The 109,912-nt window shown below is 38.1% G+C and overlaps 4 protein-coding genes across 8 annotated transcripts; 2 read left to right on the plus strand and 2 right to left on the minus strand.

The window, feature by feature from the left end:
- The first annotated feature begins 6,526 nt into the window (after positions 1 to 6,526).
- Positions 6,527 to 38,529, plus strand: LOC108714415 (dimethylaniline monooxygenase [N-oxide-forming] 2-like). 2 transcript variants are annotated; one of them, XM_018258622.2, is made up of 9 exons: positions 6,527 to 7,411; positions 8,871 to 9,008; positions 11,155 to 11,343; positions 11,690 to 11,852; positions 21,891 to 22,033; positions 25,958 to 26,157; positions 28,957 to 29,309; positions 34,154 to 34,226; positions 37,820 to 38,529. In XM_018258622.2, exons 2-9 carry the CDS (start codon positions 8,877 to 8,879, stop codon positions 38,184 to 38,186), a joined length of 1,620 nt encoding a protein of 539 aa, XP_018114111.1. In that variant the 5' UTR covers positions 6,527 to 7,411; positions 8,871 to 8,876; the 3' UTR covers positions 38,187 to 38,529. The 2 variants fall into 2 exon arrangements, with proteins under 2 accessions (XP_018114111.1, XP_018114112.1); XM_018258623.1 differs by lacking the exon at positions 6,527 to 7,411 and adding an exon at positions 7,498 to 7,792.
- Positions 38,530 to 43,333: 4,804 nt separating this feature from the next.
- Positions 43,334 to 56,951, minus strand: fmo3.L (flavin containing dimethylaniline monoxygenase 3 L homeolog). Of its 2 annotated transcripts, XM_018256815.2 has the most exons (9): positions 56,844 to 56,951; positions 56,061 to 56,205; positions 52,872 to 53,060; positions 51,184 to 51,346; positions 48,621 to 48,763; positions 45,868 to 46,067; positions 45,190 to 45,545; positions 44,707 to 44,779; positions 43,334 to 44,217 (listed from the first exon to the last, which is right to left on the minus strand). In XM_018256815.2, the coding sequence occupies exons 2-9, from the start codon at positions 56,196 to 56,198 to the stop codon at positions 43,875 to 43,877; spliced, it is 1,605 nt and encodes a 534-aa protein (XP_018112304.1). In that variant the 5' UTR covers positions 56,199 to 56,205; positions 56,844 to 56,951; the 3' UTR covers positions 43,334 to 43,874. The 2 variants fall into 2 exon arrangements, with proteins under 2 accessions (XP_018112304.1, XP_041446493.1); XM_041590559.1 differs by lacking the exons at positions 56,061 to 56,205; positions 56,844 to 56,951 and having other exon boundaries at positions 52,840 to 52,927.
- An 11,848-nt stretch (positions 56,952 to 68,799) lies between these two features.
- On the plus strand, positions 68,800 to 90,051 carry LOC108714416 (dimethylaniline monooxygenase [N-oxide-forming] 2). The gene is made up of 9 exons (XM_041590560.1): positions 68,800 to 69,088; positions 73,480 to 73,618; positions 74,241 to 74,429; positions 78,826 to 78,988; positions 79,237 to 79,379; positions 83,151 to 83,347; positions 85,642 to 85,997; positions 87,963 to 88,035; positions 89,616 to 90,051. The coding sequence occupies exons 2-9, from the start codon at positions 73,487 to 73,489 to the stop codon at positions 89,959 to 89,961; spliced, it is 1,599 nt and encodes a 532-aa protein (XP_041446494.1). The 5' UTR covers positions 68,800 to 69,088; positions 73,480 to 73,486; the 3' UTR covers positions 89,962 to 90,051.
- Positions 90,052 to 93,006: 2,955 nt separating this feature from the next.
- fmo2.L (flavin containing dimethylaniline monooxygenase 2 L homeolog) lies at positions 93,007 to 109,607 on the minus strand. Of its 3 annotated transcripts, XR_005966767.1 has the most exons (10): positions 109,452 to 109,607; positions 106,918 to 107,050; positions 105,414 to 105,602; positions 104,908 to 105,070; positions 103,910 to 104,052; positions 101,065 to 101,264; positions 98,311 to 98,666; positions 97,002 to 97,074; positions 94,519 to 94,950; positions 93,649 to 94,453 (listed from the first exon to the last, which is right to left on the minus strand). XR_005966767.1 is itself a non-coding variant. In NM_001089978.1 (9 exon segments), coding segments are annotated over 8 exon segments (1,596 nt in total). In that variant the 5' UTR covers positions 107,044 to 107,050; positions 109,452 to 109,527; the 3' UTR covers positions 93,007 to 94,604.
- Positions 109,608 to 109,912: the final 305 nt, after the last annotated feature.

The following is a 109,912-nucleotide window of genomic DNA, read 5'->3' on the forward strand; positions in this document are numbered from 1 at the left end:
AATTGGCCACCTTGAATACCTTTTCTCATGATTGGACACACCTGCCTATGAAGTTCAAGACTTAACAAGCTTATCCAACCAATATGGTGTTGCCAGTAATCAGTGTTGAGCAGTTACATGCACTCAAATTAGCAAAATGAAAAAAATTTTGCACAGCAAGTTTTTCACGTTTGATTTAATTTCATTCAACTGAATACTGCTTCACTTAAAATCTTTGTTCAGAAAACACCCCAGTACTCAGATGTTCCTGGGAAATGAAAGACATATCACAGTTATCTTTTTTGTTGAAAATTGAGTAAATTATTATGCAGGCTGAGGGGTTTTCTAACTTTTACATATGACTGTACATTTGCCAATAGCAGCAATCAACATTAGCTTCAAACAGTCTACTACAGACAAGCCTCCCTGATCGAAATCTGGACAATTTTTGGCCAGATGTTGACAAGCCTCCCTGATCGAAATCTGGACAATTTTTGGCCAGATGTTGATCAGGGAGGCCTGTTTGCTTCTAAAACAAATGTTCAATTAATGATGCATAGGGAAATATGAAAGAAAACCATGTGAGAAAGACAGAAAAGAGTTAGTTTAGGACTTTAGGGTCAGGGAAAAAAAAGACAGATTCCAAATTTATTGAAAAGCAGGAGAATCCAGTAAGGCTGATTATATAGGATTTGCGGGGTGGGTTTCTCAAGGCAGAATTTGTACAGTTTGAAAAAGGAAGCAAAATCTAATATAGTATAAAGGACTTAGAGATACATCAGCCCAAAACAAACATCATTAGGGCTGTAACCAATGCGGGGATGGAGAGGAATGACCTGTTTAGTGCCCACTCTCTGTTTGTATTAAAGGAGAACTAAACCAAACATTGTGATAAGCAGGGTCGGACTGGACATGGGGGGGCCCACCGGGTAACTATACTCTGGGCCCCCCGTGCGCATGCGCGAACTCGGCGCATGAAAGCGCGCATGCGCACACGGGTCGCCGCACGCCAGCGCGCATGCGCGAATGTCTCTGCGCACGCTGGTGTGTATGCAAACGCCGGTGCGCATGCGCGAACACCAAAGCGCATGCGATACCGGCGCACCGATTAGTTTTTATTTGGGTGCCAAACATTGGGGGAGGGGGCTGGGCCGGCGGGGGCCCATGAAGGCCGGGGCCCACCGGGTATTTTCCCGGTTTCCCGCCGGCCCAGTCCGACGCTGGTGATAAGACCCCATTGGCCCTGCTCTGCTGGCCTACCTCCCTGCCTGCCCCTGTACAGTCTTACCCCTGGATTCTGACCCCTCTAGAAAAAGTGACCGCACATGCAGAGTGAGTGCAGCGGAGCTCACAAGCGCCATCTTATTCTCTTTGGTAATCTTTGTATCTTCTTCCTCCCCTTCGGCATTTTCCTTCTCTTCCGGCGCATGCGCAGTTGTCACGAACCAGAAGATTGCTCCAGCTACGCATGCGCCAATATGCTGCTCACTTCTCGAAGATTACAGAAGAGAAGAAGATGGTGCCCATGAGCTCTGCTGAGCTCACTCTGCATGTGCGGTCGCTATTTCTAGAGGGGTCAAAATTCAGGGGTAAGACTGTGCAGGGGGAGGCAGGGAGGGGGGCTATGGGGACTTAACAGAATGGGGGGTTTAGTTCTCTTTTAAGATGTGCTCTCACATAGCTTGCACTAGGTGTCACTCTAGTGGCGGAACTTCACTCTTTGATAAATTTACCCCCAGGTATGAAGATCCAAATTACAGAAAAATACGCTATCTGGAAACCCCTAGGTCCCACACATTATGAATAACAAATCCCATATTATTTGGGAAAATAAAGTAAAACATGACTTTGCATAATAAAAAGTGTGGTCACTTTCTTTTTATGTTTCCCAAAGTTTAAGAAAACATTTGGTAATTTTATATCTGCACTGACAAAGTTAAAGCATTTCACATGGCACATGATGAAATATTGACCCAATACTTTGATGTATTTTGATTCCCACTAAGGTGAAGCGAGAGCTCAGCTTGTTACAGACAGCAATTGGTTTGGGGGTTGGCATAGTTGTGCACTCGGTCTCATTAGAATAGTGAGCAAACAAATTCAAAAAGATCTGAATAATGTAAAACCCATAGGATTTTCATTAAAGGGATAAAGCACGGAGCTTTGCTGGCATGATGCAGGTGTTTTTTTCACTCCTATTTTGCTTTTTAGGTGTCAGATAGATTTGGGGAGGCTTAGCTTCCCCTTGCCTTAAAGGGATCCTGTCATCAGAAAACACGTTTATTTCAAAATGTATTAGTTAATAGTGCTACTCCAGCAGAATTCTGCACTGATATCCATTTCTCAAAAGAGCAGATTTTTTTATATTCAATTTTTAAATCTGACATGGGGCTAGACATTTTGTCAATTTCCCACCTGCTCCAAGTCATGTGACTTGTGCTCTGATAAACTTCAATCACTCTTTACTGCTGTACTGCAAGTTGGAGTGATATCACCCCCTCCCTTTACCCCCCAGCAGCCAAACAAAAGAACAATGGGAAGGTAACCAGATAACAGCTCCCTAACACAAGATAACAACTGCCTGGTAGGTCTAAGAACAACACTCAATAGTAAAAACCCATGTCCCACTGAGACACATTCAGTTACATTGAGAAGGAAAAACAGCAGCCTGCCAGAAAGCATTTCTCTCCTAAAGTGCAGGCACAAGTCACATGACCAGGGCAGCTGTGAAATTGACAAAATGTCTAGCCCCATGTCAGATTTCAAAATTGAATATAAAAAAATCTGTTTGCTCTTTTGAGAAATAGATTTCAGTGCAGAAGTCTGCTGGAGTAGCACTATTAACTGGTGCGTTTTGAAAAAAAACATGTTTTCTGATGACAGGATCCCTTTAAGGCTAGGGGAAGCTAAGCCTCCCCAAATCTATCTAACACCTAAAAAGCAAAATAGGAGTGAAAAAACACCTGCATCATGCCAGCAAAGCTCTGTGCTGCTGGTTTTCACCTCTAAGTCCCGGTATAGCTGAAATCTGATTGGCTGGAGAGTGAACATTGACCCTCCCACCAGCCTAATTTAAGAGGGGCTGTACTGGGTTTCTACTTTGAGGACTAAACAAGTAACGTGGAGAAGATATGTTAGGGAGTTATGTAATGGAATAATTCCTGTATGATTCATTTAACAGGTTGCTGCTGCTGATCCAGGAGGTAATACTCCCCCCAACTCTTAGGGTAAGGCCAGACAAGGAGATTCGGGGAGATTTTGTTGCCTGGCGACTAATCGCCTCGTCTTTTGAGCGACTATCTGCCCGAACTGCCTCAGCGTTTTTCCCCATAGACTACAATGAAAAGTCGCCTGCGCTAATGCACACGGAGCGATGCGTTTTCTATGGTCGCCCAAAGTTGCCTCACTGAGGCATCAAAGGTCGAGGTGAATTTTCGAATGAAAACAATTCAAATTTCTAGATATTTTTTGTGTACTTCGATTAGGGAATAGGCCAAATTCGATTTGAATTTGAAAAAAATTAGAAAATTCGAATATCGAAATTTATCGACTTCGACCATTTGCATCTAAAACCTGCCGAATTGCTGTTTTATCCTATGGGGACCTCCTAGAACCTGTTTGGAGTGAATTGGTGGTTTTTTTTGGGAAAACAGACCTATTCGACAAAAAAAAAACTTTTGGGTAGCCGAGGATGAGTAGAGTATAACAGTGCTTTTTTAGCAAGCTCTCAAGCAGCCATTACACAACAGTAAGCTTTTTCTTTCACTTTTAAGCTTCCAGGAAGTATGCACAGTATAAGTATGAGCACAGTGACATCTACAGGCCATTTGTATAAACACCACATATTCCCCCTATTGTAGGAAAGCATTTGGACAACTATAATAAACAGCACACTAAACAGTATGCATTTTAATGGGGACCCGTCACCTGAAAAAAAATCTTCCAATTCCTATTTTATCACATTAGTCAAGCAAAATAAACTTTAATTACACTGTATAAAGTATTTGAATCTTGTTTCCATCAGTCTGGAAACTCATAATTATAGCAAGCAAGCAGGAGCCATTTTGTGGACACTTATTAAGACAAGCCTTGTATCATCTCAAAATCATCTCAAAATCTTGTTTGTGCAACAAAATGAGAGAACCGGTGTTGATTCCAATGCACTGGTTACAGAATTAAATGGTAAAGAGAACAGGGGAACGTGGGGAGAGCAGTGACATCTAGTAAGTTTTGAATGGAAAGTGAAAGTAATTGCCTGCCCCACCTCTATGCCTAGGCATAGAGGAGGGGCAGGTAATATTTGATTGACAGCTGAGATTTTTAAACAAGTTTACAGCTATGAATACGTTAATAAAAAAAAGAATTTGGATTTCATGTTTAATTTGAAAAGGACATTTATTATACAGATTTTTATGTCTGGGTGACAGGTCCACTTTAAAGCTATAATATACATTATTCACATCACATCACATAGTCCTTGTCCATGCAGGTAGTTTTCTGATTCTCTCAGTATGCCTTATAGGTTCACTTTCTTCATTCCTATTGCAATTGACATCAGGAGTAGGAAAATACTACACTTTGTACTCTGGCACCACGTTTTCTGTCAGTATAAGCCTTGCATTTGGCTTGTTGACGTTTCACAATGTCAGCAGTAGATGATTTTGTAGGCACAGTGTTTTGTGGAAGTCTGCAACATGTAACTTAGTGCACATCTGTCTGCCATGTAATAATTCAGCAGGAGATGATTGGGTTGTTGCATGGCACGTTGCTCTGTAGTTATGTAGGAACTCTGTTGTAAATACTTTTCAAGATTTACCAGTAAGATTTGCTGTCTGTAGTGCTTCTTTCAGACCTCTGTTGAATAGCTCGATTTCTCCATTTGTTTGTGGGTAATACACTGAAGATTTCCTATGCACAATATTCCACTCTCTCAGAAAGTATTCAAACTCAGATGAGACAAACTGTGTTTTTTTGTCTGATATTAACTCCTTTAGATTACCTTCTTTGCTTAAGTCTGTAGATAGAAATGTTATTGCTGTAGCTGATGTTATATGAGAAACAAATGCAATTTCTGGCCATATACTGTAATAGTCTATCAAGGTAATAGCAAATCTACAGTCTATAGGAGCACCTGTAAAAGGACAGACAATATCAATAGCAAGTTTTTCCCATGCTGAATCAGGAAATGGTACTGGTTTTACATCTGGTCTCTTGTGTACAAAGTTCTTTGCACAACCCAGTGAAGTGTTGCTTTGTGATGAAATTTTAGACACTGGCTGTGTGGCAGGCACTGGTGCTGTAGTAATGAGACCATCAACTAATTGTTCGTTTAACTCAGCAAAGATTTCCCTTCCAAGTATAGCAGTAACCTTATTCACAATGTAAAAGTCAAATTTTGCAGTATTTGATTCAAAGTGTACAGTCACTGGCAAGCAACCAAGCACAGGGATTGGATCCTTTAAGTAAATGACCAGTTTCAGGGCAGGTGCAACAATCGGATCTTTTGCAAAGTATTTCAAGAAAATATCCTTTGGTAGTATAGAAACAGCTGAACCTGTATCAAGCATCAGGTTAATGGAGTGTCCCTTGTCAGCAGAAGCAGTACTGACACTGACAGTGCATATAAACCTGTCTGGAATAAACTACTACAAATGTCCACACTTAGTACTGTGATATTTGTAGTAGTGACTTCATGAACATCTTTAGTAGAATTACGGCAGACTTTTGTGCGTTTGCGGCACTGTTTAGCTTTTGCAGGACATGTAACATGATTTGCAGTGTGTTGTGTTGTACCACAACGAAAGCAATATTTTCTATTTGTATTTGCTGCACGGTTTTGCAGTGTAGGTGAATCCCTTTCCTTAGCACTGTATTTTGCATGCGGAATTTATATCTTTCAGCAACCACATTTACTCTTGGCACGAAAAACTTCTTTATAGCAGTAAGAGCAGTTTCATAAGTATCATCAGTTAATGGTAATGTATAGAATATATGCTATCCCTCTGCTCCCAGGCAGTGAATAAGTAAAGCACGCTTTCTAGCAGCAGAAATCTCTCCTTGGTCAGCAGCAATAATGTAATTTTCAAACAAACAGATCCAAGCAGTAAAAGATATGGTAGGCTCACCAGAGTTTGGAAGAAAAGGTGAAGGCTGCTGCAGAGGTAAAAGAGCCATCCTTGTCGCCATTTGTTATGTTTTGGTTAGCCAAGGATGAGTAGAGTATAACAGTGCTTTATAAGCAGGCTCTCATGCAGCCATTAGACAACAGTAAGCTTTCATTTTTAAGCTACCATGAAGTATGCACAGAATAAGTATGAGCACAGTGACATCTACAGGCCATTTGTAACCAGTGCCATGAGCATGTGCAACTGGCGCCACTCGGCACGCATGCGCAGATGGCGCTAAGCGGCGTTGAAATTTTTTTTTTTATTAGTCAACCCCAATATCAGGAGATGGAATTAAATCTGGACTGAGTTTGGCATTGCCACTTTACCCCTTTAATCTCGACCACATATTGATTCCACATCCTGCATGGCTAATTAGCAATTCATTTAGACTCAGGCTGCAGACTGAACTGATTTTTTATGCAGCATGCACTTTTCTAACTAGCCATGCAGAATGTGGCAGTCAGTATTAAAGGTGTAAGATGGAAACCGTAATTGAGATTCAAAATAGCCCCTGGCATTTCAAGTACACAGAGGCTTTTACCACAGGCCCAATAAATAGTGGCTGTCTATGGCGCCTTCTGACATTTGCCAGAATCTACAGATTGCCAATTTTGGGCTGCTAAACCTCATCTATTTCTGATTACTATTGTCGGTGATTTTCAGAATTTTATTTAGTCTCAATACTCTTGTTAGTTAAAAAATATACAAAAAAAAAAAACTGTTTCTGGAATGCTGAAGTCTCTCCAGCCAAGTATAATCAGTTTTGGATGTCTCAGTTTTGTGAAGAAAACGTGATTGCGGGCTGCAGAGACTTCAGCACATCATGCACAGCTGCTTTTCAATAGGATATCTTTTTAAGTAGAGTATTTCTCCATTTGATTTAAGTCTGTGCACAAAACAATAAGAACATTGTAGAAATCTGTGAGCTAAACTTTTTCCTTGAGGTCCGAAACTGAGCACCCAGGCCCTAGCCGACATGGATTATTTCTCGGGCTAAAATGAGTGACCTGGCACAACCATGGACTCTTAAATGATTAACCTGTGGGCAGGGACATAATGAAATAAAGTTGGTTTCCTCAGCAATTTGACTTTTATCCTGTGCAGTTAAAGGTTAATTTAAACAAACTAGGATCCAAAATCAAGTGGCGCTATAGTGATCAGAAAAAGTAACGGAATAAAAGATTTGTTTTCGAGTTTGCTGTTGGACGAAGGTAAATGCTTCTGAGTAAAAAAAGGAATTAAAGTACAGAAGACACTACAGAAAGGTATGGAAAACAAGAAACATTATTTATTGTGCAGCTATGGGATTTGTAACTTATTTTGTTCTCTTTTTGTGACACACCCTGAAAGGATGACTGGAGCTTGAAGGTTAATCAAGTGCTGTTGTTGTTAGATCAGGGAATATTTACTTGTCATATGCAAGAAATGCATGGGTTTTTAGATATATTTTGTGGATACATACTGCATGATGTATAAAAGTAAAGTAATTATAAAAGGCTCCCACTGGGATTAAAGGAATAGCTATATTTAATAAACACGAAGACTTGAATTTGCATCAGAATCACTCAGCCTCTTCTATGCATCTTGTCCTCTGTGTGTGAAGTTTCCTAATCAAATGCTGCATTCTTACTTTGATCTGCACTCAGGTGAGTACATCTCCCCTATAAATGTTTATGAAATCGTATATGTATCTGTAAAACCACAACTTTTGAAATAATTATTATCCCTTCTTTTTGCTGATCCCATAATGCAATGTTTACTCTGCACTGATTACAAAAGTTAAATAGTAATAACACTGTTCAGTCTCTGTGCTTGGGTACAACCCCCAGAACTCTAGTAACTGTATAGAAAGGTAGCACTACCATAGTTACATAGTTAAGTTGGATTGAAATAAGACCAACGTCCATTAAGTTCAACCCCTCCAAATGAAATTCAGCGTCCCTACATAAACGCATAATGAGACTGACCCTCCATACACTCACATAAACTATATATATATATATATATATATATATATATATATATATATATATATATATATATATATATATACTGTATATATACACCAATATCTATACTAATTGTAGAATTTAGTATCACAATAGCCTATAGTATTATACTTGTCCAAATCATCAAAGCCACTCTTTAACTGAATCACACTATCATCTGGCAGTGGATTCCACAACCTCACTGTAAAGAACCCTCTACGTTGCTTCAAATGAAAGTTCTTTTCTTCTAGTCTGAAGGGGTGGCCTCTGGTATGTGATCCTCTTTATCATTTAGGGGCAGATTAAATATGTGGTGTAGAAAAAACAGCAGAATAATATGCCAGACATCGCTGTGTAAAAAAGGGCATGCTTTTTCTTTGATTTCCGCTTACTTAGAAAAGTCTGAAGCAGTGTCAAATAACGGCGGCAAATCTGGCAATCACATGGTATAATAAAACACACCTTGATAAATTTGTTTTACACGGCTGTGTTATTATGTAATGATTGATATTTTTTCCACAAATAGGTTTTATTATGTAAATGGTTTGTTAGTGTGACGCGAAATGTGACGCAATGTGCACATGCGCTGTGGGGGGAGGTTGGACTTCGGGTGGGGGGCCTTGGTGGTTGGCACACAGAAGGCCGCTTGCCTTCGTGTCACAGCCCCGGTGGGCCCCCAGTGTGACAGTCTGACACTATATGTAAAAGCATGACTATTGTGACTTTCACTTTACAGGCCATAATGATTAAAAAGGTGGCTATTATTGGAGCTGGGTGCAGTGGACTAACAGCCATCAAATGTTGTTTAGACGAGGGCCTGGAGCCTGTATGCTTTGAAAAGAGCAGTGACATTGGAGGACTCTGGAGGTTCACCGTATGTATCTACCTTCAAGTTATTTTCTGTGTGTGTATTTAGCTATAATAGATGTGAACTTGAGTACAAAACCTTAATTGAAAGGAGCATGAATTCAGTAGTTGGAAAGTTTATAAATATATATATATATCCTATAATACCACACTCCAGCTGCTCTTACTAGCTCACACTGTCCATCTCAAAACTCGTAGAGTAAGCTCTAAAAGGCTACCTGTCACCAGCTTTACCTCATCCAGGGGATCCCTTAACCCCAACTTTGGGCTTATTCTTCTTACTAAGGCCTCCTACCTCAGGCATTCCATCAGCACACACCTCCTCCATAGAGTCCAAAGCAACAGAACCATGTGCTTCTTCCACTTATATAAACTAGAAAACATGAATTATATTCACCATCCCTCCCCCAGGGCTTAGGTTACACTTCCTCACAGTAGCGATGTATAATTATGCGAATCCCTTGCAAATGTACCCAGACATTGCTGTATGTAGTTACTGGAACTACTATATACAAGTGATATCCTATGTTAAGTAATATAATGTCAAAAAAATAATGAACCCCCTATTGTAAAATATAGGGATATTATAAGTCACCAAGGAGTTCCATGACCATATAAAAGAATATCACACAGAAATGGAGTGCTCAAACCTTGTGCACAATCCTTTTGGATCAGGTGCTCAGCAGTGATTAGCCCAACCTGCCTCAGGTCAAGGGAATACTATGCATTATCCAGTAACTGCAGCACTCTGATAATTATGATGATTATTCCATGTTATAATTTTATTGGCTCATTAGCTCATGTAGACAAAAAATGGCAATGTTTCTGGCCTCACAGGGCCCTTTATCAAGCCTGTGAGGCCCGAACGTTGCCATTTTTTGTCTACATGAGCTAATGAGCCAATAAAATTACAACATGGAATAATTATCATAATTATCAGAGTGCTGCAGTTACTGGATAATGCATATAAAAGAATATGGCTAAAGGCCAAGTGCATTTATTGTATATGGGTCATGGAATTCCAAGGTGACTTCTAATATCCTCATATTTTACATCAGGGGGTACTTTCAGTGAGTCATGTGACCGATTGATTATAACTGATAATATCACTAAGCACTGTATAATTTACAGGATATTCATTGCTCTTGTGTAAACAAGAAAAATTATGCTTTGCTATTTCTGGGTCTGTGACACATGCTTTCGGCAGCTGTCATGATGTCAAAACATCCTCCACAATAAACAATTTCCCATTTAAATTTGTATGTGTGTGCTTTCTGCCCATGGCTTAGCATTGCCAAAGCTAATTCTCAGCTGAGAGAACCAGTATCTGCCACAGCAACATGTCCCAGTCAAACATATAGGAAGTAACTGTCTCAAGAATGGACTTTTGTATCTGATTTACTAACATTGCACCAGGATGTTTGCCTGTAGTGACCAATCAGACCTTTGCTTTCATGTTCCAACCTGTAAAAGATTAAACCTTACTGCTGGTTGCCATTGGTAACTACACTGGTTCATTTTGGAACCTGTTTTTGTTTATTTAAGGTTTAGCCCATTTGACCATCATGGTATACAATATCTAAGACAAATGCGATGTACATAAATAGGGAACAGGTCTTCGTCTGCTCTGTTTTAAACATGCTTGCTGGAAAAAAACAGAAAGACCTGACCCTTCCATAACTAATATATTACATATTTTTTGGATTTTTCTTTTTTGAATAAATGGGTCTGCATTTGTTTTAGATATTTGGGTCAGCCTTGGTTAGAACTGAACAGAGAAGTGTCAGGAGATGCCTCTTGCCTTAGCAACTTAAGCTTCTGTAGTAGTAGTGATGGGTGAAAAATTTCAGAAGGTTTTGCCGCAAAAAGTCCAATGTATTGCGTGATGAAATACGAAAACCACTCATTCAATGCTTTTTGCAAGTTTTTGCCATTTTGCTAATTTTTCAACAAAACAAAGTAGGGCAGATTCGCTACATCACTACATCACTGTTGTAGATCTGTATGGCTGGACAGATCAGTAGGGGCACTCATGTTGTAATTCTATGATTGTGGCAGTATAGAACACAATATATTTTCATAATGGTATGACAGGGTTATATATACAGAGTTGGAACAAAATATTGTATAATATGTACACAATTTTCCCGCAGGAATCAGTGGATGAGTGTAGACCCAGTCTATATAAGTCTGTAGTCACCAATACATCCAAGGAGATGATGTGCTATACAGACTTCCCCATGCCTGACGACTTTCCAGCATATCTACATAACTCCAAGGTGTTGGAATACCTAAGGCTCTATGCAAAACGCTTCAACCTTTTGAAGTATATTCAGTATCAGGTGAAGTACATTTCTCACTCTCATCTCTGAAAATAAAATATAGTTCCCACACCATAGGATTTTGATGAGGGGAGAACTCAACCCTTTACTGCTCTGCAAAAGGGAACTTTATGACTCAGACCCAACAGATATGGGGATACTGTAAGTCAACAGAAAGATTTCCTATAGTAGCCAGAAACTGAGCCCCTCGTTATCTCCATTAATTATATAATGAAATGAATCAGTAATGTCTGGCCCTCTTGATGTCTCAATATCACAATGTAAAGCAATTCAATCATTTAATAGTATCAAAAGGGATGAGGTCATTTTGAATGTAACTTTGTGCCGTATTTGTTTCCCTGTACAGACTGAAGTTTGCAGTGTGACAAAATGTTCAGATTTCCCCTCAACAGGTCGATGGGATATTGTTACCCTGACTAATGGAGCGCAAAAAAATTATATTTTTGATGCCCTTCTGATCTGTAATGGTCACCATTCCAAGCATTATTTACCTCTAGACTCCTTCCCAGGTAAGTGTGAAATCATAATAATATGTAAAAAATTAGAATTGCATATGAAATGGCTTCCAAACAATTCCCTTTTTTTTTAAAAGGTATTTATTTTGTAGATCAACTTACAGAGGCATACAAAATGTAGTACTGACCGGAGAAAAATTGTTACAGGTATATTGCATTTAGCTGCTCTGCAAGCCATTTTTAATTAACAACCATGGGATCCCCAACATAGAATTAAGTGACAAGAGCAAAGAAAGAGAGAAAAAGTAAGGAAGAGAGAGCAGCACAGAGTAGAGGTAGGGGGGGGGGGGGTGGACCAACCTGCAAAGGAAATAATTAGAACAGGCAAAAAGAAAAAAAAAAAAAAAAAATTGGTGCAAGTCAACTAGAGTCTAGTTGGGAGCAACAAGCCAGTCCATTGGTTGGGTGGGAACAGTTACAGTTCTATTTGTATATGTTTCGTTGCGCAATATCCAAAGTGTCCAGATTTTATTGAATTTCGTGGGGCACCCCCTTGCATAATAAATCTGTTCCAAAACAGGCAACGTTTGCTCCACCTGAGCTATCCAGAAAGATAGGGTAGGAGGACTCTCGTCTTTCCATTTTAAGGCTATTGCCCGTTTCGCATGGAACAGGAGAAAAGTGAGCAGAGTCCTTTCAGAGCGTGAGGACGTAGTATCTTGTAGGTAGTTTAGGAGTAAAACAGCAGGATGGAACTCCACTGGCATAGCCATAAGTTGAGTAATATAATCAGCAATTTCCGCCCAAAAGTGTTGAATTTGGGCACAGTCCCATACCATGTGAAAAAAGTCAGCATTAGGGCTATTGCATCTGTTGCACTTATCCGGGAAAGCCGGATTCATTTTATGTAGAATGTAGGGGGTATAATAGGCACGGTGCAAATATTTGAATTGGATAAGTCGGTCCCTGGATCTTATCAAGGGGGTAAGAGAGTTAGCCAAAATATAGGACCATTGCTCCACTGTTAAATCCGGGATATTGACAATCCACTTCTGCAGCAGATCCCGCCTTGTGGTTTGGTAACTGGTGCGCAATAGAGAGTATATCGCAGAAAGTGGTTTAGGTAGGTGCTCCTTACGTACAAGGGTCTCCAAACGGGAAAGTTCAATCCTGGGGTCAGCAGACCGAAATTGTTGAGTGAGAGCATGCCTCAACTGCAAATACCGAAAAAGCATACCATTAGGTAGGTCAAATTTGTCCTTAAGTTGTTGAAAGGAACAGAGGGTATTGTCCAAATACAAATCACCCAGATATTTCACATTGTAGTAGGCCCACAGTTGAGGGTCAGGTACAGTAAGGAGTTGTGACAAATTACCGTTAAACCATAATGGAGTATAAGGAGATAGAGTCTGGGTACCAGCACCCATTCTCTTATTACCCAGCTGCCAAGCTTTAACCACATTTTTCATCATTGGAGTAGCCCTGATAGGGAAAGAAGCCTTTCTATAAATCAAATTACACAACCCTTCAAGCGACCCTACTATTTGAGCTTCGAGAAGCGTCACTGGATCTTCAGGCGTTGGGGTTTGCCACCACCTCAAAGGTGTCAGTTGGGCTGCTATAAAGTAGTCAAACATATCAGGGGCAGCAAGACCGCCCTCCTGTGACAAGGATGTCAGGGCAGTGTATTTAACCCTAGCAGCTCCCGGAGACCAATAGAGTTTGTTAAGTTGCGTTCTAAGAAATTTAAAAAAGGAAGCTGGTAGCCACACCGGTGACTGTCTAAATATATAAAGGAATTTGGGGAGGAACTTCATTTTAAACAGATTTATCCTGCCAATTAAAGATAGGGGAAGCTTGAGCCATTTATCAACTGTCTTTTGGAGAGAATCCATGAGGGGGTCTATATTCAGCGATTTAAATTTATCCAAATTCGGATGGATATGAATCCCCAAGTATTTCAATGTGTCTACCCGAGTTAATGGAAGGGAAGAGTCAAGTACTTCGATAGCTTTCGGATCTAACAGCAGTAGGGAGGATTTAGTCCAGTTAATTTTGAGGCCCGAGAACAGGGTGTGATTATCAATTAGGGTTAAGGCGTGATTTAGTGAGGGGCCCGGGTCGTGTAAATAAAGTAAGGTGTCATCTGCGAATAAGGATATTTTCTCCCTAAGATTACCCAGTTCAAAACCCCGAACTCCTGTGCTATCTCTAATAAGGCATGCTAGTGGTTCCATGGCTAGTGCAAAGAGACCAGGCGATAGAGGGCAACCCTGTCTAGTTCCTCTGGTTAGTGTTATCGGATCAGATAGTTCAAGATTCGACAGTATTCTGGCTTTAGGGTTGTTATATATCGCCCTCAGCCATGTCAAAAAATTTTTCCGAAAACCAAACATTTTCAGAGTCTCCCACAAATAAACCCACTCAACCGAATCAAATGCCTTCTCGTTGTCGAGGGATGCAATGGCTCTAGTACCTGAATTATCAGAGGGCACAACAATATTAGTGTACAGCCGCCTAAGATTAAAATCTGCCGCTTTGTGAGGTATAAAGCCTACTTGGTCAGGGGCAACTAGTGACTGGATAACATGGTTGAGGCGTCTGGCTAATACCTTTGTTAAAATTTTAGAGTCCGAATTGATAAGTGATATGGGTCGGTAAGAGGAGTGATGTAGTGAGTTCTTACCAGGCTTTAAAATCAAAACTATCGTGGCGTCTGCAAAGGACGGCGGGAGAATTCCCGAAGTTAAAGAAAGATTAAAGAGCTCAGTGAGATATGGAGCTATAGTAGCCGCATACGAAACATACCAAGCGTTGGGTAAACCATCGGGGCCCGGGGTTTTGCCAGATGGAAGTGTAGCTATGGCCTCCAGGACTTCTTGTTCCTGTATTGGGAGGTCTAGGAGTTCTCTATACTCCAGAGGGAGATTTGGGAGACCCAGTTGGTGGAGGTAGGCTCGAACTTCATTAGGGTGCTTAGTAATTCTAGAAGTATATAGGGCTTGATAATAATCTGCTAAACTTTGATTAATTTGAGATGGGTTTGTAAGGAGCGTGCCATCATCTAGCTGTAATGCGTGTATAGCTGTCCTAGGTTGTTCCTCCCTTGCCAACAGAGCTAGCATTTTACCATTTTTGTCCCCTTTCTCATAGAGGGCAAATTTGTAGTGCAGATGTTTTTTGTGGGCGGTCTTCCACTGAATTTGAGTGTACAACCTCTGGGCCACAACATATTGGTCTTTTGAATGTTCAGTAGGGGTACGAGTATATCTCGCCTCCGCCTCCCGCAACTCCCGCTCCGCTTCAGTCAAAGCATAAGCCAATTTCTTCCTCGTAAAAGCTATAGCTGAAATATACTCACCTCTAATAAAAGCTTTCATTGCATCCCAAACCAAAGGCAAGGAGGTTGTATTAATATTGTCACGAAAATAGTTAGTGAGCGAGTTTTGTATTGTTTTTTGGATATCTGGATGGGTTATCCAGTGCGGGCTAAGTCTCCACACCCTATTTCTAGGATCTGGAGACAGAGCCCATGTAATCAGCAGCGGAGCATGATCAGAGATTCCCCTAGGAAGGAACTCCGCCTTGATAATTTTGGGAGACAAGTCAGGAGAGGCAAAAGCGAGATCAATCCTCGACATTGCACCCCTAGAGTAACAAGAGAACATCTTCGTGGTGGGATTGCACTCCCTCCACACATCTATAAGCCCTGAGGTCAATGCCCATCCTCTCAGACCACCAGGATCGGCCCTACCTAAAGTAGACAGAGATAAGCGATCCTGCTCCCCATTCATGACTGCATTAAAATCCCCAAGGATCAAAGTTGGACCAAGAGGCAGGTCCGCAATATGTTGAAGTAACTCATATAACAGCACATCTTGGAATGGAGGAGGGACATATATACTAACCAGAATATATGGTGTACCAGCTAAGGAGGCTCGAATAAGGGTAAACCTTCCCTCCGGGTCGTTCTTTAAGTGAAGGAGTTGAAAGGGGAGTGACCGATTTATCAATATGGCGGTACCTCTAGAATAGTTTGAGTAGGCAGTGTGGTAGGACTGTGCAAGCCAGGGTTTCCTGAGGATGTTGGAATTAGTAGTTTGAGATAAGTGAGTCTCCTGGAGACATACTATATGGGGGTTACGTTTACGTAAGAAGCTGAATACCAAGGACCTCTTCAGTGGAGAACTTAGCCCCCTAACATTCCAAGATATAGCAGTTATCTCCGTCATAGCATAAAAAACATAACAATGAACCATCTCCCCCCCAAAGAGAGATACAGAGCAGAAAAGAAAAGGCAGAAGGAAAAGAGAAGAAAAGAAAAATCAGCAAAGAGGGACAGGAAAGACACAAAATAACCAACATTTCCCACCCTACCTCTCCCAAAAATGGAGAAGTTTTGTACCCTAAACATATTACAACCAAGGAGGGTGTACCCAAATCGTACACCAAGTTTGATTAACCAGCAGATCAAAAAAAAAAAAAAAATGCAATGAAAGTATGCATCAATATAACTAGACGATATCAAATAACAAAAGTTGTGCTAAAGCACCGAGAATGTAGCAGGGCCTGTGCATTTTTGTAGCTCCGTAGGCCCACTTAAGCCAGGTGATATCGAGTGGCAAGTAAGGAGGGTACCCCTGAGGGTTGTGTGAAGGCAAATACGTTACCAAACCAAAACTACATGGCAGGGTTGCTGCAAGATTGAGGCAGGAGAACTTAGGGCTGTCTGCGCACTGGTGGTTGTTGGTCAAGCCAGTTGGAGACTTCAGTAGGAGTAGTAAAAAAGTGGTTGCGCCCTTCCGCTGAAATTCTGAGCTTGGCTGGGTAGAGCATAGCATATTGGAGACCGGAGTCCCTGAGACGCCGTTTAACAGCCGTGAATTGTTGTCGCAGCTTACGTAGATCATTAGAGAAATCAGGGTACAAGGAGATAACAGCATTTTCAAACCGTAGTTCCCCTTTGCGACGGGCAGCAGCAAGTGCGGCATCCCTGTCTCTGAAATTCAAAAACCGTGCAATAATAGGCCGCGGAGGGGCCCCAGGGGGTGGCGGTCTGCCTGGGATACGATGGGCCCTTTCAATAATAAAAGCAGTGGAAAAGGTCTCTGAACCAAGCTCCTGCTGGAGCCATCGTTCCAAGAACTTGGTAGCATCTGGGCCTTCAGCTCTTTCGGCAAAGCCTACAATTCTTACATTGTTCCTGCGAAGCCGATTCTCCAAATCGTCAGCTTTGGCCTCCGCAGCGTCAAGCCTGTGACGCAGTTGTTCAACGCGATCAGGTAAAGGGTTGCAAAGGTCCTCTAGGCCCCCTACCCTCCTCTCAACCTCGGTAGTGCGTTCTCTCACGTTCTGCACATCCTGTCGAAGTATTGCAAAGTCCACCTTTAATTCCTCGACCTTAGCCATTGTGGCTATATGGCAGGTTTGAATAGTGGCCTTCAGGACTGTAACCACTTCAGCCAAGGTTAAATCATCAGGCCGCAACGATTCCGTTACGCCCAAGGGATCACCTACTTGTGACGCGCAGAAGTTTGGGGCCGATGTCGCCCCCGACTCCGTATCGTCAGATGTCGAGCGATCCCCTGAAGCATCGAGAGGTGGCTGAGAGGAGGGAGCAGGTTGTTCCTTCTGAGGAGCGGCACTGCGTAGTTCCGCCATCTTGGCGGGCCTCGTGGCGGTGCGGAGATGTGCTCTGATATCAGAAGATTCAGCGGCTTGTGGCTTCTTCTTGCCCATCTGCTAGGTTCAGTAGAGATAGATGAGTCAAATGGCTGGGTTCATGCCACTCAAATCAGGATATTTTACCGGATTCAGTAGGCGAGCTACGGAGCTAAGCAAAGAGACGTCCGCTCACATCGCTAGTTAACCACGCCCCCCAAACAATTCCCTTTAAAGCAGCCACATTAAAGGACAATCAGCACTCTAAATTTGATTGTCGAATGCAATTGTGAAAATTTAAACCTTGACAGCTCCAGACAAGTGTGAGAGGGGCATCAGATGACCTTAAAGTAGAATAAAGAGGTTGTTCTACTTTAAAGGAATTGTTCAGTATAAAAATAAAAGCTGGGTAAATAGATAGGATGTGCAAAATAAAAAATGTTTCTAATATAGTTAGTTAGCCAAAAATGTAATGTATAAACGCTGGAGTGCCTGGGTGTGTAACATAATAGCCAGAACACTACTTCCTGCTTTTTAGCTCTCTTGGTTTACACTGACTGGTTGCCCTGGTTACCAGGCAGTAACCAATCAGAGCCTTGAGGGGGGGCACATGGGTCATATCTGTTGCTTTTGAATCTGTGCTGAATGCTGAGGATCAATTGCAAACTCACTGAACAGTTATGTCCCATGTGGCCCCCCTTCAAGTCGCTGACTAGCTCAGAGTTATAGAGCTGAAAAGCAGGACATAGTGTTCTGGCTATTATTTTAGACATCCAGTCACTCCAGTCTTTATACATTACATTTTTGGCTAACTAACTATATTAGAAACATTTTTTATTTTGCACAGCCATCTATTTAGCCAGTTTTTATTTTCACACTGAACTGTTCCTTTGAGTTAACTTTTAGTATGTTATTGAATTGCTAATTCTAAGCAACCTTTTAATTGGCCTTCATTTTTTTCTTCTGTATAGTTTTTGATTTTTTTTTGCCTTCTTCTTCTGTTTCCAGCCTTCAAATGGGGGTCACTGACCCTATCTAAAAACAAATGCTTTGTAAAGCTACAAATTTATTGTTATTGCTACTTTTTATTACTTGTCATTCTATTCAGGCCCTCCGCTATTCATATTCCAGTCTCTTATTCAAATCAATGCATGGTTGCTAGGGTAATTTGGACCCTAGCAACCACACTGCTGAAACTGCAAACTGTCCAGCTGCATAATAATAAGCTAAATAACTCAAAAGCCACAAATAATAAGAAATGGAAACCAATTGCAAATCGGCTCAGAATATCACGCTCTACATCATACGAAAATTAATTTAAAGGTGAACAATCAGAATTACTGGATTGCCCAAAGTGTCCATCTATGTTTCTGGCAAAATGCACTGTGCCAAACAAATCTATTGCCCACATGGTTCACATACAGTAGCATTTACAAGTGAGCTTTCCTTTTAAAACATAAAAGAAGGTGTGTGCTCCCATCATGTAAAATTGCACATTTAATTAAAGAAAGCTATATTGCGCTTACAATTTAAGCAGAAAATGATTGTTCAACAATAAAGCCTGTTAAATCTGTTTCCCAACGCATTTCGTCGTGTCCCGACTTTCTCAAGGGTGATGGTGAGCAGCCCCTTCTTTTATGTTTGTTTGTAGACTTTGGAGTTGTCGGATAATTTCCTTTTAACCCTTGGAGCACATTGAACATTTGTTTTTGACCTTTGGAGTTTCTGGACTTTATTTGTGTGCATTATTTGGCTCTACACATAACTGCCTTTAACCAGTTAACACCCCTTTCTCTAATATACATAGAGCTTTCCTTTTCGTAAGGAAAATTAAAATATGACTGTATTACCCATGCATATGTAATGCATTTATTTACAGCAGTATCAATATACAATACTTGCATATTCACTATAAAAGCTCTGTTTGTGCTATTTCTAGAGAAAAATATATTCAAAATACCAGTACAATTCTAGTACAATTGTAATAGGGAAGATATGTCTTTTTCCTGACAATCTCTTGCATTTGTCTACTTTCCATGTAAGGGTAATTGACACTTTTGGTCAGTAGGTGGCAGCAACCCACAGGGTTTGGCTATTTTTGGGGAAACCTTAGTAATATTTGTTGAAGGGGTAGGCCCATAGGCTTACAGCTTTTATAACAGGCTGAAGAAAATGGAATCATCTGTCAGGTATAGGACTAGCTAGTGGCAGGGTAGGGTTGATGGAGCCTGTGTCAGAAGAGAGGAACAGATAGGCTAGTAAACATGTGCAACCTTGTCCCCTTTTAGAAGCTTTCGAGATGCATTATCATTATTATTCTCTGCAGTAATACACAGTATATCTCAAATAAAATTGTACTTTTAATATTTTCACTGGACCTGAATTGCTCTGGTCCATGCCTCTTTTTGGATGATTACTTTACCGCAGCCAGAGCGGATTACATTACCTCACCGGCGGGGGGATTACCTATGAGGACTCACTCCCCATCTTGATAACGTCTCCAATTGTCTGCATGATAACATATCCCAAGTGCATTGTAAGACTACTATATGGACAATATTGCTTCTAATCTAAACATAAGCAAAGCTGCATTCCATGTGTTTGGGATTTTATTTCCCTTTTCCTTTCCTCCTGATTTGTTATAGTTATAACTATACTATTAAAGGCATCATGGTTCTTGGAATTTAAAGAGATAATTGTGAGTAATTAGAAATGCTTTCCTTTTTTGTGTCTTGAAAAATACTAACTATTATTCTTTATGTTACTTGGCTATTCATTTACAGGGCCCCATAATATTGTAGGTTTGTGATTGTGGTCTTGGCTATGTATGTATGTAGTGTAGTGGACTGCAGTGGGACATAGTTTGAATATATCCTCTTATAAATTGAAACCCATTTTTAGCGTGAATAGGCATTATGCTTCCAATAAGGATTAATTATAACTTAGTGTGGCTCAAGTACAAGGCACTGTTTTATTATTACAGAGAAAAAGGAAATCATGTTCAAAAATTTGAATTATTTGGATAAAACGGAGTCTATGGGAGATGGCCTTTCTTTAATTTGGAGTTTTCTGAATAACAGGTTTCTGTATAACTATATTGACAACACAATTAATAGTGATTATGTAGACTACTGTTAGTTTAAGACCCATTTGTATAACTGATATGTGACAGTTTGGTATTATGTTTTAAATGAGGTGCTTTTAAGGGTAGTACCAGACAGGAGACTATGGGGCAAATTCACTAAGCGCCGAACGCTAGCGTTAATTCGCTAGCGTTTGGCATTTTCGTTACTGCGCAAATTCACTGAACGCTGGCGCAGTTTCGCTAGTGTTACTTCGCACCCTTACGCCTGGCGAATTTTCGCTAGCGACGTAACTACGCAAATTCACTAACGCGCGCAGTGTACTGAACGCTACCTTTTACGCTAGACTTCCTTCGCCACCTCAGACCTGGCGAAGCGCAATAGAGTAGATAGGGATTGTATCAAAAAAAGTCAAGATTTTTTCTAAGTCCCAAAAAACGCTGGCGTGTTTTCTACATTATGGGTGATAGGCTGAAAAAGATCGAAAATTTTTTTTGGCCTCCCCTCCTTCCCCCCTACATTTCCTGATTCATGGCAACTTACCTAGTCAGTGGGCATATGTGTAGGGCAAAAAAAAAATGTTATTTGATGAATTGAAGGTTTTCTAGGCATTTGTAGTGCTGATACGTATTCCTCCATTGAAATTTGAATTTGGCGCCCTATGCAAATTAGCCTTCGCTAGCGTAACTTCGCTTTACTTAGCGAATCAACGCTAGCGCAACTTCGCAACCTTACGCTACCCCTGTGCACAACTTCGGATTTTAGTGAATTTGCGAAGCGCTGGCGAAACTACGCCTGGCGAAGTGTGGCGAAGTGCGGCGAAGCGTGGCGAAGCTGCGCCTGGCGAAACTACGAATGTTAGTGAATTTGCCCCTATGTTTTAGTATTAAAAAATCCAACTGAAGCCACTGATGCTATAGTTCAAAAAAAAAATCTTCCTTGTTCCAGGCTTTATTGGCTAGGTATTGATTGTATTGGCAATTATTTTATTTTTTTCAATTGTATTATTTTTTTATTTTATTTTTAATTATTATTATTTAGGTTGGCTAAGGTTTCATGAAAGCAGATATAAAGTAGCTTCTCACTATGGCAAGTTATAGTACACAATGCTCTGGTAAGCAAACAGATTTAGCTACAGTGTTCAAAATCTGTAGCTAAATCATGGCTCCAGTTGCATCATGTTGCTGTAAATACAGAATCTCATTACATGTATATGAACAGAATTAGATGACACACTCATTATTATCCTGTTCAATTTCCTTGGAGCCATATTTAAATCAAAATAATGTCTTATCCCTTTGCCCTTCAGAGGCTGTGATGATTAGATTTTCTCTTATGTCACTACCAGGTATTGAAAAGTTTAAAGGCCATTATATCCACAGCCGTTTCTATAAGGATTCTACATACTATCAAGGAAAGACCGTTTTAGTGGTGGGAATTGGCAATTCAGCTGGGGATATTGCTGTGGAGATCAGCACCACAGCTAAACAGGTATGTATCAATGATGCAGCTCTATCCTCTTTTTCCTGAAAAGCTTGAAATTCCAGTATGTTCCTTGGTGCACAAGAAAACGCTTGTTTAATAAGGATATTGTTAGTGCAGGGATCCCCAACCTTTTGAACCCGTGAGCAACATTCAGAAGTAAAAGGATTTGGGGAGCAACACTAGCATGAAAAATGTTCTTGGGGTGCCATATAAGTGCTGTGATTGGTCATTTGGTAACCCCTATATGGATTTTCAACCTATATTGAGGCTCTGTTTGGTAGTGCATCTGGTTTTTATACAACCAAAACTTGCCTCCAAGCCTGGAATTCAAAAATAAGCTCCTGCTTTGAGGCCACTGGGAGCAACATCCAAGGGGTTGGAGAGCAACATGTTGCTCGCGAGCTACTGGTTGGGGATCACTGTGTTAGTGTAATCATAAATGGATTTTAAGGAAGTGCTGCATGGTGCCAAATATCAGAATTAATTGAATAAGTACTACATGATACACTGCTATAAGGGCCCTGACACACAAGGAAGAAACTTTGGGTGACTGATATGTTTTCCCACATTATTGCCAATTGGAAAGCATTGGGAGGAAATTAGCCACCCACACTAGAGGAATCACAGAGTGACTAATCTCCTTGTGTGACAGGGGCTAAGAAAACTGTTTATATGGCACATCATTTGGCCAGCAGTCAGCGTGTGAGTGGAGACTCCCGAGTTAGACTGATGATCCGTGTGTGGCGGCGTCTGACTGTGAAACATTTGGACCCACTAACCTATGGGCCAATAACTAAGATCACTACAATCTGTGTAACCAGATGTGGCCATATAAGAGATCCAACTGCAGGATGATAGATAAATGGCCCATACAACCATGATAAGTTTTTCATGCAGTGTATGTACTAATATCTTTACTCTCATTCCTTACCATAACACTTGATAAAGTTAGTTACCAGGTTTGCCAATCAATCAGCAAAAGGACATTTTGGTAAAAATGACACCAAAATTACAACAACAGAATGACTAAAATGGAATCTATATGATCCAAAAGAGTATGAGAGGAGCACTCTCAGCAATTCTTACTGTTTTGGTAGGAATGTATAGCCATATCTCCTGTAGTAAGTTTCTATGAATAATGTGCCCCAGTAAACACCAAATAATATGCTATGATAGCTAGTCATTTTTTACAAAAAACATGAATGTGATCCAGTCAGACAAATACAAGATTCCTCTGCACTCAACCCATTATCAATATATTTAAGACAGAGACATTTTGTGCATACTGCTACTAAAAAATGCCTTACCCTTTAAACAAAACAGGGATTGTTTGTCCATATATTGCAATATATTTAAGCTGGCCAACTACGTCAAAGTCATCCCATATCTGGCCAGTCCTATGCTCAATTTTCATTTGATTCATTAAGAATTCTATGGTTTCATTATACATTTTATAAAAGGGACGAATGCGTTTTACCTGCAACTTACTTGCTGCTTTCAAAGTAAAACTCCCAAACTTGGCTGCCCTTTTATTAGACACCAGTGGGATCACCTGACTATAGTTGGAGGGGGTGGGAGCTACAACATGGAGCTGGTCACTGCTCTTGTAGAACTATAACAAACAAGGGAAAGTTGTGCTCACCACTAGTTTTTAAAATCATTAGGCGGGGGTGCAATGAGGGTGTGACCACAAAATACATATAGACAAATACAAGATTCCTCTTCACTCAACCCATTATCAATATATTTAAGACAGAGACATTTTGTGCATACTGCTACTGAAAAATGCCTTACCCTTTAAACAAAACAGGGATTGTTTGTCCATATATTGCAATATATTTAAGCTGGCCAACTACGTCAAAGTCATCCCATATCTGGCCAGTCCTATGCTCAATTTTCATTTGATTCATTAAGAATTCTATGGTTTCATTATACATTTTATGCAGGAAAAACGCATTCGTCCCTTTTATAAAATGTATAATGAAACCATAGAATTCTTAATGAATCAAATGAAAATTCAGCATAGGACTGGCCAGATATGGGATGACTTTGACGTAGTTGGCCAGCTTAAATATATTGCAATATATGGACAAACAATCCCTGTTTTGTTTAAAGGGTAAGGCATTTTTCAGTAGCAGTATGCACAAAATGTCTCTGTCTTAAATATATTGATAATGGGTTGAGTGCAGAGGAATCTTGTATTTGTCTATATGTATTTTGTGGTCACACCCTCATTGCACCCCCGCCTAATGATTTTAAAAACTAGTGGTGAGCACAACTTTCCCTTGTTTGTGATCCAGTCAGGACAGGTTTTTAGTCTCTCTGGGCAAACAGTAAGGTTCAGAGGCAGACAGGAACAATGCTGGACCGTAAAAAGGCAAAAGTCTTATTTGATTTTTCTAGGGGGTCAGTTGTCTAACACAGAAACATGCCATGACGAAATGATAGACAATACTTTATAGCTTGAAATTTCCTATGAAGAGGAATCAGAGTCAAACTGGGGCATCCTGGGCCCACCGGGTCTCCATTACAAGGGCCCACTGCTACCACCCCAATCTTGAACTCCCCCCCCCCACCCATTGGGGCATATTTATTAAGTTGTGTAAAATGAAATTTACAGAAATAACTGTAAAAAGCTGTGTAAAATAAGGGTTGAATCTATCAAAATTTGTGTTATTTTATGCCGCACAAACGCCTGATTTTCCAGGGTTATTTTACACTGCTTCAGACCTTTGTAAGTAAGTTTTGAAGGAAGTTGCGATGCTTGGCGATGTGTGGTGAATTATTCTTCTCTTTTTTACACAACATAATAAATATGCCCCTCAGTGTTAAACTCCCCTACCACCACAAACTCCCTTCCCAACTGTAACCCGCCCCACTGCGTACCTACTGCTGGGCCCGTCCCAAAGTCATACCTTGAGATCACTCTAAAATTATTGTGTTAGGGCCTCACAGAGCCTGGGAAAGAAGCAGTCCTGGGTCTCCAGGGGCTCACCCAACAACCTTAGACCAGGGCCCCACCAAAAAACCTTTACCAGGGGCCTACTCTCAGTACTATTATTCTTCCTCTCCTCCCTTAGCCTCTATTCTCCTAGTTTCTTTTCTTTACATACTATAATCTATTATTCCATCTATTTAGCCTCTTTGTTCTTATAGAAATTGATAATGACCATGAAATAGGCCAAATATTTAGCAGCATGAGGGCCCACCGGGAGTTTTCCTGGTATCCCGATGGGCCAGTCTGACACATGCAGGGCCCAGTCCGACCCTGAGAGGAAACGTTATGTTTTGTATCACAATTTTCCATAAGATTAGGAAATCTGCAGGTGACATGTTGATTATACCAGCAAGGCATTTATCATGGATATATTTAAATGCAAATATGCAAACAAATATATCATCTGGGCACAAAGACCCATGCTCCCATTATTATCTTCTTTGGATTCTTATTTATCATAGTCTACTTATGAAAACTGTATATTTCACTCTTGCAACAGTCTGTCACCGTCACTTGCACACACCACCACATTTTACTGTTGGACCCTGTAACCAAAATGTTTTTGAAACCTTTTTGTTGTGCACGTCCACATGGCCCTTTTACTGTTATCCCATTTCTAGGGGTTGTTTCCCCTTGTTTTTGTATCAGTATTTTAGGTTTTTAACTCACTGCATGCTTTTTACTCAACTTCCTAAATAAATGAGACACATTGCCAACATCCTTTAATTATAAGTGTCTACATTGTAGTAAGGTATAAATAAATCCGTTCCATAGGTGTGAAATAATTTTGTTGATAATGAATAAATCATTTGATGTTTATATCAGAAAGAAAAAAATTTAATTAAACTTCAATTCGTTTTTTCCTAAAAGTACTGCAGTTTTGAAAAAGTTTTAACAATTTCTTCTTGACGTTGTTTAATGCTATATTCTAGGTTTACGTCAGTACTAGGAGAGGTTCATGGGTACTCAGTCGCATTTCCAAGGGTGGACTTCCCATTGATATGATGCTCTCCACCCGATTTTTCACTTGGATCAGGAACTCACTACCATCTACTTTTGCTGCCAGACTAAATGAAAACATGATGAACACTTGGTTTGACCATGCAAACTATGGCTTGGAACCTTTAGACCGGTAATAATTATTTATTTAAATATCAAACTGAATCAAGGGCAGCTAATACAGGTATGGGATCCATTATCTGGAAACCCATTATTCAGAAAGCGCCAAATTACAGAAAGACCATCTCCCAAAGACTTCATTTTATTTAAAAAATCCAAATTTTTAAAAACTATTATTTCTCTAAGATAATAAAACAGTACATTGTACCTGATCCAAACTAACATATAATTATCCTTTTTAGAAACAAAACCAGTCAATTGGGTTTATTTACTGTTTACATTATTTTCTAGTACTTATTAAAGAATAATCTGTTATCCGGAAAACCTAAGGTCCCTTACCTGTAATAATACTTATAATGATTAAACAGCGATAGATAATCAAATAATACACAAACACTGCTTCAGGTCTAGTAGCCACTCGGTTGTTTGCTTTCAGACAGCAGGATTGTTATACTAAAACTAAAATACTAGATACTAGAACTAGAAGCAAATTGGGCACCTACACTAACCTATTTTGCATATGCTACATTTTGGCCACCCCCAATGAGATTTTTTTCTAGTACAGGTGAAGGATCTCTCATCTGAAAACCTGATATCCACAAATTCCAAATTACGAAATTAAGCAAATAATTTTTTTTAAAAATTATAGCATTTCCTCTTCCTTACGACATACTTCTCAGTGGGTTTGGGAGCCCAAGGTGTGGCATTGGAATGTTTTAAGCAAACATATGTAGCAATATGGGAAAAGTTTTGCAGCAGTTAACTTTTAGTGGCCTTTTTACAGCTGGTATAATAAAAGCAAGCACCTTATTCATGTTTATGAGTCACTGGACATAACTTTGCTCTTGTTACTACTTAATCCTTAGTGACACATTGAAGATAATGTACTGTTACCTTACACTGATTAAAATTTTACTTTGCTTCAAAAACCTGCTGTATAGCCATGCCAGCAACTGTTGAAATTGGAATTTCAGTTGCATAGAATACCGGTTGTATAGAATACAATGGTTTTAGTTCTTACACAGGAAGGCAGACAGGGCTCAGTGTCGTGTATGGCTCTCTACAGGACTTCAATATAACATATAACATTTGTTGCAAAGGAAAAGTGTATTTTCAGGTGCTAGATGACTAAATACAAACACTAAAGGTGAACTATTGCAAAAATGAAAATTTAATTTTAGCTTCAGCATACTGAAATAAGAAACTTTGTAAATACAATCAATTAAATTCTGTACCGTTTTTGAAATAATCAAGTTTATATTCACTATTCCTCGCTCAGCATCTGTTTCTCTTCATTCTGTCTTCATTTAGGAGTTGGGTGTCAGATGAATGATCCAATATATCTTATAGGGGGGCTCCTTTTGCACAGAAGAAGTATTAGAGATCACTCTTTTAAAGTCACCAGAAATCCTGTCTCTCTACATGCAGAATTTGTGCAAAAGGCAGTTATTTTGTTAGATTTTGTTTGTACTGGAATCAGTTATTTGAATGAGCTCTAATTCATCTGCTAGGAAAGGGAGCCCCCCCCCATAAGATATATTGGATCATTCATCTGACACTCAACTGCTGCATGAAGACAGAATGAAGAGAAGCAGAGAGCTGAGAGAGGCATAGTGAAAATAAACTTGATTATTTCAGAAATTATGCAGAATATTTAATTGTTTTTATAAAGTTTCTTATTTCAGTACAAAAAATCCAAAAGTTTCACGAGAAGCATAAATCTTAATGTATCTTTAGGATAAGCTTACCGCTTTCCCAGTTGGGTCCGGGTGCGCATGCCCCAGACCTTCAGCATAGGGGAGTACTTCACAACAATATGATTAAGTGTCCCTGTGTGACACGAAACGCGTCAGGCGTTATTCTTTTTTAGATGTGATGTAAAATAAAATATTATATTTTATATATAATTTCTGGCTCTTGGAATCTACTTTCGTTGGATGTTCCGGATTGGTGCCTGCCTAATGTGATTTGTTGTTCTTATTTCAGTATGCTGAAGCTTATATTACATTTTCCCGATAGTTCCCCTTTAAGCTGTCTGGCTATGGGGGATATTTATCAAAGAGTAAAGTTATATATCACTATCTCCATTCATTTCTATAACATTTTGAAAGGCATATGTATCAAAGGATGAACTTTCACTTTCACCCATTGATACATACTCTTTTAAAAATCCCATAGAAATGAATGTAGAGTGGCGGAATTTCAGACTAGGGGACTGTGGTGATCTCTAATTTTACTCTTTGATAAATATGCCCCTATGTCTACACAGACATGATTTTGATACAAACACACCTTTTTGTGCAAGGTAAAAGGACATTTCTTATCATGTAAAGGACAAGGAAAGGATTAATTATGGAGGGTGGTTCAAATTTGTGCGCTCTCCAGTGATATAAGAGCTAATCACAAACCCCTGGCCAGCGCTCCTCTTCAATGAAAAATGCGCCAACCCAGGGTACTGTTTGGAAAGGTGGTGTCACCTTCTGTCTTGTTGCTGGTTGTTGTTGGTTTCCTGGGCTGTGCACATTCTGAAATGTTCTTCTGAACCTTGAACAGTCAAGATTTAGCAAAGGAAAAAAATCAAAAAACGCACAACGTACAAGCTGCCAATTTTCTTTTGAAGTCAATGGAAATTGTCTCAAACAGCTTGATTTATTTGTTTCCCGGTTTATTAAAATATTTAAAATGTTTAGCTTTATTGAAATTCATTGAACTACGTTATTTTCGCTTGTTTGCAAGTTGTTTTCTGTGAAAAAACATGAGCACAAATACTTTTCTCATATAAGGCCTTTTTTAAATTTTTTTTTTTTTGCAGAGCACAGTTAAAAGAGCCTATGGTAAACGATTTCCTTCCCAGCTGTATCTTATGCGGAACTGTTAAAATAAAACCCCAAATTAAGGCATTCACTGAATCCTCAGTCATATTTGAAGATGATACAGTGGTTGAAAACATGGATGAAGTTATTTTTGCTACGGGGTATACACCCTCCTTCCCATTTCTTAAGGACCCCAAGATCATAGATGACATAAATGGCTTTCTATATAAACAAGTCTTCCCTACTCATATAGAAAAACCAACTCTAGCCTTTTTGGGATTTGTACATCCCCTGGGAGCCATCTTGCCTGTCGCTGAACTTCAAGCTCGCTGGGCCACTAGAATATTTAAAGGTGAGCATGTAATGAAGGAGAATAATGGATAGTGGACTGCCTGCTCCATTTTAATCAACAATCTTTTAAAATATGAATTTTATGTTGTAAAAATGCCTTTGAACCAGTGGGTTATGATGGGGTAGATGCTGAGTGCTGTGAGTGCATAGAGTTGGAGTTGTTGGACTGACTTGCTTGATTGACAGGAAATTCAGATAAGGAATAATTGCTTGTAAAATAATGTTAAAAATGTAGGGGTTTCTTTCTGTACAGGCCATTCTGCCTATTCAAAGATTTGATGGTAAGTGTGAAAGGTCCCCTTTAAAGAGCAATCCAAATAAGAGCATATATAGAGCAACTCATGAGATAATTGTGCCATAAAGCGATATTTCATCTTTATATCAACATTCAGGAGGGACCTGCCTACACACTCTCTGTACCCCTCCTCATGCCCCCCAACCGTCCCACCTGGCCATTAAGCCCCAGGGAGCAACCATCCCACCCCAGCCATTAAGCCCTAGGGAGCAACTGTCCCGTCTGGCCATTAAGCACCAGGAAGCAACTACATTGAAAGCCATCCATCCCCATTTGACAGCCATGCCAGGAGCAGGAGGCCCCATCTCCCTTCCTCACTCTGAAACCTGGGACAGTTCCAGGGAGGAGGCAGCTAAGGCCCCCCCCCGGGTAATGGGAAGTGCTGCTGCCTGGGGGGCTGTAACATCAGCATCACAGGGGTAGCCGACCACTTTCCCCATAACACCTGAGTCTTCCCAACCAACCTGTAGCTGGTTGCAGTGTACCTCTGTGGAGGAAATGCACCTTGTGGGGACCAGGGACTGTCCTGACCACCACCAAAACTACCCTCCTAGCGGAGGGGAGGGGACACTGGCCTGGATAACCCATCATAGGCGCATGAGCCAAATGATCCACCTCTAAGAGTTGCAAGCTTGTGCTTTCTCTATGCACTTGCAGGCTACTGGTGAGGGGCTCTATACCCAGGTGCATCCCACACCCACTCCAGCTTCCTTTCAATAAGCAAAGTTTTAAACCTCCCTGGGTAAGGGGTGGGGGGAATAAGACATGGTGCACTTCTCTTCCTTCCCCATCTAGGTAGCTTTCCCAGCCCCACAATCTTGGGTTTCCTTGTGGGGGTTCAGGCAGCCTCCCCACCCTCTTAGGGGGATGCCCACACTGGAAAGAAGTGCTCTTTGGTCTGCTGCACAGCAGACACTCCGTTAATGATCCTTCTGCAAGGTCAACTACGGAAGCATTGTTACGACTTTTACTTCCTCTACATCAGTGATCCCCAACCAGTAGCTCGTGAGCAACATGTTGCTCCCCAGCTCTTTGGATGTTGCTCCCAGTGGTCTTAAATCAAGTGTTTATTTTTAAATTCCTGGCTTGGAGGCAAGTTTTGGTTGCATAAAAACCAGATGTACTGCCAGAAGATTGCCAGTCCACACAGGTGCCATCAATAGCCAATCACAGCCCTTATTTTGCCTTCACCCAGGAACTTGTTTCATGCTTGTGTTGCTCCCCAGCTCTCTTTACATCTGAATGTTGCTCATGGATCAAAAAGGTTGGGGACCCCTGCTCTACATAGTCAAATTTGATCATCTTCTCTGCACTCTGCCAGGGCCAAGGCTGACCACAGCAGTGTCGATCCAAGGACCTCATTGAACCATCCATTCAGAAGTAGTGACGGGTGGTGTGTGTAAAGGACAGGAACTTAATCAACATGACCAATAACCTGCACTTATTGGGAATACCTTGTTCATGGGAAAAATTTGCAATCCCCAAACCCTATTATGGGGTTCAGTGGTTTACCCGCACTTGTCAATGGGTAGTCACATGCTGATCCATTCAGTGTAGCTCGCATGCGGCCCTGAAAATCGAGGGCTTGTTATTCCTCAATATCTTGTGGTGAATTCCACTTGTACCTCTAAGAATTTGGATGCTGACCACCAGGAGTAGCATAACTAGTTAGCATGGAGGAGCCTCACTTGTTATCAGAATTAACCAGACATATCGCTCCATCAACTAAGAATGGCCATACACCACCACCCACAGAATAGAGAGCTATCAATCTATCAATTCTTTCCATGTCCGAAGTGGGTGAGGTTTCCCGTGTTAAGTTAAATTTAACTGTAGGCTCCACTTCCATCAATTCCTTCATTTTGTTTCCTTCTTTTACACCCATAATCCCGCTGGAACCCAAAAGACTTTGGTTTCCCAGAGGCTGCTCAGCGAGTCATGAGAATAACAGCACAGGAATGCTAGTTGGCAAACCAACAAAATAGAATTGGAATCCTATTTCATTATTCCTGGCTGAAGTATCCAGGCAATTCAGCCAATTTGGAATACTGTAATGTTTTCAAAGTAAATGCTTCAGGCCCCCTGGACACTCAATCAAGAGCATAAGGGAGACACAGAGAGGCAGGGACTGGGTCAGATGGGTACTTAGGGTGGAAAACACATCGCCGCGTGTGCTTTAGCACAGGCGACTTTTCATTATAGCCTATGGGAAAACACGCTGAGGCAGTTCGGGGAGATTGTTGCTCAGAAGACGAATCAATTCGTTACCAGGCGACAAAATCTCCAGAATCTCCTCGTGTGAACTAATCCTTAAAGTAATCCTACACCAGAGTTAAAGCAGAGTAAGCATGCATAACATAATTGAGACTGACTAAACTACTGTTTAAAGAGTTGCTGCTTTTACAAGCAATTTAGTGCAATGAGCTTAAAGGAATAGTAACATTAAAAAATGAAAGTGATTTGAGAATGCAAACTTTCACCTGACAGCCACCTATCCAAATACCATTGTCTCTCTCAAGCTCCTCCATAAAGCTTAAGCCACGCTTTCAAGTCTGCGGCGGGATTGACTCACAACAATGTGACCTTATACACCAAAGTCATAGACAGCAGTATGTAAAACAATCCCACAATAAATATCCCAAGCCAGAAACCCCATACAGTATATCTTGTCAATGATAATATTACTCTCCAGCAAGGTACTCTCCCCCATCCACTGCAGCCTAAATACATGTCTGCATTTCCCAGGGTCTGAGGGGTAAATCCTCCTGAAACTGGGAAAATTTCCCCACACAGTGCCTCCCCCTGCAACACACATGCACCCACACTCTGCAGCATTCATAACATTGGATGCATTTGCTTTATTTACACTCACAAAGCTAGGAACACTCACATTCACATTTTCATATGCCACAGCCACAGGACTTTCTGCCACTGCAACACTCGTTCCCCTTGTCTGCAAATGTATTTCTACGTGCAAGTTAGCATAAATATGACCAACAATGTCCACTTGCACAACTTCTTGTGCAGCTTCACTAACAGCCATCACCGCTTTCACATAAGCAGTCCCAGACACCCCATCAGGCACCCTGATAGGTAACTTTGCCCACTATTTCTAACATCACCGGACACAGGCTGCTGCATATCCAAGTCCCACTCCCACATACACATTATCATGGACGATATTTTAAGATGTTGTTGTTGAACTATAAGAGTCTTCATTTCAGTCACTATTGTCCACCTGACAAATTAAACTCACCTTTGATTTCATCTTTCTTTGACCTAGTGTGCCAGCATAGGGCAGATTTCGCTATAAAACACAGGAACACTCGCTATTTGATGACACTGTGATTGCTTTGTGTTCAGCATTCTCAAAGGATTATTTTACTGCTCTGATCCCCTCGCTTCAGAGAGTGCAGTTTTTCAGAAAGGCTCTCTATCTTGACTTTTTTCTTGCGTTTTTTGAATTTCAGCAGGAGTCGGGGGGGGCTGGTTGATGGTTTGGTGGGAAAACAAAAATGCTCAGGTGGAGCATGGGGAGAGGAGCAGAGACCAGAGGCTTCCAACTGGGCCTGACTGGAATAAAGTGGAATGCAGGGCAAACTCACACATTCAAGACAGTACCCCACCTTCCCTAGTGAAGGAGCGGGGGTCCAGGACTGGCCCCATACACTGCAGAGGCTGGCAGCACAAGCCCCCAGGAGGTCAGCCAGGCAAAGGGCTTTCCCCACCCAGGCATAGGGTACCAGATAAATCAGGAGAGTGAGACTTGCATGCAGAGTCTTCCAGGTCATGGCTCACATCACAAACGTATAAACTGCCCAAACGGTGGCAGGGGTAGCTCCAGGGCTTGAGGGCCCCCCAGATGGCACCTGCCTGCCTGGACCCCGGCACCCCCACATCACTGGCTGCTGGCTTCTCACTTTGGCAGTGTTCCAAGGTAAGCGTGGGCTTGCAACCTCCACATACCTCCTTGCAGAGACACCCAAAAAGCCCCAGACACTAAAAAATGCTCTCCTCTAGCTGCTGCTTGGTGGGCTATGGAAGTATCAGGAGAGGATGGATTCCTGTTCTGAAGGGTGGGCCTGGAAACAATGAATTTTGACAACGCAGATGCAGTGGTAGCTCTTGGATGTCTTCATTAAAAGTAAATTATACACTGGTAATGTATGAACACTTCTGCTTTAGATCAGTGGTTTCCAATTTGCTGATCATTCTTTATTCCCAGCTTAATGGTATCACTGCTGAAATTGCTGATAATTAATAATGCAAGTTATTAATAGTGTCCCTGAGATTTCACATGATCTGGCGACCTTAAACCAGACTGTGTGCAAGCTGCATTGTTTGAGAATCCTGCTATAGAATATCAGCTGTGTATGCAAGGAATGCAAAAAAGGATTATCAGTTGGCCTTCCTCTAATCTAAGAGTTTTCAGTTTTTGAGGAAAATGTAAGCATAAAGCTGTATGATTTTTTAATACCTAAAATTATAAATGGAAGCCTATGGGATACAGGCAGAAGGCAACTGTGGTCTAATGATAAATTGTTCCTTAGGTATAGCACATTTACCAACAGTAGCCAGAATGGAAGATTACATTAAGAAGAGTATGGAGTTCAAAACAAAGTGGTACGTAAAACTTATCAATTCATGCCTTAATGTGTAGTACCCTTGTATTACAAATGTTGTTATGAGGGTAAAATGGTTTGCAGCAATATTCATGGATGGAGCATAACACTGGTGTCAATGTGGAGAAGGAGTAGTAGGCTTAAGATACACTTTTATGGAAAACCAGCTAGCTATCTGAATCCCCTCCAGTGAATGCCTGAGGGAGTAGATTCTGGTTCTTTTTTTACCATAGTCCCTTTCCAAGCTGTGGTCCCTTCACTTAAATGTCAGTATTACTTTGGGGGAACTACTTCCAGCTATCATTCCTAAGCGAAATGCTACTATTTCTACACTCCTAGGAGCAAATTTACTAAGTGGCGAAAATTCGCCAGTGACGGCTTCGTAGGCAGTGCAACACTTTGCCAGGTGAAAATTCGCTCAGACAACGCTAATTCACTAACATGTGAAGTTGTGTCCAGGGTGCAGAACGCTGGGAAAATTGCACTAGTGTTAATTTGGCAAGCAGAGCGAAGTTGTGCTAGTGTTGGCTAATTTGCATATGACGGGAAGTTAAAGTTGAATGGACGTATATGTTGCAGCAAATACATTACATTACACAAGCCCAGGGAAGCTTAATAAAAGAAAATAGAGTTGTTAGAATGCCTTACACATGAGCCCAGTGTATAGTTTATGGGCCATATGTTAGGAAATGTAGGGGGGAAGCCGGTTACCCCAAAACATTTTTACACTCTTTTGCAGCCTATCAGCCTAAAAAAAGGAAAAGACGCCAGCATTTTTTGGGACTTAGAAACATTTTCAACTCAATTTTTAGTTACTCCTATCTACTCTATTGCACTTTGCTTGGTCTGAGCTGGCGAAGGCAAGTCTGGCATTAGTGAGGGAAGTACCGCTAGAGTCTATCTCCTTCGCTAGTGAAGTTACGCCATTAGTAAATCAGCGCTCAAGGGGGGCAAATTTACTTTGCACTTTAGTAAATTTGCCCCCTAGAGTTCATTAAAGGGGTTGTCAGTTTCGTGCAGTATTCTTTCTGGGGCCTTTTTGTCCCAGGCTCCCCAGCCAAACGTAGCCACCATTAAGGTTTCCTGTAAAGAGGATACTGGAGTGGGCTTGGCGTTTAGAAAAAGTGATAGAAAGACACGTTTTTTTTCTAGTGTAGTGAGCCATAGGATTAAAAGCCTCTATGGCTTTAAATCCCTTCACTTCTCTTTTCCCTAATTACTGGGCAGAAGCCCAGGATCTAGTTTAGTTTATTAGCATATCTATATAATTGGCCCATAGTTCTATGACTTCTTTCTGACACATTTTAATATAGTCCTTGGCATGTAGTGGTCCTTCCTATTCACCCTGTTCCAGGGAGCCTGGGATCAACATGGCACAGTAAAGTTGTTCTGCCCTAGAGAGACTCTCTTCTTTAGTGAAGTCGGGGAACAGGGACCCTGTGAACTACATTGGCTTGTACAGGGCTATCATTTTACTTAACTTTCTACCAGCATCCCTTCCATAAATTCCTGTTCACTCATCCACAATAGAGTACTTCCAGTTTTACTCTATTATGCATGTGTGATCATCATTTACGGTTAGTTAATTACATTTAGTATGTTACGGGACAGTCTATTCCTAACAACTTTTCAATTTTCTTTTAATATTTCCAGTCTTCTTTCCTTCTTTACCTATGAAGAAAGGCCGGCATACTGCAAATCTCTTTCCTATGAACTCAGATGCTCTTTAACTCTCTTTGCCTGGTACTGTTTAGAATAGATCAGAATAAATGGCAATTATAGTTTGACAAATAGTATACCTTCCATCATTTGAATAATTAAAAGTGGAAAATTTAGCCTATATCCATGACCTTTCCAATAGTGTACGCAGGGGTCTCTGGCAATAATGAAAGGCTGAAGCCACATTTTAGGTGAGATATCGTACATCAAGTATATTTAACCTATAGCCTTCCAGGTTCCATCTCTTGATAAAATTCAAAGACGAGTGCCTTTACTTTTCGCATGGGCATTTATATAATTAGGCATACACATAATGCTTAAACAAACTGCCTATTACAGTCAAAAGTACTCCTTTGTGTGTACTTACTATAAATATGCAGTGAGGTTAATAAGTGTCATCATGCACCACTTTGGATCCCCTTCTGTCAGTTTCCTGATATGGAGCCTGCAGGAGCATGCACAGTTAGTAAGGTCTGGATTCTGTCTTAACTGTGCATGCTCCTGCAGGCTCGGTGTTGGCAAACTAACAGAAGAGAATCTGAAATGGAGCAAGATGGTGCCTGTTAACCCTGTTGCACAACTTATTTTTATAGTATGTACACACAAAGGAGCACGTATTATGGTAATAGGCAGTACAGGGTCAGAGAAGGGTCGGGAGGCCAATAGATGGAGCATGAGTTTGGGGGAGGCTCTTATAAATGGGACTGGCAATTAATAGGAAACAAAAATAGGAGTCACAACTACAATCTGATCAGCCCTGTTCACTCCAACAGTATTGACTGGCCAGACTGTAAAATATAATGATGACTATATTCAAATATTTCACACTTAAAAAACCAAATATATAAAATCTATAAAATATGGTATAAATAATAATAAATGTCAATAAATGTCTGGTAAAAAAAAACTCCCCATAATTACTTTTAATGACAATTTCAGTGGCCATATTCAGACTCTGCAAATGTAGTGTTTTCAGTAAAGTGATCTACCTCGTTTGCTCTCTTGCGATTACATTATCATTACTACCACATCATTATGGTGTTGCTTAAGTGGTGGTCTCCTGGCGCAAGTTTCTCTGGTGGGCCCCAGGTACTCCAGTCCTGCTACAGAACCAACTTTCTTAGACCAGGCAGAGCGTTCCCATAAAAAATCCTACTTTCAATGCTCCTGTGACATGGGTTCTGTGTGCATACAGCACTGTAGACAAACCCATCTCCGGGTTTATGATTTTATTTAAATTAGGAAGTTTACTACGAAGGACTGAATTTCCCATCCCAAATACTATTACTTCTCTTTTCATTTTTACAAACTAAATTGTCTTTAATAATTTTATTCTGCCAATTATTGTCACCATCCACCTTTTTAATAATATGCTTGGCTTTGAAATTAAACTCCAGAATGTGAAACTAAAAAAGGAAAGGGTGACTGCCACATGACTGGTAGGAAATGTGATAAAACACAGTGGCATTTCAGGAGAAGCAATGCTGGCATTAAGACAAACTGTAATGTCAGAACAGTAACAAGTAACAAGGGGCCTAGACCTTTTGCCAAGAAATTGATAATTACAGGTAAATTAGTGTAATACTCTTTCTGCCCTTAAGCAATGTTACACCACCATAACAGAGAGGATATTACATCAGGCAACACAATATATCTGTGTTCTGTTTGTATGGAGGTGCAGGGCTCTTTTGGGGAATGAGTTTGCAGTGCAGTTGCTCTATGTTTTAGTATGTACCTGTTAACTGCCATGTAAATATGGTTCCTTTGAATGGCTGCTAAACAGCTATGTCTAACTATAGTATAGGTTCTGTAGCCAATGCAGGGACACAGTAAGTTATATTTAAATCTACAACTATTTATATTTACTTTGCAAAGGTTTGCTGCAACCAGGAATCAGAAACTACAGTCATACTTTATAGACTATATGGATGAAGTTGCTGTGGAGATTGATGTCCGTCCCAACATCATGCAACTTCTACTTAAGGACCCTCTCCTTGCATGGACAGTCTGCTTTGGTCCTTCTACACCATATCAGTATCGCTTAAATGGGCCTGGAATGTGGTCTGGTGCCAAGAAAGCCATTTCATCCCAATGGGAGCGAACAGTGAACCCAACCAGGACTCGTCTAGTTAACAAGTCTCCAGAATCTGGGCTAAACCTAAAAACTCTGTTAAGCCTTTGTGTTTTGCTAGTTGCCATTTTATTCGGTATGTACTGCATAAATGGAATATCTTGGTCATGAGCATAACTGATGTTTATATTGCATTGAGTAGTATGGATAGATGTCGTTAACTAATGATTTCTTTCCATATTCTTGGTAATGAGATAGATAGAATAGAAGAAAAAAATGTGATACTTTCGTTCTTTTAGGTTTATTTAGCTGTCATTTCATAGTCCAAAATATAACAGAGTATGATTCTATCTGTTGCTAGCAAAGAGGAAATTTTTTTAATATAAACTGGGGTGCAATATGAATGTGATCACCTAGGATTTGCAACTAAGGCTAAAGCCACTATTAATCCTAGCCTATAAGGTAGCCCCATTTACTGCTTTAAATCAAAGACATTAAAATATGTTTTGTTTCATTTGTTGTTGTGCTTTTAATGTATATTACTAACCGTAACATTCAAAATCAGCACCTTAATTGATGATTGAGAGCAAGCTATTATGGTCACACAATCAGGACCGCCATCAGAAATCGCAGGGCCCCATATGTCAAAATTCCCTGGGCTGCGCCCACTGCAAGCCCCACCTACAGGTCCACCCTCCCCACCCCACAGGTCCGCCCCCCACCACACAGTAAAAAAACAAAAAAATATTGGTGGCTAGGGTTCCCACATGTTAATAAAAAATAAAAAGATATTGGTGGTCAGGGCCCCCCATAAAAAAACATTTGTGGCCAGGGCCCCCCATTAAATATATTGGTGGCTAGGACCCCACATGAGAAAAAAAAATTGGTGGCCAAAATTGGTGGCCAGCCCCCCCCCCCCACATTATAAGAAAATTAGTGGCCTGGGCCCCTTAAACGTCCATGCCTTCCCGAAGTCAGCAGCTCTCAGAAAGATGGGGGGCCTGGCTGGGCCCCCCTTACCCTTGGGCCCCCTACAACTCTGTTGATGGCTGCCCTGCACACAATAAATAGCTCACACACATATATACATAGGTGTAGTCACATCCAACAAAGTGTCCAGCTTGCACCCCACCTAATGATTTCTTTGTTCTTCAGGCTTCAACATTTACATGGAATACATTCATTACATGGATTAATATAATAGAATATATGTAAGCTTGGCTTTTAGCAAAGTTTGTTTATTTTTCCCAAAACCAGAATCTGAAGCTAGTGCCTTATATGTAATGGAAAATTTCTAATGTAGCCTGAAGAGCCTTTGTTCAGATACCATTTTTGTTCGCTCAAGGGAAAGAAAATAGGTCAAAACTAATTTAATTGTAAACCGTAGACAGAAAACTTAATCTCATCTTGCGAATCAGCTTCCTGTCCAAATATGTTGCGTAACCTTATAGAATTTAGACTTAAAAGACTTAAAAGTGTACTACATTTGAGCTGTAAACAATAAAGCTTTTATTCCATCACCCTTGTAAAGCTATCTGCATAATATGTTAAACAGAATGCTGTGGTCAAATTAAAGGACAAGGAAAGACCAATGCACTGGGGGGAATGTTAATATCTTAGGTACCCCACAGTGAATTCTGTCCAATTACAGTCGGCAAGTTCAATATTGTGACTCACAGGCCTCATTAGAAGTGATCCTTGAATTAGGGAGCAGCAATGGTATAGAGCAGTGATACCCAACTAGTGGCTCGGAGTAACATGTTGCTCACCAACCCCTTGGATGTTTCTCCCAGTTGGCTCAAATCAAGTGCTTGTTTTTTAATTCCTAGTTTAGAGGCAAGTTTTGGTTGAATAAAAACATGGCGTACTGAGTCAAGAGTGAGTTTGTCATTTCATCCATATACGTTTGTACAGTACACAGTGAAACGAAACAACGTTCCTCTAGGACCATGGTGCTACACATAAGATAGATGTACCGGACAACTGACAAAAAGTGCAAAAATATGTAACTACTGCAAGACAGGACAGCATAGTGCAGGGACAGGACAAGACAGTGAACACTCAGCAGATATAATATGTTAAGTAAATAATGCTAAACGTCAGACATGATGGGTGTATCATTGTGATATGACAGTAGTAAGAACATGATAAAGAACATGATAAAGTGCAGATGTGCTCATAGAGAACGATGGTATCCAATGGCTATTTATTTATACAATGGCGTACAGTGGCTGTGTAATATTGTGGTATATAGTAAGGTCAGATGGAGTGTGTGTGTGAGAGAGATCTGTCCCGTCCCTGAGTATTCAGGAGCCTTATGGCTTGGTGGAAGAAATTGTTACACAGTCTGGTAGTGAGGGCCCTAATGCTTCGGTACCTTTTTCCAGATGGCAGGAGTATGAACAGTAAGTGTGAGAGGTGTGTTGGATCAGCCACAATGCTGGTGGCTTTACGGATGCAGCGAGTGGTGTAAATGTCCGTAATGGAAGGAAGAGAGACACCTATGATCTTCTCTGCTGTCTTCACTATCCCCTGTAGGGTCTTGCGCTCCATGACAGTTCCCAGCCCAGACAGTGATACAGCTGCTCAGGATGCTCTCGATAGTCCCTCTGTAGAAGGTTTTGAGTATGAATGGTGGGAGATGGGATTTCCTCAGCTTGCACAGGAAGTAGACGCGATGTTCCCTCCTAAATACTGTCATTCCAAATAGGGGCTACCATATAGTGGAATCCCCAGTAACTTTTTTCATAATTGTGTTTCTAACCAACTTTTTACTTTGAACGTGGCTTACAGGTATAAAGGTTGGAGATAAGATGTACAACTTAAGGGGCAACCCTGTTTGACAGCAGTAGGATTATTATATGAAAAGATTGTTCATTAGAATACCACAAATACTATTTAAGAATCCACACTTTTAGTAAATGAGAGAGCTCAAGGGGTATAACCCTGTCAGAGAGTATTTAGAAAGCAATGGTTGTCTATACATTGGGGTAAAGTAGGTAAGAATATTCTTTAACAATTTCCAAACTTTTGTGTATGGTGGTTTTGGGTTACATGCTTTTGATGATAAACTGTGTAGTGAATGCAAAGAGCATATCAATACTTATTTGTTGGAGTATTTAAATTGTACTTAATCTTGTTGTGTGTATTATGTAGTTCATAATAGTACATTTATAACCCCTCCTAAGTAAGTCTTTTTCTGTTCCCGGATCTGTTTCACAGCTCACTTTCAGTAAGGATAAGGAATTCAATACGAGGGGTTTTATGTGCCTTAGTGCTCAACGCTGCTTCTTTTATCAACACACCTTCTTTCAAAGTTTAATTTGTACAATTTCTATTAAAAAAAAAAAAAGCTGGTTGAGTATCCTCGGCAAGTGGCAGTGTTTGTTGTAAAATGTGCCGTCCTTTTTTATAGTGTAACCTGTTAAATCCCCTTATGAAATAAAAGGCACAGTTTCCCCAGGTGCAGTAACCCATTGTAACCAGTAAATGCTGCCTGCTGATTGATTGGCATAGGTGATTAGACCTGTAGCAAAAGCTGCACCTTTTATTACATAACCTCTCAAGAGCACTATTGCACCCCCTTTTTCTGATGGTGTAAAGAATTGCATTGTGATTGATTGATTCAATTTCCTCCCACTGTGAATAACTTACTGTATATTGTTATCTAAACACAGACAACTTACAGTAGCCTAGAGTAAGTGCTTTGAATCAGCAGGTTTGCTGCTCTTTAACAAATGCTTTGAACAGTAAGTGCAGTACACTTCATGTCAATTGTGCTGAACTAATGAATGATTTGAATGAAAGGTGCCTGCAAGGAAAATGTGTCCAGACCATTTGCCACCACTTAGATGCCTGACAGCAGTGGTAACATAGTACCACACTCAACAGGAATACTTGTGAAAAAAAATCAAGATTTATTGAAAAAATCTGATGTTTCGAACAACAACTGTGCTCTTTCTCAAGGATATGTTAACAATCCACTGCAACTCATGTATTTAAATTACTGCAATGGTGGTGCTGATCATCCGCAGACCCGAGCAGGTCTCACAGCAACAGCAATTTTTGTTCAAGGATCCGCACACACTCTATTATTCTGCAGTTGGGGAAGTGCCCCTTTCTTTATTTTATAACACCACAAGTAACACCACAGGATACTTGTGGTGTTATAAAATAAAGAAGGGGGCACTTCCCCAACTACAGAATAAGAGTGTGTGCGGATCCTTGAACAAAAATTGCTTTCTCAAGGATAACCACAAAGAGCACAGTTGGTGTTCGAAACGTCAGATTTTTTAAATAAATGTTGATTTTTTTCACAAGTATTCCCATTGAGTGTGGTACTATGTTACCTTATATACCAGCACCCAGGCAAGTTGCTAAATGGTTGATAAATGGTTATACTGTATATATATATATATATATATATATATATATATATATATATATATATATATATATATATATATATATATATATATATATATATCTATATATCTATATATCTATATATATATATCTATATATCTATATATATATATATATATATCTATATATATATATATATCTATATATATATATCTATATATATATCTATATATATATATATATATATATATCTATATATATATATATCTATATATATATCTATATATATATATATATATATATATCTCTATATATATATATATATATATATATATATATATATATATATATATATATATATATATATATATATATATACATATATATATATATATATATATATATACATATATATATATATATATATTTGGAACATGGAGGAGCAGTTCCTCCTTTCTGTTTGTAATGTCAAGAGAAAGGCCCAGAACGGGACCGAAACGTTGACAATAAATGTTCTTTTCTAAACTGCATTATGAAGCCCTGGAGTGCGTCAGTCTTGGGGAACTACTATCTATAATACATTTGACAGCACCCAGGCATGAAGAAAATGCTTGACTGGAGTGCACCACAGCTGGAACTATATATGTATTTTATACAGACTTTTCAAGTGTGTTAAAAATATTTAAAACTGTCCTTGCATCGTCCTATTTTTGTCCCTCTGAACTTCTCCTCCTTGTGGTTACATTTCCATATTCCCACCCACTGGAACTTCAGCCTTGGGTTACACATGATCAGCCTTTTATGACTTTGCCTCGTACAATACGCATAGCAGCTTTTTTTTATAACTTGGATCCTCAGCTATTCCAGCTTCCAGCATTCTTCCAGACAAGCCAAATGTCCACTGTATTTTGTGGAATATTACAGTTCTTGCTCAAGAACACAGAAAACAGATATAAATATTCAACATATTTTATCCTCCCATTTTAATTTATAATGGCAATGTTTTATTTTACTAGAGTGAAATACATGAGACATTCTTGGAAGCTAGCAGCATGTACAGGATAATACTGAAAGGCCCAAGCAAGGGTAAGTGATTTTAGTGTTGATACATTGTCACTTGCATTTGTAGATATCACTACCTTGTTTGGTACTAGTACCAGGGGTGCTGTTTAGGCGAGTTGAGAAACTCGCCTCAGGCAACAGTAACCCACAAGTTACCAGAGGAAGTAAAAAGCCTCTCCTGGTAACTTAAATTGACTAAATTCGGCTCTTCTACTGCAGAGAGCACAATTGGGGACCAAGGGGTGGGCAGCATCAACTTGGCCACCTCAAGACATCATAAGGGCCTGAAATGCTTCTGACTGGTACAAATGTGTATATATAGGGGTAAATATTACATTAAGCATGGTCTTGTAAAATCTATATCAATGAAGAAGAAACTTCTTTAGATAGTAAGAGCACTTGTAGTAAATGTTATTTTCTAAATGTGAATTTCTAATACCAGGCCAAAAAAACAGTAAAAAGAAGTAAAGGTATAAAAAGCAACTTCATCAAAGCAATAAACGAAGACAACCCTGTATGAGATGGAACTTCTCGCTTTCTCATGGCTTGAATTGTGCGATCCCATTGGTTTAGAATTGCATTTCTTGCACCATCCCATTTGCCTGGGCCGGTCAGTCGAAACTGGTAAGGACTACAAGGCCCAAAGAACACTTCCCAGGCTAGTCTAGGGTCAGTAATGCAGAGCAGAGGGAGGTTAGGTTTGCAGCCAATAGAAGAACTCAGTTCATCCATGTAGGTAATGTAATCCATGGACAAAGTCTCACTCCGACCAAACCTTGAATAAGAAAGAGAAATACAATATTTTCTTATGAACTCATTGAGTGAATCCCCCTTAGTCCCCTTTGTGTTTACTGGGGCTCATTTACCAAAACAGATGCTAAATTGCACAAGTACATTTGCATCAGCAATTACCTTTTAACAGTTTACTACAATTTAGGAAATGAAAGCAAATATCTGATTGGTTTCTACCTTGAACTGCAATGGTGCCATTTAGCACCTGTTATTTAATGTTTGTGTTTATACCCCCATACTTAATAAAAGGTACAAAGTTTGCTCAGGTGCAGCAACCAATAATATTAAGATGAACTCCCTTTTGCCGATAGTAACGTATTTTTCCATACGGTCCATATTTAATGAGAGGTCTATGCAAATAGTTAATGCACTGTATACCCTTGATTGCTTATGAGTTGTGATAATAGTAGAGATAAGGTAGGATAAAAAAAAGGCAGGAGTGCATGGGTTTACACAAAAAGCATAGCCCTACCAGCTCTTCTTCTCTGTTTCTTCTTCATTAAGTTCCTGCACAATCATCTCTTTGGGTGGCAGCTTACATATTCCTTACAACAAGAAATACAGGCATAATACAGGCAGTTTACTATGGCTGATTAAAAACAACTCTTCTATTACAATTCTGTAAAAGACAAGTATTTAAGTATTGCCAGATTGGCAATATACACCTTTCTATAACATAAATACAAACACAACATTAATAGGCCTTGAGTTGAAATTGTGCTACTCCCACAATTGCTCTAAAGAACCAGGAATCTGAAACATGAAAGTATTTTAAGTTACGTCCCAGCTCGCTCTCCCTCTGGACCCAGCAGCTATGGTATTTTCAGGGAAGTCAGTTGAACCCCACCCTTTCTTCCTGTTAGACATTGATTAAATGTGTTCTTGTCATCAGTAGTTTCCAGTCTCAATACACACAAAAATGAACCCTCGATATACAGGATGACATTCCACTTACCTCTAATAACGCTGACAGCCCAGCGAGCCTGGACATCAGAAGTTGATGGAATGCTGCCTAAGGACTGGACCAATCCAATAACAGCCAGAGTTGGTTTTTCAAGCTTTGGTGGGAAGACTCCTTTATAGAGTGAGACTTTATTGTTGCTGTTTTTCATGATAGAGTCATCAATGAATGGATAAGCATAGCTGTATCCAGTGGCAAATATCACAACGTCCACATTTTCTATTACAGACCCATCTTCAAAAATGGCAGACGTCTCAGTAAATTCTCTAATGTTGGGCTTTACAACAACAGTGCCACAGGTAATGCAGGCAGCTAGGTCATCATTGAAAACAGGTTCTTTCCTTGAACCCCTGAATTGTAAATTGCAACAATAGTAGAAGATAAAAAAGCAGGTAAACATCAAATGCTGTATCTGCAAGTGCCATTTGGGTGCAGAACGCATTTATATCAACTGCATCTGTGCTCTCTGTTTTTTGCAGCCTGCTCTGACACAAAAGAACAGTGTCAGATGTATTGCTGCCATTATGTGACATATTAGCTACATGTAGTGCATGTTCTCCAACCTATCCTGGTGTAGCCAGTGTGAATATACATTCCATTATAGTGTGCATATATATGAGAAGATGTGAGAACTATTTCTAAGCAATTATATAATTTCATGCAGTAACATACCTGTCCAAAGGTACCAAGCCATACATTTCATGACTGAACCTTTTGTTCATCATGCTTTCATACAGATAGTCAGATATAGCTCTAGGTAGGACTTTATTGAGAAAGGACTGATGGCGTGTCAAGTAGACCATATCCCAAGGGTAGCCATTATCCCAGACACGACTCATAATCCAAGAGCCGCTTCTAGTGCTTAGCCAGACCTATAAAGGGGCAAAGAATACACCAATGTATTATAAATGCCACTAGCAGAGCTCTAATAAAGCAGGAGCCAATAAAACACAATAAAGATATATATTGCTATCATCTTGACTTGCTTCTTTGAAGGTTAGTTAACAAATCCCAAACATAACCTTATGCAACAGTTTTTATTGTTTAGTATTTTGAATAATGACATCTAGGAATGAAGTCAAAGATTTGGCTCCAAATCATGTTAAATGTTTTGATTCTTTGAATCCCTCATCACATGCCATATTAAGCTATGTTTTTAAAAACATAAAAACTTACAAAGGGGGAGGTGATAGCAGAAAAGGTTAACAAAAATATGTTATTCTTTATGGTTTTATTTGTGGGTCTTCTTTCCAATGATACTTTAGTTTGTTTTTACTTAATTATCTCCACAGACCATTAGATCCTAAAATGTGACTAAAATCATGGTCGTGATCATGTTTTTCAACAGAATGGATATTGTAAGTACACTATGTCTGAATATATCTGAACTATAGTTGATTTGCCAAGCCTGGAAGCCTTAACTGCATTCCATTGGCTTTATTCAGACAAGAAACTGTGTACAGGAGGAAAATCAGCCCTTAAAATGCGCATAGTTAAAAAGAAAATTGCCACATTTGAAATACATAATAAGTCATCTCTTGCTTTCCGAATATGGTATTCAGGGTTAATACACAAAATTCATGTGATTAAACTCACTGGTGCCTGCATGTGTGGCAGTATTTGCCATAGGGTGCCTGAGTATAAAGTCCTGAAACCTTGTCCATGGCTGAGAAGAGTTGTATATATGTGTGTTCATGTGGCTCGTGTAAATAGTATAAAATGGTAGTCTGAGCAAAGAAAGTTTGAAAACCTCTGCCTTAGAAGAAATATTGCTTATGAGACTGCAATATCCACTGGGATTGCTGATTTATTAGGCAATTCATTGTGACTGATATCACCGACCTTCTCTCTGGTCTGTAGAGATGTACATGACTTGCACTACCCTGGGCAGGGAGTATGGATTTATAGTAATTATCCAAGTTTGCTATATTATGCATGAGCCTGCTTAAATAGGTGCAAGGTTTAAGAATCCACCCTTTCTTAAAGGGCATGTAAAGTCTAAAATAGAATAAGGCTAGAAATGCTGTATTTTGTATACTAAATATAAACATGAACTTACTGCACCACAAGCCTAATCAAACTAATAATTTATGCTTTCAAAGTTGGCTACAGGGGGTCACCATCTTGTAACTTTGTGAAACATCTTTGCAAGACCAAGACTGTGCACATGCTCAGTGTGGTCTGGGCTGCTTAGGGATCGTCATAAACAAAGCTGCTTGAGTTCTGCATGGCTGGGAAGTAAGGCGGGGGCTCCCCCTGCTGTTCATAAGTATGATTGTGTCCCTGCTCACCAGTTAGGGACCATCTGACAATTCCTATCCACAGCAGTAAATGAAGGGAGAATTTCACTGCATACAGTCAGGTTTCTTATAAAAACTGTACACATTTTTTAATTGAAGTTTTATTCAACTAAAGCTTGAATTCAAGCTAGAAATTCAAAAATAAGCACTCGCTTTGAGGCCACTGGGAGCAACATCCAAAAGGTTGATCGGCAACATGTTGCTTGGGGTACACAGCCCTAGTCTGACTCCCCTTAGATAATATCAAAAGTTATGTCAGAGCTGGAGCCGAGCTTCAGTACACAAATGTGCACTGTGGTGGGCAGTTGTGACCTGTCCTGAAGTGGCGGCCCATTTTTCAACTCAAACCCACTGGACTGGCGGGTCCTGCGAGTTTCAGGTCAGTCGACTGAGGGGTGACACATTGGTACATCTCACTGATTCTTGCTTTTGATCTCCTTGAGGTATAACATTAGTGATGGGCGAATTTATTCGCCAGGCGCAAATTCGCGGCGAATTAGTGTGATTCGCAAAACGGGCACGAAAATTCGCTGGTAAAAATTCGACGGCGTAAAAAAAATTGTGCCGGCATCAAAAAACGGATGCCGGCATCAAAAAACAGATGCCAGCATCAAAAACGAGACACCGGCGCCGTTTCGCAAATTTTTCACCTTTTCTCGAATTTTGCTGGAAATATACAAATTTTCTGGCAAAAATAAACGGAGCAAATTCGCCCATCACTATATAACATCTGTTAATTTGATCAAATCATTTGGGCAGGGCCTTCTTCATCATTTGTATTGGTTGTTGGTTTTTGTAAATAAATATGTGATTATGTGTAAATGTGAAATATGTATTATTATACATCTTAACCAAATTAGAAACCATCTATTAGTTTTTTATTACAGAACATATGAACAATAAAAACAGTTATGTAAACATGAAAGCAGATTCAAACATAATGTTTTAAAAGAAAACAATAGAAAAGATGAGGCCCTGCTCACAAAAGTCTCCAACCTATGTAATGTTTTTCTTTGTCCCACACCATAAATGAAATGTTATCATTAATTTTTCGACAAATATTTGATCTGAAGTTGATGTACAGTATATATTCTTTATAGATGTATTATAAGAAATGTTCTTTACCTTTTGTGCTGTGTGACTTAGCTCCACAGCAATGTCTGCTCCTGTATTGCCCAGGCCTACTACTAACACTCGCTTTCCAGCATATTGTGCGGGCTCTTTGTATTCTCGATTATGCATGTAGCGACCAGTAAACCTCTCAATGCCTAAATGAAACATATAAAACATACTATTATCTGTCTTGGCATTAGTGCAGTTCTGTGTCCAGAATCACAGTTAACAAATATTTAAGCCTTTCACAAGCAAAGTGCAGAAGAGAAGGATTGACTACCATACCTACCTTAGAAACATGGAGATAAAAATGATTCCCTTAAAGGAATTGTTCAGTGTAAAAATAAAAACTGGGTAATTATTTGGCTGTGCCAAATAAAAAATGTTTCTAATATAGTTTAATTAGTAGTTATAATTACATTTTTGGCTAACTAACTATATTAGAAACATTTTTTATTTTGCACAGCCTATCTATTTACCCAGTTTTTATTTTTACACTGAACAATTCCTTTAAGGCTTAGGGGGTTATTTAATAAAGATCAAGTTTTCTAGAAAAGGCGTTTTTGAGGGTAGTTTTCAGTAAAAACTCTAGTTTTAGGGGATCCTGTCATGATTTTTATGGTGTAGTTTTTATCCCTAAATTACACTGTTTACACGGCAAATAATTCACTCTATCATATAAAATGTAATTACTAATCCAACAAGTGTATTTTTTTAGTTATAATATTGGTGTGTAGGCAGCCATTTCAGGTCATATGCTTTCAGAAAGAGCCAGTGCTGCACTATGGAATTGCTTTCTGGAAACAGGCTATTCTTTCTCCTACTCAATGTAACTGAATAGGTCACAGTGGGACATGGGTTTTTACTATTGAGTGCTGTTCTTATATGTACCAAATAGCTGTTATCTTGTGTCAGGGAGCTGTTATCTGTTTACCTTCCCATTGTTCTGTTGTTAGGCTGCTGGGAGGAAGGGAGGGGGTGATATCACTCCAACTTCCAGAGGAGCAGTAAAGAGTGACTGAAGTTTATCAGAGCACAAGTCACATGACTGGGGGCACCTGGGAAACTGAAAATATGTCTAGCCCCATTTCAGATTTCAAAATAAAATATATATAAAAAAACCAAAAAAAAACCTGTTTGTTCTTTTGAAAACAGACGTCAGTGCAGAAGTCTGCTGGAGCAGCACTATTAACTGATGCATTTTGAAAAAAACATATTTTCGCATGACAGTATCCCTTTAAAAAAAAAACCTTGAATTTATGGGTTTAATTTTTTTTGAGATTTTTGAAACTACAGGCCATCATTTATCTCATAGTAGACGTGTTCTCCTTAATGCTGAAAATGATTGAATCTGCCTGCCCTGTATATGTCATTATTACGAGTTAAGCTACCTAAATATGTTCTCTCTATGAAGATCAATGATGAAGGGCTATGGCGTGAACTTCTTTAGTTAAGCTTTAGCTTTCAAAAATCTGAATCTGCTATAAAACAGATCAGCTGTTTTCCTTTTTGAAACTGTTCTTCTTTGTGTGTCACTGATGTGTACCTCTGGAGTTTTAAGTTGCCAAAGTTGAATTACTGACAGGAACTGTAAAGAAGTTCTCTTATGCCCACCAAACACATTTTGCATATGGAGTATGAATTTAATTACAACAAAGGATTTCCTGTGGCTTGGGTCCTTCTTAGGGTAAGGCCACACTGGGTGTTTTGGGGAGATTTGGTCGCTCGTGAGGCAACTTCGGGCAACTTCGGAAAACAAATCGCTACATGTGATTAGCGCCGGCTTTTTTCATTTTAGCCAGCGCAGAGTCAGGGAAGGCATTTGGGGAGATTGGTCGCCGCAAAGATAAAGCGATCAAATCTCCCCAAAACACAAAGTGTGGCCTTACCCTTAAAATCTTGTAATCCTTTATTTACTTTTTAAAGATTATGGTTCAGTCTCCTGTAGAATCTTTCTTTGATGATAAGGGCTAGTCCACACGAGGAGATTCGGGGAGATTTTGTCGCCTGGCGACTAATCGCCTCGTCTTTTGAGCGACTATCTCCCCGAACTGCCTCGGCATTTTTCCCCATAGGCTACAATGCAAAGTCGTCTGCACTAATGCACACGCAGCGATGCGTTTTCTATAGTCGCCCGAAGTTGCCTCAGTTTATACCTTGCTTGGAGTCAACAAATGGAGTTTATGCAACAAGACACAAATTATATTAACATGACTTTTTTGCCAAAATATGTTTTACTATGGAATGTGTAACTGAAATCAGACTTCATTTTTTATGGGAATTCAAAGTTGGAAGTTCAAAGAGTTTAGAGCACAATAACACATACCGATGCGAACTTTGCTTGTTTTTCAATGTTTGTGTATTTTAGATTATTTTGGAACTGTTCAGTTCTCTTTAGCCGAATATTTAATCACTCCAACTTATGTAAACAGAAATTGTGATTACATGATCTGCCAAAAATTTCGTTTTACTTTAAAATCTTGTCAAAAACACACCTCTTTAAAAGGGGGAGAAAATAAAAATAAATAAAGGGGAACAAGAAGCAGTATTTTAGATATTCCTATAGGACACATACCAAAAAATGAATGCAGAGGAAGGTTTGGATGCACATGGTGGCCTGTACAGATGAGAACAGAATCAAATATGTCTGATGATCGGTTTCCATCCTGCTCTGTAATAACTTTCCACTGACCGGTTACTTGGAAGTCTGGGCATTTCTGCACACTGACTACAGCTGTCTGAAAGAGAAATGTGGATATAGATACTATTTTTTAGCTGTATTAGATCAGGCTACCTCATCTTGATTCTTAAACACAAGACAAATATTTTAATAATAAAAATATAGACTCTATTAATTATAATTCTGAGTTGGGGTAGGGCATTGAAAGTAAAGTATCAGTGTTTGCAGATAACACACAACTATACAGGCCAGTTCACTGTATCCAGGATGTGGCATCCTTGCAGCAGCATCTGGATAAACTGGCAATCTGGGTGCCTAGGTGGCAGATGAGAATCAACTTTGATAAATGTAAGGTTATGCACCTAGAATTTAAAAAAATGCATGTCAGTATATGCTTAAAGGAAGAGTATCACCAAAAATGAAAGTGTCCTAAAGTAAAGGAAATTTAATGTACTGTTGTGCTGCACTGATAAAATTGGTGTGTTTGCTTCAGAAAGACTACTATAGTTTATATAAATAACTGCTGTGTAGCCATGAGGGCAGCCATTCAAGCTGGAGAAAAGGCACAGGATGCAAAGCAGAAAACAGATAAGCTCTGTAGCATACAATGGGATTCTTTAGAAGGTATCTGTTATCCACTGTATATCCTCTGCTTGAATGGCTGCCCCCATGGCTACACAGCAGCTTGTTTATATAAACTATAGTTGTTTTTCTGAAGTAAATACGCCAGTTTTGCCAGTGCAGTGCACCAGTACATTATTTTGTCTTTCCTTTAAAACACTAAATTTTTTGTTAGTTGTGTTATTGTTCCTTTAATGGGGCAGTATACCCCCTTGTTTAATGCATTGGACTTGTGCTAAACATACTTTTTGCCTATTTTAATCACAGAATGTAATTTGTTTTATTTCTTGAGCTAAGCAAGGCAAACCGGGAACTGAAACTGAAGCAATTTAGATAAATAGATTGCTACTGCACAAATAATCCCACTTGCTTATCTGGAAGCCAAAAAATCACAAGAAAAGAAGAGGTTGATTATTTGCAATCTGATTATCTACCTTGCAAGTTTCATCTTAAAGATACATCCACAATAGATCTCTGCAAATTGTTTAAAGTGATTCTAACACATATACTGGTACAATTATTTCATATATTTGGTTAAAAAGGAAAGGAAATGAACACAAAAATATGTTAAGCTCTAAAAGATGCAGAAAATCTTGCATTCATGTACATACACAGTGTTGGACTGGCCCACTGGGATACCAGGAAAACCCCCGGTGGGCCCAGGTGTTAGTGGGCCCTTTTGCTTCTAAACATTTGGCCTATTTCATGGTCATTCCCTATTTCTTTATGGGGTTCAGTGAGTAGAGTAGAAATAATAGTTTGGAAAGGTCCACTGTCTAAGGTTTTCTGGTGGGCCCAAGGACTAAGGCTTTCTGGTAGGCCACTGGCATCCCAGTCCGACACAAATCCATTTTCTGCTAAAGTCACACATAAGATATTTAAAGAAAAATCAGCACATTCATAATGCTTAACAAATTTCAGCAGTCTTACATGTAGTTTTGTCCATTCGCTGTTAGGCATACCTTGAACTTTATGTATCTCGCAAGGTCAAAATGTTTGACATAGAGGCGCAGGTAGTCTAAAAACAAGGAGTTGTGAAGGTAATTTGGGTATTCATCAGGAATAGGAAAATCTGGGTAACACATCATTTCCTTGCAGGCATTGGTGAAGACTGATCGGTAGATACTGGCTCTGCCATCTTCTGCATATTCCTTAAAAGTAAATTTCAAAATTAAGGTTGATGATTTTGTAATCAAATACTCATTATTTTACAACCTATATTTGTACACAAAAATATAGCTAAAATTCAGACTAGGTGGAATGATCACCAGCCGAGTATGTGATCAATGGAAGTATTTACTTAAAGCAACTTCTTTTTCAAAATGCTAATTTCAGAATTTTAGAACTGACTGGGAAAGTTTATGTAAGGAGGTAAAAGGGACAGTGTGAAATGTGTTCCATAACTGGTGTAATTCAAGCAATATCTTAATCTTGCGGGATTGTTTTCTTTCAAGTGTGTGATTCCAAAAGATTAAAAGGATTCTAGGTTTTAATTCACTCTAAAATTTGATACATGATAACTAATACACATGGGTGGCTGGCCAACCTACCGATAAAGGAAACTGAAACAACTGCTTGAGGAAACCTATGAGGCGGCAAATAAATTATTTTGCATTTATGCTTTTATGTAAGTGGTAGGCTCACTAACCCTGTATGCTATTATTGGTTCACCTTTAAGTTAGCTCTTTATACATTATAGAATGGCCAGTTCTAAGCAACCTTCCAATTGGTTTTCATTATTTCTTTTTTTTTTAATAGTTTTTTTTAATTATTTGCCTTCTTCTTCTGACTCTTTCCAGCTTTTAAATGGGGGTCACTGACCCCATCTAAAAACAAATGCTCTGTAAGGCTACACATGGGGAGGCACATTTATTAATGTTCAAATTTCGAATTCATCTGAGTTTTTTTAAACTCTATTAAATTTGATTATACTCAAAATTGAATCAGATTTCATCGTACGATCAAACGATTTGTCCAAATATGGCCAAATTCAATAAAAAAAAAAATGCAATTCGATGGTCGAATTTCAAAGTTTTTTGCACTTCGAAATTCGACCCTTGATAAATCTGCCCACAATGTTGCAATCACTAAATAAATAAAACTGTCTTTTTAGAATAACAATTATATACTGAAATCTGCCCGTGGGGACATTCATTTGTACATAGGCTTTACTTGCAAAATCAAATCAAACAATTAACCTGCAGCTCATGCACTGTGTGTTTGCCTTTTTAATCTGACCACTTTATGTCAGATACAAAAATCTGTTTGCTTTCTTCATTTTTTTCCCCTGAAGTTAAAAAATCCTCAGAAATATTTTGTGTAAATACACAGATATCACTAAACATCTAGAATTACCCCTTGGAGATCATTTGTTCTTTTTGATTGGACACATTGTTGTTCACATTTTATTGCATTAACTAGAGTAGCTAGAGGCATTTTAAAGAATATCATGATAAATAATATGAACTAATTTCACTGGTAATATTAGGAATGTGTAAGCTACAAGGCTTTATTATAGCAGTATTAAATGTCAGGTAACATAGATTACCTTTGAGACTGAGAAAATGGTTTCAGACCTAAAAGCTCATCAATAAAGATACCAAATAATGTACAAATCCTTATTATACAAAAATCTAGGGGGGGGGGGGGGTGGAAGCACTCTTAAGGCTAATACTAAATAAATTTAAGTATAATGGAAGTGCTACTTACAATGCACTTCCCTGGGCCCTTGTCTCATAAGTAATTCAATATAAATGCAAATGCATATGTTGACAAAACAGGGGTTTTTAGTTACAAAGTTATGATCATAAAGTTGAAAAGCCACCATACCACGTCAAGGTAAACCCCATATGGCGGTCCCTAACTTACTTAAAAAACCACACTGAGCTGAGCCACAGCTTCAGGCGAACATACAAAAATCTAGGGGGGCTCAGCTCAGTGTGGTTTTTTAATAGCACCCCATACCCACCCCTTTATACTAATGGTGGTCCTATGCTTTTAAATATGGGCATTGGTTTGAGCAATCTCTCTCTCTCTTAAAAGCCCTTGCTGGCAGGGGAGGATTTAGCTTTCAGATTGAAACCTATGCACAACACACATTGTGTACAGGTAATGCTATTATGCAGAGAAGTATCTTTTTATATTGTGACCTGAGTTAAGTAAGTTAGGGACCGCCATATGGGGTTTACCTTGACGTGGTATGGTGGCTTTTCAACTTTATGATCATAACTTTGTAACTAAAAACCCCTGTTTTGTAAACATATGCATTTGCATTTATATTGAATTACTTATGAGACAGGGTCCCAGGGAAGTGCATTGTAAGTAGCACTTCCATTATACTTAAATATATTTTGTATTAGCCTTAAGAGTGCTTCCACCACCCCCCCTAAATCCTTATTATATACTTACTTTATCAATACATGTATGACCAGCTTTTGAAAATGTATTTTATAAAAGATATTTAGCATACAATGGTTTTGTATTTCCACTTATGATAAGGTGGGGGCAAATATAACTTTTGGAAGCCTATTTATTAAAGACTACATTTTAATGATGAGGTTTTTGAAACTATGACTAAAGTCACTTTCTCTAAAACTATGAATGATATTTATAAAAAGATCTGAAAAAATCTAAAAATTTGAGTTTTTCAGACAATTTCTAGTGAAAAAAAACCCTCTAAAAGACTGAATTGATTTAAAAGCAGCTCCCATTGACTTCTGCGGGACCTTGACAACTTTTACCTGGTGAAGTTTTGTTTTAGAGGTTTTGTGGTTTTTAAACTTAATAAATCTCAGATTTTTAAAGCTTTTTTTTTTTTAAAAAAAAAAAGGAAAACCACGATTTTTCAGAGATTTGTCAAAAAATGGAAATTTGATTATTAGTCGATGGGCCCCTTAGTCATGGTGTTCTACATAAATAATTTGGCCCAGCACTAACTCCAGGTATCAACTGGTTCTTTCCAATAAAGTTGGAAACACCAGTATGTCAAAAATGTCCAGCTTCATTGAACACAATTCATATATAGAAGATGAAAAAACAAGCATTTTTTACTTTTTAATGAATTTAGCATATCATTCATATCCTTTCTCAGAAGCATTCTATGCCCATCCAAGTTCCCTCTTTATTAATACTAATCTGAAATTATGTCTTACCGTATAGTTCCAGAGACCCCCAACACTGTCACTCTTTTCAAAACAGGTAGCCTCAAGTCCAGCTTCCAGGCTACATTTAAGAGCAGCTAGTCCACTGATTCCAGCACCAATTATTGCCACATTTTGTACCATGGTCATATTTATTCTAGAATACAGTAAAGTTCAGCTTAATACACTTTAAGGTTTCATGTCATATTATTTGATTTTAGTAGGTTTCATAAGCAATTTTCCTGACTATACTTCACTGGAAATCAAGCATTAAGAAGATTAAATTATAGTGTCAAATTAAACTGAGTTTAAAAGCTATAGTAGGGATCATTTATTATGGGGGATCAAGGTACAAAGTGCAAAACATGGTTGCAAAGCATTATGTTTTTACCCACAATGCACCTTCTCCCTCCTACAAGTGCATTAAAGAGGGTTTGCATATAGGTGGGGCCTGGTCATCCACACCCCTTCCCTATATATCATGAAAGTAAGGAGTACTAGAAGACACAAGGAGCCTTGTACATAGAAGAAAAACACCTGTGCTACATGTCTATCTAGGCATCGCCATGTCGTATTATCTTCAATAACAATTGGAATGACATTTATATATATTTATATATATTTATATATATGAAATAGGCATTAAGCCTATTTTACTGGCTTGTGATGGACTACTTAATGCCAATGCTAATGCATATAAAATAAACCTCTGATTAGATGCAGGAATTGCTGGTCTAAGGCAAATTAATCAAGTAAATATAGTGCTGTTATAGCCAAACAGTATTTGTTACTTACACTGTGCTGTTGATTTCAGAGGAACTAAGCCTTGTGTATTCACTGAGTTCTCTTTTCCAGTACTGGTCTATTTCAACATAGGCATCCTGAACACATTATGATAATTTTATGCTGTATAATTGGAATTTGTTCCAGTCAACATGGAAGTAATCCAGACTCCTCCCTTTAGATAGGAGGAGCTCTGTAAAACATTTGTGGATCTTTTAATGTAGTTAATTTATTCAACTTGTCAGAGACATTTAACTTTTTCAGCTATCAGAGGGAGATTTAATCAACAGGCTTATTGGGATTCCTAACATTTCCTTTATTTGTTTTTTTTCCTGCCATTCTGGGAAATAACCACACCAGAATTGTTAACAAACTTGCTCATTTATAAAAAAAAATTCCCCACTTCTATTACAAAAGTACATTCCATATGCATGAAATACAAATGTTCAGTGGTTTTAGATATAAATGAAAAGCAGTATTTGTCCCTTTCTATTCTCGGCATTGCTTGCTCTTAAACAATTTAGCAGAAAGGAATTGGAGTCTTGGGTAAAGGAGAGCTGAATTCTGTTGCATTGCTGCTGCTGAACTCCAATAACTGTAGGATAAAGTTGAATTGGACCCCCCAAAAAAGTACCAACTAATACATTCTTCATGATATTTCTCTTCTGGACTGCCATGTCTTTCTGAATTGATTAATTTATAAGATAAAAAAAGAAACTAAATGGAAATCTTAAGTTTGTCTGCATGTCATCTTAAAGAGGTGGTTCACCTTTAAGTTAAATTTTAGTATGTTATACAGTGGCTAATTATAAGCAATTTTTAGCTTTTGAATTATTTTTCTTCTTCTTCTGTTAGAGTTTATTTTGCATGCCTCCTGCAGGTGTGGAAAATGAAAGTATTCTGGGTCTGCGATATGTTCTTATAGGTGCTAATAACTGAATGAGGAACAGCTTATGATTATGATAATAAGTTGAAAATACTGTTGGTTAACTAAATGTTGGTTCAGTAAATGTTAGGATAACTAACTTGACAATAATAAATATTGTCGAACAACCTTGTATGTAGAACAACCTTCAGGAGGATATTCACAGATAGATGCAGTACACTTATTTAGCAGTTACTCACAAACAGAATTTAAAGAAGTGCTTGCCCAAATCAGGGGTCTGCAAACTTAGTCTCACTGGAAAGGTCTGTACAGTCCCTACTTTGTTCGAGGCATACTGAGGATTCTACTTTTCCTGTTGGAGCATCAGGCTGATCACTAGCTACCCTGATTCTAAGTCTCACTCCTAGAGCAAACTATAACAATAACATCTTCACCTACTGGGCCTACCTCCATCCACCTACAAAAGGTGAGAGCCAAAGAGGCCAAGCACATGTTGGCTTTCTATTTTATAGACTATGACACCTCCTGGCCGGTTAATGAACTGCCATAAAACGACTTTAACCCAGGATGGGGAAATAGTTTCCCCTTTCCAACTGTAAATTAGGTAAAGCACTTAGCTGTCAAAAACCTACGGTCTCTGCATTCAATATAAGGAGACTAAATCTCCAGTCCCCTACAATAGCTTATATTCTTATACATGTATTTAAGTTAACATGGTATAGCATGACATTATGTGATAAATTCCTTTTTGTCAACTTGTTTCAGGGGCGGAACTGGCTGTAGGCAACATTCCTAGAGTGGGACGGGGGGGGGGGGGGGGTGTGCGCTAGGCACATGCCTCTTCTGGCTCCTACCCCTAGTCTGGGCCCTTGTCCACCCACCACCACTCATTGTATACCTGGTTTCCCCCCCAGTGGTGTCACTGCATGCTTGTTCACATGTCTTTGTTTGCCATTGTAGAGGGAAGTGAGGTGACTTGATGTCATTGTTTACTACTCTGGCATGTGATTCAAGCATAGGGTTGAAGCATAGGATGGGCTCTATTTGTATTTCACTGCCCTCTTTCTTTGTCCCCTACACTACTGCCCCCCCCCCTGCAACTGCATGGTCAGCTTTCCTTTTAGTTAACCCTCTATACCTGATAGAGACCAAATTAGCCAAAAATAAAAGCTACCGGAGAGCATGGAGCCACACCACTCTCAGAAAACTTACAAGGAGACCACCAGGAGGCTCCTATGAAAACACATGAAGGGCAGGCCCCCCATTGTTTTGGTCAGTGCTTTACCTCTTGCATGGGTATTGGCTGTATTTTTGTATGTAAATCTGCATGTTTAATGTATGGACCCATTAGTTGTACAGCACTGCCAAATATGTTGGCACTTTATAAATATATATATAATATACTTTATGAATATATAATAACAATAAAAATAATTTAATACAGGTATGGAATCAATTATTCAGAATGGTTGGGATTTGGGGTCTTTTTGCAATTTGAATCTCCATATCTTAAATTGACTAAAGAACATTAAGGGGGTTATTTATTATGCTCCGAATAAATGAAATCCGAACAATTCGTCGTTTTCAGACAAAAAAAAGTTAATACAAACTTTTCGGAATTTATTAAAGCCTGGTGGTCTTAAAAGTCCACTCCGAAAATACGGCATCTCAAAGCTCTCGAGGCCCTGTATAAGTAAATGGGGAAGGTTCCAGTGTCTGCGCTGCTGTCCGTACTGATATCCAATAATTTCGGGGATTTTGGACCAAAAAGTCAGAAAAATTCGTTGTATTTGCAGAAAATTACGAAAAATTCATACTTTTCGGGCAAAGCTCAGAAGTTATCAGATTTTTGCCTGACACAGTTTTTTCGGACTTTTTTAATGATAAATAAGGTCCATTCAGGCAGTAGGAGTTGATCTGTTAGAAAAATTCGTACCTTGATAAATAACCCCCTTAAACATTTGGGGGCAGATTTATTAAGGGTCAAATTGAAAATTCAAATTCAAATTGAAAATCCTAATGCAAATTGAAAATCCTAATTCAAATTGAAAATTCAAATTCAAATTGAAAATTCAAATTGAAAATTCAAATTTTTATTTTCAAACCTCTCAAACTTGAATTGTGAATTATCCAAACTCGATTCAAATTCAAATTCAAATTTCGAGATTTATCAAACTCTGGCCTTTAAAAATGCAAATTTGACTATTCACCACCTAAAACCTGCCGTGTTCATGTATAAGTCAATGGGAGAGGTCCAGGGACCAATTTGAACATGTTACTAGCCTTCCTGACATTCGAGTTTTTTTCAGGAAAAACTCGCATCGGGTGTAGTCGGTAAAGTAGAGCTTTGAGTTGGTAAAATTTGTGCGAGTTTTAGATATTTGATTTTTTTATCAAATAACCCCCCAATCAAATTTTGAGTATATTCGAATTTAATATAGTTAGAAAAACCTCACATGATGACGTTTTCTGGCTAAAACTCTAAGTGAGTAACTTAATTCTTATTTGATATTCTGGTTTTGACTCTGCTTTTGCCTCGACTTCTCTTTATCCTAATCCTTGGAACCCTTGCTTGGACTTTGATTCCCTGTTGCCGACCCTGCTATTGCCTTGATTACTCTCCTGCATTAACCCTTGAAACCTCTGCTTGGATTTGATTCCCTGTTGCCGACTCTGCTTGTCCCTGTTACGTTCTACTGCATTAACCCCTGAAACTTTGCATGGACTTGATTATTGTTGCCAATCCTGCTTGCCTACCGACTACGCCTCAGTTTAACCCTTGTGGATCCTGTTTCTGAATATCGTCTGTCTTTTACTGGGACACCCATCTGGCTCGTGTATATTGCTGTGATTGTGACCATTCCTACCTGTCTGCGCTGACCTTCACCCATTTAGGTTATGTTCACCTGCGACTGACATTAAGGTGATTGCCGAAATCCACGCACGTTTCTACAGTTTCTTGCCACAGCTTTTACACCATTAATTCACCCTTCTCTGTACTCATCTGCAGCCGCAAGACTCAGCACTGGAAGTACTTCACGAGGTTGGTGTTCCCTCTTAAAGACTTACAGGCTCCCATACCTCACCTGCTCTAACCTCCCTCTGTACCTAGTTGAGGGTGTGTTGGAGAAGGGGCTGTAAGGGTTGTCTTCCTCAACGCCAGTGGTTCCCTCCTGCTCGGTAAGTCTGACACATGATTTCTAAATTCGACTTTTAATAAATTTGCCTCCCCATGAACTCATTATGCCATCATATGGATTTATGCAGTTTACTTGAGATTAAGTACAAGGTACTGTTTTATTGTTACAGAGGAACAACAGTAATAAATAAAAATAATTACATTTATTTGCTTAAAAGGGAGTCTGTGGCCTTCTAGTAATTGTAATTCCTGTAATTGGGAGCTTTCTGGATAATTGGTTTCCAGATAAGGGATCCCATTCCTGTAAATAATTAAACCTTAAGGTTACGTGGATATTAATACTAAGCACTGTGAATACACACACACACACACTATTGCATCCAGCCCTGCCTTGCATTATACATTGTTTGGGAGTGTTTAAGAGCCATTCTTTGAGGCAAATGGTTATATGATTATTTTCTTGCCTATTTTTCAAATTTTTCACAGATTGTCTATTGGTATTGAGATCACAGATGTGACTGACTGTGCCGTTGCAGGGCATTCACCTTAGTTGTTTGAGAACCACTCTGCAGTACTCAGTGTTACTTTTGCCTTGTGTTTCAGATCATTGACCTGCTAAAAAAATTAAGTGTATTTTGCATTATTTATTTTTGTTGTTGTTTCAAAAAGATTCTCATGACTGTTGTTAGCTTTCATTTTCCCATTTACACTGTGCAAATTCATCCTGAGAAACTCACCCAGCCAGCTCTATATACAAGTATGGGACCTGTTATCCACCGGGCCGGATTTCACGCGACCACATGCCCCTAGCGCCCGTCGCCCGCACATGCCGGAGCACTGGGGAACTGTGCATCCCAATGCTCCTCAGCAAATGTCTGGGCCCTAATATTTTGCTGCCCTAGGACTGGGCCTTTGTGGCCTCACCACAAATACGAGCCTGGTTATCCAGAATGTCTGGGACCTGGGGTTTTCCGGATAAAAATTTGGATCCTTGTACCTTAAATCTACTAGAAAATCATATAAACATTCAATAAACCCAATAGGCTGGTTTTGCTTCCAATAAAGATTCATTATATTCTATCTTGGATCAAGTCCAAGGTACTGTTTCCTCTGCATTACAGAGGAAAAGGAAATTATTTTTAAAAATTTGGATTATTTGGATAAAATTGAGTCTATGGGAGTTGGCCTTTCTGTAATTCCGATCTTTCTGGATAATGGGTTTCTGGATAACAGATCCCATACCTGTATTCCTATACTATCTGTGACAATAAATCTGGCATCTGTCTTTTCCCAACACAATCAGTCCCAAATGATCTTTTTCCTATTGTAACGTTCACGTTATCAGGACCCTTGCTCATCAATGGGTACACTCTAATGCACAGGGAATTCCTGTGGATTCCGGTGTTCATCAACGCCCTTTTAGTTTTCAGAAACTAACAAGGAAAAGTGCGTAACAATAAATAAGTCTGTAAACGAGGTACCGGCAAGAATTTAGAGAAAACGTGGTCGAGATATAGGCAAAAGGTTCAAGGCAGGTTGGCAGGTATTGTAGTCAAAAAGTCAGGCAGGAGTCAAAAAACAGGAATTCAAATACAACAATAAAGCTTCGGCAGGATCAAAAAAGTGAAGCCAGCTTGGGCACTATCAAAATAGAGGACTAGGCTTTTAACGGCAATTTGGCGCCAAGGATTCAAATTCGGCGCCAATTCGTGATGTCACCAGTGTCACTAGCACCCAAACTCGGAAGTGCACACACGAGGAGAGACGCGCCAGGAGGTAAGAGCTGGGAAGACTCTCCAGTCACGTCTTACACCTATCTTTCTCCTTTGAGTTTCTTTTATGATCTGGCATTTCCCAGGCACTTTCTATCATATGTTTCTTTTGTAAGAAATTCAAGAAGAAGAATACACAAAAGAATATAGCAATCCTGAGAAATTCACTGTTTTTCTGTATGTGAAAAAAATAAAAGCACTACAGGGAATAAATGGGAATACAACCCTGAACCTGTAAAAGGTAGTACTGAGTTAAAGCAATATGCTTTAACTCATCCATCAAGACTGGGGCCTACCAAGGAATTTGTTGTATAAAAGGTGGCCAGTCCGTCTGAAGATAGGGATAGAAGCCAGAAAGCCCCCCCCATTTGTCCATTATAGAGTTACTATTCATAATACTTGTTGACTATCTCCTCAGAAACAACTCTTGTTTTTCTCAATGCCTATACCGACAGATACAATACACCCACTATGCCAGCATGGTTACTCCACTATCCTACACAAATGTCTTAAAGACAGATTGAGATTAAAGTGTTCCTTTAAGGCTACATTTCCTAATTAGGTAGGGCTGTATGGTTCTTACTAAACAGAAAATCCAGGAGAAGATAAAAAAAGGTTGGGGCAGCCTGTATAGATAAAGTCATGTATTTGGGCAACCAGTAGAGACGAAAGTATAGACTTCCTAGTTTTACATTTTTCTCATGCCGCAAAATTAATCAAAACTTATGGATACTATGAGTTACTGCACTAACATGCATATATATAGAACTTTGAGGCTAACCAAAAGTGAGAATTTTGTGGTATCTTCCAGGTTCCCCCTGCTTGGTATGGTGTAGGTCACACCATGTAGTACTTTGCACTGTGGATTGTTTAGTTATCAGGCATGAACAAGGTGTAGAACATGGACTCTCCATTCCCTGTGTCTTACTTCCCCACCCTTATAGATTGTAAGACTTGCAGGCAGGTCCCTCATCATATACTGTATCCGCTGTAATGTACCATTATATATAGTGCTGCAGAATATTATGGAGCTATATAAATAAATGTAATAAATATATTAGTATAACATGTTGAGAAAACTTACCTACAGGGCAACCTTTCTGCTATGTAATATTATGTCCCCACAAAGCCTTGCAGTGAGGGGATTCTACTGACATATCTTAGAATGACTTAAATGTAGGCTTTAATCATGACATGAATATGGATGAAAAGTTCAATTCGAATCTTAAATAATATAAGTGACAATAAGTGATGGAAGGATACAGTATGTAATATGTATACTGTATATCCAAACTTGATGCTTTCAAACATTAAGGGGGTTATTTATTAACCCTGATGCTACAAAAAACCTGAATCTGAACATCTACCACCTCAAACCAGTGAAGTCCAGTATAAGTCAATGGGAGAGGCACCTATCTCAATATGAAGTTCTCGTTGTATGTGCTGGGTGTAGCCTGAAAATCAGACTTTTTAGGGAGTTTTGGGCATAAACTCCAAAAATTCGTACGATTCTGGAAGAAGCCCGAAAAATTTGAGTGATACAGGTTTTCGATTGTTTTCATTGAGTTTTTCCATGATCTGGTTAAATCCAAGTTTTTTGGTTAATAAATAATCTATAATCGTCATTGGCAGTTTGGTTGTGATTTTTTTAAAATAAAATATGAGATAAATTCTGATTTTAGTAAATAACCCCCTAATGGTAGAGATTGACATTGTGATTTACATCTGTAATAAGTTGCTTGTTTTAGTACTATCTATTTAACATGCTGTAAACACATTCTGTAAATGATAATGCTCTATCACAATGCATAGTTCTATCTATTATAGTCCTCTATGACAATACATATACTTAATTCATGGGTGAAGTCAAGAGCATTTTTAATAAATTATTTATTATACACCATGTATTACACAATGTACAGTATACAGCTTTAAAAATGTGCCATTTTGTGCTAGCATTTATACTTTGGTAAGAACCTAAATTGTTATAAAACATACTTACTAACTTGAGGGTTTGGAGGCAGTTAAATGACTTACCAAAATGACCTTTTGTACCACTTTTTTCTGATAATTTTCATGTTGTGGTAAAGCTACCTTAACTTGAACCAACATTTCTGCTGGTTCACTTGAGGATATTCAAATTATTTTTATATCATCACTGAAATCCTTTCTGTCTACATAAACTCTTTTAAATGAAACAAATATGACAAAGAGTTTATTATGGTATATAAGGATTTGCATGTGAAGGCATGAGACTTTGATTTAGGGAGAGCTGAGTCTGATTGCTGGTGATGACTCCTTCTAAATGTGTGAAGAGGAGTCAGATGATCCCGAACTCCATGTCTTGAGGATGTTCAGTTGTTTTCCAGGACTATCTGACTGTTGCTGGTGCATGCCGGGAGCACTAGAGAACTTTGGGGTGGATCAGGGGCAGGGCAGCTCCCAGGGGTTATGTTAAAGTAAATCCACTCCTGGCTATCATTTCAGGTTTATTCCACAACCATTTAGGGTTTGCAGAGTATGATGCTGCTCTAGAGGGGTATTCACTTTTAAGTAAACTTTAAGTAATTTAAAGAATGGCTAATTCTCAGCAACTTTTCAATCGGTCATCATTTTTCTTTTTTATAGTTTTTGAATTATTTGCCTTCTTCTTCTGACTCTTTCCAGCTTTCATACGGGTGTCACTGATCCCTTATAAAAAAAAATTGCTCTATAAAGTTACAAATGTATTGTTATTGCTACTTTTTATTACTCATCTTTCTATTCAGGCCTCCATTTTCATATACTAGTCTCTTATTCAAATGAATGCATGGTTGCTAGGGTAATTTGGACCCTACCAACTAGATTCCAGAAGTTACAAACTAGAGAGCTGAGCTAAATAACTCAAAAACCACAAATAATAAAAATGAAAACCAGTTATAAATTGTCTCAGAATTTCACTCTCTACATATTAAGAGGCAGAATTATCAAGGGTCGAATTTGAAAAACTTCGAAATACGAATTCAAAAAGACCAACTGAAATTTATTTTTTTAAAAAATCGAAGTTTTTTTTGCAGGTGAATAGTCTGTATTCGTGCGAATTCGTCCAAATTAGAATCATATGAATCATAGAAATAGTGCATTAGAATCGTACGAATCGAAGTTTTTCAAAAAAACCCAAAACTTTGATTTTTCAAAGTCCACCAATTGACTCCAAATAGCTTCTAGGAGGTCCCCCATAGGCCAAAACAGCAACTTGGCAGGTTATAGATGGCAAATGGTTGAAGTCGAGACAATACATCATAAATTTAGATATTCTAATTTTCTAATTTTTTTTCAAATTCTAATCTAATTTGGACTATTCCCTAGTTGAAGTACACAAAAATTAGCTTGATTTTTTTTAATTAAAATTTTCACTTTGACCTTTGATAAATCTGGCCCTAAAAGTTGTATGTATGTATGTATGTATGTATGCATATTTTTATTTGTATAACGCTCCTTGAAGGCAAAGCACTGTACAGCAAAACAATAAATTAGTAGTAACAAACAAGGGGTCAATGAAATAAAAAGTAACAATAACTTCATTATTAAAAATACAATACACATAAATATAAAATATAATTACAATACAGATTAAGTGCTCAGTGTCAAGGAAACAAAATTAATTTAAATTAGTAACAACCCCTTTAGGGTCAGGTCACACAGGGCCTTTTGGGGAGATTTGGTCGCCTGGCGGCAACCAATCTCCCCGAACGCCTTCCCTGACTCTGCGCCGGCGCAACCGCTAATCACACGCGGTGGTTCATTTTCCACTTCAGGTCAACTTCGGAAAATGAATTGCCGCTTTAGATTAGCACCGGCGTTTTTTCATTTTAGTAGGCGCAGAGTCAGGGAAGGCGTTTGGGGAGATTGGTCGCCGCAAAAACGAGCCAATTAGTCGCCAGGCGACCAAATCTCCCCAAAACGCCCTGTGTGGACTTACCCTTAAAGGAGTTTTCACAGCTAAATTTAAAAATAAACTTTAATCTGACAATTAATCAATCAACCAACCAACCTCCTGAATTTAAAGTCTTTTCACTGCATATTTTTGAAAACATTTGAATTAGAAAAACTCCATTATGTTGTGGGAAAATATTAGATTGCAATAAAAATCACATTGGTCTCTAAAACATATTTTAAACATTTCAAAAAATGAAATTTGCTTGAACATTGATAATAAATCCAATAAATGGCCAATAAATCATACAAAGCTATAAGGCAAGCTAAAATTGATATGGAAAAGGATATTGCAGCAAGCAGTAAAAAGAATCCAAAATTATTTTTTAAATATGTTAATAGTAAAAAAATGAAGCAGGAAGGGGTGGGACCTTTAGTTTCAGAGGGGGGTCAGCTGGTTGATGAAAACAAAATAAAATATTTTTCGTCTGTCTACACAAATGAGGAACCAGTAATTGAAGGTTTCCTTCTTAATAGTCCCAATTCTAGTAATACAACTAATGATGCATGGTTCACACATGAGGAAATTCAAAAGAGACTAGAACATGTTAAGATTAACAAAGGTCTGGGGCCAGATGGTATTCATCCCAGGGTAATTAGCGAGCTTAGCTCTGTGATTGCCAAACCTCTTTACTTAATTTTTCAGGATTCATTGAGATCTGGCATAGTGCAGAGAGACTGGCGAATTGCTAATGTGGTGCCTCTATTCAAAAAAGATCCCGTTCTCAGCCTCAAAACTATAGGCCAGTTAGTCTGACGTCAGTAGTAGTAAAGCTTTTTGAAGGGTTATTAAAGGATAAGATACTGGACTTTATAGCAAATCATAATACTATGAGTGTATGCCAGCATGGTTTTATGCGTAAAAGATCTTGCCAGATCAACTTAATTTCTTTTTATGAGAAGGTAAGCAGGGACCTCGATTCTGGGATGGCAGTGGATGTGAGTTACTTAGACTTTGCTAAAGCATTTGATACAGTGCCACACAAAAGGTTACTGGTTAAATTAAGGAATGTTGGCCTGGAACATAGTATTTGCACCTGAATAGAGAACTGGCTTAATGATAGACTACAAAGAGTGGTGGTAAATGGAACATTTTCTAATTGGACCATTGTTGTTAGTGGAGTACCGCGGGGCTCTGTATTAGGTCCCTTGCATTTCAACTTGTTTATTAATGACCTGGAGGTGGGCATTGAAAGTACTCTTTCTATTTTTGCAGATGATACTAAATTGTGCAGAACTATAGGTTCCATGCAGGATGCTCCCACTTTGCAGAGTGATTTGTCTAAGTTGGAAAACTGGGCAGCAAACTGGAAAATGAGGTTCAATGTTGATAAATGCAGGTTATGCACTTTGGCAAAAATAATATAAATGCAAGTTATACACTAAATGGCAGTGTTTTGGGAGTTTCCTTGTATGAGAAGGATCTAGGGGTTTTTGTGGATAACACGTTGTCTAATTCTGGGCAGTGTCATTCTGTGGCTACTAAAGCAAATAACATTCTGTCTTGTATAAAAAAGGGCATTAACTCAAGGGATGAAAACATAATTATGCCTCTTTATAGGTCCCTGGTAAGGCCTCATCTGGAGTATGCAGTGCAGTTTTGGACTCCAGTCCTTAAGAGGGATATAAATGAGCTGGAGAGAGTGCAGAGACGTGCAACTAAATTGGTTAGAGGGATGGAAGAGTTAAATTATGAGGGTAGACTGTCAAGGTTGGGGTTGTTTTCTCTGGAAAAAAGGCGCTTGCGAGGGGACATTACACTTTACAAGTACATTAGAGGACATTATAGACAAATAGCAGGGGACCCTTTTACCCATAAAGATGATCACCGTACCAGAGGCCACCCCTTTAGACTAGAAGAAAAGAACTTTCATTTGAAGCAACGTAGGTGGTTCTTCACAGTCAGGACAGTGAGGTTGTGGAATGCACTGCCGGGTGATGTTGTGATGGCTGATTCTGTTAATGCCTTTAAGAATGGCTTGGATGATTTTTTGGACAGACATAATATCAAAGGCTATTGTGATACTAAACTCTATTGTAAGTATAGATATGGGATATAGAATTTATGTGAAATTAGGGAGGGGTGTGTGTATGGATGCTGGGTTTTCATTTGGAAGGGTTGGACTTGATGGACATTCCCCCGTTGGCATATAAATGTCAAATCTTTTATATCTGGAGACAATTGGAATGTGATGCTGTAATATATTACATCTGTTCAAATCTGTTTCATAGATCAACATCTCTTTATTTTATTTTTTCTTTCTGAAAAGTGCACGTCTGTAAAGAAGTCAAGCCTGTGGGTGAGACCTGTGTGATGCATGTGGCATGAGTCCAAAATTCTAATAGATCTAAAGGTTGGGTGAAATATGTCTTAACCCTAATCTGTAATACCTCCCCTCCTCATAACTCATTTAACATAAAAAGTCTGACAGTAGAATAGACAGTCACAGACAGGAGGGGAAGCTAACAGTTACCTGTGACAACTGTAAGTACCATTTGCTTATTATGTGCATTTCTCTTTCTCTCTCATAGTATTATTGATATTATTATTATTTCTATTATTTCTTGTATATTTCTGTGACAGCAGAACTTGCCATGTGTAAACTAGGAAACATGGAATAACTACTGGCATACTAATATAATATATGGAGTAACTAATATATACTTATATAATATATGGAGTAATAATATAAACTAATATAATATATGGAGTAATAATATATACTAATATAATATATGGAATATCTAATATATACTAATATAATATATGGAATAACTACTGGCATACTAATATAATATATGGAGTAACTAATATATACTTATATAATATATGGAGTAATAATATAAACTAATATAATATATGGAGTAATAATATATACTAATATAATATATGGAATATCTAATATATACTAATATAATATATGGAATAATAATACATACTAATATAATATATGGAGTAACTAATATATACTTATGTAATATATGGAGTAATAATATATACTAATATAATATATGGAATATCTAATATATACTAATATAATATATTGAATAATAATATATACTAATATAATATATGGAGTAACTAATATATACTAATATAATATATGGAATAATAATATATACTAATATAATATATGGAGTAACTAATATATACTAATATAATATATGGAGTAACTAATATATACTAATATAATATATGAAATAATAATATATACTAATATAATATATGGAGTAACTAATATATACTAATATTATATATGGAGTAGCTAATATATACTAATATAATATATGGAATAATAATATATACTAATATAAAATATGGAGTATCTAATATATACTAATATAATATATGGAGTAATAATATAAACTAATATAATATATGGAATATCTAATATATACTAATATAATATATGGAGTCTTGATCAGTAATTACTGTACTGGTATGTTTATTTATACAGAGCTGTAGAGCTGCACATTACAGTTCTGTACATTTCTTTCAATGAATTATCATATTAGACAACACTGTGTGGAAATCCATTTAAAAAAATCAGAACAAAAATATATAAACGCATGACAGTTTCCATGTAGTATTTAGCAGTGAAAAGCCACTGGACTGTTCAGTTAAAGAAAGCAGTCAGGTGATTAATTCATACTTATTTTACATTCTACCAATTAATAGTGTTCCATTTACAGATACAGGCATGGGACCTGTTATCCAGAATGCTCGAGACCTGGGGTTTTCTGGATAAGAGATCTTTCCGTAATTTGGATCTTCTACTAGAAAATCATGTAAGATGAAATAAACCTAATAGGATGGGTTTGCTTCCAAAAATTATTAATTCTATCTTTGTTTGGATCAAGTACAAGGTACTGTTTTATTATCACAGAGAAAAAAAGGAAATACTTTTTAAAAATGTGGATTATTTGGATAAAATGGAGTCTGTGGGAGACGGCCTTACCTTATTTTGGAGCTTTCTGGATAACAGGTTTCCAGATAATGGATCCTATACCTGTACATAGTTTTTTTAGTCCATTGATGATGCCAGATTACTTTTAGTTTACTTTTACCACATGTGCCTTTGTATATGTATTTGCAACATTCATATATATTCACTATACATGCAGTGTGATTGAAGGAAGCTCTTGGGAAAGGGAAAGATTTTTACACGGCATCCTTAGAAAGTAGATTGCAGGAAATCTCCAAGTGATAAAAAGACGGTACAGACCTTCTGATTTATAGTCTATAAACAATTACAAATGGTTGAATGAGTAGTTTAGAAAGGTTTTTGCATACTGACAGTTAATTATTCAGCTCTGCAACTACTGGCAAAAATCCACTTTTATCTAATCTGGTACTGTTAATAAATGATATATTGTCAGTGACCTGCATTTTGCAACACTTTAAGGCCCGTTTATCAAAGGTCGAATTTCAAATTCATGTGAGTATTTTTAACTCACAAGAATTTGATCTTACTCGAAATTTGATTGGGGTGCATTTACTAGAAAAAAATCAAATATGCCAAACTCGGACTAATTTTACCGACCGGAAGACTCAAATCGAATTTGATTCTAATTCTACCAAACCCGATTCAAGTTTTTTCTCCAAAATAAACTCGAATATCAGGAAGGTTACAAACATCTCCAAATTGGTCACTGGAGCTCTCCCATTGACTTATACAGTAATTCGGCAAGTTTTAGGTGTTGAATAGTCAAATTCTAATTCTTAAAGGGCCAGAGTATGATAAATCTCGAAAACAGAATTCAAATTTTTAAAAAATTCGAATCAAGTTTGGATAATTCCCTAGTCAAATTTGACAGTTTTGACTATAAAAAAAATTAGAAAATCCAAATTTTCAAATCGATCCTTAATAAATCTGCCCCTTAAAGTCATGTGAGATGACTTTAAGGGGAAGATTTAACAAAGGTCAAAGTGAAAATTCGAATGAAAATGTTTTTTTTAAATTTGAATTTTGAGCTAATGTTTGTGTACTTTGACTAGGGAATAGTCCAAATTCGATTTGAATTGGAAAAAAATTTGAATATCAAAATTTATCATGTACTGTTTCTTTAAAAATTCGACTTCGACCAATCGCCATCTAAATCCTGCTGAATTGCTCTTTTTACCTATGGCGGACCTCCTAAAAACCTATTTGGAGTCAATTGATGGACTTTTTGAATCAAATTTGATCAAATGAGCTGTTACTTTTAATTCGCATGATTTGTACGAAAACTGACCTTTTCGCCCGGAAAAAAAAACGTAGTTTTTTTGATAAATTTTGATTTTTCTTTTTTAATTCGAATTTCAAAGTTATGGGAGTTCAAAAAAAATCCCATTACTTGGAAATTTGACCCTTGATAAACCTGCCCCTAAACGGACCATGATTTATGCCAAGAGTTATGCAACTGAATAGCTGGCATCGCTTCTAAAGTTAATGAATGGATGCTTTCTATGTTAAGCAAATCTTTCTTAATAGCAAAACAGGTATTTTATGCTTAAAGCTCTAGTGCCTGGATAATTAGCTAAACACCTTATAACAGAAAGGTTTGGCACAATATGCAGGTGCACATAATGAATACTAGATCAGTATTTCATCTTTTATATTACTCTAATTTTCCCTTTAATATTTATTATGAATGGATTAATATGGCGAAGCATACTGGGATATTTTTGTGAAAAGAAATTCAAGACTGAGGTGTTATAGCTGCTGCTGAATAGCATACAACCCTGAGCTAACCATAATACTATGGGACTGTGTGGGAAAGTGCACTACATAAAACCAAACAATATACCATTCACTAATAATTAGTACATTTACCAACACGCCAGTTCTCACAGGTCTCTGCATGTTCTGTTATTACACACACCTGTGAACAAAGAGAATCACATAAATGTGCAAGGCATTGTAGTAAACTGATCCTTCGCTTGAGGGGAGTTAACGACTGTAACATTGTTTCAGCGGCATATGTAGTCAGAACAACAGTGCAGAAAATAGCAAAGAATAATTTCATTCACATATAAAGTCATCATTGAAGTTATTTGGACTTTCAATCAAAATGTGTAATAAATGCATACTAGAAAGTTGCTTATAATAGATTTAGCTTTCATTATGCAAAAGTTTGGATTTATAACCCCTTTAATTAAAATAGGTTAAAATGCCCAATTCAGTGAACAGCAGGGGCATTTGGTTGAAACATATGTAGGGACTTGCAACTTTTATATAAAAAAAAGGATGGAAAAGTCAGAATCTGAAAATACTCCATCTCAGACCTGCTGAGGTTGTATATAAATCAATGGGAAAGGTCCCTATCCTATTTGGAAGTTTTTGTGGAATTAGCCCTAAAATCTGACTATTTCGGGCAAAAATTAAAAAAATGTGGACTTGTCGGGAAAAAGTCAGAAAAAAATCAAGAGATTCAAGAAAAAAAATCTAGAAAAATGTTTTTACCTGATCTGATTAAATTGCTCTTTTTTAATAAAAAATAAGGTCAATAGTAATGGGAGAATTTGTCCATTTGCGAATCTCCCACGAAATTTCGTGAAACGGATAAAAATGTGCGAAACACATTGAAGTCAACGGGTGGCAAAATTATTTTGATGCGCATAAATTTTGATGCCCACAACAATTTTTATACGTGCACCTATTTTGGCCAAGTCAATGGGCGTCCAAATTTTTATTTCTTGCTGGCGAACTTTCGCAGCAGTTTTGCGAGTTTATTCGGTGGTGGCGAAACGCAGAAGTTCACTGCGAATTCACGCCTGGTGAATTTATTCGCCCATCACTAATCGTGAATTCTAGTTTTTAATAAAACAATCAGAAAGATTCGGATTTTGAAAAATAACCTCAGCGATTAAATACATGCCCCTTAATTCTGCAGAGAAAAAATGGTTAAAAATGTTGCAGTGATTGGAGCTGGAATCAGTGGTTTGGCGGCTATCAAATCCTGCCTGGAAGAAGGTTTGGAGCCCACGTGCTTTGAAAGAAGTGATGATATTGGAGGCCTCTGGAGATTTACGGTATGATTTATTGCTTTACACAATTACACTTGTAAAGACAATTTGTTTGGTTTTGCATTTCTAAAAAATAATTGTGGTAATTTTTCAATACATCTCTTCCTTCACAAAAAGTCTTGAAAGGCTTTTCCTTATCACAATGAAAGCCTATAGAGAAGTCGTACAACTTTACTACTAATAACAGTGGTAAATACGCTACAATTAAAGGAATTTTTTTGCTGGAGAACAATAATAAATATGGGAACAGTTCCTGACAACTTTTATATTTTTTCCCACTGGTTAAAGAATGCGAAAACTTTTTTACTAACTCCCTTTGCAGAAGGGGGCTTTTTTATATTAGAATATTGGCATACTAATACATATATTAGACTTGCATCTATGTCGGGAGTGCCCATACTTTACTAATCCGAAGTCTACTTTTACTGATGTTTTTCCATTATGATCTACATCCATAAAAGCATTGTTAGCACTCTGTTCAATGGAAAATATTACTTAAATAATAGACAAGCTGTTTGTTGACAGTGTCTTTAGATCTACTGACCACCAGCTAAATGTGTACTAGTAGATTCTGATCTACCTCTTGGACATCCCTGATCTATGCCATTGTATTTCAATTTCTCCGCAGGACAATTCAGAGGATGGGAGAGCCAGTATCTACAACTCTTTGGTCACCAATGTTTCCAAGGAAATAATGTGTCTCAGTGACTTTCCAATGCCAGAGGATTTTCCCAACTTTCTGCCCCATCACAAATACTTTGAGTATTGCAGAATGTATGCAGAACATTTCAAACTGCTAAAATATATCAGATTTAAGGTGAGTGGTTCGTATAACTGTAACTTATCATTGGCAGAAAACAACTAAATGCATCTCTTTTATCAAATGTGAAAGCTATCCCTTTAACCTGTCGGCAATTACCATTAAGTTTTCCTTCCGTACTGAGTCCTACTAAAAAACAGACTAAGAGGCAGATTTATCAAGGGTCGAATTTTGTGGTGATGGGAGTTTTTTTAAACTTCTATCAACTCGAAATTCAAATAAAAAAAAAGACCAAACGAAATTTATTAAAAAAAAAACCCTTTTTCAAAGTTCACCTAATGACTCCAAATAGGTTGTAGGAGGTTCCCCATAGGCTAAAACAGCAATTGAGCAGGTTTTAGATGGCGAATAGTCAAAGTAAGATTTTTAAAAATACAGTACATTTTCTATTTTTTTTCAAATTCAAATCAAATTTGGACTATTCCCTAGTTGAAGTACACTAAAATAAGCTCGAAATTTGAATTTGGTTTTTCAATTTGACCCTTGATAAATCTGCCCCTAAATAAACTCAGTAGGATTGTGGATTTTTACATCTTAATTACCATGAAGTAAACAGTGTTTTATTATTATAGAGGGGAAAAAAAAATTTGCTTGAATGGAATCTATAGGAGATGGCCTTTCTGTAAGTCATAGCTTTCTAGATAACATGCTTACAGATAAAAGATGCAATACTTGTAAATATTGCATAATTTTTGGTTACCTCTTTTCTCTGTATATTTAGCATTTTTCTGCTTTTTAAAAAAACACCTAGACTTGCCATAGGCATATGGTACTTAATGCTATAAAGATCAAACATTTTTTTTACCATTAATAATAGACAAATACGAAGGGATTGGGACAATCTGGTGCTCATAATTCATACACACATGTTCTTGTTTCTGATTGGCCAGGCTTCTTTATACCCAAACAGTGCAAAATAATGGGGTTATAATGAGGAAACATGTCTATTGTTTGTTTTTTACATTTCATTGTATAGGTGCCCCATTCTATTATGGTGAAAAAGAGGATTAAGGGGATTCCACTTGTTATCCCAGAAGAGTTCCCAGTGTCCCCTACACAGGGGCACTGCACGTCTTTAATGAATTGCACAGGGAGGAAACAAGAATAACTTGTCTTTTAAAAGGGGATTCATGGGTGTCTTACCGTTTTATTTTAATTTCCACCACTCTACAGAGCATGAGCCTATGAACAGCATTCCTTCCAAATCTGACGCCTAAATTGCTTCCAATCTTTTTAGGGTAGACATAGCACTACTTAGTGCTCATTCAAGAAGCACTTGTGTCCAGGATTATTTTGCGCTCTCTTAAAAGTCTGGTACAGTGTGTAGCAGGAGCATGATCAAGGTAGCCCTGTCCTTGGCGCCTGCCCTTAGGGCCCCTAACAGTTAGGGAACAGGTAGGGTGAGGGAGAGCGCTAGGTCTACATACTTGTGCCCCTCATAAATACAGCAGTGCTTATCACAAACAAAGCTGTATTCGTTGAAGTATTTCACGCCTTTCTGCAGTGCAAGCTGGGCAGGGAGCAAAATACGGAAATCATGGGAGCTTGCATCTATATTTTGCACTATACACCTTGCTTGCCATCAGTTAATGACCCTTATAATCCTTTGCCTTTGAAGTGTTATTCTGGCATAATCAATAGAAGCTCTCACAATCCTTACTAATTAAGCAAAATTGATTTATGGGAAACATAGTACAACATTCAGCTTCTAAATATATATATATATATCCTTGAAAAAGGCCCCAAGGGGGACCGAAACGTTGGACACATATGCGAATAAAAACTATTTGATTCACTATACTATTTGGAGTGCGGCTCTATGCAATTTATTAAGTATCAATATACTTTGAGCCTGCACCCATGTAGAAAAACGCTTGCACTCAAATCCAGTCTTGGAGATACTGTGGGTGCTCGGTCAAAGCTTCAGCATACAATCATTCGATAAGGACCCGCACTCCAATGTTTCGTGAAAAAAGTTTTTTTATTTTAACTTGTGCATCCAACGTTTCGGCCCATGCATGGGCCGAAACGTTGGATGCACAAGTTAAAATAAAAAAACTTTTTTCACAAAACATTGGAGTGCGGGTCCTTATCGAATGATTATATATATATATATATATATATATATAGCATATTGGTTTCGAGTAATGTATGTTTCTGTTGAGGCAAAAAAATCTATACAAATATTAACTGGATAGTTTAAAGGATGAGAACCTCCAAAAATTAGAATGTCTTTACCTCTTGTATTGGTTATTAGTTGTTTTTGCATGTTTTCTTCTATGTTTAATGTATATACCTTTTTAATGTGCAACACTGCATAATATGTTGGCTTTTTATCAATCCATGCTATTCTTCTTTTTCTTTCTTTCGTTCTTTCTTTCTTTCTTTCTTTCTTTCTTTCTTTCTTTCTTTCTTTCTTTCTTGCTTTCTTGCTTTCTTTCTTCTTCTTCTTGTTTTAAAAACACCAATACAGTTTATATAACTAGGCAGCTGTGTAGCCATGGGGCAGCGTTTCAAGTTAAATAAGGCAAACTTTATACTGTTTGTATATACTGAGTGCAGGAGATAAAATTATGGACGTTTTTTTAAGGTTTTTAAATCTGTTTTCAGTTGATATTGTGTATCTCACTGCAATCTTTGGCATTAACTAGGTCTAAACAATCTCATGCTTCATGAAAACGGATATCTCACAATACACAAGAATTTACGCAAATTAGTTCCTTCTGAATGGTTTCATAACTTGTTTTTCAGGCAATTCCTTGTGCTAAATCTGCATTCATAATCTATACCAAATGCTTGGAATCGTATTGTATTTTTAGCAAGTCATCTTAACTGTTTCCTAGGGTATAACTGTAACAAACTTTGCACCTTATACCTTATAACCCACTTAAGCTCATTTGCCATCAAGTGCCTAGGGCTTCTTTGGAAGCAAAACTGAGTGTACACTGATGTTATTCACAGAGGTACTTATGTCCATACATCTGTGGAAATTGCTGCAACTTGTGCCAAGACTCAGTGGCTCCATTCAACCTGCTCTGACTTGTGTTCAACTGTGTGCATAGGAACCCTGGAGATACCGCTGACCTAAAGCTGGATGTAATGCCAGTGTTCTCCTAGTGGGTTGCATCAATGGATATAACTTACCTGGGACCAGTAAATGGCTGTGTGTATTGGTGTACTTAAAGTGATGATGAAATTGTGCCCTGCAATTTGCACATGGTTCACGAAAACCAGAAGCTAATTTGTAACATTTGCAATGTGTAATGTGCATATAATGTAATGTAATTTGTAATGTGCATCATAAGAAAGTGGCGGTGGACACGATTAGTAGAATAATCAAGTAGGAATTTTGGGGAAATACTGCATTTTGGTTAAAAAAAACTGTTTTGCACATTGCACTTGCTTTGTAAGTGAGCCCTCATACAGTATGTCACTGTACAGTATCTAGAAAGAAGAGAGCAACTTTTGGTTTTTACAATATCACGATGCTAGATTGGTTGTACAGTGGGGTTATGTAATAAAATACACTAAGAGGCATATTTATTATGTTGTATTAAACGAATTTCGTATGGTATGTGTAATTTTACGCCATGTGAATGCCGCCATTATTTTACATTGCTTCCGACAGAAGTCACTTAGAAAACCGCGTAAGAATTTTACGCCATTTTTTAAATGGTGAAGCCTGGTGATTTGTTGTTGTATTTACCCTGCCTTTTTTACACAGCATAATAAATATGCCCCTAAGTTTGCCCAGGCATAGTAACCCATAGCAACCCATCAGCAGGTAGCATTTACAGGTCACTTGTTTAAATGAAAACATCTGATTTGTTTCTAAGGGTAAGTGCACCTGTACTTTTTATTACATATAGGGGGCAGGTGTTTCACTGCCAAAAAGCTCCTGAAATATCCACTGCTGTCTCCCATTATCTTTAGCGGAGTATTGTTTCTGGGTAATAATATAAATGTTCTGTTGACATTACCATTAACCAACAGAACAGACGTTTGTGTGATTTACTGTTCTGAGCATGATATTTACATTTTTATATGTATTTTACATTGCTGGTATGTTTTTCTTTTGATCATTCATATACTGAGAAGAAGTAGCACAACAGAACAATGTCAATACAAACATTTCTGTCCAGCAAAGGATGGCAAGGCAAGTCATATGATTTTGCTTTTGTATTGAAGAAGTCCATTTTCTGTCTACTTGATAGAAAATTCTTTAAAGAATCCAGTCTTCATCCAATTTTCAAACTGCCAAAAATATATTAAGAACTAATGCAAGACATTTCGTGTCATGTTTTTTTTTTAATCATTTGCATGGATTTGATCTGAATAAACACTGTAGGCGATTGTACTCTAATCATTTTTTATGTCTTTATTTTTTAAACAGACGGAGGTTTGCAATGTACAGCGAAAATCTGATTTTTCTGTAACAGGACAATGGGTCATAGAGACCAAAACCAATGGGAAAACAGAGACCACAATCTTTGATGCTGTTATGATATGTACTGGTCAGCATGAACAACCCGTGTTCCCTTTGGATTCATTCTCAGGTAAATAGTTTATTGGAAACAAATAAATAAAGTTTATCTGATACCTTTTAGTTCCCACCTGTATGAAAGTGCAATTTTAGAAAGCATTATACTATATATAGAAAGTCTGTATATATACAGTATATAATAATGGGACTTAAACAGTGTCCCCAGCTGATAATCAACAATTAGCATTGATTATTGTTATATTTTTAAAAATGTTGTTTTATAAAAATCTAATTGGATTCCCATTTTTCCCATCTATAAAGGCATTAAGAAGTTTAAGGGGCAGATTCTGCATTGCCGACAATACAAGAGACCTGTTGGTTTTGATGGGAAACAAGTGTTGATTGTGGGAATGGGTAACACTGGAGTTGACATTGCTACGGACCTCTGTACCAAAGCTGCAAAGGTACTGATGCATTTATTTTACATGTGTTTCATTTACCCATAAAGTAGATTGGTATCAGCACACCCTTAGGGCTATAGTATGGCTGGAGGTAGTAATGGAGACTCTGCAGTACCACATGCTAAAAACCTCACTGCTCTGTCACTGCCACCTTCCATCCATCGGCATGACACCATTTGTACTGGGCAGTAAGTGTCACGTTCGGCACCCTAAATCCAGAACCAGTGCTGGGCTCCCTGGTCTCGGCTCTGACTTCTGCCTTTAACAGCCGCCTTTCACCTCGGGAGGAGCCCTTGGCTAATTGGATGCCACCAGGACTTATTAAGAGAGGAGCAAAGCTACAGGTTCTGGATGAGCAAAGGGGTACAATCGTCTCACCAAAGATACTGGATGGAAGAACACAACTTGGAAGACAGGCCAGACAACACAGCGTGAAACAGGCAGGCCGGGCCAGCATAAGCAGAGTTAGAATAGTCAGACAGGTCGGAATCAGGATTGGAGAGCGTAGAATAGTCAGACAGGCAAGGATCAGCTTGGAGAGGTCAGAATAAACAGACAGGCAAGGGTCAGGATACAGAGTTCAGAGTATTCAGTCAAAGCAAGGGTCAATAACCAGAAGATCAAGCACCAGGAAGAAATGAATTGAAACTAACAACGGGCAATGTGTTTTACTACAATGCCCCTTTAAATACTTACAATTTCACACCATTGCGCGATGATGTCATCACGCTGGCGCATAAACCCGGAAGCTCCCCGCAGCCCACTAGACCGCCAGGGTGAGTCCTTACAGTAAGATACAAAAGGGAGATAGTAAGACATTTGCTACGTGAGGGTACTTTATAAGTATGAGAAGCAGTAAGACTGCCAGTGTATTGGTAGAATGAGAAGCCCTTCAGAATTTAAACTAGTGGTAGAAAAAGGAGATGCAATTTAAGGTGCAGTAAGAGGGCTCAAGAGAAATCAAAAACAAGGGGACACAAATTAATCTATACAAAAGACCAGGTTCAATTGAAACAAATCACATGTAAACAAAAAAGGCAATCCCCCAAATGTAATAAAAGGCACCAAGTTTGCCAAGGAGCAGTAATCCATAGCAACCAATTAAATGCTACCTGCCAGGGCCGGAACTAGGGGTAGGCAGAGTAGGCACGTGCCTAGGGCGCAAAGCTGGGGGGGGCGCCAGGTACGTACCTGCTCTGACGCCTACCCCGTGTCCGGATCCGTCTCTCGCAGGCTGGTGAGTGTAATCTTCCGGAAAATGCGCTTCTGCGCATGCGCGCACGCCCTTTCGCGCATGCGTGCCTGCCCTTTCGCGCATGCGCGCTGGAGTGCCATTTAGTGCATGCGCGCTGGAGCGCCGTTTCGCTCAGTTGAACTGAAGAAGCTGCTCGGATGAGTAGTGAAACGTCTTCATTGATTACTCAGCAAGTCCAGTTGTTTTTAGATTGACCTATACTAGGTTTGTAGCTTATGAATCCAAAAATCCTTTTAGTTTGGCCTACATGTTGTAGGTCACATTTACATTCAATTAAATAAACTATAACCTTTGTATTATAGTTTCAGTGCTCCACCTTAAATTCTGCTATATTAATTTTGGACTTAAATGTATTACCAACATTTTGTATAAAAACGACAAGTTAAGCACCTCTAGTTGGCCATCTGCAAACCTATAAATTTGGTATAGAATGGAGGGCCCACCCTTCTCTCCTCAATTCACTTCAGGGACCCAATAATACAGCTTTTTCTGAGCTGGCAAAATAAATACAGCCACACTTGCTGCAGCAACATACCTATTTTCCCTGGAGTTTTCTATTCACCAGTCTAATACTGGTGAAATATGCACAAAATCGTGCCCTTCTCTTACAGCTAATTAAAACAGTCTATGATATCTTTATAACATGGATTAAACTGGGTGCAGAAAATGAGATTGTTATTACTGTCATTCCATAAGGAGAATTGATATGACCCCCAATGTCTATAAGCTCCTCCATCCTTACTCTCTATATTTTTCATTTTGTTCTTATTTGACTGTAAGGGATATTGGTGAGACACTATGGGGTGGTGATTACTAGATTCTGTAATATATGTTCCTACCGCACACTCGCCTTTCCTCTTACTGCGTTGGTGGTGCTGGTTTCTCCGTTGACCCCGGCCAGGTCCCTTAGCAACAGCAAACAAGAAACGGATCCGCACACACGCTATGATCAGCAGTTGGGGGACACCCCTCTTTATTATATCACCTCGTCATCAACGTTTCGGGGGATAAACCTCCCTTCCCTGATGAAGGGAGGTTTATCCCCCCGAAACGTTGATCACGAGGTGATATAATAAAGAGGGGTGTCCCCCCAACTGCTGATCATAGCGTGTGTGCGGATCCGTTTCTTGTTTGCTGTGGTGATTACTAGACCTTTGTAAGTAGCTAGTAACAGCAATTGGTTTAAAAGAGGCACCCCTCTAGTGCTAGATAATTTTAAATCTAAAAATTATATCTCTTTCTTATTAATATTGGAAGTGAATACTATCCCTGTATCTTTGAGATTAATATTTTTTAAATATTTTTTAAAAGTAATTTGTCTGGAGTGTCTCCAGATTATAATTATATTGTCAATAAAGCACCTATAGAGGACTGGGTTCCCCTGCCAGATGGAGGATCAGATGGATTGACACCCCATGGACGCACCACAGCGTTGCAAATAAAATATGTTAGTAAACTCAAAATAGTTGTGAGTCAATTTAAAATATAGAATATGTATTTTGTGCTGGTGGAAGATATTTATCATTATCTAAAAGGTGCTTGACAGCCATAGAGGCCTAAATTGTGCTTACTGTTTGTATATAATGATTGTGCTTTTATAGTCACCCATGTATAATCTTCCTTGCTATAGTATCCAGTACAGGTATGGGATCCGTTATCTGGAAACCCGTTATCCATAAAGTTCTGAATTACGGAAAGGGCGTCTCCCATAGACTCCATTATAATCAGATAATCCAAATTTTTAAAATAAAACGTGTTTTATTATTAAGCAATACTTCTAGTGCTAGACCATTATCCACTAAGGATTTTAGATCCCTTGTAAGTGCAATTTTATTTTTTATCTTTTTATGAATAAATGTATGAATGACACATGCTATGAGCACCCCATTTTATTTATAATTGTTTTAGATGCAGTAAGAGGGCTACTATTTGGCACACTTTGGGAATGTTACAATGATCATTCTAGATGATACAAAAATATGACTCTACATATGTGGGGTGATTTTAAATTTGAGTCCTAAAGCATTTGTCTCAATTGCCTTGTACTTGAGACAGCCCTAAGTCTAACTGATCACAGCTGATAAAGAGTAAAATACTACAGCTGAGATTGCGAGTCCCCCTCTCACATTTCAAACATTCTGCATTATTTCTAGACTACAGTATTTTTGTATGACACTCCCACCATTGTAATTTAAAGCATTGGTCCCTAGTTATTGTTATGCATTACATACAGTAGTAGTCATTTAAACTCATTGGCAGTACAACAGAATGGGGGTAAGGGTACTTGTTTATATTTTAATTAAGAAGCAGATAAACATGTTGCAACTATAATCAGGAATATGATTCCCAAAAATAAAAAATAAAAAAAATAACACAGTATATTTTTTGAAACATTTTTATAGTTATTGGCCTTGTATTAGTACATGGAACTGTGCACTCAACCTGAAGTCACAGATTTGTGTGTTTGTATAGCAGATTATTTTTTTAAATTGAAAAAAGATATTTATTTAATCATACAGGTATATCTTAGCACAAGAACTGGTGTCTGGGTGCTCCGTCGACTTGGACAAGATGGATATCCATGGGATTTAAGTTTCATCACACGATTCAGAAGCTGGATTCGAAACACAGCGCCACCATCAATAGCACGATGGCTTCTTAAGAAGTATATGAATGACCAATTTGACCATAGTTTCTATGGAATACAACCTGAAGGGTAAATTGAAAGATTCGCAAAATGTGCTTGATTATATACACTGAGGGGCTAGCAAAGAAAATTAAAGCAACACATGTATGAATTAACTATAAATCTACTCCTTTGTAAGGACCCTAAGACACTTAGAGGGGGGTGGATATTCTAGGCCAAGGGACATTTTTATTAACATTGGAGACAAACATCAGTGGTGATATTTCCCATAGCAACAAATCAGCAATTAGATTTAAACAATCACCTACAAGTTAGAAATCAAAAGCAGAAGATCTGATTGGTTTCTATGGGCAATATCACTGGTGATGTTTGTTTCCAATGTTAATAAATATGTCCCACAGTGTACAGTTTGGCCCATCAGTCAATCCCATTAGGTGACCAGAATTGAGGCTACCTGAAGCACGTGGTCCCAAGAGAACAAAGGCATCTGGATGCTCCTTCTCCATGGCCTGGTGGGTGCATTAGTATATTTACAGGTCCTGGAGAGGCGGCAGAGACAAGAAAAAGCATGACGCTAAAGACCAGCAGGCAACAAAACGATAAAAAATGCCTTAGTACTATAAGCAACAGGAATCAGAGTGTTCAAAGTAATCCAATTGTGTAATTATGCAAAAATGCAGAAGCAATTATTTTTGCAAGTACATGTATGAACTTGCAATTTTTATTAGGGGGTTTTGTTGCCTGTGGGGAGATGCCCTAACACACAAAATTAGGATGAAATAGAGGATACCCTAGCATTACAGTTTTTCTGAGACCTATAGCACACACACAACATTTTGATAATTTGCAGTGTTGACCATAAAGTCATAGGGATCATATCCTTCACCTTGTGATGTCAGTACTAAAGGGTGCAAGTGCTTCCTAGAAAAGCATTTAGTGGTGTGCTCTTGTGCCCCTTTGTGCTCATCAAAAAAACACATGTGCCCCCAGGTAGGCTGCTCTCTGCACATAAAAAATCTGTCATTTGGTGCAAAAGCTTTGTTAGGGCTCTTACTCACTGGTGTTTTGACCTGCGCTCCCCTGCGTTCCGTTTTTTGGCGTTCAGCCGCAGGGGAGCGCAGGAATAGACGCAAGTCATTATTTCAAATGGGGCTGTACTCACTCAGGCGCGTGTAGGCGCCGAACGCAGGTTCAGACGCAACATGCTGCATTTTTCCTGCGTTCGGCGCCTACACGCGCCTGAGTGAGTACAGCCCCATTTGAAATAATGACTTGCGTCTATTCCTGCGCTCCCCTGCGGCTGAACGCCAAAAAACAGAACGCAGGGGAGCGCAGGTCAAAACGCTCATGTGTAAGAGCGCTAAGGAAGCCCAGTAGCCCTGTCCTTACTGCCTGCCACACCACAACCTTCCCCTGCCCTTCATCTATTCAGTGCTGCCTAACACAAGCAGTGCACGATTCAAGGAGCATCAGGCATTACATGTAAGGAACCTTTGCACACTACTTCTTGCTCTGTAAATTACATAAATGATATATATATATATATACTATAACAAACAAGGGAAAGTTGTGCTCACCACTATTTTTTAAAACCATTAGGCGGGGGTGCAATGAGGGTGTGACCACAAAATATTTGACTATATATATATATATATATATATATATATATATATATATATATATATATATATATATATATATATATATATATATATATATATATATATATATATATATATATATATATATATACACACACAAAAACACACAAGAGCCATTAATATCCTGCAAATTCTTCAAATGATATCTTTTTAATAGGTGCTTAGTGATGTACCTGATGCTCAGTGATGTAATTTCTGTAACATGACTCCCTAAAACGTGTGAATTAGAGGCAACATTTAAATATATAAATATGTGTGTGTGTGTATCCTGTAAATGTTATTCCTTATCAATGGTGCTTAGTGATGTCATTTGTTACATGATTCGCTGAAACTTGTGTATTATAATTAGTTAATGTAGCCCCTGTTGTAAAATATGAGGATATTAGAAGTCACCTCAGACTTCCATTACCTGTATCAAAACACACAGCCTTCAGCTTTGTGCTTTCATATGGTCCTGGAAATCGTTGGTGACATAATATCCTTCTATGCTACAAAAGGGGCCATGTTAATTACTATATACATAGATAAACAGACAGACGGACAGATAGATAGATACACACTCACATTGCCGTTAAATGTGTTTGTGGTCATCCCCACAGTGGGAACCGTTGAGTGTTAGAAAAATGTGACTACATATGGTGGATATTGCTACCAACACATATTCTATCAATGACATTGAAAATGCTGTTATTTAATTGGCAGCATTGTGTGGAAGGAGCCTTTAGTGAATGAGGAGCTCCCAAGTCGTCTTCTTTCTGGAACTATTGTGATAAAACCAGAAGTGAAAGAATTTACTGAGACTTCAGTCTGTTTTGAAGATGGCACCAGAGTAGATAACCTTGATGTTGTGATCTTCGCCACTGGGTATCAGTTCTCCTTTCCCTTTCTGGAGGAATCGGTTATTAAGGTGGATGATAGCAAAGGATTTTTGTACAAGAGAGTCATTCCAGTTGGCCTCCAAAAGCCAACGCTTGCTGTCATTGGTCTTGTTTTGCCTATTGGACCAATCATGGTGCTTTCTGAACTTCAGTGCCGATGGGCCACCAGACTATTTAAAGGTAAGGACAGTAATTGTTTAACTATTACCAAATACTTTAGTAAAGTACTACAAATCATATTATTCACTTGTTTTGGGGCGGATTGAAAAACATAAAGAGCATAAACATAAATGGGATCACATTTTTACATTTTCAGGGGAATGTAATTAAAGTCGCAAAGAGCAAAACAATTCACACCAATAAGACTAACAATCCACATCTCGCAATGCAATATTGTTCCTTAAACTATTATTGCATTGCGAATTTTAATTGTGCACTCTTAAGAAGTGCTTGAAGGTGTCGTAATCTTTTGGAGCAAACATAACGACTTTTTCATTAAGAAGTTTTAATACATTGACTGCGCATTGGCACAAACTATAAAATTCCCAAATGATCTTCCACTGTCGGAAGTGGTCGCTAAACAGTTTCCGGTCTCGCAAAAGCTATATTCAATTTCGCAAAGCAAAATTTGTTCGTGCAAAGACATAACTTTTCGAATTGTGAATAGTTTTTTCGTTAGCAACTTTTATTACATTCCCCGTGTGTGTCTTTCCTTATTCCAACTGAGGCAAACTGGAGAAACTATGAAAAAAAAAAATGCAGAAGCATTATTTTTGCAAGTACGTGTACTTGCCATTTAGTTTTTATATAGAAATGATATCTCAGATTTTCAGAACTGCATTACAACAAAACATAAGTATCAAGTGATTTAAATCAGTATACGCATAAAGACGGAGGATGGAGGAAGTTGTTTCAGGTTTCAATGTAGCTTATCTACTACTATTGTTTACATTTAGCTCATTATACTATAGATTGTATTTTAAAACACATAAACTAAATTATATTTGGATTAGCATTGTCCCCTTGCTGCACCTTACAACAAGGGTTTTTTGTGTTAAGTTTATGATCATACCATGTCAAAGAACTGTAGCAATGGTAAAACAAATATCCACTAGAAATTATTTTTCACAAATTGGTATTCTTTTTTCCTTATAGTTTTTGAGATATAAATGGTTTTAGTGTGCAACTTCGACCTATCATTTCTTCCCTACTGCAGACAATTAAAGCACATGAAATCCATCAGCATGAGAGTGTTGGTTGCAGCCTCAGGCTGAGGAATTCACAAATACTTTACTGAATATATAAGTGACTATAAGAATAGTATTGGTGACACAAAAGTATTAAATAATCACTACAGTTCAAAATGAATCAGTTAATAGTGCTGCTCCAGCAGAATTTTGCACTGAAATCCATTTCTCAAAAGAGCAAACAGATTTTTTTATATTCAATTTTTCAAATCTGACATGGGGCTAGACATTTTGTCAATTTCCCAGCTGCCTTAAGTCATGTGACTTGTGCTCTGATAAACTTTAATTACTCTTTACTGCTGTACTGCAAGTTGGAGTGATATCACCCCCTTCCTTTTCCCCCCCAGCAGCCAAACAAAAGAACAATGGTAAGGTAACCAGATAGCAGCTCCCTAACACAAGATAACAATTGCCTGGTAGATCTAAGAACAACACTCAATAGTAAAAACCCATGTCTCACTGAGACACATTCAGTTATATTGAGAAGGAAAAACAGCAGCCTGCCAGAAAGCATTTCTCTTCTAAAGTGCAGGCACAAGTCACATGACCAGGGGCAGCTGGGAAATTGACAAAATGTCTAGCCCCATGTCAGATTTCAAAATTGAATATAAAAAAAATCTGTTTACTCTTTTGTGAAATGGATTTCACTGCAGAATTCTGCGGGAATAGCACTATTATCTGATGCATTTTGAAAAAAACATGTTTTCCGATGACAGGATCCCTTTAAATAATAGAAACAATTTGACTTTTAATGAATGGGTTTATCCTTGAAGCGCACCCATACTCCCCTTTGTATAGTTACATGAAAAATATTGTCTACACATCATTAATGGCAGCTTAGTAAATATAGCCTACTGCTTACTGACTGTGTCTCATCTTTCCATGTAATATTTTGCAGGATTAATCAAGATGCCTTCAGCCCAAGAGAAGAGCCAAGATTTGGCTAGGGATGAAAAACTCAGAGACAAATGGTAAGATGACAGCTAAATGACATCATATCATCATATTACTAAACAAATTGGATACAAATTTGGTAAATTTTTTGACCATATTTTTTTGATCAAAACTCACAAATTCAAATTTAAAACCACCAACTTGAATTTAAATGTGAGATTTATCATACCTCAACCCTGGGAACAGTTCTAATTCAACTATTCTCCACCCAAAAACTGCCTAGTTCATGTAGAAGTCAATGGCAGATGTCCCTTGAAATATATGAAGATATCAATAGTAGTGATGAGCCAAAATTTTGCTAAGTCTTTCTTTGAAAATGATGCCTCATAGATTCCAATGTGAGAAAAAAAATGTTGCTTGTCAAAAAAAAGTCAGGCACCCCTAAGTCATTGTATTTACTTACCTGAAAACCCAGGCTGATGCTCCTATCAGCAGAAAACTGCACCGGCCCAGGGTTATACCAGTGAGCACCACGGATTGCTTCTCTTCCGTCTTCCTCTTTCTTCACACGGCTGCGTATGCACAGTAGAAAGAAAAGCTGAACTTTATCTAAAAAGTCAGCTATTTCATTCAACTGCGCATGCATTTGCCCTGGGGTGCTCACTGGTATAACCCCGGGCCGGTGCAGTTTTCTACTGATAGGAGCACCGGCCTGGGGTTTTAGGTAAGTCAATACAATCATTTGGGGGTGCCTAATATTTGGCACCCCCAAGTGAACAAAGCCTTTCCTTCTCCTTTAAGAGTAAGTATACCATGTGGCAGGGTCCCCTGATGGCTCTGGATTGTATATAAAGTAGTGGAGGTGTCCAGATCATTACCGTGCACCCCCTATGGAGGAGAATAATTGTATCTGGTGCCTGGTTTAAAAATTCCACAATAAAGGATTAAACTGAGAAAGGGGGGCCTGCCTGTGAGTAAGGAATAGGCTTTATGATTGTACTACAACAATATCCAAAATCCTACCTTTCCTATTTAAATTAATATAAGCACACTGCTTAACCTGGCAGCCCTTACTTTACTGAATTTAATCTCTGGGGGGGGGCGCCAAACTTATTCCATATCTAGGTTAAAATTCCTAACTACTTAACACTTTAGCCTTACTCTGGCATGATGGAAGGATGTCTAGCGCTGCATTCTAGAACAATGTTAGTTTGAAGTCAATGCTAGCCATCCTTCTACCAAGTTCAATGTGTTGTCTTATTATTACAGAAAAAAACATTTTTGTTTGTGTTTGCATGTTTTCCATTGTGTATTCCATTATCTGCAATATCACTTTGAGAAATGAAGGAACAAAAGGACCCAAGGGATACCCAAACAATGTGTGACATGAATTTAGGTGATTTGGTTAAATAGTTTTTTGGTTGACTTTGGAGCTTTTTATAGAAAGTGTTGCCAGATAATAGACCTCATATCTGTACTGCAAAAGAAATGTACTGTATGAATAATGGATTGTTTTTTTAGATGACAAGTTCTACTGAGCGGGACCTTTTGTATTGGATATAGTTGTTTAAGTAATCTGTATGTAAGTTTTGTATGCAGAGCTGCACATGTGTTATAAAGTAATAATAATGTGGTTAATTCCATGTTTACCCATTAGGTTTGCAACATCTAAAGATAATTCTCGACGTACTGACTACACTTTATATTTGGATGACCTGGCTTTGCAGATTGGGGTGAAACCAAACATATTTAAGTTGTTTCTCACAGATCCAGTTCTGGCCACAAAAGTTTTATTTGGACCCTGCAATTCTTACCAGTACCGTTTAACTGGACCTGGGAAGTGGCCTGGTGCCAGAGAAGCAATAGTAACCCAGTGGAAGAGGATTAAGAAACCCTTGCTCACAAGAGTTGTAAAAGATGACCCTCATTTCCCTTTGACATTGCATGTTCTTTGGTTTTTTTGGTTTGTGGTTTTGCTTGGAGCTATTTGGATAATGACTTGATCAAGCCATAACAATGCTGTAAAATACAATATCAATGCTAAGTTACCTTGTTAAATTGATTGATGAAGTATGTAGAATTGCTTTGTTAAGATATCCATAGAATGTCCAAATTGATTTGATTGATTGCTTGGGGTACATTCAAGCCTTACTGTGTTCATGCCCAGCAGCTGATGAGCACAAAGTTACTCACTACCTTTGCTTGTGAACATGGAGTTGCTGCAAAATGAATGCAGATGCAGCAAAAAGTGGCACATGTTAAAATGCACCAAAGGACACCAGACTGAGCACATGGCAAATGATCAATCTGTGCAATATTTTTAAAGCGGCAGTATACCCTCTTTGTAGGCATTAATTCAATAAATTGGGCTTGTGCTTAACATATTTTTTGCCTATTGCTTTAATTAGGAAGTCACTTTTTACTTCCTGAATAATACAACCACAATCAAAACAAATCATCAGCGTCTACTGAGAAGCATTGTGTATAAACCACCCCACTCACCTTCCCCAAGCAGCAGTCTGTACTAGAAGCGACACCATATACCATACTAGTGGCTTCTCAGTGAACTGCTGCTATGTTTTGATTACCTTGTACTTGCATGGAAATGTTTGTTTTATTCATTTCTTGTCCTCAAGTTTTTACATCCTAGTAACTATCACAAACTGGAACATTAGATACTTAGGTGATTCTATTAATGCTGTGTAACTATAAAAATGTTACTAGTGCTTTGTAAATATTTTTTCAATTATATGAAAAGTGGCAAAAACAAAAATGTAGTATTCATAATAGAGGATCATAGCACAATAGACACTACTTCTCTTCTGGTTCATTTGCTCATATATGTTGAGTATGGGGTAAGCTGTACTCTACTCTGCATTCTTATTACAACAGCAATAACTATTAGTAACACAAGACAGGAGCCTAATATACACTCCAACTTTACCATCTTCTGCTGGACATCATTATAAAAGAAATACTGTGCTATTAATTGTATTCCTGTACTATATAGACACAACAGGAAAAAACCTGATGATTGAGAAACGACAGTTTGACTCAGTTCAGAAGAAAATAAACACATTTTTGACATACCCAAATAAAGTTTTAAAATCATGTGTTTTTTGCACTATTCAATTCTACTGACTCAATTAAATAATGTTCATTAACACATTAGGGTTTATATACATCCATAAGTGCAATGAGTGTGCAATTTCAAGCACAATAACCATTTTTTGCACACAATGCAGCATTTTCCCAGATATGTTGATGCAAGTAGCTTAAATTAATGGGGTTTTACACCCAACTGACTGCAGGGAAATTTGCACAGCAATTGCTCTTGCAGTTGTAAATGGTCCCAACTGAGTCAGTAAATTCCACCATGAGTTGTTAAAAATCAGAAGCTCTACACCAAAATAATAGTACAGAAAAGACAAGTAACCAGACACATATAAACCCTACTGTTATAAGGCTATGGATCATGAAGTTTCCCTTGAAGTGAGCATTGCATGGACATACATTCGTTCTTGGACAAACTTCAAGTAAAAAAAATATCCCAAAGCATGGCTGCAAATACGGAGACAGTACAATCTACAATTGGATAGTTGTAGCATTTTCAATTTAATGAAAGTGGCAATTGCTCTAATTTACTTAAAGAAGAACTAATGCTAAGCATAAAATGTAGTAGCTCTGGGAAGGCCTCACATAGAACACTAGTGCACCCCCCCCATTACAGCTCCATTTATCCTACTAGTTCCCAAAATGCAGAGCAGCAACCCAAACCTAGCTCTTAAATAGTGACTGATGAAGGGAGGGTTGCACCCCTCAAAATTATGATGCACAGGTGGTCCCAATAAAAGAGGTAAGCTCCCTGGCTGCATAAAATATGGTGTGTGTGGCTCCATTAAAATGTTCTCTTTTCATGAAAAGAAGTGGCCATAAGAATAAATATTACAAAGAAAATATATTCCATGACAATGGCATGTAACAAATGGCAAATGTGCTAACACAGCCAGAATATAACATATACAAATCTAATTATCGCAACACTATGTTACTATGCATTATTTACTGTTATGACCAGGTGAAAAAATTCTGAGCCCAGTCTGTTTATTAAACATATTCACCAAGCCCCATCTAGTAAGAAAAAAACAGATTGTTGATTCTCATGAAAAGACATACTGTAATGGGTGGTAGAAAAATGATATTAGAGACAATGTAAATCAAGCTAAAGAAATCATGCTGAAAAGGGATGCCAGTGTGAATGGAACTAATATAAGTGAAACAATTCCAAAAATCTACTACTGTCACTCCTTAATTGTAACACTTTTTGAGTGAATGTATATAGACTTCCTATTGGTTATGTCTGAATGGGATATATAAAATGTACAACCTCATAATCTGGTTCAGTGACCCCTAGAATGTAACAGGGAGGATGGAATTTACCTACAAAATGAATGTTTTCTACTTGCAGAACTCATGAAAGAATGATGATGTACAGTATATTCATATCATATGTAGGAGTACTTCTCATATGTGACAAACATGATCTGGCGCCCCTAGTAAAATATAAGCCAAAGGTGGGTCTAGTTTCTGTTCCACAAACAATATGGAAGGTGGTAATCCCCAGTTTTGTATTGGTGCAGCTGGCACTAGAGAGAGAGAGTGGGCACACATGCGCATTAGAGTTGAAAACCGGACTTTAAAAAAAAACAGCTGTTTCGTTCCAGTGCATTGGCTAGATTCTGGATTCTGAAGAAGGGTGGAAAAGGGTCGCTCACTGGCTAGTGCTAGTGTCAGTGATGTTTTCTGCTAATAGGTGCACTGGCCCAGGGTATCAGGTAAATACAATCCTTCGGTTGCACTAACATTTGACACCCCCTGTATTAATAGGAGTTTTTTTTCAATAATGGCTCATGGTAATACTCTGATTAAACCCAATAGCTCATTGTAATACTTTGATAAAGAACTGTATAAAAATATAACACAAAGAACTGTTCTACTGTTGAACCCGATGTATGTTGAGCCCAATATAGTTTAAAAAGACAGCTTTATGATGTTTAATTGTGTATAACAAAGCTTTATATCATAGTATACATCATTATTATCTATAATTCTGTATAATGAAGCTTTGTGCAAGAGAATTCATGGGAACTAACAACTCAGTTTTATTCTGGATATTCTTATATGTATTATCTAATATGCTTATGATTTCTGAATCCCTTATCAGACTCTTCTTTACTATAGATAGGGGCACAATATGCTATTCAGCTACCAGCTAGCTAAGATAAGATCTCTGCTTCGGATGTGCTTTTTGGGAGTCTGGCCAGATCCTGATAAACGCATGGGAAGCAAGATCTGTTATTAACCAAATCATTGTATCTTCTTACTAAATTACTATATGAGCTCATGTTTTGCTAAGCCTATATAAACTGGGGGTCTCCATTCGGTCAGTTGAGATCTCACTTGTGGAGTTGACTCGTGCCACCACAGGACCTTCCGTGCTCCGTTTGAGGGATTCTATCTGCTGACTGTTCCAGGATCTCCCAGTCTTGGTTGCAGATTGAAGGTGCTTTGCTCATATACTAATGGATATCTTCTTCATTCTATGTATGTAATAAACCTTTGCTTATACGTAGCTGGTGTGTTTGAATTAATTCCGAGAGACTCATAGAACCACAATTAAAACACTCCCCTTGGCTTGGAACTTTCCCTTCTCTTTTTAATTGTAAGGTTGGTTCTCTTACATGGAGATAAATAATGTAAATTTGATAACTTCCGGCTTGTGATTGATCCCCATTGCTTATACATCTCTACAGAGAAAACATGAATTAGTAATTGATTCCTTCCTAATTATTACTATCGTTTGAAAAAAAGCTGTCCAGTTCATAGCTCATGGAGGTTTCTTACTGCAATAGCGTAAACATAATTTTATGGTGGTCCTTAATTAAACAACGGTTTTATAATCAAACATTGCAAAATAACAATTCAGTGTCGAACTAAGAGCAATAATAGACCAAATGAATATATTTTGCAAAAATCAAATGTTTTTCTTAATGTATACATTAGTAGTCCCCTGAACTAGCTTATTAATTATAGTAGTTACTAAAATGGAATGTAATTGCAGTTTACGGTTATATATACACAGAGACGGAACTAGAGGGGGGCAGGCCCTGGCGCAGGACACGCAGCTGGGCCCCCCGCCCCCCTCCGTAAACCCGGAACTGGCCCGGGATATGCGCGGCGCGCGGACTGCCGGGGGGCCCTGAGGGGGTGTACCCCCTGCTCCCCCGGTAGTTCCGCCCCTGTATATACAGGAAGACGGCTCAAGCTATGGAGCCGAAACGTTGAAAATAAAGTTTGATATTTGGACTTTATACTAAGCCCTGTTTGGTGCGTTTTTTTCGTCTAGTTATATATATATAAATCTATAGGAATGTGTAATTATGTCCAGATTATATGAAGTATCTGTGTATATTTTACCAACACTGATCTGTGCATTTGCCTCTCTGGTTCAAACTACTTCAGAATAATATCGTGTGCCTTACAATAATATTTGTCGAAATTGTGCATGTCGTCAGATTTTACAATAACAAATAAATGATTCCATATATATATGTATGGAATACTCTATACCTTATTTGAATTATTTTTAGTTAATGAAAATAGACAACAGCAGAACTACAAGGCAAAGAATGGCCAACAGAAGAGCAGCGGTCACAAATCTTGGCCCTTGGCTTTTCACAGTTCGTGTCTTTGATGACTTTATAATACGATCCCATGTGGTCATGATTTGCTTTCTGGCCTGTGGCCATTTTCCTGGGCCTTGCAAACGAAATTGAGCTGGTGTGCATGGTCCAAAACAGACAGCCAGAGCTAGCAATGGATCAGTTAGAAACAGACGCAAAATATTGGGCTTGACACCAATATCAGAAGCCAAGCTGTCCAGGTATTCAATGAAATCCACTTGCAAACGATTCTCTCTTGTTGTACCATATCTGTTGGTAACAAGAAAAGAGTCAGCGACAACATGTTCAGTATTAGTCAAGAAACACATTGCCAGGTGTTTTTTTCAATCAGTCATTCCTTTGTGTAGAGATCTATGAAAATGTTTGTATGTTCCAATCATTCTGCACTTCTGTCCTGAAGTTCTGGGATTAAAGCAGCAGCATTGGATGGTCACCCTGCACTAGAGCTTACAGTCATCCTCCAAGGTAAGGATTGGTTTACTGAATATGCTTTAGTTTTTATTATTTGTGGATTTTGTACTATTTAGCCTTTTATTCCACAGCAATTTTCAGCAATCTGATAGCTAGGGTCCAACTTACTTTAGCTATCATGCATTGATTTAAACACAAACTTGTAATCTGAATATGAGAGGGCCTGAATAGAAAGACGAGCAATAAAAAGTAGCAATAACAATAAGGGGCCCATTTACTTAGTTCGAGTGAAGGAATAGAATAAAAAATACTTTGAATTTCGAATTTTTTTTTGGCTACTTCGACCATCGAATGAGCTACTTTGACCTTCGACTACGACTTCGAATCGAACGATTCAAACTAAAAATAGTTTTTTGACCATTCGATAGTCGAAGTACTGTCTCTTTAAAAAAAAACTTGGACCCCCTAGTTTGCCTCCTAAAAGCTACCGAAGTCAATGTTAGCCTATGGGGAAGGTCCCCATAGGCTTAGCTATCTTTTTTAGATCGAAGAAAAATTGTTCGATCGATGGATTAAAATCCTTTGAATCAAATTATTTGAAGGATTTTTCGATCGTTCGATAGAACGAATTGCGGTAAATCCTTCTACTTCGATATTCGAAGGATTTAAATTCGGAAGTCAAATATCGACGGTTAATTAACCCTCGATATTCGACCATAAGTAAATTTGCCCCTAAATGTGTAGCCTTAAAGGAGAAGGAAAGCCCCAGGGCGCAAACCCCTCCCCCCTCCCGTGTATTGCCCCCCCTCCCTCCTCCCCCCTGGCCTACCCCTCCCGCTGGGCAAATGCCCCTAACTTGTTACTCACCCCTCTGCGCAGGTCCTGTCCACGGAGTTCACAGTCGCCATCTTCTCCCACGCGCGTCTTCTTCCTGCTCTGACCGGCGTCTTCTGGCGCATGCGCAGTAGGAACAGGTACGGTACAGCTCTATTGCGCATGCGCCGAATGTCACGAAGTTTTCCGATTTCACTTCGTGACATTCGGCGCATGCGCAATAGAGCTGTACCGGTACCTGTTCCTACTGCGCATGCGCCAGAAGACGCCGGTCAGAGCAGGAAGAAGACGCGCGTGGGAGAAGATGGCGACTGTGAAACTCCGTGGACAGGACCTGCGCAGAGGGGTGAGTAACAAGTTAGGGGCATTTGCCCAGCGGGAGGGGTAGGCCAGGGGGGAGGAGGGAGGGGGGGCAATACACGGGAGGGGGGGAGGGGTTTTCCGCCCTGGGGCTTTCCTTCTCCTTTAAAGAGCATTTGTTTTTTAGATGGGCCAGTGACCCCCATTTGTATGCTGGAAAAAAAGTCAGAAAAAAAAGACAGATAATAAAAATGTGATTAAAAAATTAATAAGGAAGACTAAATGAAAAGTTGCTTAGAATTTTATAACATACTAAAAGTTTACTTAAAGGTAAACCACCCATTTAAGAAAAAAATATTATTTTTGCACTAAACAACACAATTAAAATTAAACCACCTTCACTTTAGCACTTCCTCTCTCTTCCAGGTTTTGCCAAGTCACTGCTTGTACCCTTCTAAAAATCCATTGGAATGAATAGAAAGTGGACGAATTTTTCTTTGTTGAGATAAGTAATTTATCCCAAGCTAATTATCTCTCTTTAAATAAATTACACTACTTGGAGGGGGATGGGGGAGTAAGTACTTATAAAAACGAAACAATTTTTCTTTAGCTCTACATAATGACAAAAGCATTAGGAAAATATTGATTTTTCAATTAAAATAATTGGCAGACTACATGTTTAACACAAGTCCTATATATTGTGTCCTTTAAAAGAACACAGCTAAGGAGACAGTGAAAGGAAGCCACTCATATACCTTTTGATGAAGATTTTTCTGTCCTTTTCAAGTTCATCCATCACCTCATTTATCGGAGGGAACCTGCACAACCCTGCAACAGTAGAATATATTCATTACACTTTAAAATACTGCTTGATGCTGATGTTTTATAGTGATCTCAGGTCTTTTTGCCTGGTCATGTGCTTCAGAAAGAGCCAGCACTTTAGGATGGAACTGCTTTCTGGCAGGCTGTTGTTCCTCCTACTCAATGTAACTGAATGTGTCGCATGATTTGTTTGCATTGTTAAAGGTAGAACCCAAGCAGAAAAAACCCTGGAGCTTGACTTAGGTCATATTGAAGTACAATGAGATGGAGAGAAACAATAACTGACTCAAACTTCCAGAAACAAATATAAATGTATTTTTATTCTACACAAAATACCTAATTGCACAGATTAAAAGAAAACCATGATACTTAGGGGCAGATTTATCAAGGGTCGAATTGAAAAATGTAATTTTTATATTCGAATTTCGAGGTTATTTTTATTTTTTTTATTATTTTAGTGTAATTTGACTAGGGAATAGTCTAAATTTTAAAAAAAATTCTAAAATTTGAATATCTAAATTTATCACGTACTGTCTCTTTAAAAATTTGACTTCGACGATTCGCCATCCATAACCTGACGAATTGCTGTTTTAGCCTATGGGGGACCTCCTAGAACCTATTTGGAGTCATTTGAAAAAAGTCCTTTGAATCAAATTTTATCGAATGCGATCCAAATTCTATTCGAATGATCAAATACAGCCTATTCACCCGAAGTTAAAAAATATGTGTTTTTTTTTTTTTAATTAAATTTCGGTAGGTCTTTTTTTATTCGAATTTCGAGTTTATGGGAGTTTAAAATAACTCCCACCAACTCGAAATTTAACCCTTGATAAATCTGCCTCTTAGTTTCCCAAAATCCCTTACACAAATGCTTGGGTTCTAATAAGACCAAAGTCTATCAAGTTCAACCCTCCACATAAACCGCATTACAATATATGAAGATATTTATACAGCTCTATCTATGCACTTACACATACACTATAACTATAAATACCAATACCTATACTAACTAACTAACTGTAAATCTTATTGTTATTTTTTGCTTTTAAGTGTTTAGCCTTACCAGATAAAAGTCTGTGGTTGTGTATGTGTACTTTTATAAACTGCAAATATATATTTCTGGCTTTAATATGCTTAAGTGGACTCGGCACTCATTCCTATAAGTGTATTTTAATGCATGATGAGAAGTATGAACAGAAGTGCTATGCAGGGGACTAACAGCATTCTTTCTGCAGAACTTACCTTTGAAAATTCTGCTTATCCATCGTGCCTGCAGTTCTGTAGTTGGCATAATAGGTCCAAGAGGCTGAATAAGTCCAAGTATGCCAAGCGTAGCCTTCTCTAAGTTTGGAGGGATGATATTTTTGTATAAATATGTTCTGCTACTGTCTATTTTTATAACAGATTCATCCAGAAATGGAAAGCAATAATTATATCCCGTGGCAAAGATGATAACATCGATATTTTCTTCTACAGTCCCATCATCAAACTGCACTGCTGTTTCAGTTATTTCTCTCACCGATGTCTTCACAAGCAAGGATCCACAAGTAATACGGCTTGGCAAGTCATCATTGAATAATGGCTCTTTAAATTGGCTCCTACATGAAAATCATAACACACTTTGAGAGTTGGGCACAATGAAATATCATATGACGTATAGCTTGAAACGGATAGTTCACCTTTGAATTTGTTATATGTTATAAAGTGTCCTGTTCTTAGCAACCTTTCAATAAGGTTTCATTTTTTTTTATATTTTTAAAATATTTGTTTCCTCTTCTGTCTCTTTCCATCCAAAGGGGGTCACTGACCCCGCCCCACCAACAGTAAAAAAACAATTACTTCATGACTATACAGTTTTATTTTGTTGTTATTGTTTTTAAATACTTATCTACCTATTGAGTACCTCTTGTAACTCAAATTCCACATTCTCATGCTAACCACATGCCTGATGCTAAAGTATATTGGACTCTAGCAACCAGATAACTGCTGAAATTCCAAACTGGAGAGCTGCTGAACAATAAGTTATTCTTTTAACAGATCAACATTGAACATAAACTGACATGATCTTTTCAGGGTCAAATAAGGACACAGCATTTGCTTAGTTAAACTCAAAGTAATTCTATGAATTTAAATGGAAAATCCTATTTTTTTCTAACTATATTAAACAGCTGAAAGGATTAAAACAATCACTATGACATGTATTAAAGGGGACCTGTCACCCTAAGAAATAATTCAAAATTATTTTTCTATAACGTTATTGAACAAAATAAAATGTACTTGTACTACATTTATTATTTACATTTTATTTCCTTCTGTCTTTGAATTACACAATCACAGCACTCAAGCAGGAGCCATTTTGTGGACACGGTTATTAAGACAAGTTGTGCATCACTCCAAAATCTTGTGTATGCACAAGAACGGGGGACCTAATGCCCAAACATAGTGCCCTACACAATTATAGAGCGTTGGGAGAGGGGATGTGAGGAGGGCAGTGATATGTAGGAAGGTATGGATGCTTTAATAAAAAAAAGAATTTGGGTTCCATGTTTATATTTTCAAACAACTTTTATGTGCAGGTGACAGGTCCGGTTTAACATTACAGTGGCTCTGGGTGATCTACAATTCTTTAGGACACATGATATGACTTTAAATGGATGTATGCTATTTAGAAATGATGATAGGCTCCATCTACAAAGCTGTGATAAAGAAGGGCTGCCTTTGTTCATTCTGGCAAAGGAAAGATCATGCCTTACTAATTCTTTTACTAGTAAAGTGGTAGACTAAATTGGAACCTTTGATATTGCTAATCTGGCTTCCATTTGATGCATCATATTCATGAAAATCTGAAAGTAGAGCTTAACAGAGTCTGAAACTCTCTACTCACTTACATATGCTCCTAAACATCCTATACAAGTGAACAGATAGCTGCACAATTTTATTAAACAAACACACAAATTAAGGAGTGCCGGTGGGTGCAGGCTACAATGGGGCTGTACTTACTGGCTGCCCTAAGAAATTCCATATACTGACATTGCACATGAAAAACATGATTGATCATAGATAATTATATTAATTGGGTTATGTTGCACACAGATCAGCAGTGCATCCATGCTGTAACTTCCACATTTGTTTGTATCAGCGCAGCTCATACTGATCTAAAGTTGGCACCCTTTGCTCACAGCATGAACCAGATACAGACAAGTATTTAGATATATGAGCAAGAGGCTGAAGACATAGATTTACTACATACTACACTATATTTACTACACTATACAGATTTACTAAAGAGCGAAGTGGCTAACGCTAGTGACAATTCGCTAGCATTGCCACCCACAGGGACATCGGCAATTCACTAACAGGCGCAATAGCGAATTCGCTAGTGAACCAGACCGTTGCTAGTGCAGTTTCGGACCCTATCGCCAGGCGTATTTTCACTCTGGCGAATGGACGCTACTCCGAAAATTCACTAAAGTGCGGATTTTACTGAACGTTACCTCTTTTGCCAGATTTTTTCACCACTTCAGATCAGGCGAAGTGATAAAAAGAAGTGAGATCTTCCTCAATCTTATGTCACTTACATCATATTATGTGTGCCAAAAATGCATTAAAGTTCGGAAGTGGAATTGCCCGCAAAAGTCCTTTTTTGGGTAACCGTTTTTCTCCAGGCATTTCATAACATATGGAACATTAATGTTACAGTGGGATCATGTGTAGGGCATTATATTAACTCTCTTGTCTTTATTAAGGTTCCCTGGACATTTGTAAGAAAAAGTAGTAACTTCAAGCATTTGCAGCAACATTTATAATAAAGACCTCTATACAACTTTAAATTACCCGCCGTATGGAACACTGAAGTCACCAGTGTTCGTCTCCCAGGGTCCTCAGCAATCTGTGGGATCAAGCCATTTAGCCAACAGAATTAGGTCCAGTAATTATTTTCCAGTTGGATTAGTTTTTAACTCTACATTGCCTTATTTCATATATATCATTTAGTACCTGTCAGTTGGCTGCAGGCCATAGTTAACATGGTCAAACCACTGATTAAATTTTTTCTCTGTGTTCCACATGACAAGATCTGAAGGCAGAATGTTCCTCATCCAGTTATGAAAGCGCCTATTTGCCAAGACATCTGAAGGGTAACCATTATCAGACACACGCCTTATTACCCATGATCCTCTTTTTGTGCTGAGAAATACCTTAAGCAGTAACAGAGTGAAAAACAAATTATTTTATACCAACCACAGTATGTAGAACATTAACTTATAAAATTATTTAGAAAAAAAAAATTAACAAGGCTGTTATGGGTTTAGCACATCAGCTTTAACTCTGATTCAGCATTCCAGCTTAATATTATTTAGACAGGAGATATGTGGTTAAAGGGACTCTTACCATTTAAATATTTGCTCTCTTTCCCTTTTTACCCTTGTATTTTAATTTGTTGTAACTAATACTTATACTGTAAGGGGGTTATTCATGAAGGTCCGAATTTATCTCAATATCAGCTGCTACAAACTCCATTCTATCCCGATCAGGATTTTAACGCTTATTTATTATTACATTTTCCCAAAAACTACCTTTGCGGGAAAAGCTCAAATTTTCACGCTTTTTTCGTGAATTTTCCTGGAAAGTTTTCTGAGTTTTTACCCGAAAGCTCCGAAAACATTGTGAAATTGCCTGAAACCCCCGACATAACCAAAAATCAATGGGAATGTTCCCATTGACTTTTATGCAACCTCTACAGGTTTGAGATGCCGTGTTTTTATATTCAGGCTTTTTAGCCCTCGGGGTTTAATAAATTCCGAAAAAGAAGTAGAAGAGAAAAGCAAATTTTTCGAAATCCGAAAAATTTTAGATTTTTTTAAAAGCCTATTATAACAAAATAAATCACGAATTTTTCAGATTTCGAGGAATTTCGCATATTCGGACCATAGTAAATAACCCCCTATGTGTTATATCAATTTATAGTATGTTAAAGGAGTGGTTCACCTTTAAGGTAACTTTAAGTATTTTAAAGAATGACCAATTCTAAGCAACTTTTCAATTGGTCATCATTATTTATTTTTTCATAATTTTTGAATTATTTGCCTTCTTCTTCTGACTTATTCCAACTTTCACTGACCTCATCTAAAAACAAATGCTCTGTAAGGCTACACATTTGTGACCAAACTTTTTAATGTAGGATAGGCATATCTCATTAAAGAAAAACTAAACCTTAAAAATTAATATGGCTAGAATGCCATATTTTATACAATGAACTTATTGCACCAGCCTAAAGTTTCAGCTTCTCAATAGCAGTAATGATTCAAAGGATTTCAAACCTGTCACAGAGGTTCACCATCTTGGAAATTGTCTGCAACACTTACATGCCCAGTGGGCTCTGAGAAGCTATTGAGAAGCTAAGTTTAGGGGTCATCAGCCTTATATTACAATATTTCTATTCTATGTATACTGTATATTGTGAGTGGGTCCCTAAGCTCAGTAAGTGACAGCAGCACAGAGCATGTCAGTGAATCAGCAGAAGATGGAGAGTTACTGGGGGCATTTTTGGAGACACAGATCTTTACTGCTAAAGGGATGTGGTTGTCGTGGGCTGGTACAGGAATCCAACACATATTGGCACATTTACCTAGGCTCGAATATCGAGGGTTAATTAACCCTCGATATTCGGCTGTCGAAGTAAAATCCTTCGACTTCGAATATCGAAGTCGAAGGATTTTGCGCTATTCCTATTCAAACGATCGAAGGAATAATCGTGTGAATCCATTGATTGAAGGATATTCCTTCGATCAGAAAATTGTTAGGAAGCCTAGGGGGACCTTCCCCATAGGCTAACATTTGCCTTGGTAGGTTTTAGGTGGCGAACTAGGGGTCGAAGAATTATTTAAAGAGACAGTACTTCGACTATCGAATGGTCGAATAGTCGAACGATTTTTAGTTTGAATCATTCGATTCGAAGGTCGTAGTCAATGGTCGAAGTAGCCATATTCGACCATTCGAAATTCAAACTTTTTTTCCCTCTATTCCTTCACTAGAACTAAGTAAATGGGCCCCATAATGTACAACATTTCTAGTCAATGTCTTTAGTTAAGCTTCAGTTCTCCTTTAAATCTAGGTGGTTGAACATTTTTGAATGGAAGTGCTGTGTGGCAACTTTGGAAACTTGCTCTTGTATTTAAAGCCATGAGGACAACTTGATATATAAACTCAACTGTATATGTCTGTGTTTAGTGAAATTAGAATGGTACTCTGTATGAAAAGAGAACGGCATAACTACCCGTTTTAAGGGAATGTTAATGCCAAAAAAATAAAAATTTGAATAATAAAACAAACACAACATAGCAACTTTGCAATATACATTTGTTACAATTTTTCTATGGTTTATCAGCTATTTGTATTAATTAATGCTGCAGAAAGCAATGTTTGTCTGTCCCTCGCTGCCCTTTCTATACTCTATTGGCTTAGAGTAGACTGTTGATACACTGTAAGACAAGGCACCTGCCTTGGCTGGGGAACTAAGACTTCGCAACATTGTTTAAAAAGTAACAACCAGGAGTTAAGCAAATGCTTATTTCAATAGCAATTGTATGAATAAATAACCTAAAAGGGTTGCTTCACCTTTAAGCTAACTTTTCATATGTTATAATATGACTTATTCCTATCAACTATTCATTATTTATTTCTTGTAGTTTTTTTTAATTATTTGCTTTCCTCTTCTACTTCGTTCCAGCTTTCAAATCGGGTCACACAAAGAAGTATCAGGAAGTATAAGAAGTGTGTTATAGTAACCAGTAATAATTCAATTACTAAGAAGGATCAGTCACCATAAAGCTTATGCACTTACTTGAGCTGCAGTCCGGCTGAGCTCCACTCCGATATCAGTTGCTGAATTGCCCATCCCTATTATCACAACACGTTTCCCTTGATATCCAGTAGAGGTTTTATATTCTCGACTGTGGAAATATTGGCCTTTAAACTGTTTTATACCTAAAATACATTCAGGGAGGTTTAAAGATGTTTTGTAAGTAATCTGCATAGCATCCTGCCTGCATTTGAACCAAGGACCTAATTTTACTATTCTTCTGCAATGCCTCTGCTAGTTTCTTGGTTCAGGGCTTTGTAATCCGTGAGTTTTCTGGTAGACGTAAGGGCACATATATATCCGCAAGTGCAGTGGGCAAAGTTCACAGTCCCTTTGTGCAGCATTTCTCCCAGAACTCACTTGGCACTGCATCTGCCACATTTATGTCTGCCTTGTCAAATTTAACTCAACTGCGCATGCGTTTCCATCACAATTGAAGTCTGTCTGGCATCCATCCAAGTACAGTAGCTGAGGGCTGGGCCCAAAGCGCAAAATGACTGCTTATTTCTGATTTGCTATATCCTCTTTCAACAGTATAGCTACTTACACTTTACCACTTTTTCAAGTTTCTTCTCACTATTAGATGGGAAAAGGCTGGTAAACTGTGTGCCTAATCTATGATTGTTTGGCTAGTTTTGACAAAAAAGCTACACCAAACAACGAAATCCCAAAACACAATACAAGAAAATGTTAAATCATACACTGCCAGGTGACAATAGCAGATATATATATATATATATATATATATATATATATATATATATATATATATATATATATATATATATATATATATATATATATATATATAGTGCTCCTCTAGTAAGGGATAAAAGAGTGTCGAAACATGTTCAGTAAGAGGGTGTAAAGAAGTTTTTTGACATGGATTTGTTGTACCTAAATGCTCCTATGTCTATTATAATTAAATTAGATTAAATAAATCAATAATCTCTTAACACTTACATTTTACATTTACATACCTGGATAACTATCCAGTGGAAAATGTGGCTCAGAATGATGCCCAGAGCAAATCATAACAGCATCAAAGACGGCAGTTTCCTGCTGGCCTTCCTTTTCTGTCGTGACACTCCATTGTCCAGTGCTGGCAAAATCAGAACATTTCCGAACACTGATGACCAGTGTCTAAGAGAAAACACTTTCCCATCATCTCAAATACTGGTGTTAGTTGCACTAAAAACGCTGTTTTTTAGAGACTTAAACAATAAAATTGCATTACATGTAGTAATATTTGTCAGCATTTATTATGTATAAACAGTACAGGATGGTTCCAAATTCTAGAGTTTAAGCGACTTGAACCAATGTGAATGTTTTTCAGTGATGTCTAATGGTAGTTCATTGCTATACTGGAAACATCATAGGTCTTGTTGATAAATGTTCAAATTCCAAATGCCTAAGGATTCAGAAAGTTACATTTTGTAGCTGTTACAGTATTTGGACTGGATACAGAGTTATAGAATGTATTTACCTTGAACTGGATATATTTCAGAAGACCAAAATGATTTGCATACATCCTGTAATACTCCAGCATCTTAGAGTTGTGAAGGTAATTGGGAAAGTTCTCTGGATAAGGGAAGTCACTGAAGCACATCAATTCTTTACTGGTGTTACTGACCACAGACTCATAGATACTGGCTCTGCCACTTTCCACCTCATGCTAAAACAAATATTTTCATATATGTATTTAGGAAATAAGCCATTTTTCCAATGTAAGCATGTTCCCATTTCTCAAATGAAGCAATGCCATCTAAGTCCACCTTCCTTCATAACTGGAATCCTTTATTCCCTTTATTAGTTTTATCCCACTTCTCTGGATATGCTATAAAAAATAATTGCATAGTAAATACAGGTATTGGACCTGTTATCCATAATGCTCGGGACCTGGTTTTTTTTATGGATAAGGGATCTTTCCGAAATTTGGATCTCCATACCTTAAATCGAATAGAAAATCATGTAAACATTAAATAACCCAATAGGCTGGGTTTGTTTCCAATAAGGATTAATTATAGCTTAGTTTGGATCAAGTACAAGGTACTGTTTTATTATTACATAGAAAAAGAAAATAGTTTTTTAAAATTTGATTTTATTATAATGAAGTCTATGGGATATGGCCTTTCTGTAATTCGGAGCTTTCTGGAAAATTAGTTTCTGGATCATGGATCCCATACCTGTAATAGTAAATAATATAGTACATAACATGCATACTGGACACAAACATTGTACTTCATGTAGTATAGGCAAGTTTTGTGTATTTTAAAAAATATTTTTACATCCCATTTTCCCAACCTAGGGAATGGACTGCTTGGACAGTTATTACCTTGACCTCAATCATTATTATCCTCTGACTACTGTAAAATGGCAGTAGAATAAAGCTGGCCATACATGCTTAGGTGTGGTTGGAACTATTATGAAAACAAAAATGTAAGCACCATCTTGTGATGGTGACATTTTTTAATTACCATTAATGAAACATGTACCATAAATCAAGTTACTCTTAGCTAACTTCAGAAATCTGTCTCTCTTTATACAGGCTTTGTATCTGGAGTTTTGATTGGTTTATCTTCCCTTTGTACAAATTCTAACACTGCATGTTGAGACACAGATTTCCAACAGGTGCTAGAGCAGACTTAATTGGTTATTTAAAATGAATTCTGTGAAGGAAGGCACTGGTTCTGGTTTGGTCAGTGAATGGAGTAATGCCTCTATTTGTACTTTCCTATTTACAGAACTTCCCAGCTCAATTTGAAAGAATGGAATGGAAACTGTTTTGTTAAAATTGGTGATAATAATGACCTATACCTACCAATTTTTAACAGTATCTTGCCTTTATTCTGGAGTAAGGCAGTCACCTGGGTGAAATCACTGAACAGATCTGAGATGTTTACATCATTATTACTACTGTATGTAATATTAACTAATGGTCTTCTGTACTGTGAAAATGTAATTTATTAATGGGTTTATGTGCTACTTACTGCGAACCTCCAGACCCCACCAATATCATCACTTCTTTCAAAGCAGGTGGGCTCCAAACCTTCATCTAGACAGCATTTGATAGAAGTCAGGCCGCTACTTCCTGCTCCAATAATGGCAATCTTCATTTTGAAACTGTAATTTATATAAAACATTTCTTAACTTCTATCTTTTAACTTTTATGAGCCCCACACATTTCTAAAAAAAATGCAGCATTCTCTGTACCAGAAAGCCCACAAGCCACACATCATCTATGTTCATTCAATACAGGTACTTAGTATAAACAAGCTGTATTTTGCATATAAATTAGGGATGCACCGAATCCACTATCTTGGATTCGGCCGAACCCCTGAATCCTTCGCGAAAATTTTTATTTGCATATGCAAATTAGGGGTGGGAAGGGTAAATCATTCATACTTCTGTGAAAGATTCGGCCGAATACCGAACCTAATCCTAATTTGCATATGCAAATTAGGGGCAGGAAAGGAAAATGTGGAAAAAAATCTTCTTTTGTGATGAAAAGTCACATGATTTCCCTACCAGCCCCTAATTTACATATGCAAATTAGGATTTGGATTCAGTTCGGCCAGACACAAGGATTCGGCCGAATCCTGGTGAAAAAGGCTGAAGCCTGGCTGAATAACGAACCGAATCCTGGATTCAGTGCATCCCTAATTAAAAGTTAACCTAAAGTTGTATTACCCCAGATATTTTAGATTTGCTGTTGGGGTACTATTTTACTGTTTTGTCTCAGATGATGATGAAGAAATATTTGATCAAAAGAATCTGAAAGAGAAGGTTCAATGTATTATTAAGTGCGGAAAGAGGAGCACACATACAAACTTGCAAAGTCAAAATCATGCTTTGTAGAAAGGTAAAATTATGTAGTATGGACACTATGGATTTGTAGTGTAGCTAAGATAATTTTTGTGCTAAGCAAAAGGAGATTTTATATGCTAGGCACACTAGTTTGACAGTGAAAACATTTTTTTCACACTGGATTGTGAAATTTCAGGCAAAGGTTGATCCCTTTCCTAATATGAACTCTTCATGTCCTTAAATTCTCAAGGCTACTCCATATTCTAAGCTACAAAGACAAATAAGCCGACTAATATTTTAGCCAAGAAAAGAGATTAGAAATGAAAGAAACAGCAACAGAAGAGTACATCTGATTATGAACACGGTGCTGATGTTTGTCATGAAGAAGAACATGATTATAGCTGACCTTGTGTACTGTGAAAAGTCTCCAAAACCGTGTTTGTTATGGTACAGTTCCAAATGCTGAAATATCTAAAACATTGCCAAAGAACAAATCTATCTGAACATATGATATTGGACATGGCAACAAAAATGGAACTACACACAATTTCTACTACCTTCCCTTTGAAAGTACTAAAAGTATTGCAGGACTTCAGTATTATATTCTTGTAGATGAGATTTCCAAACTAAGCACTGAGCTCAGTGTTGCAATATATACAATGAGTAAAAAGCAATGGCAAATGTTATTCGGTAGTTGGTACAAATACTGCAAATATTAAAAAAAGAATCTGAACTGGCATTACAGTTATTTAGAAAACTTTTCACTGTTCACATTTTACCATAGGACTTAGAAACCAACATACTGCATTTTAAAAATTCGAAATAATAATTAAATATTTTAGAAAATAAATCTGAAAAAAAGTTAAATGCAATGTCCTACTACTCCACTTATCCCCTTCTAGACAGGATTAGCAAATCCAAAATGTGCTTTAATAAATGTTCCAACTGCATATTTTTTCTTTTTTTTTTTGCAAAAATGTTAAGAAATGAAAATAGAAGTCTCTTAATTCTTTTTTGACTTCTAGAGTTAAACAGGGCGAAAAAATGAACTCACGCCATGTTTGGTCATTTGGAAATAATTAGATTCCCACTAAACAACTCCCTCCATTCTCCTCTTGTGTGACGGTTTTGTTAAAAGGAGTCCATTATGCAGAGGGTATTCTAGAAGTCTAATTATCTGCCTTGTGAGGACAAAATACAGTAGCTTTAGTAGTCCAGTTCCCCTGTTTGCCCCGTTCAGCTAAAGAAATAACAAAAACCCTATACTTTTGTAGGTAAAAAGCACATTGAGCACAAATCCTATTTATGTTGAAATGTGGAGCTATGCTGGCCCTTTAACTTGTCTGCTGCATCTACTGTAGGTAATATTTCATAATGTAGCAGTTAGTGTTGATTATGGCTTGTCAGTAGATAAAGTAGAATTTGTGAAGTACAGCCAATGAATAAAGTGTATTCAAAGAGGAAACATAAATCCATTTACTTTTTAAACAAAGTTTTAAAAGAACAAACCTTGTCTTCCAAACTCACTGTACTGATAGCATGACACCTTGTCCCATACCCATAAAAAAATGCCTGCAATCTACTGCCTAGAACTTCCTTATATTGTATTTGAAATATAATTTCCCAATGGCTACAACAGTGGAAAGCAAAAAGGAGCTAAAAATAAATTAATTTTCCATTTAATTTGTCAATTGTGTAAAACACACAAAATACTTACTCTTTTCCAATCAGTATTTAGATCTGTCAGTATTGGTGCTCAGAATGCTGCAGCTGTAGCTTTTCTCTGCCTTCTAGTTTCCCTGTGAAGCTTACCTCTTCATGTCAGGATTAGAAATGTGTTGCTCCACCCCACTCCAATAAAGAGATGTGGAACAGCTGGATATTTATTTGTTCGACTATTTCTGCCTACGAGTACATGTGACACCACACGAAAAGCGTTAGGAGGAGTGTTGGAGAAATAAAGTTTTTTTTAATCACCGTCGTCTGCTGGTCTGTGGAAGTACATGCAACATTGGAAATATATTGACTATTTCTGCACCTAAAATTTTTCAGACATGACCCTAAAATAGCCTATGGAGATATGTCTATGTTGAAAGTTGTGGACCAATTTAAATTTCTCCATTTCTCCATAGCTATTCCTAAAACGTCTTAAAACACAACAAATGTTCAGGCAATTGT

This window comes from Xenopus laevis, chromosome 4L (genome assembly GCF_017654675.1).
Source record: "Xenopus laevis strain J_2021 chromosome 4L, Xenopus_laevis_v10.1, whole genome shotgun sequence".
Taxonomy (NCBI): Eukaryota; Metazoa; Chordata; class Amphibia; order Anura; family Pipidae; genus Xenopus; species Xenopus laevis.

What these genes read in the sequence shown, in the direction of transcription:
- LOC108714415 (XM_018258622.2), top strand. Translation starts at nt 8,877, where the DNA reads ATGATTAAAAAGGTGGCTATTATTGGAGCTGGGTGCAGTGGACTAACA. An exon ending in ACCTCTAGACTCCTTCCCAG is followed by an intron (nt 11,853 to 21,890) that starts GTAAGTGTGAAA and finishes TGTCACTACCAG; the next exon opens with GTATTGAAAAGTTTAAAGGC. An exon ending in TCAGCACCACAGCTAAACAG is followed by an intron (nt 22,034 to 25,957) that starts GTATGTATCAAT and finishes GCTATATTCTAG; the next exon opens with GTTTACGTCAGTACTAGGAG.
- fmo3.L (XM_018256815.2), bottom strand. Translation starts at nt 56,198, where the DNA reads ATGACCATGGTACAAAATGTGGCAATAATTGGTGCTGGAATCAGTGGA. An exon ending in TCCTCTGCATTCATTTTTTG is followed by an intron (nt 48,764 to 51,183) that starts GTATGTGTCCTA and finishes TGTTTCATTTAG; the next exon opens with GCATTGAGAGGTTTACTGGT. An exon ending in GGCTTGGTACCTTTGGACAG is followed by an intron (nt 45,546 to 45,867) that starts GTATGTTACTGC and finishes TTTACAATTCAG; the next exon opens with GGGTTCAAGGAAAGAACCTG.
- LOC108714416 (XM_041590560.1), top strand. Translation starts at nt 73,487, where the DNA reads ATGGTTAAAAATGTTGCAGTGATTGGAGCTGGAATCAGTGGTTTGGCG. An exon ending in TATGGAATACAACCTGAAGG is followed by an intron (nt 83,348 to 85,641) that starts GTAAATTGAAAG and finishes TTTAATTGGCAG; the next exon opens with CATTGTGTGGAAGGAGCCTT. An exon ending in GGCCACCAGACTATTTAAAG is followed by an intron (nt 85,998 to 87,962) that starts GTAAGGACAGTA and finishes AATATTTTGCAG; the next exon opens with GATTAATCAAGATGCCTTCA.
- fmo2.L (XM_041589218.1), bottom strand. Translation starts at nt 105,536, where the DNA reads ATGTGCTTCAGTGACTTCCCTTATCCAGAGAACTTTCCCAATTACCTT. An exon ending in GATAAGCAGAATTTTCAAAG is followed by an intron (nt 97,075 to 98,310) that starts GTAAGTTCTGCA and finishes CTACTGTTGCAG; the next exon opens with GGTTGTGCAGGTTCCCTCCG. An exon ending in AGAAAAATCTTCATCAAAAG is followed by an intron (nt 94,951 to 97,001) that starts GTATATGAGTGG and finishes TGTTACCAACAG; the next exon opens with ATATGGTACAACAAGAGAGA.